This window comes from Magallana gigas, chromosome 7 (assembly GCF_963853765.1).
Source record: "Magallana gigas chromosome 7, xbMagGiga1.1, whole genome shotgun sequence".
NCBI classification, from domain to species: Eukaryota; Metazoa; Mollusca; class Bivalvia; order Ostreida; family Ostreidae; genus Magallana; species Magallana gigas.
Genome location: NC_088859.1, coordinates 6,880,834 through 6,997,350, shown reverse-complemented (window position 1 = coordinate 6,997,350; position 116,517 = coordinate 6,880,834). Strand labels below are relative to the sequence as shown.

The 116,517-nt window shown below is 33.6% G+C and overlaps 4 protein-coding genes and 1 long non-coding RNA gene across 15 annotated transcripts in view; 3 read left to right on the top strand and 2 right to left on the bottom strand.

Annotated features, from left to right (window-relative positions):
- Positions 1-1,587: 1,587 nt before the first annotated feature.
- LOC105322565 (glutamate receptor ionotropic, NMDA 2B) lies at positions 1,588-44,080 on the top strand. Of its 3 annotated transcripts, none has more exons than XM_034456109.2 (18): positions 1,588-1,784; positions 18,769-19,564; positions 19,840-19,872; positions 27,294-27,496; positions 27,738-27,863; positions 29,534-29,673; positions 29,966-30,149; positions 30,353-30,482; positions 30,564-30,793; positions 32,559-32,706; positions 34,244-34,430; positions 36,547-36,672; positions 36,881-37,101; positions 37,334-37,494; positions 39,593-39,777; positions 39,988-40,223; positions 41,022-41,185; positions 41,699-44,080. In XM_034456109.2, exons 2-18 carry the CDS (start codon positions 19,148-19,150, stop codon positions 41,997-41,999), a joined length of 3,192 nt encoding a protein of 1,063 aa, XP_034312000.2. In that variant the 5' UTR covers positions 1,588-1,784; positions 18,769-19,147; the 3' UTR covers positions 42,000-44,080. The 3 variants fall into 3 exon arrangements, with proteins under 3 accessions (XP_034312000.2, XP_065923819.1, XP_019920547.3); XM_020064988.3 differs by lacking the exon at positions 1,588-1,784 and adding an exon at positions 10,374-10,573; XM_066067747.1 differs by lacking the exon at positions 19,840-19,872 and having other exon boundaries at positions 1,589-1,784.
- A 970-nt stretch (positions 44,081-45,050) lies between these two features.
- Positions 45,051-69,760, top strand: LOC105322566 (transmembrane channel-like protein 7). Of its 9 annotated transcripts, none has more exons than XM_066067742.1 (20): positions 45,051-45,185; positions 55,360-55,663; positions 58,064-58,133; positions 58,500-58,520; positions 59,876-59,957; positions 61,540-61,799; positions 62,096-62,244; positions 62,334-62,478; positions 62,602-62,763; positions 63,096-63,271; positions 63,511-63,631; positions 64,091-64,188; positions 65,169-65,276; positions 65,475-65,550; positions 65,758-65,888; positions 66,145-66,300; positions 66,425-66,503; positions 66,633-66,815; positions 67,559-67,588; positions 68,394-69,760. In XM_066067742.1, the coding sequence occupies exons 1-20, from the start codon at positions 45,167-45,169 to the stop codon at positions 68,580-68,582; spliced, it is 2,559 nt and encodes an 852-aa protein (XP_065923814.1). In that variant the 5' UTR covers positions 45,051-45,166; the 3' UTR covers positions 68,583-69,760. The 9 variants fall into 9 exon arrangements, with proteins under 9 accessions (XP_065923814.1, XP_065923815.1, XP_065923812.1 ...); XM_066067743.1 differs by lacking the exon at positions 45,051-45,185 and adding an exon at positions 49,080-49,314; XM_066067740.1 differs by lacking the exon at positions 45,051-45,185 and adding an exon at positions 52,867-53,024.
- Positions 69,761-72,467: 2,707 nt separating this feature from the next.
- On the top strand, positions 72,468-77,944 carry LOC105322568 (alpha-L-fucosidase). The gene is made up of 8 exons (XM_011421377.4): positions 72,468-72,881; positions 73,724-73,830; positions 74,439-74,569; positions 74,755-74,888; positions 75,318-75,415; positions 75,711-75,843; positions 76,664-76,834; positions 77,554-77,944. The coding sequence occupies exons 1-8, from the start codon at positions 72,526-72,528 to the stop codon at positions 77,807-77,809; spliced, it is 1,386 nt and encodes a 461-aa protein (XP_011419679.3). The 5' UTR covers positions 72,468-72,525; the 3' UTR covers positions 77,810-77,944.
- Positions 77,945-80,735: 2,791 nt separating this feature from the next.
- Positions 80,736-83,330, bottom strand: LOC109617243 (histone H2A.V). The gene is made up of 6 exons (XM_034456113.2): positions 83,303-83,330; positions 82,511-82,613; positions 82,295-82,372; positions 82,076-82,189; positions 81,253-81,382; positions 80,736-81,129 (listed from the first exon to the last, which is right to left on the bottom strand). Exons 2-6 carry the CDS (start codon positions 82,511-82,513, stop codon positions 81,068-81,070), a joined length of 387 nt encoding a protein of 128 aa, XP_034312004.1. The 5' UTR covers positions 82,514-82,613; positions 83,303-83,330; the 3' UTR covers positions 80,736-81,067.
- Positions 83,331-115,106: 31,776 nt separating this feature from the next.
- Positions 115,107-116,517, bottom strand: part of LOC136270208 (uncharacterized) — a 3,802-nt gene continuing 2,391 nt past the window's right edge. Inside the window, exon 2 of the long non-coding RNA XR_010707946.1 lies at positions 115,107-115,403. This is a non-coding gene — a long non-coding RNA (uncharacterized lncRNA). The remainder of the gene's footprint in view (positions 115,404-116,517) is intronic.

The window sequence follows — 116,517 nt, the reverse complement described above, 5'->3', positions numbered from 1 at the left end:
ATTCTTATATCTTTTTTAATACTAAAACTCAAAGCACCGATTTCATCACTTAAGGAGACTGGCTGGTCAACAAATTAACCATCAGGTCTGCCATTAATTTTGAGATATGATTTGTTAAGCTGTAAACTGTCATTTAATATTTACATTTTTCAGTGTCTTTGTCTGTGATAACACTACGAATCGATTTTGTATTTACGGTCCAATAAATTCAAATGACGTATCGTTGGGGCGCAAGCAGAATTTGCATAATTGAAAGAAATGGAACTCAAAGAAATGGAACTCAAATAAATACGTCAATATTTAATCGTACAATTGCTAAAAATTATATAAATGTAAGTAATAAGGAAGCATTCTTTGAATATCATGAGGTGATAATTTCGGTCGGAGCGTGCTCAAATCTATCTTAAATCCCTTCGAGCTTTAATGGATTTGATCACGCCCCTACCAAAATTATCACCTCATAATACTCAAACTATGATTCTTTACTCCTTAAGTAAAGGCATGTTTCAAAGATTTTAGCTTTTGAAGTTTTGTACTTTCCAATAACCTTTTATATAGCTCTTCTTCAAAAGGAGGTAAAAGCAGTCTAAAAATGGCCACGACCATCCAGTCCTCTTATTCGTCAATGACGATAACATCTATTTTAATCTTTCATTGAAAACCCTTACGGTTTTATTGATACAGTGTACTTAAAGTTAGACTCCTGCATGTAACAACATGGCCTTTTACTAAGGGCCAACAGGGGTCATTTCTACTATCGGAATTCACCATAAAAATTTTCATAATTGGCAAAATAAACTATTTTGAAAACAAAAATCAATCCTTAATAAAAATATTAAAATCTAAATCATTGAAGCCATGAACAATAAAACATTTAAATCTACTCAAACTATTATAATACTATTATATTAATTATTGGAATGTAAAGAGCACAGCACCTATATTGAATATTCTATATCTTCACCTTACTGACTTCTTCCTCACTCTCTAATTTGCCAGCATCATTGTAAAAATCTTACTATCGGATCAGAAGCCATATACCAAATGCCACGAGAGGCCATTAAATGTTCTTCATCGTGCCAGCACCTACCGATGAAAGGCCACTAGAGGTCCTTAATGGTGCCCGCTCCTACAGGTAAAGGTTTCGTTATCGTACCATCACCTACTCCAACACGGGACCTTGATGCGTTCAGATACCAATTAAATACTCTTAAAGCTCAAAACACTAAAAGTAAAAAGAGAATCAGACCTACATTACATCTTGACAAGCAGTCATCAGGTTTAATTGTTCGCAAGCTTTTATCTTACTTTTAATATAGAATCTTTATAGTTCACATTACATAGATATCATTTAATTGATTCAGAATTCTTATTTTCAGTTGCGTTTCAATCCATTTTTAGAAAGCGCTCGTTTGGATCTCGGTACGATATTTGTTTTTATTATTTGCTGGAATTCTCTTCTCTTCCAGTTATATGTATAGAATGTACATTATATTTGATTAGTAAAATGCTTATCGGTTTTGAACATTTATTCGATCACGTCATTCTCACTGCATTCTGGGATATTTATATCTATATGGTCCGAGAGCCCGACAAAATATTCACAATATACCGAACATGGTAACCCTGCCAAATCGATACGGACCACGCACGGGAGAATCAAAAGTGCTCAAATATTGAAACAGTATATTCTCCTGCCAAAAGAAATCTTGTTTAAAATATACAGCTCATAATCTAAGAGTATCACAATATGGATAAGAATTCATGCGCAAAAATCGTATGAGGTAAGGCTTTCATTATTTCTTTAAAATGTAACGCATCTTTATTTAGTAAAACCCTTTAATATTAAAAAGAAGATATTTTTTGTGTGATAGCGCGACATATTCATTTTTTATGCTTAAAAATATTTATTATAAACCATGCAGAAGTTTTGCAAATGGGAGATTGGTAACTGCAGAGGCAGATTAAAAATGGAGAAACGTTATTATATCATAATTATCGGAGTCGCAGTAAGGATATCTAGTGAACAATTTAGGAAACAGAGAACAATTTAGGAATCAAATAATTTAATACATATTTTATTCATTTATTTTATAAAATGATTTATTATTTGAGGGAAAATATATGAATTTTAGGAAATTCTTAGGCAGATTTTTCAACTTCTAAAACGCGATTAATATTCAAAAGGCAATGCTCATTTTTCTCAATGCCAAACCTCTCAATTTTGGCTAAGCTTATATTGATGTAATATAATACCTTGAACTTGAATAAATGTGGTGTATACTTCGCGAAAGATCGCTTACTTGTAATATCCTAATAACTTCCTATTGTTCGGCAAATTGGTCACTTCTATCTGCATTTGCCTCTTCATTTTAACCCATAGCCAAGACGGGCGTTAGAAAACTTGATTGAGAGGGCAGGCAGGGTTAAGCAGAGACCTTCGGTAACCCTAGCCCCATTTGTGTAAATCCCTTGTCATTTCATTATCTCCGTTTACACAGAAAGTTTGATCTTTTAACGAGAAGGTTTTTGATCGAACCGGATCAAATGTTTTGACGTGAAGTTCGTCCATACTATCTTGTAGGTATAATCACGAGGAATAATCATAGGGCTCGCCATTAATTCGGATATTGCCCAAGTATTTCCATATGATATAATTTACATCTTGCTTGCACGAGTGGGATTCCGTTTCATTTGATTGGCGATTTGTAATCATTTCAGGAATACTCACAGGTCAATTAATTTTCATATCCAGTTATCATGGAAGCATTAAATCCGATTTGATGTCTGAACGCAATTTATTCCAGGAAATGACATACCAATCAATGGTTACTCTCGCACACTGATCAAATTTATGTTATTTAAAGTAACTGTCTGAAAACGTGTAGTTTTTAACTGATGGTTTATTTTCGTATCTGACAATTTTTTTTAGACTGGTATAATTCACTTTTACTAGGAATCATGTTTTGAATAATTTACTTTGGTACATGCAGTGGTTTGCCCAATCCATTTGTCCATTCAAAAAAGAAATAAACAGGTCGAGAATAATGTTGTAAAATCATTGTAGTTTTCAGTTGGATATTTTGAAACTATACCCCAAAATATGCAAAGTTTAATGTTCTCAAGTTGAAAAGAATGGAATAAAAATTAAGGGATGACAACTTACATAGAACTTCAATTATCTTTAAAAAAAAAAAAAATAATAAAAAATGAGAACAATTGATCATTCACAATCCTTTGATTTACGTACCGTATAACAAGTCATAATTTATAATTTTTTAAATTGATTTAAAGTTTCTTTATATGCAGTAAATCAAAATGATCCGCCCAAAACACAAGACAAAGTATTGCAATAGTTGAAGCGTGAAAAACCGCAAGAAATAAAGTTAAAAAGTTAACAGAAATGTGTTGTAATTACGGACAGAGCTGTGAAGTAATGTCCTCTGTTCACGAGGCGAAGGATGCGATAGGGGATCATTTCCTGAAATAGTGTGGAATAGCTGTTTGCTGCAATTCAATTCTTGGTTCCATGGGGACGAAGTTTATGGGCCGTACATCCAAGCCGGTAATAGCAAGACTCTACACATGTTCCCTGCGCAAAGGCATTGTCTGTGAACGTTAAGTCTTGGCCAGACTTCTGAGTGATTTGGCCCATTCCGTTTATGGTTACAAAAGAGAGCCAATCTCCCAGGAAATTTGTTATTCAAAGTTATGGCCGCACGGTACAATCAATTATAGTTTTCGCGATATGATGCACCACTGCTTCAGACATGCTTGGTCAGTACATGTTGCAATGAAAACACGATAACTATTTAAAGGTTATGCACAGAGAGAGAGAGAGAGAGAGAGAGAGAGAGAGAGAGAGAGAGAGAGAGAGAGAGAGAGAGAGAGAGAGAGAGAGAGATTGTTTAAGAGTTTTTTTATGATTCTGCTTATGATTTATTTTTGATTTTTATACTGTTTATAACTATAAATTAACTCTCCGTGGAACTTAAAAGATGACTTAAGATTCAAAACAATAACAAAAATCTTTAGTAACCATAATAAATTGATTTATTATACTCATCAGGACTGCGCCATACTTCATCCTAAGAACTTGAGATTGATGAATTGAGATGGAATTTTCCTATTAGTGATAAAAATTCCCAGGAAACGTAAAGAACAACTAAAAATGAAAGAATAATGAATTTGTTTTCTGCTCTGGTTTGAAACGAATTCATTTGAAAGTCCGTCTTTTTTGTCCTAAAGTTGTCAGTTTTATTATTTACTGTAATGACACCGATAAAACGTATTGCGAAAACATTGACGGTTTTCAAATTCGTAATGATTAAATGAAATCATATAAATATAAAGAAATTTAAATCAAAAGGAGGTCCAGTACATTATATTTACGATCTTTAGTGGTCATTGACCTTATGTTTGGACTACTACTGTAATTAATGTACTGAAGTTATGGCGGGAGTTGAATTTATTGATTATCATTTATTTTGATATCAACATATGTTATTTCGCATGACAAGTAGTTTCTTAGCTGTATTTGAATAATTACGCACATTGTTTTCTAACCTGAGTATTATCGGGCTTTTGCGACAAGAATCCCGAGCTGTAGACGGACAACCCCATGTGTATCACGTTGTGTAATTTCAAAGATAAAGTTAACGCCATCAAAATATACATATGTATCAGTAATCGAAATATTTCTGGAAAAGTGTATCAAAGCAATTTTTAACACACAAATACTAATGAGGTCTAGTATACATCAGTACTGGTTCTATCATTAGATTCGATAGTATGTCGCTACTTTGGCGTAGGAACGCATACGACTACAAAAATACCTAAATTGTTCGTACTTTTAAAAGCTGACTATCTTTAAGGTATCTCTAATTAAATTTTCTTGAAAAACAGTGCTTCTAAATACATTACAACGATTTTATCGATTATTCTCAAGCACTATGTTTCGTCAGCTGTGATGATTTGTGCTTAGGTCCAAACACTGTGTTACTTCCGGTTTGCCAGAGTTGATTCACTCCTAAAATGATTTGCATATTCATGTTCTAATATTTCAGTACAGTAACTTAAAACTAATAATACTTTTTTGAGTAGATTTTAACATGGAAATTGATAAGTATAGATAATTTACAGGTTCTATTTCGCCCAGTATGTTATTTTTGCCATTTCATACTTATAACATATTTTGGCTTCCGTTATAATTTTGCTATAACTCTGTTGTATTAAATGAGACAACTGTCATTTCATTTAATGGCCCTCGACAAATAAAAGACGGAACTTGCGACAGATCCTCGGCAAAGTCAAATTCACAGTCTGGTTTTTTTTTTTTTTTGACAATCATTAGATTATCTCAATACAAGGATGGGTTGCAATTTAACCTTAAGTTTGTACGGGAAAGCATAGCTGACAGTTACCTATTGATAATTTGACGTCATCAAAGACATGTTTCGTATTGGTATTATTTGGCTGGACTCCTGGAGAACACGACCAAAACAAAAGGCTACAGTTTGTACTTGGATGAAACGAAATACATGTTGCTTGCTGTCAAAACAAGTCAGTGTAATGATCTTATGTACACATTATTAATATCTCTGTATCTTGCCTTTTAACTGTCAGATGCATCTTCACAAATACCTTTGGGAGGTTTGTTTACATATGCACGCAGCTTTTTTGAACATTAGTTCTTGTATTTGAAACACTTGTTTAAGACACACAGAGTAAAAGGGCAAATTCAAGTTTGATAAGTGAAAAATAGAGATATTCACACTACACCGTAATTTGTTGGGCGTTGAAGTATGGCTTTAAAAATGGTTTTCTGTTTAGTCTGGAGGTTAAGTCGCCCAAAAAGCTTTTAAAAGTATCCAAGTTATATTAATTGCCCGCTTTGCTGGTACACTTACTGTCGGGGTACCACTGATACTGTTGTTGATCGTATCACGTTAGGTGCAAAGTCAGCTTTTATATGTGGATGTGTATTATCAATAACAAAAAACCCAATTGTTCAATATTTTCAATATAGAATTTTAGAATGTCTATAAAGAATCCAGCAGTGACAATTGGATAGTCTTTTTAAAAGAGCACAATCTAAGTCTTTTTTTTTTTATCTGTACTGAATTTAGCATGTCCAAATCGACTCCGCCAAGTATGTCACGAGGGACAGCATTTTCTGTCCAACAAAATTATCGCTGCTCTTTTCTGTATAGCAAAAGAAGCCATGGTTATAATTGGGTTTTTGTTTCAACTGTAAAACCATTTACATCATATCACCCTTTAGGTGAAAAAGACAACCAAGGGTAAAGCGTGTCAAGTCCCCTTACATGACCAATCGCATCACAGCTCTAACCCTGACCATATGATGGATGAAATCAAAGGATTATAAAGGAAAGCGGATGTTTTTTAATTATTCCCTTATTATTTTCTATTCTCCAAAGGATCAGGAATGTAAGTTTCTGTATCAATCAAATATGACAACTGCATTTGCTCGACATTCAAAATGCAAACGAGGTCCTCTACGATAAAGATTCCTTAATCCTATTTTGTATAGATCTGAACATGTGAACATGCAACTTGAGTGCGAATTTATTTTCGGTATCACTTTCTTCTTGTATTTTTTTCCCTAAATTAACCACAGTTTTTTTTCCTTCTCATTGTATAAGGTCTTCATATGCCTTTTATGACTATAGAAATTACAAAGATAGCTGAAAGATATTTCAGAAGGCCCGGAATGATAACTTTACACTAAATTATACACTTTGCTGGTGTTATGAGCTCTACTGGGAACGACCGGCGCCAGAGCTTTTGACGGGCAGCGTTCATTTTCCCCTCTCAGTTTTGCGAACGGAATCTAACACAAGAAGACAAGGCTATTTATGTGAGAATATTTGTTAATAAATATATTGATTTTGAGCTACAAAGTTGACGAACATTTCATCTTCGTGTATTGAAGTATATTTGTTTTGCATAATCGACTATTTTTTGTATTGTCTGGAATAAACAAGCGGATTCCTGTATGTTTTAAAGATAATGTTTGGAAGAATAAATCACAATTCCAATAACTTCAAGCGTTGGTATAGTTTTAAAGATGCATACGATATCCGATATAATACAGTTTAGAAAATAAAGTTGGTCTTTCCATGAATGATAAATACAATATATGAATTGTCACTCATGCATAAAGAGTGGTCAGATTTTCGTTACCGACTTGATATCGAAATTGTATGACTTCAGCTCAATGTAAAACAGATTGTTTTTCTTTTCAGACAAATCACTTCAGCAATTAGGATTATTTTTCATCAAAATTTCATTTCTCAGTATTAGGCACGCACGCTTAAAAGGTTCCATACGCCATGGCATGTAGAAGAAGGCGATATTTATATAAAGAAAAAAATTAAATTTTCTTTGAAAAGTTAATGTTGTTGAGTGTTTGCTCTAAAGACGGTAAGCTTACTTAAAAAGCTAAACTTGTTATAATATGACGCTATATACTCTTTGCTATGAAATCAACGAGCCCCTGCAACTCGTAATTTTGCGGAAGTGACAAAATTTTAAATCTGCTCTTGTTTTAGCCCATTTCCTGCCATTGCCTATACCCATAATGCTCCGCAAATGTATGGGCAGGCCAGGGAAACAGGCTACACTTGTTAAGAATTGTATTTTGTACATAAATACATCCATTAAAACAGACCAAACATGATAGGAAACTGTTCATTTTGTAGTGTATAGATGCATACTTTACCTACACTGATTTAGATAAAAAGTGCGTATCCATTTCTTAAGCCAAAACGACAGAAAAAGAGTTCATCTACTATCATTCTAAAGTAAAAGCTAAATAACAGAGTTTTCAGAGAAAAGACACGTACGTGAGTATCAAAATACCTTTGTTTTTCGATATGTTTCTGTCATGTTGTAAAGTTTGAATCAGTTAATATAGATTTAACAATTCTACAAGTTATCATATGTTATATTGGTGTATTTAAACTTCAGAATTTGATAAAATAATTCGTCATAACTGCAAGGGAAACGTTTTCTTTTGCGTTGAACTTGATTCGTTCTTAAGGTATTCAATGTATAATCAAGGGATATTGAACAATTTTGAATGGTTTAAAACAAGTTAAATATGTACTGCTAAAAAACAATGAAAGTGAAATGAACCAAATTCACATGACTGACAACTTATAAGAAGCCGGTCATTTTGCACCTTAAAATTTTTTAAAGAGTGTTCTCCCCTTGTTGAAAAAAAGAAAATTTTAATTTCGTCAGAATATCTGCGGTAAATGATTCATTTTAATTCATATTTTAATAAAGAGAAAGTTTATGCATGTATTAACCAAGAGAATTTTACAAATTTTAAGTTACTTTTTACAATATCGCATTAAAACATACGTTGCCCATAGACTTCAATACAAAATTCAAGGTGTAATTAGTTGGCCCATAATTAATATTTTGAAAATTCCTTTGGTGGAGTATTTTCATTTCATAACACCTTCAAAATGATACCATGATTAGGAATATCGGACCATTCATTTCTTAGGTACAAAATGTGGTCGTTATACATCGAATACCTTAAATGGTCAACTGTAATTCGATGTGTTCGTCTTTTTGCGCAGCGAAAGCAACACAAGACAAAACTTCCTCAGTGAAAAAAAACTACGTAGAAACAATTTTTGACATAAATGCAAATGGATTAGTCTAGAAATACGAGAATCCTTCCTCGAGACATTTTCCCTCAGAAACATTCGTTTAAATATCCTAGAGTCAACTTCACCATCTATCACGCCTTTAGAGAGAGAGAAGGAGAGAGACCCTCTCCGTCCGATAAGGAGTCTCAATAGTAATGCTTACACAAAGGGCATTAACTTGTGTGCGTGTTTAGAGAAACTAGTGATGACGGTTAACGTAATAGCGATTTATTGTTTCATTTCTAGGCCGTAAACGACCCGCAAACAATTCTCTGACCAAAGTGACTTGATAAATTGATATCCCATTGAATCATCAATCATAAAATCCTCTTTTTTATCAGCAGTATTTCTCTGCAACCATCCAAAGTAATTTGTTTCTTTTATAAAGAGGTTTTCATCGAATTACAATCACCCAATGAGAATCATCAAAGTCGCGGAGTCTATTATGATTTCCATATTACTGACTAAGGGAAAAACTCTTTTCGGACTTAAATTGGGTAAAATGTAGCCGAGATTAGTTTTTTGTGTCGAAATGTTGATTAAATATTTGATTTACATCTCGTATAAAGCAGTGCGAAACAATCAAGCAATAACAACACATTTATTCTTAGCGGATATGTGTGCTCCATTGACGTATTGCTTTGTGAATATTGTATTATTTTATTAACACAGTACAGGCGACTGCATCAGACGATTCATTTTAACTGTTTTCTGATATAAAGAACTTGCATTCCTGTGTCGTATTTTGTATTACATTTTCATTTTATTTAACTACAGATACAAGATTTAGAAGATAGTCAAACTCCAAATATATAAAATAAAAAATAATGAAAAATAAAAATACAATATTGATAAACTATTGTCACGAACAAAAATCTTAACAGTAATGTACAAGTTTGATTAAAATACATGTACCTCTAAAATGTACATAATAAATGTCGAAATTAAGAAAGCGATGTAATGTTTCATATGCATGCAAACAAACACTGCAATATGTTAACAACGCCTGCAAACTGAATTTTTTCGAACTTTTTCCTATAGAAAACACGATACTGAGTATGTAATTATATTAATTGCCCGTGTCTGGATAATGATCAATTAAGATTGAGTTGTCGAATAAAGTTAGGCTAAAGTTCCACGAGCCCGGACAATGTTAAACATTAACCATATATCATTGATATATGGGCTGCTTTAATTTATAAATCTCACCCTTTTTTTACTTTATATTTTGCCACCAGGTTGTTCGATATAGATCATGTAATGTTATACTTTCGCTCTATTGAGCCAGACGAATTGTAATGAATTGTCATTTAACAGCAACGGTCGTAACTGCGTCGATTTTGAAACAGCTTTTTATGAACAGCTTGTGTAAATTTGAAACCCAATCTGCGAAAACCAGATTTGCTGACAAAACTTAGGGATATCTTATCTAAAAATCTTTGTTTAAATGTCACATTTGTAAAGTAATATTATAGATGATTTTAATTTTTATCGGGATACACATTAATATCAATGACATTCACTTTACGACGAGGTCGATTCCATATGTCTTTCTGAAAAGCAAATTACTGATTTGCATTGTATAGGTTATATGTTCTACGATGCATTACTGGTTGACAAGAGGTTCAATAGTGTATCGGGTAATTATATCCCTCTGGAGTGCTTACAGATTATTACAGATGTCCAGTTTAACAAGTTAGAGAAAGAATCCGATAGTTGCGTTGAGTTGCATGTGGCGGAACTATAAAAGACCTATTAACAATTGTCTGCGAGAAATTGGAAAAGTACCAATCAAAGAAATTTAGTGTTGGTGATACGGCCAATGATAGAGACACGGGCTGGACTAAGATATCAGTAAGCATACACTTCGTGGTTGTCACTACAATGTAAGTACACTGTATTTACAAGTACGCCATTCATTTTGTAATTCTTCGTGAATTTTGTAGAGGATTAACGATGATTTATATAGAGGAGTAAATTAAAGTTGCTAAACGTTATGCCGTTCATTTTGCTATCAGTTGCTCTTTCAACGAAGAATTTTAGTTTATGAATTAAAGCTTTTCATAATACGCGCTAGAAGATTTGTTGGTTTTATTTCATTCACTATAAAGCAAATTTTATTAAACGACAAACAAGAACCACAAAAATTAAATGTTTTATTTACTAGTATTAGGTCAAACAAAAAAGTTGGAGATTCCAAAAATAAAGTTGGAAAAATCAACTTTAAAGTTGGAATTTTATAAAGAAAAAAATGACAACGTGGCACTAAGTACTAGTAGTATCTTGTGGAATGGAACATGCATGTTTGTATCGTAATGATTGCAGAATAATGCTACCAACGACCGACATCCCCGATGTCTATTTAATATGTGGCGAAATAGCTTTCAAGATAATTCGATGGAAGATCTTTTTAAAAACGAACCCGATTAAAAAAAACGAACCGTTTAGAATTTATTTCTTCAGCATCTGTTGATAATTTTTAACAAAACTCAAAACTCAGATTTGATCTGTAGTTTCGCATAATAAAGTTACACGGCAAGTTTCAAAATAATTCTTAAAATTATAATGAACAAAAAGTCTGAAAACCAATTTGGAACATACTGACCGACAGACAGACGGAGAGACAGCGATAGACTACAATCCCTCTGGTTTCACCAACAGGAGACTAGAAATACAATTTTCATGTCATGAGGTTATACATGGTGAACATTAAAACATCTTGGCTTCTTTTTTGACGTGAACATGTAGTTTTTAAAACTTAGCCTATCTGAAACTGTCAAATTCCTTTTAATGCCATGGTCAAAAAATTGGTTCATCGCATATCAGGATAAAAATGAAACCATAAATATCCATTTTACTCTTACTGTTTTGTGAATTGTCATTATGATAAACATTAATCGATTTATGCAGGGTTTTTTTCCGAATTTATCTTTATTTCAAACAGAATAACAAATTTGGATTTTATATAAATCATATTCCAGTCGCAAGTAGTATAATCATATTAGTATTCAAAACCTTGATCACTATCTATATTCTAAACTCTTTTATGTGTTTTGTTAATTTTGAAAATAGAGATACATGAAGCAATTGACTCGCTTTATCAAATTGATAAACGACTTAATCTAGCCAGTGGTTACTTGATTTTTTTTTTACATTATTATTTGTTGGTTGAAGTTTTCATTTCAAATGACGTTGTCACGTCCATTTTTTCCGAAGTGAAGTAAAATTCCTGATGATGAATAGAAAATTTTAGATTATATTACAAAAATAACCTAGACTGAAAAAAGGAAAATGCTACAGAGTGTAGAAATTAATTTATTAATCCAATTTCAGCTGATGTTTCCTTTGAGGATAATGCGATCGAATTTCTTTTGAACCACTAGTTATACCTACGTCATAGAATCCTGAGAGAGAGAGAGAGAGAGAGAGAGAGAGAGAGAGAGAGAGAGAGCAAGCATATACGCACATACGCATGTATATGAAAATAATACTTTAGACTGAGAAGTCACCAGAAACGTACTTTTGTTTTTCCCACAACAAATAACACTGGATTCTGTAATTTGAATTCCGAAGACAAATATATCATTAAATAGTATTGATATTTGTAAAGACATGATCATCGGACCCTTTTAACAATTGTAATGTTATATCTATTTCTTTTGAAAGCTCTTTTTAATGATAACTCTGTTCCACGTAATTTGAAAAAAAGTGTGCGTGAAACATTTGTTTTTTTTTAATTCTTGGAAATATGATGCTGATATTTCTTTTGAACGCACACTCGCTAATATTTCTTATTAAACAAAAGGCGCAGTTTAATGATAGCGCGAATGAAAATTGGAGACAATAATTTTCTTTCAGACAAAAGAGGAGTAACATTACACTAGGGCGGGATGATAAAAGGGATTTAAAAGATATTAAAAAACGAAAAATACAATGTATCATTTTCAATCTAAAAACTGCGGAAACGCTGCATCGTGATTTTAAAGGTCATAGTTTGCTTTGTAAAATTCATCTCGTAAATTAATACAACCCTAACGGACTATGTATAATATAGCTATCGAATCTAGCCTTTACTTGTTATTATGAATGGTAGGTTTGAAAGTTATTCAGTCATATCATGATACAAATTTCTTTAGATTGCAGTAAAGAAGATGGGTGGATAAGGCGTATAAAATGCTTAAAGCACTAACCTTGTATAACTTTAGGGTTTCTATGTTGTGGGTTCGATAACACCAACATTTTAGCAATATTTTCCCCATATCGTTTGTTTAATATATTAAAAAAACTGAATATAGTTATAAATTATGCTTTTGCAAATGTATCATAATTCAAATAATGAGAGTTATCCTCCTTTCAAGAAATTGTTGATGCTGCAAGAAAGCTATACTGCAAAATAAAAAATAAAAATAATACACAGTGATACTTGTTCTACGTGCGTCTTGGAAATTTTTTACTTCGGAGGGGTTGGGATCCGAGGCATATTTAAACTTTGGTATCAAATATACATGTATATAGAGGGCCGTCAAAAGCATGGGAATTGGGTTTTGAGAGAAATCCTGTATAGTAAAATTATAGAGCAATGTACATGTATATAGTGGTTATTATAATTACATGTAGTATGATTGATACCCGTATACGTACCAATATACGAAGTATGCCGGTGCATTCCCGTGTAACGTTATGCTTTTGTATAGGAAAAATAATTACGAATATAATTGCTTTATTTTTTGGTCTGAAATTCTACATTATTTTGTGTTCTTGTTAACATATACAACTGTACATTGTATACAATTCTTTACATATAGCGTTTCGAAGCGGGGGCAAAAAGGGGATTATTTCCGCATAGATTGCTCGACATTTTAATTTGTTTTTCTTTCTACCAATTTTTCAATTACGTTAAGTATTCAAAGATGCTCAAATGAGCGTAAAACGGCTCGTTTAGGATTTCATTACTGTGAATGGTTCATTTTATAACTTAAAATGATTTCAATGGCGCTGAACGGTTCATTTAATATCCAATAATGAATTCAATATCATTGAACGTTTCATTCTGTATCTAATAATGAGTTCAGTAGCGTTGAACGGCTAAATCAGTATCCAGTTAAAATTACTTTAGCGTTGAACGGTTCATTCAATATTCAGCAATGATTACTTTAGCGTTGAATGGTTCATTCAATATTCAGCAATGATTCGTTGAATGCAATATACATGTACAATAGTGATTATTTTAGCTTTGAACGGGTTCATTCAGTATCCAATAATGAGTACAATAGCGTTAAACGGATCATTTAGTATCTTTGCAGTAATGATTATTTTAGTGTTGAACGGTTCATTCAATATCCAATAATGATTTCAGAGTGTTGAAAGGTTCTTAAAGTATCCATTTATGAGTTAAATAGCGTTAAACGGTTCATCTTGTAATGATTTTTATAGTGTGAACAGTTCATTCAGAATCAAAATAATGATTTCAAAAGCATTGGACGGTTATTCAGTATCCAGTAATGATTACTTAGCGTTGAACGGTTCATTCAATATCCAGTAGTAATTTCATTAGCGTTGAACGGTTCATTCAGTATCCAGTAATGATTACTTCAGCGTTGAACAGTTCATTCAGTATCCAGTAATGATTACTTCAGCGTTGAACGGTTCATTCAATATTCAGCAATGATTACTTCAGCGTTGAACAGTTCATTCAGTATCCAGTTATTATTTCTTTAGCGTTGAAAGGTTCATTCAGTATCCAGTAATTATTTCTTTAGCGTTGAACAGTTCATTCAGTATCCAGTAATAATTACTTCAGCGTTGAACAGGTCATTTAGTATCCATTAATTATTTCTTCAGCGTTGAACGATTCATTCAGTATCCAGTAATTATTTCTTTAGCGTTGAACGATTCATTCAGTATCCAGTAATTATTTCTTTAGCGTTGAACGCTTCATTCAGTATCCAGTTACGAGTTCAATAGCGTTAAACGCTTCATTCTAGTAATGATTTTTGTAGTATTCAGTATCAAATTATGACTTAAACAGCGTTGAACAGTTTATTCAGTATCCAATAATGATTTCAGTAGCGTTGAATGGTTCATTCAGTATCCAATTATGAGTTCAGTAGCGTTCATTTAGCTTCAATGCAGTAATTATTTCTTTAGTGTTGAACGGTTGATTCAATATCCAATAATGGTTTCAATAGCTGTGAACGGTTCATTTAGTATTCAATAAGGACTTAATCGCGTTGAACGGTTCATTCAGTATTAATTAATAACCTCCTTTGCTTTTGATTGTGTCACCAAACGTACACGGTATTTAGTCATGTCTGAAATACAGTTAATGGCGATGTCAGTACTGCAATACTTTTTGTTCATTCAGATGATTCACTCAAAACAGTTGCTATTTTAAATGTATATAACTTTATGTAACTTATTAGAAATTCTTTTATTATCTTTGGTTTCAAGTGTAGCGATGTTCATGTAGTACAAAGTAAACATAATTATTTTATAAAATGCTCAAAGGAAAATATTAAAAACTCTATCCAATACCAGCACAGCGGGAGATGACTTTTAGTTCAGTCTTGATTTTTGAGGGAGTGGCTTTGTATTTACTTTCTACGAAAAACTCCCTTGAATTTGCAAAATATTTGGATTTTCAGGGAAAACTGGTATTTAATATGTTTAAGAATTAACAAAGTAGCATCGAAGATTTCATCTTCATTAATTTCAGTTCAATTTACAATGGCAAGGTATTAAGTTAAAAGAAAACTAACATATTTTATAGAAAATAACTAAACTGTGCAATCGCACTTCAGAAAAATGTGTTCATTATTGTTCATTTAACTTTCAAATGCATGGATTTTTTTTGTTTTGTTTGTTTGTTTGTTTGGTGTTTTTTTTTTTGTAGAATACAATGTTCGTCCAGTCTCGATGTGTGATTTCCCAGTACTTGTATTCATAAAAAAATGCTGTGCTCTTCTATTTATTCTAATGCAGTTCAATTCTATTAATCTTGCCAAAACACTTTTTAAAGGCTATTGTTTTAAAAGAAGAATTTTCTAATATATTTACATTTTCCATTGTCTTTGCCTGTGATAACACAACGTATCGATTTTGTACTATATAACCCATAATACAAATGACACCAAATTGAGGCGCCAGCGGGGTTTGCTTATTTATATTTAAATATTAAATCGTACGATGGCTTAAAATTATATAAATATAAGTAATAAGGAATCATTCTTTGAATATTATGAGGTGATAATTTCGGTCGGGGCGTGATCAAATCTATCATAAAGCCCTTCGGGCTTTATTGGATTTGATCACGCCCCGACCGAAATTATCACCTCATAATACTCAAAGAATGATTCCTTATTCCTTATAAACATGCTATCGTTGGTGCTTTCGTTAAAAACGCGTCAACAGTATTTTTGTTTCGATTGCATTACAGTTGCACCAGACTTGCTGCATTCCACGAAGTACAGAATAATGGAACCAACAACAAGATGCGTTAATTCAATTAATCATTTCTTCTTTTTTCTTTTATTTCTCCAGATAGTTACGTGCATTAAGTGAATTTTAAAGCACCGCTTACTCTGTAAACGCCAAAACAAACATTAGTTTTGCAAGTAATACTTCCACAAAATTTTAAATGGAAGAAGGCGGTTTTGTAATTAGTCGATGCAAGAGTACATAATGAAAAGATACAAGAGAATAAATCTACGGAATCGTGCACATTTATATATAACATCAATTACAAAAAATTGAAATAGCAAATAATGAAATAAAGAAGTCCACACACATTTAACAAATGGGGTTGTTCGTGATGGAGTGATGGGGCTAATTACCTGCAAAGAGAGGGAAACATGTTTTAGCAGATACAAATATTGAGAAAACGCAGAAGTATCGCAGCAGGCAGCAAGTGGAATAGATTATAGCAATACCCGTCAGTAACGCCACGCCGAATGGCGAGGTGGGATTTATAGTGGTATGTAAACAGGGAATGTACTATTACCCTGCTTTTATTTTGGCTAGTTATCTTCAATCTAGTGAGAGAAAGAAATATAAAACGATTATGATTGGCATGATTCGATCAGTTGGCGAAGTAGACTATAAAGAGTGATTCGCTATCGTCTGTCGGAGCGTAATGAAATGAAAGCATTCATCAAGTGTGTCCGCTCTTCTGGTGTATTATGACTTGTCTAATTGTACTCACTTGCGGATTAATGTTTTATCCGTTCTTTGTTTGTTTACAGGGAGACAGAGGTCGAGAGAACCTCTTCTTGGCAATTGACTCATACTTCTACTAATAATCTAATATTTTTAAAGACACTTCAAAAATCTCTGGCTCCCGAGTTCATAAATCATCCAATCAATTAATCAAAGAAGAGAGTAAAACAAGCATCATTTTTTTAAAGCTTCGGTAGACTTCGCGGCCGACGAAATGATGAGTAAATAAAGATAATAAACTCATAAAAGTCACTCAATATTCTCTACAACAATGTCGGAACCGTATATTCTGCTGTGTGATTGTTCATTGCATGAAACAAACCACCGACTACTAAATCCTCCGTCTCCAGAAATACACAGTTCACTGTCCCTACGGTAGATAAACACTGTTTTGGACAGTCGTAACTTTCCATGTTGGTTGGCTATTCTTGTTTCGCAAAACACACTAGACATTTATTTACCAAAAGCTGTGCCTTCGCCCATTAAAACTGGCATTAGATATTGCTAAGAACGGCCTACCCTACACTGAGACCACCAGATTTCCAGAATGAAACACTTTCATACTGTTTTGTTCACCTGTGCTTGTCCTTCATATAATTGGTTGAGATGCATCAAAGGCAAAAAACAACTTTATATATGAAAAATTAGATTAATTAAAGAAACAGTTTGTTAACGTTGAACAGACCATGACTGAAAGTAAAAAAAATCGCGCTCTTGAACATTTCTTTAATAATGACATCCAAACGTGGCATACTTTTTCATTCGACCGGGAATCACTGGAACGTTTTTCAAAAAAAAAAGTTTTAGAATAAGTTTAGTTAGAATGTGTTTATAGAAAATATATCTGTTTTATTTGTTAAATAAAAGCTTAATGACAGACTAAATTTAAGTATTACGCAACTGTTTGTTACTGGTAGTATTCGGAACATCTTCAAACGATGAACAAAACTCTTTTGAACATGCATTAGAGACGCGGCATTTGCACTGCAATTCTGTGTTTAAAATAAAAGAAATAAAAGAAATTGATGGGATCGATTTGTTTTTCAATCTGCAGATGCCATTCGGTATACCAGACAAATCGGCAGTTCCATTAGGAATATCTCGAAAAAGAGCAGTATTTGTAAACCCAAACCAAGAAAATATCCGGAAAAACTGCTTTACCGTATTTCCACTTAATAACGAATTGATCTGAATTAAATTAATTCAATTATCATACTTGCATCCCATTCCTTTGAAACCATGGGGTGCACATAAAAAATACTGTTTCTTACAATTCATATTATAAAAAAAAATTAATGTATAAATCAGCAAATGGAAATTTTTGTAGTCTTTGAAGATGAAAAAGAAAAATAATTCGCCCATGATGAGTATACATTCTGATCCTAATTATGAGTTACACGTGTCCGTTTCGGCAGATCTGACTTTTTAGCATTCTAGAAGCATGCAAACACGTGTAAACAATGGTATAATAGACTTCTGGCCAGGAACGCTTGTTTGATTACTCTAGCCGGTGTTGTCTAATAATAGAAAACGGTTCATTGCAGCTACAAGTGTCGTAAAATTATCTGTCTTGCGATTGATAAAGAAAAACACGAAACGATCCCATCGTAAGCGGAATTAAGAAAAACGTCACACAAATACATTCTTCTACAGTAAAAAAATCCGACCAATGAAGATATTTTCGAACATTTTATAGTGGGAGATTAATGAAATCTTTAGGATATAAATTGTACGCTTTCGAACACACGAGTGTGCATCATTATATTGCCAACACCTTAGTCTGACATGACCATAATTGAATTTGAAAATAGATGCTTCCTAGAATTGAATCAGTATGGTATAGTTTTTTGTTCTCTTTTTTTTCCAGTGACGACGTAATCGTCAGTAGAACGATCCAAGAGTGTTAACAGGAGAACCGCTAGAGTATTGTATAAATGGCTGGTCTACTGATGCCTCTCTGAGTTCCGGAGATCCGTAAAGTCGTGCGGTGTGTTTCTGTGAGTTGTGATGTAACTGTGGGTGAACCATACGACTACCAGGACCGACTAGTTCGAGAGTCGGGGGTCTAATGAGAAGGCGTTCAACCTATCAACAGTCGGTGCTAATAGATTCCAGGCGGCGCCACGGACAAGCGCACGTGCACTTCTTGAGATATCAGTGACGGGTAGACATGGATTTGACGAGAAATAATATACTACTTTTGTGACTGGAATAGTATAGCAGAGAAATTGAAGAAGAAAAAAACCATGGAAATAAAGTCGCCAAAAATCGTGGCTTTGAGTTGGGGGATGTTTTTCTTGGCGTTTATAGCGTTGATTTCGACTGTGTGTTGTCAAAGAGGACCGAAAGCAGAATTGGACATTATAGTACCCAATATAGACAAAGTGGTCAACGCCATTGACAAACGAAATTTTTACAACATCATGAAACCGATCAGACGGACTTATTCACCCTATGCAAGAGTCATTGAATTGGAAGAAAGTAACCCGGATGAAATTTTAGGAATATTCTGTGATACAATCTTTCAAAAAAACGTCAATGCTTTAGTCCATCTAAGTGTCACGAAAAAAGCAGAGAAATCCAAGGATTATGTTTTAGGATTAGCGTCCAGTTTAGGACTTCCGGTTCTTTCCTTTGACCCCGATTATGTTGGTGCGCTTGAGGTAAAAACATATTACAGTTTAATATAATCTTGTAAAAAAAAAAAGCATTGCTATCATTTTCATCACTAACAAGCGTGACATGTTAGATTGATTGATCGCCAGCTAAATATGCATGATCCGTTTGGCTAACAGAAGTACTAAGTTTGCTTTTACCTAGATGACTTTTTTTGTTAAGGTAGTTGTATCAAAGCTTCTCTTTTAGGAATTTGTTTCTTGAAAGCTGAGTTTTTAATGATAGATTCTAATCTAATGGTCAATGATTTTCAAATACACAGACCAATAAACTCCAAGCCGGTGACGTGGAAAAGGTAACGTATCACGTGATCAACGTGCATGCTTGTTCTTACTTCTTCAAAAGTCTGTCGTTGTCTTCTTTTTTCTTTACAATTTTTGTTATAAAAAATACCCGTGGATTGGATATAAATGTGTCTGTCGGCAAATCGCAACTCGAAAGAGACTCGAATATTTGTGTATGCTAGTCACTGTCTTTGCAATGTTTCTGTGTAGTTTTGAAAACTATTTTGTGTTTCATTTTCCTCTCGTTGAAATTGATTAATTGTTTTAAACTCTAGCAAAATATTTTTTCTTCTTTTTTTCATTACAAGTCAGAAAAAACTCTCTTTTACTTACTTAGATGTAAACTAATGAAAGGTTGTTTGAATCTTCATTTTCTGCATTACAACGGATGAAAACAAGTACTTATTATAAAACATTCGTTTTAACGCCGCCTGTTCGGAGTATAAAAGAAACAGACAGACAGACAGTACAGATTTCTCTGCTCCCGATTTCCATCTTTAGATGACAATAACGATCTCCGTTGTATCAATATTTAGATTGTAGTTCTCGTTGTGTGTTTTCAATATATATCTTTTGATATAAGATGCTTGTGGTTATATGCAGAGTCATTAAAATATACATCGTTTAATGCATACCAATTTCATTTTGAAGGCTGTTAGCAAAGCCTGCTCCTATATCCGGCTGACAAAGTGACAATGTCCAACTTATTGCGGTGACATTCCGTGAATTGACACCATTGATTTTTGATCTGGGTTTTCAGAATCAGTTCGTTTAATGTCAATGACAGTCAATCCCGTAGTATTTTGTTTTTATATGTTTTGATTAAGGGAGTATGGTTTCAGTTGGAGTCGTTCATTCCGTTCTTGATACGTACGATTGTAATGAGGTTATAGCTGTGTTTAAGAGACACGATTTGGAAATGCTTTAATCTTCTCCCAGAAATCACACCTCTCGATCGATTTGTTTAAGAGTACTAAACATCTGTGATGTTCTGCTCACACCTCTTTCGAATTGACTCAGTATCAGTGCCAATTTAGCGTTCAAACTCAAATGTCCGTATTAATCGCAGCTTCTCGGGTCTTTCCGGTAGAGATCGGAAAAACCACACTTCCTGGGCCAGAGCTCGGAAAACACCTCGAATGTATTACACAGGTGTCCATTACACCCCTACCCCTCCTTGTTATAAAACTCGATATTGAAACTGAGATATGAGCTAGAATTCGTTATATCCAATTATATACCCTAAATTTAATATACCAGAGAAGAGATACGCAAAGCTGTCAAGCCGATACTTAAAATTGATGTGAAGCGACTCCATTTTGTATAAAATCTTAACATCCGGTAATGTTAATACTTTCAAGGTGTTTTTCCGAGCTTTGTTGGAAAGTCACGAGAAGTTGCGATTGGGGACGTGTGATTGTTTTTATCACCGGAAAAACTAGTCCTGCCAAGTCACCTTTCCAGGCATGCCAGTTAATAATCGGTGAACTCAATGGCACAGTTTATTCTTGTGTTATTTTGTCACCGAATAATTGTACGATGGCAATATTACGTACATTCGTAATGTTACTATAACATATTTTAATCATATTGTAACTGTAAAAATATGCATTAAGACTAATATTTTGATTAAATAAATCTAATGGACAGTAGTTTTAGGCTTACAAATACAATAAGTAGTATGTCAGAGCTTTTTACAATAAGGAATACGCCGATTGCATGCAATGCATTGACGGAACACATGTCGCACAGCTAAGAGTCGAAATCAAATTATATATGCTGTTGGAACGGTGATTTCCGATTTAATAGATCAGTCCTATTGCTGAATGAAAATTGCATTAACATTGGATATCTGTGTGTGTTTTCACGCTGAAAACTTAATTGTTCTCTACTACGAAGTGGGAAGACTTCACATGATTACAGTAAAGATTTCTGTGAGCATCACTCCTCACTCCCTTTTTACAAACACGTAATATTCCCCACAACCATGGCATCTAGGATCACAGTTGAGCTCTATACATTGTTAATCTCACCCTCAAACTCTTGAGAATAATTTAGGTTAAGAAAATTCTTTCCAAACAGCCACCTAATCCCTCGTTCAAGCTATAAAAGATAGTAACGTATTTTGTGTTCAAAGTTTATTACTGAATTAGACACAGTAAAAAAACGCACAGACTATTGTTTGTTGTTATAGACTGTTGGTAGCTGTTGTCCTCAATCGGAAGAGTTTGAAGTCGTTTTATCGTTTTGCCGAACTGGGTTAATTTATATTTCTATCTGCAGCAAAACTCATTAATTAATCTTAATTGCTGAGACGTTAGTGTTTTGTTCTTCCCCTCTGTTTGTCAATCCGATATTATTGACTCAAGTGTTTATCAACAATTTTTAAGTTCAGTATACATGTAATTGTATTCACAACACACAATATCAATAAGCACATAAAACTTACGAGCCTCAAACTAAGGGATTTTTTTTTCAACACATAAAAAGCTGTATTTGCAATATATGTCAAATATAGAAGTTAAAAAAATCTCAAGGCTTATTTAGAGTTGAATCGAATCGTAATTGGCAACGAATTACTTGTAATGCGCAATTAGGAGGAATGTTGTTTTGTGTTTTGTTTGTTTGTACGATCTTAGTTTCCTTTAAATGAACATATAGAACCATTTTAACAGGAGCTTGGACTTTGGGTACATGTAGTTGTGTCAAACAGCATTGTGGCGTAGGCCTGTCAATTTCATTGTAGGCCACTTAGTCATGGCTCTTTGAAATCAACAAGATTTGTCTGGCTTTTGAGCTAAGGCTATGCAATCGGTGTATATTTCGCTTGAAACCAGCTTCATTTTAACTTGTTTTGACACAAGAAATAGATAGTCCCATCCTACTGAAAGTCCAAGGAGTTGTTAAAATGGTTCTAACTTCGACATAGATCCGTACAGGAGTGGCCGTCCTAAGTTTTCACTATCAACAGTCGATAAGGTGTAAGCAAGTGTTGTAAGCACGTTTTTTCGGTGTAGTTAAAAGAGAGTTCGAAAGTTAATAAAAATAAAATAAAAATACATTCTCTGAGATTCATTCTTATAAATGTACCTTATCAAAGAATGTACACAGAATGTATGTGAGACACTGAGTATGATTTTTTGCTTTAATGTTCAGCTTTCTTTGCTGTTTAATTGTTCAGCAAATTTTATCTATCTGCTATTTTTCTAAAATTGTTGGCTATACTTTGTTTGAAATTACTAAAAACGGGTAGTAAATAAATACAATAACCAAATCAAAAGCCAACAAACTTTTCCTTTTGCTTGAATAAACAATATATAAAACATAAATAACTCTCTCCTTGAACTATTGAAATAACACACTTCCAAAATTGCTGGTCATGATTTGACCTTTGATTTGATTAGTGTACACCAGCACGCCGCGCCCTATGCTCATCTCTTCTGTAATGAATGCCTTCTTTTCTTAATTATTCCGTTAACTAAAGGTGAATTGTTTGCCCTCAGCAGCAAGGAAGCCATAAGCAGGCTTTGTACCTCACCCCTGTTTCATACAACGTACAAGTTGCATTAAAGTCGTGCTTTTTCTCGCTCCCCAATGCTCACTATAAACACTTGCGATATACCAGTGTTAGATGATTATTTTACTTCTGTGTTACTATTCAAACCAGTATTATGCGATGAACAATCTTCACCAAATTATTTTTATAAAATATTTTCGAAACGTTTCTACTACAATCAATAAGAATAACCTTGACATAACTTATTTCCGACCCTGAGCCAGCAATTCTAACATGAGAGTATCACTTAAAGAGAAAGTTGTTATGCCTCTAATATTCTTTAATGCATTTCTGCATACATAAATATTTTATTCTTTAAACACGAAATCATTTGAACTGATTACTTTGAAACTGATCCTTAGACACACTGAAACATTTCTTCTGAGAAATTCTGCTTTTGTGTCGCCAAAGGGAATTCCTGGAAAGACGACAGAGCATCTACAGAAAGATACACTGTAGCATACATTTAGCTAAGAGGGTGAATTCAAGAGCCTTTTTTCGCAAAACACAAAAAGAACGTATTGACATTGTCACGATTTTCTATACGATGGTCTGAGTGTCAATGCCTCTAAGAATCTGGGAGATAATTGGTTGGATCCTGCGAGGTTCCCTTCCAGTAATCTGGTCATCGGGGAGCAGAAAGTTGGTCATTAAAACGGAATTGTTTTCTTTTATCTCGAAGAAATCGTGCCCATTGGTGTTTTGGTAAATTTTAATTGTTTGATATACGTGCATTGACTTTTAACTGCTCGCCCGCCGATCCCACATTGTGGCAATAATCGCTTAGAAAAGATATATTTTTTGTATATTTTAGATTTAGGCACATTAAAACCATTGTTGCTGTATTTGTGTGCCACCATTAAAAGGTGGCGTGCTTTGACATTTAAGTACAGCTACATACAATAATGAAAGATACATCGTATATGAGAAATTCATGAAGAAAAAAATATTCTGTAAGTATAGGTATTCATTTATAAACGATATATCATTCATATTTCTTGGTAAGAATTGATGGAAATTAAACACACAGATGTGTTGCTACATTACCTCGCTACAGCTAGGCTATGTTATCTTTACCATAGCATATGTAACTGTTAATTAATAATTACTAATTATGTGAATCGATACATTTTTTTCAAATAAATACTAATGTTTACTGCAGCTGATCGCTACAAACTGGTTTCTGTTAAATCCTCAATCATTTGATCGTTTGGTGTTACACGTGCGTTCAATTGTCAGTTCATTGCAGGTTGATTGAATTATAATCGTGTGAGATTTTATCACATCTTTACTTATTTACATTTACAGTGAACACTTTGATACCAATCTGCTATCAATATTTATACAGTTGCGTTCCAATGTAGTCAGCGTTATGATAAATATTTCCGATGGGATATGAACACGTTGCTTTTGTCCATTTTTTCAACGGAAAACCCCGGTTTCGTTATGAAGACGTGTCAGCACACTAAACGATTGAACTGTTCCGTGTTCTGGGGGATAGAAAGATGTTAAAGCCATGTTGCTCACATTCTTCTGTTGGTTAAGATGAAAAACTCAGTCATAAATCATAATTAGTTGCCAGTTGTTCATTTTGAACACACAATCATTTCCTTGAGTTCACGAGATAGAGTTTCTGACTTGGTTGTCCTGGAGTACGATGAAGTCGTTAGTTTTAGCTTAGCAAGGAACCTTATGGCTTTGTACCTATACGTCACCTTTGACCTCTCTTGAAAACCTGCAGAATTTACACGATTGTACTTCAAAGCAATGCTACATCATAAAGAAGTTATCTACCTGTATTAGGTACATTAAGGGATTAACTGGAGACATAACAATAGCAAGAATTAACAATTAAGATCTTCTCGAATAGTACAGAATTTAATCAATACTTTAAAGTACATATGAGTAGTTCCACACATTGAATAAAGTAAGTTTAAATATACAAGTTCATGTCGTGGGCATGCTCTTTTTTTTCTACAATATACCCCGGTTATAGCGAACACGCTTTTAAAGAATTGACTGTTAAAGCGAATTGATTTTTCACTCCAAGTGACTAAATTACATGTTGTAAAAACGCTTAAAAATCGCCGGTCACTGACACGGTATAAGCGTGTTTTACTGTATATGGAATTTCATATACGCATCACAATGTTTCATTTTTGGCCACTTGCTGATCATTGGACCCTTTCAATTACATGCAATATAAGGAAAACTATTACAGCTCATCTAAATACCATAAAGACAATCGGGGTAGCGTTTGACTTTAATGAGTGTCAATAATCCTCGTTGAATTACATTTTTTCTCATTCGACAAAAGGAGTGTATTGGTTTCTTACACATTTGTGTACTTTAACGGCGGGTTGCTTCGCAGAAGACTTATTTCATCAACAAAAAATATAATTATGTTATCGTCTTAATTTCATCAAGAATAATGGCGCTATTCTCCATCCATCGGTCATGGTTTTGTCTTCTCCGTTAATTTCTAGGGTCATTTCAACCTGGTGAATTACATGACACCCCATACATAAAACTTTGAAAGTCAATGGGAACAGAATAGATAATTTTTTCCCCAAATTTCACAGATATCAGACGAGGTGACTCTTCACCTTATTTCTGATGGCCGTTATCTCGGTCTTTGTAAGGGTCAGAAGCCGGAATGTGACAGATTGGCGGGAATGTTAATGCTCTGTGTGGTCCCTTGAGAAATGGGTAAATTATTCCGGCTTCTTCCAATCTGTCCGAGCGAGATTGAAATTTGGATTCCTCTGTACTATCTTATTAATGCGTTTTACCAGTAAAGCATGTCTGTCATTATTGTACATTCTTTGGATTCTCTACTTTCTTGTAAGTCTTATGTTAAATATCAAATATATGTACTAAGATAATACACGTGATCAGTATTTTTCATAATTGGCGCTAAACTATGAATATCTAATAAACGAATCTATCATGTTTGGTCCGGATGTTATAATTTGTCTCGTTTGTCTTACTTTAATTTTACCACATGTAGCGATCTGATTAAATGGAATCCTTCGATCCGTCATGGTTATTGCTACATAGCCTTGTGTAGTGATCTACGCGAGCGGATTGGAGATATGACGTTTAATTAGACTGCGACATGAATCTGCATTTGTCCATTTAGATGTTAGTTACATTTATCAACATAATCACTATTAAAAAAAAAGGTTATTATCATACCGAACACTCCACTATTAAAAAGACCGGGCGGTGAAAAATGCTCAAACAATCTATCTCAATATTATCTTAAAATCATATAGGAAAAAAAGATTGAAAAAAAATAAAATAGCATATATTATATGAAATATGATCATTTATATATATTCACATTTAGCTGGTTTGGGACAGTAACTGAGTTCTCTTTGTCTCTCGTTGTACTTTTGTGATTTTCTTCCCTTAATAACATGTACACCCTCCTGTCTTTGTTGTGTGTATCTTGTACTGTACATGCTCTGAGCATGCCTAACTCTTCATCATCTCGGTGTTGCATCGATATCTTATTTCTGCTGTATCATTGCGTCAGACAGATTTCCTTATCCTTGTAGCTTGTTATGAGGTCTCGTCAGAGGTAATTACTTCAATGGTGAGGAACCTCTTCTGACGAGCCTCAGTGAAAAGCTTTACCAGTACCATTGAGTGCTTGATCTACAAATGTCAGAGTTTAATTTGACAATAATGAATTCATTAAGTGTGCCTTTTTCAAAGCTGTGAATGGGTTATGTCGTACTCAGAAATCGTAGTAGATTTTTGCCATGCCATAAAGTTAACAACTGAAATCATTTTACTCGCTAAAAAGCGATCGTGTTCAGAGGTTCTTTCAGCTACAAACCACCGTTAAACAGAGTATTTACATTGTAGAACCCCCAGAACCGCATGGTCCTGCAGCTGGCCCCTACCCTCTATCACCAGGCCCAGGCCATGCTGAAGTTCATGATGACCTTTAACTGGACACATTTCACGGTGGTGTCCACGACGGATGACAACAACTTTGACTTCACCGCGGCGCTGAGGAGTCTGGTCAAACAGAATAATGACGTCAATATTCTCAGCGGTCAGTTCAGGTAGTGACATGATGAAGAGTCACACTCCCACGTACATCGTATATAAATGACCTCAAACTGAACCTACTTTACATGACCCCCCCCCCCCCCAAATAAGTAAAGGTAGCAATTTTTGTTTTGTGAAAAATATGTCTGGAATTTATTTTTCTCATAGAGCCCCGACCCCTTTCCAAGTCTCCTAGTATATTCGATTTCATAAAGTAATATTCTTAGTTTATATACAAATTTTACTTTATAACAGATACAAAATTATGAAGGAGATCATATTTGAACACGACGACACTGAATCTTATCCTAATATGACTAAAAGAGCTGTCCAGTTCCTGAAAAGAGAGACACCGAAAGACAATAGGATCTTCTTATTACAGTACGTAACTATGACGTCATTGCTGCCTCCGTCAAAAACAGCGTTCTCTGTTGGTCAGTTACCTATCAAACACATGGGTATCAAGGGATAGATAGCCTCGCAGTGTACATGTGCTATCTTTATTCTAGATTTATTTCCAATTACCGCAAATAAACCACGTACGATGAAATTCTACAGAAAGCCATGCCAACTTTAATTTGTCATATTAAGATACCCGCTGCAATACGTTAAAAGGGTTCTGGAAGTTGCTCTTCGTACGTAAAAGAACAATGCATTTATTTTCAATGTAATGATAAGACCGATTTACCAATTAATGATGCTAGACGCACTTGCTAATTTATGGAGGAACTTTATTTTGCTGTTTATTTCTTTTAAACGTGAATAAATAAGTATAAAGCAAATGTTATTTGCACTTTGCTTCAAGATGATAAATATTTATTCAAATTGATGTAGATTGTTCTTGTATACTTCTTATCTACTAGTAATCTTTGAGAAAAGAATATGTTGGAAAACTTTTTTTCATAGTTCAGAATATTTGACATCTGTAAAGCACCTACATTGGTTCCAAACAATTTCATATTCCCGTATAACAAACATTATTTTATTTGTGCGGTATAAAAACATCTGATTTTGCATTAGCGCCCGTATCAATCACGGCATTTGATAGGTGTCGAAGTTCCAGTTGGCGGGCGGCCGCTCCATCATTCAATGGCAGGTGCTAACTGTTTATGCTTCTGTAAAATTCGCTGTACACTTAATTAATGCTTCCATGATGATAAAAGAAAATTTTGCCAAGAAATATTTGTCAAGATTTTAATTGTTAACAGTGTGTAAAATGTTTACTTTTCATTATAATGAGATCCATCTTTTATAAATAATATACATTGTGCCGGATAATTATGCCAGTGCCAAGGGAGCATTTTTTCATCCGTTTAAGCATGTTTTGAAAAATTCAAATATTACGTATGATAGACCATTGCTTCAGGACTTTAAAACCGCCTTTGTTATTAATGTATCTCACCTATCAGATACCTTTAAAAAATAAATTCCTACAGGAAAATAATTTTCCCAAAGGAAAAGAAACTTTCTTACAGGATATTCGGAATTCCCTACCGGAATAACAGAATTTCCCATAAGAATTTAAATTCCGTTAGGATTTGAACAAAACTCCCATAGGATCCGATAGGAGATATTAGATTCCTTTAGAAAAACTACCTGTCTGAAAAAAGTTCCTGCAGGAAATACTTTTCTCCTATATGAAATATGATTCCTAAAATAGGACTTTTAGAAAATCCTATAGGATTTTTTATATTTCCTGTAGGAAAATTATGTCTCCTATGGGAACTATTAATTTCCTATGGGACATTAATTTTTAAAGAAAAATATCTCACCTGTCAGGTGAGACACACATTAAAAACAAAAGTGGTAATATTCTCTCAAGACAATGGTCTGTCATTTTTTTTTACGAAAACTGCATCTTAAGCTGGTGCAAAAATGCAACCTTAGCACTGGCATAACTATCCGACAGAGTGCAACACATACATGTCTAAACACCTTTCCATTCATTGTGTAACTTTAAGCAGTTGATTGTTTCAGATAATTCAGGTTTTGAATTTGTTGTTTCATTATTCGTTCGTGTTAATGAAATAGTTTTATGTTTTAAATCTCAGTTCCAGTGAAGCAAAAACTTTGTTGGACGCTGCGGCAGAGGCGGGACTGACCACTTACAAGTATCTATGGATACTGACGTCACAGAGCATAGGAATTCCAACCAAGCGAGCCTCTAGGTCTTTTCCAGTCGGGACAATAGGTATGAGCATTAAATGAGCATTTATAACGAAACTTCTCGTCAGAGCTCGGATCATTCCGGCAGAGCTCGGATCTTTCCAGCTGTGCGCGGATCTTTCCGGCAGTGCTCGGAATTCCGCTCGTCGGAAAGGCAATTTGAAGTTGCGAGTGTGCTAAAAATCTGTATTTGTATTCTTGATCATATTTTAAAACGTTAAATTATAGACTTTTTAACAATGCAATATTTTTCCATTTTTGATTCTTATCATCCGCTTGAGATAATTGTCTATTGATTTTACCACTGTGATTGACAGGTGTAAGTTACCTGTCGACAGACAGCGACTATGTAGATTCTGTGTACAAAAAAGCGGTAGAAATAGGCGTGGCCACGTGGGTTGGAGCTCTTCAGAAGCTAAATGGGCGTGTCCTGCAACCGGATTTTACGTGCAATACTTCAGTTCCAGCTTCTCAGTGGATAGGGGGACAAGAATTGTATACGTAAGTCAACGAATAGAGCACATATTTCTTGACATTTCACTATTATTGGGAGAAAGCAGCCAAAGCCGCCCCAAAAATAAATAAAAAGAAATGCAAAAACATGTGTAGTTTGTTTAGATAATGCTGATGCGTATTCATTATTGGGTTTGAACTTGCGTACTGATACACCTTAATTGTAAAATAACCGTGATTTTCCGTTACAGCATCATGCGGAATTTCGAGGACCTCCGCGGGACTGTTCCGGTCAGCTTCGATCAGAACGGCCTGAGTAGGAATGTAGAGCTGAACGTACTCAATGTCCAGGTCGACGGGTATAGCAACGCCTGGAGCGAGGTACGGATTCACTGTAGATAAAATGTTACATCATCATCATCATCTTACGAACTTGTATACAGGTATTATTTATTTTAAAAGATTGGTCGATGGTATGCAGAGGAGAGGACATTGAACCCAAAGTTGGAACTAAAGGGGATCACATGGCCCGGGGATAAGAAGATTCCGCCCCGAGGGAGACCAGAGAGGAGGTTCTTCTCCATCGCGACCCTGGAGGAGGAACCTTACGTCATGTACACGAAGAGGAACGAGAAAGGGGCCTGTAACCCCCCGGCGGTGTCCTGCAGAATCGTCTATAACCGCACCCTCCAGTGAGTAGGGAGGCCTACTAAGAAAAGTTCTAAATATTCATTTTCCTTTTAAAAGTAAACTACAAAAGCGTGCATTTTAATTTTATTCAATTATTACTTATTGCCCCAGTCACACATTCACGGATCAAATGCCGGATTAGCTACGGAAGCGATCCGGAATCATTCGTGGCGATATGAATTGACCCGTTGCTTTTCCGTCAGTTATCGTACCCAAACGTAGCAATACTTGTATAGCTGCGACAATTTTTGAACATGTTCAAAATTCCACTACGGATGAAACCACCGTAGTACCTCCTTAGAAAAACTTACTAAACCGTTTTAACACGTAGAAGTCTGTTTTAACTCCGTATAAATCCGTAGTAATTCGTATGTATCAATTTGTATCCATTCCGTAGTGCATCCGTACTAACTCCGTATCATTAGATTTTCCGGTGTCAACCGTGGAAAATATTCCGTAGTAGAACCTAGGAGTTGATCCGTGAATGTGTGACTGGGGCATTAACGATTATTTGATTTTCCGGTGTTAACCGTGGAAAATATTCCGTAGTAGAACCGTGGAGTTGGTCCGTGAATGTGTGACTGGGGCATTAGCTTCTTGATAGGACGCCCTCCAAAGATGGATTGCCTTTCATATATATACAAAAATATTTTTATGTGTACATGTTTAATTTTTTTAAAAAGTGTACTAAAAAATCGCTAAGACGCAAAATCTCTCAGACAACTCAAAACGATATAAAGCAAAAATATTTTTGTGCTGAAATTACGTGTAACATAATATTCACCAGACAGTCAATCATCCTGATGGGACTTTAATGGTAGGGGCGACAAGACAACAACTCTTACAGGTTTTCTTATGAATGATTATGAAACAGAGCCATAGGTTGTTGAAAATATGTAGAGTTAATTTGAAAGACAAGTATAATGATTTTAACATAAAAATGTCTATATGATATGTCTGTTACAAACTAAGGTTCTTTCAATAGTTTGAAAAATACACATTAAAATACACATTAACGTCCATCCACAAAAAATACAAACAAAGTTAAGGCCATCACTGTGTCAAATAACTGTTTTGAAAACCTGTCTGGGAATCATAAAGCTTGGATTCGCATTCTGACAGCAACTATATTTCATACCGACGAAGAGAAATACCAGCTACCGATGATATGGAGTATTTGAACTCTGTGCCAACAGAAAGTCAGACGTCACTGACAGAACCATTTCTTGGAGCACGCTACAGACGTGCAAACACGCGTACAACATGGAATAGCATATCCAATTCCACGCCCCACAAAACGACAATCGTCGACTCTAGCCAGATTTTATGATTTTTCTGCATTTTTTCACAAACTTTCTCTAAACGTGAAATTGGACGTGAAGATATTTTTCCTGATTAAAAACTTGGGAATTTCTGTTCGTTGAAGATGCAACCCGTACAATATATTGATTTTTTTCTCAGAATGCATGTGTACGCACAATGTGTTTAAGCAGACATTAATTTTGACAAGTAACCATTTAATTAAGAAATAGAATTTTATGACAGTTCTACAGTATCATACATTTTAACAAATTTTTTAGATTATATATCTATAACAAATTTAATAATAATTCATTTTTTAACATTTCGAAGTTTTGATACTTCAAAATATTCTCACTTCAGCAAATCTATTATGGATTTACAGTTCAAGAACTTTTCTGTGTTAAACAAATCCTACCATAATGATTCTTCTCATGAATAGTAATACATATCTTGTTGATCTTGAAGTGGTGACGACCCCACGGCTGCCAATGGGACCGTGCAGTGGTGCTGTGCGGGGCTCAGCATTGATCTGCTACAGATCCTCAGAACGAGGCTAGAGTTTGACTACGACCTGTTCGAAGTCCCTGATCGCACCTGTGGGGTCAAGGACCAGGTGAGTCATCAACTAATTATATTCTTAAACTTTAGGGAGGCTGTGGGGTCAACAAACAAACTATCAGAACTACCTAAAATTTTAAGATATAATTTGTTTTACAATTATAAATTTTTATTTAGTGAAGAAAAAATCCATACATTTTTGCTTTGAAATTTTGGTGTTTTCCTATATTTTTATACAGAGTTCTTCTTTTAAATGAGATCAATTCAGTCTAAAAATGGCCAAGACCATCGAACCCTCTTAAATACATGTGGTGTTTTAGGGCTGATTACTTTCATTAATAGCCCAGGAGAAAAAACCATGAACTCGCCTTTGAACCTGTACATTTGTAGGTTTGCTTGCATAAAAAACTGTTATTTTAACAGAACACAAGAATTTGTAAATCTCATAGTAAACATGATCGTATATTTGAAAATAAGACCGAGTTCATTCTAAAACCAAATATAAATGCCAGTTCTAATTAAATTCAAATCAACCAAAATATTCAACTTTACAATTGTATATAATGCATCCATTTACTGGTAAATTCTAATCTCAAGAAGGCTGGATAAATGTGACCATTTTTAGACCATATTAATCTCCTTTAGAAGGAGAGCTAAGTATGTTCTCGAACCAGTTCTATAAATAACAGTCGAAGATTGGATTAGAGGGGGAAAATAGATATTGTTTCTCCATTGGATTAGAGGGGGGAAATAGATATTGTTTCTCCATTGCAACAAAAAAGAAAACTGATTAGTTAGCAGTAATTCTGACTACATCACTATTTTAATTCGCTTTGCATGGTGCTCCCTGATTTCAAAGGAGAAATTCCTTTCTACTACAAAATTACAGAATACCAAAGTTGTTTAAGATACAATTAGCATTAAATCAGAAAACATGCTCAAAAAACGAAATGTGTTCCTACCAAAACATGCCTTCAATTTGTATACACTGGCTTATTTGTGACCATCAAACAGTAAACTTTCTTCCAACACCTAAGACTCGGAAGATTATTCAATTAAAGAAGTGATAGCTTCGAAGAACATCATTTACAAAACTATTCACAGCATAAACGATTTGGCGTTCTCTTAAGATTACAGAATTGCCAAAACAAATTACAAAAAAAGTCAAAATAATTTAGAAAGCGTCAACCTTAACACATTTCCGTTATTTTTTGTTTATATAACAGGGAGTTTTGTTTTTATATATTGTTCCATAACAAGAATAAATATTATTATTTTTCTGTCATTCAGATTTCTCCAAATAAATGCAAGCAGCTTATCAACCCACAATAGTCAAGCATACTTAGCTCTGGTTTTGCCACACACTGTGTTCGATTGGTATACGTTTTATGTTTAGGATCCAGTTATGATGCGATATTTTAATAAACCGATTATTTTTCTTTTGACTGAAAAAAAAATTCTATGCAGGCCTATATGTGTGAACATAAGTTTTAGAATTCAATTAATCGTTGATATTGAACACGACTCGATGACAAAGCAATAATTGGGAAGGAAAAATTATCAATACTACATTGTACAATTTAATTTTTCAGAATACGGGAAAATGGAACGGTCTTATCAAAACCCTCCAAGAGGGCGGGGCCGACATGGCCCTGACGTCACTACAAATTACACCCAATCGGGCGGAAGCTGTGGAGTTCACGGTTCCGTATCTGGAGACAGGGACGGCCATTATAGTGTCTCTAAGGAACGACACAATCTCGGCATACGCAATCTTAGGTGCTCCTTACTTTTATTTTGTTCGGAAATAGCATAAATATATATATATATATATATATATATATATATATATATATATATATATATATATATATATATATATATATATATATATATATATATATATATGCATTAATACAGTGACAGGTTCTTGCAATAATTTCATAGTTAAAAGATCTTAGACTATTTCTTCAACACTTACGGTCTGTTTTTTTTTAATAGTGCGTCACTCAAAATCTCTAAGTCGTTGATTCAAAATAAAGTATAGCCTAAGATCTAAGCATCTATAAATCATTTGGAGACATTGCATCATTCAATTACTTTTTTAGCTCACCTGAGCCAAAGGCTCAAGTGAGCTTTTCTGATCACAATTTGTCCGTTGTCTGTCGTCGTTGTCGTTGTCGTTGTTGTCGTCGTCGTCGTTGTAAACTTTTCACATTTTCATCTTCTTCTCAAGAACCACTGGGCAGATTTCAACCAAATTTGGCACAAAGCACCACTAGGTGAAGGGGATTCAAGTTTGTTCAAATGAAGGGCCACGCCCTTTTTAAAGGGGAGATAATTGAGAATTATTGAAAATTTGTTGGTATTTTTCAAAAATCTTCTTCTCAAAAACTATTTGGCTGGTAAAGCTTAAACTTGTGTGGAGGCATCATCAGGTAGTGTAGATTCAAGTTTGTTCAAATCATGGTCCCCGGGGGTAGGGTGGAGCCACAATTGGGGGATCAAGTTTTACATAGGAATATATAGAGAAAATCTTTAAAAATTTTCTTCTCAAAAACTTTCAGGCCAGAAAGATTCAAATTAAAATGGGAGCATCCTCATGTAGTGTAGATTCAAGTTTGTTCAAATCATGGTCCCCGGGGGTAGGGTGGGGCCACAATTGGGGGATCAAGTTTTACATAGGAATATATAGAGATAATCTTTAAAAATCTTCTTCTCAAAAACTATTTGGCCAGAAAAGCTCAAATTTGAGTGGAAGCATCCTCAGGAAGTGTAGATTCAAGTTTGTTCGAATCATGGTCCCCGGGTGTAGGGTGGGGCCACAATTGGGGGATCAAGTTTTACATAGGAATATATAGAGAAAATCTTTTAAAAAATTTCTTTTAAAAACTATTTGGCCAGAAAAGCTCAAATTAAAATGGAAGCATCCTCAGGAAGTGTAGATACAAGTTTGTTCAAATCATGGTCCCCGGGGTAGGGTGGGGCCACAATTGGGGGATCAAGTTTTACATAGGAATATATAGAGAAAAATCTTTAAAAATTTTCTTCTCAAAAACTATTAGGCCAGAAAAGCTCAACTTTGAGTGGAGGCATCATCAGGTAGGGTAGATTTAAGTTTGTTCAAATCATGGTCCCCGAGGGTAGGGTGGGGCCACAATTGGGGGATTAAGTTTTACATAGGAATATATAGAGAAAATCTTTAAAAATCTTCTTCTCAAAAACTATTAGGCCAGAAAAGCTCAAATTTGAGCGGAAGCATCCTCATGTAGTGTAGATACAAGTTTGTTTAAATCATGGTCCCCGGGGGTAGGGTGGGGCCACAATTAGGGGATCAATTTTTACATAGGAATATATAGAGAAAATCTTTAAAAATTTTCTTCTCAAAAACTATTTGGCCAGAAAAGCTCAAATTAAAATGGAAGCATCCTCAGGAAGTGTTGATTCAAGTTTGTTCAAATCATGGTCCCCGGGGGTAGGGTGAGGCCACAATTGGGGGATCAAGTTTTACAATCCTTAAAAATATTCTGGGAAAGTTTTCGGTCCAAAACTCAGTACTTAGTGTGAAAGCACAGGTTATGAGATTAAAGGTAGATTTAAGTTTGATGAAACCATGATTCCCTAGAAAATAGTGGGGCCACGAAATGGGGAGGGGGGGGGGGGTTATAGGAATAGAGAAAAATCTTCTTACAGGTACAACAACAAAAGGGGCTTTACTAAAAAATAAGAGGTGGATAAAAATTGGCAGATTTTCAAATTTTTTTTAAGATCTACTGTACTCAGTTGTCAAGATATTTTGATACTGTAATGCTAATTTGATCAGAATTAAGGCAATTGTTGCTCAGGTGAGCGATGTAGCCCCTGGGCCTCTTGTTTTAATTCATTACTATTGTAGAACCCTATGATTACGGAGCATGGTGCCTGATTCTGTTCATCAGCGTTCATTCTGTGGGGGCGTCCATCTTTATCTTTGAGTGGCTGAGTCCCCGAGGGTTGGACCAAGGCAGGACACCTATGCGAGGTAACTACCAGGTAAATTTGTACCTAGGAGATGTAACGTTTGGGATGATAAAACATGCACAGAGTATACTGCTTCAAAACATACATGCATGCATTGACGACAAGTACTACACTAGGCGCATTCTGTAACGTATTTTTTAGGTGATCCAATGATAATTCCAGTACGGTATCATCCTCACTCATGGGATATACATGTATTCATTTTACAGAACATTCGTTTTCCCTATTCCGCTCGTTTTGGTTAATCTGGGCGATGCTGTTTGGCGCCGCTGTGTCAGCTGACAACCCACGTGGTGTATCCGCCCGCTTCATGGGCAACGTGTGGGCGCTGTTTGCTCTTGTGTTTCTTGCCAGCTACACAGCCAACCTAGCCGCCTTTATGATCACCAAAAACACGTACTATGACTTGGAGGGGATTACAGACTGGCGAGTTAGTGGTGATTTAGTTAAGAACAAATATGTGTGAACGTCAAAATAAATCAATAAATAGATAAATAGATTAATAAATAAATAAAGATTATATCTTTTATGCTTCTTAATGACAGATTGTCTTTGTATGCAATATTGTCAAGGTACATCCGAATCAGCGTATGCCAGACATAGCTTAGCTCTTACTAATACTTATATGATAGGAATGGCCAGTTTAACCATACATGTTTCAGCTGAACTCGCCCCTAAAACACCAGCCCCCGTTCAAGTTTGCCACAGTATTTAACAGCAGTACAGAGGAGAACCTCCGAGACAACCACCCCTCCATGTACAAGTATATGAGAGACTTCAACACCCAGAGCATCAAGGAAGCCATTAACTTGCTGAGAAGAGGGTGAGGGTCACGTGATCTATGACGTAATTACTTGACGTCTCTGTAATAACGAGTTGTATCCGGCGTTTGCATTATTTACTTTAACATCTGCCTGGAATCTTTTTTAAAATAATTTTCACAAAAAAGAAACAGCAGGATTTCTCTTTTAGTCTGATTCCCTGTGCCTTTTGACAAAAATGTTTTGATTTTTGCAAATCAAGTAAAAGAGGATAGACTTTACTGTAAACAATTTACATTTGGACATGTATTTTCCCAACTGTTTACATACCATTGTTTGAAAATCATTTATCTTCAGAGTTAACAAAACGGAAAATTACATTTTCGCTGAGAAGAGAAATTAAAGTCTTTCTTCTTTCCACAACGCTGATCTTTTTTTACATACATATATCATCTTTATGTCGAAAACATAATTGCTTTGTAAACGTTGATGTAATATACAGAATTTACCACCCATGATCACAAATGACTTCATTGACTTCCGGTACATGTTAGATCCGTCCGTCCTCACCGCTTTGGTTTTAGCTTTCGTAGAAACAGTGATTTTCCCGGAATCAGTTTATGTATGTTTATTCAGCTGTATTTATTTTAAAAGGGGGAATTTTAAACAGACATATTAAACATCTTACATCTGTCCATAAACACATAATTCTTTAGGTCGTTTATCATGTATGCTGAAAAAAAAGCAAACAATCAATTTTTACACTCACTCAAAGCCACCCATTGAAAAGTGAATCTCATTTTTGCATATTTAAAGACTCAATTTACTACTTTTTTTGCATTTCAAGGATATGTTTTACGTGTGATTTAAAACATTTGCTTTTAGAGATCCCAAATCTACATGCAAGAGTTGATAAAGTGTCAATGACAATAAGGTATTCAGTGAGATCTATATACTGTGAAAGCAAAAATCTTTAAAGCTGCTTGGTCCGATTTTATATCAAATTTTATGCACGCTTTTAAACGATGGCTATGCTTAGTATATGTATAATAATAGACATTGCAGTAGTTTTACCCGTCAATTATGCCAAATCTCAATGAAGAAAAATACGTACAAAATTTGCTAACAAAACAAACGACATTAAAAGGTACCTCGTTATTTCGCCTCATGTTAAATTTCACCCCTAACGACGAAACGGGTATAGTTGTATTACGAATTTGAAATCGCCTTAAATAAAGGTCGAAATGATCAGACAAATTACACATAAACATGTGTACGTTTTGTTCGCTAATATTTCTAAAGTCTGCTTTCTTTACAATCGATGCATAGCATGCGGGTTGAATAACCCCAATCATTCGGGGAACGAAACCAGGCGGTTTCCTTTTCTAAACATTCCCGTGATGCATTTTGGTTTGTTTTTTCGTTTGCCCAAAGAGAAATTATTTTTATTTCTAACTTTGAAAGGAGGCTGATTCTGCTGGTGTAAATAGGAGAAAGCCCATAACTTTCTAAGATAAATGATTTGTATGAAAAAAAAAATTGATACTGTAATTACAAAAAAATCGGACCAAGCAGCTTTAAATATGAAGTATTTATGAATATATTAAAGTTCGTTAATCAATACTTACTGCAGAAGCAGACAATTTCGTGGGCATTATATTTCATCGATTATTGTTTTGAAATTGTTTCTTAGTAATTTAATTTCGTTGCATAAAATATCGTGTAATAAACTTTTAAGATTTCGTTTAAGATTTTATTTCGTTGGTTAATGTTACTAAGTAGTTATTGAGGAGACAAACAAAATTCTATCCCCAAACTAATGTTTTTGCTTTTACAGTACTTACATTTGTAGTTGCATAAAACATGATATCGTGCTTTACGAATATACCCTTTTTTAAAAATATTGGTGTCACTGTATCTCTCTAGCAAGTTGTACATCTAATATTTTTAGACAAGTAAGCTACAAATATGCTGCTAGAAACAACGAGCAAGAAAAAATGTTCAGTTTCCAACAAAATCTCATCTAATAATCAATTCATTAATTCAATATGTAGATCCAGAAGAATTTTGTACGTTGAAAATATGGTAGCAGATTGTTCGTTTAAGTCTTCTGAATTTTCTCTTAATAATTCCTCCTTATAATTGTCTTATCTCCCTCAGACAAATCCAAGCGTTTATCTATGACGCCTCCCCACTACAGTTCCAAGTAGGCATTGACAAGAACTGTCAGCTGATGCTGGTAGGGAAGCCATACGCCATGTCGGGGTACGCTGTCGCCTTCCCTAAAGGTCAAACGGAACTGAAGGAGGAAATGGATGACCTAATTCTCGAACTTCAAGATGACGGTAAGGGGTACGCCCAAGGTCTTTCATCAACAAGATTTATCTGGCTTTTGAGCTAAGACTATGCAATAGGTGCATATTTCACTTGAAACAGCGTCATTTTAACTTGTTTTGACGCAAGAAATAGATAGCTACGTCCTACTGAATGTCCAAGGTCTTGTTATAATAGTTCTAAAGATAAAAATATAATACAATAGAGGTTTTGTCTTACAGGTGAGTTGGAACGGCTACGGAAGTACTGGTTATCGGGGCCATGTTATTCCAAGCAAAGAATTGGTCAGTCCAGCCAGCGCCTGCGCGAGCTAAACTTCACCAGCGCCTTCATCCTGCTGGCATCCGGGATCGTGCTTGGTGGACTGCTTCTAGTAATGGAGCATCTTTACTTCCGGTTTGGTAGGAAATACCTGAAAAAATACGATAAGTGTGGCTGCTGTGCCCTGGTCAGTATAGTAAGTACGATTTAAATCAAAGTACTGAAGTACTGACGGGAGTTAATTTTATCGATTATTATTTATCTTAAAATCAACGATATGTTATTTTGCTTGGCAAGTACATGTAGTTTATAATCTCTATTTGAATTACGCACATTTTTATAATATGGATTCTCGGACTTTTCCGACAAGAATTTCGAGAAAACCTCTTTAATTTGAATCATGTTGTGTTATGTTAAAAATAGAATTGATTTCATCAAACTATGTATCGGTGTTCGAAATATTTCAAATATTGTATAGATCCAACCAAAAATGAACTCTAGTCTCGGTCAACCAGATGCTCGGCTGTCTCCGTTAATCTCAGACAAGAGACACCAGGTCACGTGATAGCATGATGATGATGATGCGACCTCTAAATATAGACTGACTCTCTGCTTGTCGGAGATGTACGGAGACAGCCGATGGTTGAATGAGACTATATTGAACTCTGGCGTATGAATACATACGACTGCAAACAACTTCTAAATTGTTCATACTTTTTAAAATCTGACTATTTCTTAGGTATTTATAAATAAGTTTCCTTTTAAAAAAATTCTTCAGCGTACATTACATCGAATTTATCGATTATTTTCAAGAACTAACTCTTGTCAGCGGTGATGATTCGTGCTTAGGTCCAAACACTGTTTCAGTTTCGGTTTGCCAGAGTAACTGCATAGGATAGTTGATTAAAATCAACTCCCAAAATCTACACACTTTTAGTATATAGTATGCTCAATAATTCTGAAATTTATATTTATTTCAACATTTTTCTTTCAGAGTATGGGAAAATCCTTAACCTTTGAGCAAACAATTATGGAAGCCATAGACTTAAAAAAGAGACACAAGTGTAAAAACCCAATATGTGAAACCAGTCTATGGAAAATTAGGCATGAGTTGGACTTAGCGTTGTTAAAGATAGAGAAACTGAACAAAGAATTAAGGTAAGAGTTATCTCGCTCGGAAACATACTTGTAAACGAAAGTTATCATTTCGCTCACCTGAGCTGAAAGAATGTAAGCTTTTTTAATCACCTTTTGTCTGTTTGTAAACAATTTAAATAATTTCAATTTTTCTCCAGAAATTCCAGATCAATTTCAACTCTGTTTTCTAATTTGTTCAAATATAAGATAAAACCCTTTTTAAAAGCGAATAATATCTAAAGATACAATAAATTGTTGGTGTCAGCATCATCTGAAGACCCAAATAGCCAGTTTACTAATCAAAAATTGCCTTATATTTTTAGTTTTATATTTGTTTAATTGAATAACCTAGGGGTCAGTAAAGACCCTTTCAATATGTCCACATATGTCGGGTATACATTGTACTTAAAATATTATTTAAAATCAAAGTCAGTGTAAATTGTTACCCCAGATGAATGATACTAGTGTTCCCTCTAGATCTCTCCTAGTTTTAATTTTTTTCTCATGCTAATAATTATTGCAATTTGTTTTCAGGCGTGAAAAGAATTTAAATGCATTAACTTCAAGTCGCCATGAAGCGGAAGGTTCATCGGATCCATTGCCGATTGGATGGAAAGACAACGAAGCGGGTGCCTGGTCGAGCGACGCCATTGATGCAAAGCACGGTGAGGTAGAAAACTTGAGGCCAGAGACTAACATGCGTAGGTCTCCTAGCTATACTCAAGCCGTGACCTCTGACCCTACGAGTGAAAGCGAGGCTCAACTTCAAGAATATTCAGACCTTAGATACAACGATGGAAAAGTTTATCAGAAAGTTGATAATGATGAAGTTTGAAGAAAGAGGCATTTATGACGCAATTTATTCATCACCTGACTTGGCGAATAAGAGCCAGTACTCAATTTTTACTCGGAACCGTCCCATATGTGCCAAACGCCCCCCGCGAAACCATAGCTAGCTAGGTCCCTCTCATAGACAGCAACGATTCGGTCAGTTACTAGTATTTCTCAGTGCATGTCATAGTGTAAGGAGTTCATGAGAATAAGTGCCTTAAAACGAGCCATACAAAAATCTGGAGAACACTCCACAGCAGTGGTCAGAGAGGACTGAATGCTTACGTTTCATGTGCTATTACAGATTTGCTGCTGAGTCAAGAAGCTTTAACTGAGGCCGAGAAAAGAGTTTTCATATTTTATGTATGATAGAAATTTGTTGAATGGGCAAATATTATTCAGTTGAAAAACATTCTATTATACTGGCAGTGCAAAATTTTATTCCGAAGATGTAGCCAAAAAATATAATTGTGCTCACGAAAACATTCATTGAGGCAAATCTTTGTCTCTCTCCTTCTGGCATTTGAACATGTATTTATGAACTGCTTGTTTTCTGTCTGTTTAATTTATTCGAAATTATCGATGCTAAGTTAGTAATGTAACTGTTTACCATACATTAATCAAAGTACTGAAGTACTGAAAGCCGGGCTCTTTTGGTGTGTCTTTATGCATATTGTGTAGTAAAGACTGAAAATCTCTCTCTCTCTCTCCCTCTCTCTCTCTCTCTCTCTCTCTCTCTCTCTCTCTCTCTCTCTCTCTCTCTCTCTCTCTCTCTCTCTCTCTCTCTCTCATGTCGGCAAAGCGTCAGAGAGCGACCAAATTTTGTAAGCGCCTATAAACAAAAATATGTCTGTCTAGTAGAAAAAAGTTTTATATATAGTCAAGCATTATATATTCAATCCCCATTTCTTCAACGCGCAGCAAAGTTCATGGAAATTCATGCGCATTGTATGTGTCCAAAATGCATAGTCTTGTTTTTAAAACACGTTATTAATAAGCAAACTAAAAAAGATAGACAATTCTCTCGAAATTAAAAAAAAAGAAACAAAATGCTAACACTATTGACAAAACGTGGCTCTTTGTGTAACTATTTGGTATAGCGAAAGCTTTTACTTTGACCCTGTTTGGTTTTTTGTTTACTTTTGAAGTTGTGCTATTTATAGTAACATTGGCGATTTGCCTGCCTACAGCCAAGACTCTGCTTTCAGCAGAGCTTGGCAAAAAATTGTGCATACAATACCTATTAACTTAATCAATAAATTATTTTGTTAATGAAGTTTGAATTTAATAGACAGATTTAGTTGATAATATGTTGCTAGTATATATGTTTTTAAAGACAAATTATTCTTCCAAGATATGTAAAATACATACAAATGTGATCTTAACACAGTTTATCAGAAGGCAGTTCATTTGTGTATATGAGTGTCTAGACTGTTCATTTGTGTATATGAATGCCTAGACTGTTCATTTGTCTACATGAGTGTCTAGGCAGTTCAGATGTCTATATGTTTTGAGCCAGTTTATTTGTCTATGTACAGGTGTCCATGTATCTCAGTTGCTTTACCCTTGTTTGGGGAATTTGATTTCTTTTAAATTAATGTGAAGACAGTTCAGTTGCCTATATAATATGTGTCTATAGGCATTGATATGAAAACAACCAAATCAGTATATAGTATTATACTAATACTGAAACAGTATTACTGTAGTTAGTATGCCGTTGTTCTCAGTTACTGTACAGTGTGTGTTGAGCATTATCAGTGTCCTGTTGGCCATGATTAATTGTGTACGTATGTGTGGTAACGATACAGATCAAGGTGTGTATGTAATGTATGAATTCATTTTTTAAAATTTGAAATGTTTATTTAATTTGTGCAAAGGTTTTAAAGTGGTTCGGAAAATTATACAGATTTAGGTTAACAATTGATGCCAAATCTACATTCTTATCACTTTATCTCTATCTTGTCTCTACTGAGACTATTTAGATGTAGACAATATTGATTATGGTATTATAAAATTATAATATTATATAAAATGCACGTATGAATTAAACACATTCATGTTCTGATGGAGAATCCAACACACAAATTATTTTTGGTCAATCTCTTCAGAGCTTTTTTCGCAATAGCTGCGAAATAATTCAATTGTACATTGTGTATTGTTTCAAAAGTGTGTACTTCACCTTTCTTTTCCTGTTACTGTGTAACATGTGTGGGCATACTATTGTTTGGTATTCATAATGAGTAGGGATTGTATCAGCTAATAATGAACATGTACAATGAAGTGAATGAAAATGTCGAAATAAATTATGTGCGAGTGAATTTATTACGTGTATTGTTGACTTGATATAAAAACCATCAAATGATTCATTCTAATCTTGTAAAATAATTTTTAGATTGAACTCTTAAGTCAACTAGTGATCTTATATATAAATTAACAGTCACGCCATTGGCGGATCCGGGGGGGGGGGGGGGGGGGGGTTCCGAGGGTCGGAACCCCCCTCCTCTTTTCTCTGGGACATTACGCATTTGTTGAATCTGTACAATAATATAGGTCGAAAAAGGGTTTCTTTGGAATATCTTTTAGGTTTTCTTTCGAAGGTTTACATTTCATAGTTCTACAGAAGATATTGACTCGGTTGTAAATATTTACAGAATTTTAAAATTGGGAAAAATGATCTGGATCGATTAAAAAAAAAATACGAAGCCAACAGATTTACAAAAAAACCTTTGGCATTCTGTAAACACTAAGCCACTGAACCAATATCAGAACTACTCTATAGATATAACCGTTCGTGTAGTTTAGTATATAAGGTTAAAACCCAAGATACATGTATATGCAAGAGTAAACTGCATATCTATCTCGTCTATACCAGTTTTATGCTTTTCTGAGTAAGTTTTTTTTCGATTATTTTATGACTATTGAAGAACTCATTTTTTTCGCTCAAACTTCAAGATACTACATTTATTTAAAGGAAACTTCGAAAAAAGGACTAAACAGTAACGATAGATGCTTATGATATATTAAAAATTCTTTACACGTTATACGGACTTAATCCCCTCTGTTTTGACAGCTTGGGATCCATATTCTATTGTTAGGTGTTAGAGACCTAACTAGAACACTTTGAAATTAAGGATAGACCTCGTCGGCACCAAACATCTATACTGTCTAAAGATGTCTAGTCCGACAAAAAGTAAGATTTTTCTCACTTTATCTGAAATATACTTGCAATTTATGATATCATTGTTAAATAACAGTACACAATTGGAAAGACTATATCGCTATTTTGCTACGAAATAGAAGAATTGATACGTACCCGGATATGCCATACGACAATAATTTTCTGGACGCTTTTTTCAACCGAAATTTTATAATCATTTGCATCGACACATGATTTTTCAGACAGAATAAGCATATAATTCAGTGTATCTTATTAAAGAGTGGAATTACTAGTCTCAGTGGTCTTAATGAAAATGGTCATAAAACAGAAGATTTTGTTACAAGTTGGTTTAAATAGTCAGATGTCGCTTTGAGGAGCAAAAATCTTCGGAGGTGGTGAAGGAAGAAACTGGTGTTGAGTTTGAAATGTTTTGACGCCAATAAATAAATACAAGAGCTTAAAAGTATGTGGATTTACGATGAAAGAACTATATATGATAAGAGTTAAATTTGGCCCCCATAATTCGCCATTTTTTAAGTGTTTCGGGTACAATAAAATGTTAACTAATCTTTTAGAAGAGTTGATATAAAATATATTTTTCATCTATTTATTTGATTTATTTGCACTCACTGGCAGTATATGACGTCAAAAGTGACGCCATTTCTACAATTCAATCAAAATCAGCCAAAAATTGACATTTTTCTTATCTATTTACGAATGGGAAATATAGAGCACATGCTTGAACAAGGAAAATTTTTTTGTCACTTATTAGTCTTTGCTAGATACATCTCTGATTAAAATATTTTATTTGTTCAAGAATGCGCTCTATGTTTTCGGAAGGAAAAACTGCTTGAAAATAAGCTGTTTTACGCTAAAAATGCAAAAAAGGCGGGAAAAGGTTGTCTTTACAATGTCGTATTTTTAAATTGTGGGCACTTGAACCAAAATGAATATTATGTAAACACATCACATACATATCTGTACTAAGAAAACAAAGAATGATAGTAAAATGATGATGTTCATTTTAGGGGGCCATTTTAGGCCCTTATCATATATAGTCCTTTGGGGTTTTAATTCTATAAAAAATATTATATTCGTCCCTCTTTTATAAAATGTCTAATTAATCATAGTGTTTTAACATCAATAATTGATTCAGATTTCAATTTGTCATTTTAATAAAAATATTATTTTGAACTTACATGTAAAAGATATCACATTCTTATGTAATGAATATATAAAGTACAATTGAAATTCTTTTTTTTGTTTGTAAATCGTTATTTTTGGATTTTATGCATCATTTCAATTATTGATTTTAGATTTGTAAACCAGGGTGTTTTCGTGTATTCGTGTAAAATTTGATAATGCATTTAATCAACAGAGGTTTTTCGTTTGAAATTTGATAATGCATTTCTAAATCGTAAAATAAGTTTGTACATTTATGTAAATACATAATTCTATTTACAAGCACTGTAAAATTCTCATTTAATGCACAATCAATGCATTTTTGTATACTTAGTAATGTCAGATGACATATAGGTCTTAGTACTATGAGAAATAAAAACATACAGTGATTTTAATCAAATTTCTTGTAAACAAAAATTTTTAGGAAGCCCGACAAAACATTCATCACTTTTAATGACACACTAGCTAAAATCAAAGAAAGTGAACCTCACAATTTACGTATGCGCATATATGAAAATTCATTGTAGGACATTGTGAGTCAAACAAACATTATATGGATTAATTAATGTGTATCTTTATAAATATTAAAGGTGGGACGTTATTAAAGATCGCCCCAAATTAAATGTGACCTGCCTACACTAACCCGAGGGCCTGTGAATGAGAATAGAATTTTGCGACCATTTTTAATTTTTTTACTTTCTACTTTTTGCATCGAGCAAAGCAAACTTTGATGAATTTCAGCTTTATACGATGTCAGTAATCATTGATTTATCAAAACGGAAGTGATTTTATAGCGTTAAAATCCGTCCAGAAAATGAAGTACCAAATGTTTGTCCATCCAGCGTCTTTAGAACTTACATACAGTAAACACTTCGCTAGTCTCCAAGTGGCATCATGCTTTTTAAATTTTTGTGTTCAAATTGTTAGTGTGGTGTGCAACTGTGAAAGTAAGTTGAAAACGAATATATTCCATATATTTTCCAAACCATAAAAATATGCAATGAGAGTTATGAGAACAAAAAAACCCACGAAATGTTGTCAGAACAAGAATATTTGTTTTTCAAGTGGAAACAAGAATTGATTGATGGTTGTAATAAAATCAGAGAATCTGCTCTCCTATACTCATTGTTCGATCCTATTAAAATTGATAGATAAAAGTGTCTTGCTTCGGAGTGTGGAATCAATAGCAAAAATTTACAATGGACCTCTACTTGCTTGTCCTATTGATGCCGAATTGTGGTCAGATCGATTCAGACACCTTACACAAAAGATAAACATCCGTGGCCTCTCATTATTGGGACTCCTGTATCCCTGGAGACTATTTCAATTTACTTTACTGAAAAACTAAGTTTGTTTAACTTACAAATGATTCTATAGTTCAGCTACGAGCTTTTAAAAATCTCAGAATTGACATTGCTATTGATGATTATTGATGAATGATTTGATATATAATGCATATATTAAGCATGAGGTATTAGGTAGCTAAAATAATTGATTTTAATTTATTTGAAAAAAAAAAACAACAAAATAAAACTAACTGACAAAATAGCCCAATAGAATTGCCGTTTTTGATGATTTTAAGAAATTCTTTTAATAAAAAAATTGAAATAACCATATCAGACCCATTTACCTTTGATTCTCAATTCACGTTCTCGCGACCACACCTCTGGGAAGCCGCTAATAACCCAGTTTGCATTATAGATAGCTTAAAAAGAACAAAAAAAGTTTAAATTCATTATGAAATGAAAACTGTAGAAAAAATATGATGCTTTAATAATTGATATCATAGATTTTCATTTCATTTTACATAAAACATGTAGCATTCATTGAGATTCGGTTGAAGATATCAGCGGTAAATGCATCGAAAATATTAATTTTCAACACTACCAAATAGTTATATTTACATTCCACATATTTTTTGCTTGTAAAGTGTGTTGATCCTTGGGCCTGAACATCAATTTAAGGTTTTTTCCGGTGTTGAACTTTCAATTAAATCCGTGCTAAATACATGATGGGCCATGTATCTTAATGCAAAGCTCTTCATCGTCAATTAATTAGGACGTACATTGTAGACAGACTTCAATGAGAAGGGGAAGGGTGGGGATAGATAACCAAAGGTCTGGTCAGATGAAATGTTTTTTATATTTTTAAATAGATTCATTTGATATACAAATTATTTTTTTAATTGGGGTCGAATTTACATTTTTTTTAAAATGTCACAATTTCGACCTTGTCTTGAACTACAATTTATATGTTAGAGAATTTGATATCTCCCTGTATATTAGTAATATCTTTGAAATACAAATGCAAAGCACAAACATACATGTGAACATGCGTTTGATTTCCAAATTGCAGTTTTCTGTTATATCAGTGCTAGTCATCTTCGACAGATTTAGTATCCATTTAATGCATATCGATTATAATTCTATCTTAGTCGATCAAATTGGCGGTTTATGAGCAACTGTCGTAATTTATTTATATTCATTGTTGATATTAAAACGGGTAGAGGGTTAGATACAGTTGTAAAATGTGTACATTATTGATGAGATCGATTGTGGTATATCTAGTCTTAAAAACAACTCGAAACACTATTCCATGTAATCCAATATTCTGTAAAGATTTAGCTGGACGTAATAAAAGAGAGTTTAAATGGACGGACTTTTAATAATTATAACGTGTGGTCGCTTGAAAGCTATTATGCTCACTCATGCATTGCAAGTCTTCAGTGATTTGAGCAGGATTATTCTGAATTGTTAGAGAGAGAAAAAATATTGACATTCAAAACCGTTCTGAGATCTTTAAAAAAGAACTCTCCTTGTCGTCCCTGGGTTTGCGATTTTAAATTTACTTGGGAATGGTACAAAATCGTGACGAAGGATTGCTTATTTGGTAGAAACGGTCCACGGAAATTGGTCAGAAACCAAATTCGGATTCAGCATCAGTGGTAGCAGAGCTGTGAATTGGTTTCTTTGTGTTAACTGTAAGTATTGGGAAAAAATAAGATTGACAAAAACTGAATTTTTGTATGACCGTATAAAGAAGATTTTCCCCATACACAATTTTAACATTAAAAAAAAGTAAAAATTTTCATTAATATGTGGTTTATCAATAGAACAAGATTGGTTCTAATTTAGCGTAGCGTCGGTCGTTTCATTATGTTGCAGATCACCATTAAAGGGATTCTATTATTTGCGCTGTTTGATTTGCAAAGAAAAAATGTGTGAAATTACGAAATCTTAAGTAAGATAATCCTAACTCAATTGGAAATCATCGGCTTAATATGATAAGGTATTTTTCTCGAATGTTTATACGTAAGCATATTACATCATGTTATACAGTTCTTAAAGAAAAGAACAGCCGAATTCAATATTCGTCATATTTGGGAATATCAAGTGCTGTAATGCACAACAATTACTCATGTTTACATTCGATATTAATCATGAATTTTATGTGTATGCGTGTATTTGTCTTGGTTTTTATGTGTATGCATATATTTGTCTAGGTTTTTTGCTTACTGATATATAATACTGAACTCGTAGTTTTCACCTGACAATGATTCCTTGCTTTTTTACACTTTGTTGATTATATTTAAACATTCAGTCAAACAGAGTACACTCATTCGAACCATTCTGAATTCCCAAAAGAATGTGAAAAAAATGACCCGGTTTTCCGATAAACGACATTTATATTCTAAGGTTTTGAAATACGTAAGAATCATTGTAAACATATTCTTATTACACCCTTCTTGTGATGGAAAAATTACCCGTTTATACTCATTTCCATTTGTGCAGATCTCACAAAGGGTGAAAACTACCTCCCCTCCCCACCGCAATTCTCCTTTTTCCTAAGATTGGGTCTTCTTTCTGTGTGTTTAACCCCCAGAGATACAGTGTAAATTTTACATTTTAACCTGTACAATTGCCAGGCGAACATGAAGTCGGTCGTCAAAGAGATCAAAGCCTTGAATGCTCCAAAATGTCCAACAGTCGTGATATTGCTAAAGGTGAAAAAATCAATCAATCAATCATACATCAATAATTCAATCGTTTAAAGACTTATAACAATAATGATTTGTTCTTAATTTTTTTTCACCTATGAATTTTGCATTAAGTATTTAATCTATATTGTCAGAATTTCTGATGCGAAAATCCTTAGTTACACAGGAAAACGCTTATTATATTAGTTTTTAAAACTTTTCATTCGCACAAATTGCCCTTTTGATTGTGTTGAATGGTGTGAATTAAAATCATTGCGTATTTGAGATTAATTAATTATCATCAGAAGTCAAGGGGTGAAACAAACAATAATAACCTATATCATGGAAGTGGTCATTCAGTCTTCATCGCTCGGTATTGAATTCTGCGTACATTGATCGAGCATTTCTCATGAACCCAGCTAACTTCATCCTTGTAGCAGAAGATATTTAAATGTATAGAAAAGAGCTGAATCAAAATCGAAAATATATTTACCGTATCGATTTTATTTTACACCGTTTGTAAAGGAATATGAAACTTATTAGCTTGCTAGTGAATTAAATAACTTTAAAACTTGATAAAATTATGAAGATTGTATCTATAGGTGTTCTTCTGTAAATACGAAGTTTGATATAAATGTGTAGTTGATCCTGTTGAAGTCCCTTCTTGAAGTATTTGCTCTATCGTTCCGAACCCTTCTTTACTAGTGCAAAGCTACTTTGCCCTTTCTCTGGTTATCAAAATAATTGCGATTTGTTATATACACATCTCACTGTGTTTTGAATCACTGTGTAAAGTTTATTCGGTTAATATTAGTGAGTGGTGATAGCTCATTCTCAATTCTTATACATGTATGACGTCAGTGAAGAATTCAACGTTTATGCAAATGCAAAGTAAAATAATAAATCATTTTTTCTTTGAATTCCTTATATTATGTTTAAACTGCAGAATAAAACAAGCAATTAACGCAGATTTAGTTTTATTTAAAGAAAGATTATAAAAAAACCTGTTAATAACTGCAAGACATATCGAAAGTGGTATTTTCATTGTTTATAATGAGAAGAAAATTAATGCACCCTGAGAATTTCACACGGTATGCATTAGTCCATGCACATCCTATTGATCTACGTATACCTTTCGGCGTAAAGCATAGGACAGGAACAAATGTTCACTGGTTATGACCTCAATCTCCCGATCAGCGGTCATAATATAACGGTCGATATTAATTTTTTTATTGAATTTGTTTTACTCTTTAAGCATTGATACCGTTTATAAAAGAAATATAGAGTACTTTATCTTAACTTGGCAATGCTAATCGAATTTTCATAAACGTGCGCATGGTCAAATCTTTAATACGGATTTGATACAGGTGCACTTCTAGTGTAATTGATTTTACGTCTTTGTATGTGCTAGATTCCATGAGGTTCGATTTTTTAAATCTGAATTTTTTTATTCGACTTTGTTTTTGCGGTCATTTTTGGAGGCAAGATGTTTATTTGTTAAATGCACTGCAAAATAATTATAAGTTAGCTAGAAATGTGAAAGCGTCTGGGTTAATTGGGACTAATATAGTAAATAACAAAAACCAATCAATATATTCACCAACTGAGGATCAAAGCAGCCTTAACGTATAATTCATGCGTAAAACAAATGTTTGCCAAGTGTGTGTAATTTTGAACGAAGAGTATTGAATGCCCAACATTGCACCACTGACAAACAGTGTTTCAGCCTGTTGCATACTACATTTTACGCAAATATTAAAATGGGGGGGGGGGGGGGGTCGGACTTCGTGAGTCACCCATGAAAAACACAAACTTATTCACAAAGTAAAGGTACAGGAAATAGGTCCCCTTCCCCCAGGAAAACTTTTACAGATCCGTGCACGTAAATATTGCATAACATTTAGAAGCAATAAAAATACACATACTGCACAACTGATAGTCTGCACATTATTTACTGATATTGGTGTGTGGCTTGCATATAGTTTTGCTGCAAAAGACCAGAATTCGTGACAATAAATAGTCTATTTACAATAGCGATAAGAAAAGGGTTGACAGTGTTTTATAAAACGGTGGTTTGTGCCGGGTGACTGATATCAGCGCGAACACTCGCCTTGTTTGCAAATTTTTCATGTATACATATTAAATGGGGTCCTGCTCCATTGGAGGCTATCATAAGCACCCTGTCTTCTGCGTCTTATCGTAGATAAAAATTTTTCCTTTTTTCCCTCTTATCCCTCCCCCTTTTCTTCTTATTCCCTAAAAAAATGGACCAAGTCCCTCTGTTAGGATACCCCATGTTCAATTGATCTCCCCGCAAACTCGCGGAGTGATAGCAGGATTTGGGGATCAATTCATTACTTTGTTTTCTTATTTCATTATCGGGGGAAAGGTTTACCTTAGGAAACAAGGCCCCCCAGATGAGATCAATAAATGTTCACCTGTGGCTATTATCAATATACTTGAGGCGGTTCAAATTTAAAACGAAGACATCGCCATTTTCGACAAGTTACCCTGCTGTACCACTCATCCTTTGTTTTTTTAACTGGAGTGACCAATTGCATGACCTCATTTCCCCCATCTTTGTCTAAACGTCCGTTTGATATTGTTATTGTGGAGTAAGAAGTGAACAGTTTCTGTGGGGGAGACTTACACAGGAGGAATAAAAATGGTGTTAACAAATTCGCAAATGGAGTATATACTCCATTTGTTTTTAGGTAAGAAACGCTTTCTATGAATGAAATTTCAGCCTTAGCTTTGGGGATGGGGATGTACTATTTAAAACATGTAACCTATAAAATAGGAATCGGGACAAGACTTTTTAGAGGAGTCCATAATACTGCGTTATAATTCATTTCTTAACCAACCGATCTTGTCTGTCAGATTACGTTTGTTGACTTTGACTAAAAGTAAAGAAATATATCATCATCTCTTAAGCAATGATAACACAGTATCCACGAGATAGCCGTGATTTGTATATGATTTAAATAAATCACCACAGACGATTATTCCTATAGTCATACGCTTATTGCGACACTAATGTGTTATAATTTGACTGTTATATATTGTGTCTGTCCGCCTCTGTGGTAGACTGACCAACAGTCCCACAGACAAACGTGCACTTTTTAATTTCTTCAAAGGAAGAAAATAGATAGGGCTGTAAGGAGGTATTAGTCACATACTGTGTGACAGAGTCTCGTTCGAAATAAACGTTGAAATAGATTTATATAATTTTTTCGTTCAATAACGATATCTAACAGCGTACCGAAATAGGTACTTGTAGTCCCAATAATTCCTCCGCATGTCATGCGTTCGAACCATTTTGGTTTTATAAATTCTTTTTTACCATCAACAAAATTGTGAAACTGCATTTTATTTTCATAATATTGTACAGATAATGTTTTAAATATGATGTACTGATATATTTTTGGGATGTCCCGTTCCACCTTAACTCATTTAGTTGTGTACTTTCCAAAATAAAATAAATCAATGTAAAAAAATAAAGTCATATAGCCTTTCTTAGCTACACAGGATTTTTATCGATCAGATATCCGTTTTCTTTTCCAAACTTTGGAAATTTAGGGGAAGAAAGGGATTGGGCTTATCACCTTCAAAAACTCCGTCGTTTTCCCTATAGCCATGATGTAACCACTGAACTTCTTTTACAAAAAGTGATAGGCTTATTTGCTGATGCATTATTTGTAATCGTGACAAAAGCTGGCATTCTTGTACAAGACATTGTATAGAGAAATGTAAATTGGTTCCCAGACTATGATTATTTCACGTGTATTAATAATGGCTGTGTCTGATTCGACAACAATTGTATTTGATATGCTAACCCATCTTTGCAAGCCAGACAATTGGCTAGTGAATATGGTACGGTACTAATCAAATTCACTTGAATGCAGCATGTCATGAATAAAAAGTGATAACCGAAGACTTATATAATTTTATCATGCACTTGAATGTAATGTTATGGATACATCTCTGCATGATGTAGAGTTATGTCCAAGATCATTTTTAAGTTCAGACTAGTCTTTAAAACCTTAACATATTTTACTCTATTTCTTTACAAAGTAAAATATTATTGCATGAATATCTGAAAAAATTGCTATGCTATGATTTTTAAACCTTAGATTGTACCCCAAGTCTTTGGATGTAACTATCATTATAACTCAGTATAACTAATGCTTAATATAATCAATGTCAAATCGAATACATCAAACATAGATCGAATTCATGTTAAAACTTAGATTGATGAACAGACTTTAAACTTTTGCAAATCAATTGTAGTCTGTCCGATAAACCCAACCGGAATTCCATAACCTCACAATCCGGTTTTCGTGCAGGGCAAGCTAATGTTTTGAAAATCGTGTCAATATCTTTGTGTTTGTTCCGAAAAATAAATCTTGCAGCTTAAAGTAGGATCTTACACCCTGAATACCACTGTGTTTTATCTTGTCATATTGGCACCGATACAGATCTATGGCATTATGAAAACAATCACTAGGTGTTTTTGTAACGATTTTCTCAAAGTTTTGATACGTTTTATTATTTTGAAACCCAAACTCACAATTTTATAAATTTTATATGTAGTTTATATAATTAAAGTTTCATCGTGTAGGTGTTTACCGATATTTTATATGTGGTCACAGATCTATGAACCACATCTGTGCATGTCTCTGCCACGAGTAGGTGGCCATTTTTGGCAGAGTACTACTTTATAAAAATTTGAATTAAACAGTTATTTGATTAAATGTTTATTCAAATCGTATTTGTTTTATGTGTTATTTTTATTTCAATTAAGAAGTAAATTGAAGGTTTATTCGGTCTATTAAAAAGATGGATATCAACTATTTGAAATGATATAACGCACATTGCATCATCGCAAACCTATATGATAAACATATAATTTGAATAAGTATACAGTAATATGCACTGAATATCATGGTTGTGTTATGATATTGAAAATTGATTAACATAAAATATTTGCAGTGTCTGAGGATATTATATGCATCGTAATTCAGGTTTTTGGTGTCTTTTATTTTGTAGAAGAGGTCAACACTCACCCTAACCGCAGAAAGGGTGCGGCCACAAGCAAGGTCAACGCCTTCATCGCCCTTCTCCCCAGCAAACAGCCGATAGACAGGCAGATGTCGCGACGATCCACCACCGCCAAAAAACGCGCCATCGCGCGCAACAACAAGATCCACCCCTCGAAAAAAGACCCGGAAATGGAGGAGCTGGAGGAACAAGGTATCGACGTGTCCAACCTCGAGGACGAGGAGGATGTTCACAGAGTCATGAACGCAATTAAACAGCTGCCGTGTCCACTGGCGGCAAAGCGGAGATTCAGGTATAAACCTAGGAGATTACTTGTAACGGCGCTACACATGTAGGAGGTCTACCCATTCCTAACTAAGAGAGAGAGAGAGAGAGAGAGAGAGAGAGAGAGAGAGAGAGAGAGAGAGAGAGAGAGAGAGCAATAAAATACAAGGTTAATTTTGTTGGACTGCCAGCCTTGACATTAATTTCTGTTCCTAGAATGTCAAGGCTGACCGTGCATCCAACGAAGATCGTATGCTATAATGTCGATATGCTCTAAACAGCTCTACCGTTAAGTAACTGGAACACCTGCCATATACATGTAGTAAATGTAGTACATTGTTGTTGTATACCGAGTACACGGTCACCGGATCTTCCCTACACAATAACATGTATATAGATGAAGGACGGAACTCTGCCTGGGCTATCCGTTGTTTGTTCAAACCAATCAAATAATATTATTCACAACTAAATCAGAAACATAATACTTCGTGTAATGTGTGTGACCAGCAATTGATAAAATGGCAAGTGGTGCATCAGGTAAGGTATAAATATCACTATATACCCATTACCTACATCTTACTTAAGTACTTTAACAAAAAAAAAAAAACTATTTTGTTCAATATTATTAATTCAAAAACATAAAGTATCATATCTTTTAGTTTCTTTGTTTTTGTTGTTGTAGTTGTTTTTATTTTATTATTGTTAAACGACTTGTTCTGCCTATAATTTTTTTTTACATTGAAAAATGATACTTTTATCGTCACATTTGCAGAAAATATATGCGGTAATAATTATTTCGTTCATAATGTCACCGTTATCATTTGATTGCACACTGTTCTGTGGCTCTGGTAATTTCTGGTGCGTTGTAAATAAAAAAAATCGCCTTAAAGACCTTCTTCTGGCATTCAAAGCACTTCTGCTACATGTAACTTCCTCTACATCGATCTAAATCCGGCGAAAACAGCACAATAATTAGGTTATAAATCGCATGTCATGGCAACGCATTTGAACGAACGGCTTGGGTAGGTGTCAATCAGTTTTGACGAACTTCACGGCTATTTCAGACATGTCTTTACATATCCTAAGTGTTCTTTGTTGTCTAATTAAATGGACAATCTTTCCTGATACATGAAACAGTTACAAAGTAGGGCATTGTGTTTTGGTAATTAGACGCCATTCACACGGGATCACGTGACTCGTCAAATTACCTGTGCAGACACCCTCTTTGAAACACAGTTTTGTGTATCATTTTGTCTGAAGGATGGATATATTGAATCTACCATACTAGATGTTAATTCGGGATTATATACGGATTTCTTGTTAATGTTTGTGATGTAATGAGTTAAGCAGTGGGAGATAGGCATCTTTACCTGCATCAGATTAGGATATCTTTATCCAATGAACCGCAACCGTGTGTCTCCTTTTGGGGAAAACCCACCCCCTTATTATTCCTACGGGGAGGAAGTAGAGAAATTTGATGACTACTACGATGACGCTTTGAATTCTGTAGTCAGTGGGGAGAACATCCCAACAAAGAAGAACCCCATCATTGACAATGTCAACGACTCGGTCCTCAGACGTCGCCGGTCCAGAAGGAGTGCGCGAAAATTACGACGTCACCAGCAACTGCTGGAGGGGGAGAGTAATGAGCCTGACGTCATCGTAGATGACGACGACGATGATGACGACGAGGATGATTTACGTACACGAATAGAACAGAAGAAGGGCCCCGGTCACTGGACGCCGTTTCTACACGAGAGAAGGTCTGACCAGGATTGGGGTGTCTCGTATAACCGTGCTTACGATTGTATACCGTGCATGCTAAGATGATTTCATAATTCATGTGAACCACATATAAGAAGCACCGACTTATATGCATAATATATGTTTATAGTCATTTCACATGAATATTACATTGTATGATATGAATACTCTATGTCCTCTCTCTCTCTCTCTCTCTCTCTCTCTCTCTCTCTCTCTCTCTCTCTCTCTCTCTCTCTCTCTCAATTGATTATTCATATCAGCACTGTTGTTATTGGCATTACGAGAAAGTAGCCGGTTTACAGATTTAATTACCCATCTCCGAGGACTTCTTCATTAATTATTAATCTCTAATTTAATTATTGACATTCACTCACTTTGCCTGCAGGGGTGCTATTGTTGTATTTGGGCGCGGGTGAAGGTTCTATGGGATGTTGAGATTGTTGAATTGAATTGGTCAATCACATGAAAGACAAAATAAAAATCAATATAGGTCTTATTTAATAAACAGTTAGTAAGATAACCTGAATAGAAAGCCAGCAATATTTCAATGAATATCTAAAAAACACGGTGTCGTTTTCATGACGTCACATTGAAATTACCAAACTTTTTTTAGTAGTTTGGGGTGAATTTGCATATTGATAAATATTTACTTTTCTTTTTTTAGGGCTAAACTATTACAGAAGGAGATAAAGCAATCGAGTGGCTGCTGTGGAGGCTCAAACACTAACCGACAGGTGCGTGAAGTGGAATCGATTTATGTATTTGTTAAGATAGGTAAACTGATATTGTCCTCCATTTACCGAGCGTTCATGTTTAGATTTACCTTTCAGTGAAATAATGAGGAGGAAAACGATATTGATCAATGATATCGTTAAAAATGTACACCGTTTTTATGAAATATTTAGCAGATAGAAGGGAATTTTAAAAATGTCTAACACCCAAGCAATTTTTTCAGTCCCAGTTTTCGTTTCGAGTCGTTGAAGCAAAACGCAAATCCAAAAATTTTACTATCCGGGCAAGTATATGTCATATGATGACCAATATATCAATACCTGCATGTACATGCACATAAAATATGTTATCTTCATCTCTTACCTTAGATGGAGGTTGTATTTAAAACTGTAGGTATAATTTACAGATTTTATCGATTGAAAGTGAATTCATATGTCGGATCTAGGGATGAGTGTTCTTTGAGTACTGCCCCAAACTATCTACAGATGATACAGATTATAACGGATATTAATTTCTCAACCCGTTCTGTAGAGAGTCTTTGGGTCTTGCCATAGCTGTACTCCCCTAGATCCGCCACCATTTCTTTGTGTGAAGTTTATCACTCGATTAACACCAGGCGTCCACATACAAGTAACTTTCTGCAGTGCAAAATGAACTATTTATCTGCAATACTATTGTATTTCGAGCATTTATTTCTTCTTCGATACAATTTATTCAGGACGTTTCAAATATACTAGTATCATGCCCATAAATAGGATAACGAAAGGCCAGAGGCATATCAAAGGGTTCACTAATCAACTTGTTTTGAAGTCAAACAAAAAATCTGAAGAGACAAAATGACTTTGAATATGCTATTACTATAGCTTCATCCGTGAAAGTGCATAATTACTAACTTAAAATCGGTACACACAAGAAGTTCGTTGGTCATGCTTTTAGTTGTTATCACAGCACTATCTAATTCCGATGTGTGCTGAGTTTTTTTTTTTTAATCACATATAATGATATGGATGACGAATTACATGCGAATCAATTTTACATGTCTTTACATGTATTTATCAAATTTAATTCGCACAATTGGTCTACTTTGTTAGCATTGCTGAAACATCAACGTGTATTTTTATGCAAACAATATGAATATTAATCAATCATTATATATATGTTGTATATTGTCGCGATTGTATAGTGGTCTTTGAGTCAGATAGAACGAAAACACATCGGTTTATCTAGACTGATTTGAATATAAACATATTATTGTAACGTTACCATGACGTCATACTATGATGACGTCATAATAGCAATGTCTCACAACGTCACATGCACCTTGACGTCGTATTAGATATTTACCAACATATATTATGTAGGTCACTTTTATCTATTGTATTGTCTATATTGATATTTTACATTATGTGCCCTGGTGATATTACTTCTATTTGTAACTTGTTAAGTTTATATATACTGAGCGGAATAAATTAGGCCTAGCTATAAAATGTATGTAAATGTATTCAAGGCCTTTTGTTTCATTAGTCAACATACTTGTACATATTTGTGTATTTATGAAATTCACACAGAGAGGCTGTGTACATATAGCCTAAATCAAAATTACATAAAAGTAAATGTTAAACAAGTTAAAACTCTGATTTGATTTTTCCCAAATTTTATCAATCAAATTAACTTTTGGGATTTTGAAGGATAAACAGAGTTCATATGTTGCGTATATTCACGCCATCAATCTGTCTCTTTATAGAACTGGAGAAAATTCAAGATATGGAAAAAAGAAATGAGCTACAAGCTGGAGCCGTGGGGGTCCTGGCTGAAGAATGTGGAAGGTAAAATTCAGAACCATAAACAGAGCCATGTTTCCGCATTTTGTTTCCATTTATTTCAAAACATTACGATGTTTATCTGTGTACGTTTGTGGACTTAACCCCTAGACAAAACTCCTTTAAAGTTATATCATTTATATGGGAAATTTTACTTTCATAAATAGAACCACAATTCGGTTTGATGATGTTATGCAAACATTCTTCATATTATACAAGTTTTGTGTAAACATGGAGTCCATATATCATTCTGTTTGTTGGCCTTGCCTCTCCAGATTTTCCTCACCATTCTCCCGTTTGAAATAATCACGTTAATTGTTATATTTGTCGTAAAGATGACATAAAAAGGCCTCAAATATGTGTAATTGTCCTATAAAAGCACTCGATTGTAGTTTAAATTGTCAAATATACCTTTATATCTAAACAATCTTTGTAGTTCTAAACATGTATAGAATGCACGTGTTCTAAGTGTCCGTGATATGGCCAGGAAACGTTAATAAAAAACCCCACACCATTATGACGTGTATATCGTAAATATGATACCATAAACGAGGCAAACCCATCGTATTACGAAATGTCCAAGTCGTGATTTTTCTTCAATCAGATTAAAAAAAGTGTTCAATGGTCTTAAAAAAAATAATCGCAATACGATACGTCAGGCCGTAATTACCGAGTTGGGCCTTTAAACAGTATGGCTGTTGACACAGGGATTCGTGACGAATCTGCTTCCTCTCCAGGCAACATGTAAACATTTACCCCAGCCCTGACCATGCAGGGGGGGTAGAACATACGACGTCCGAATTAAAACCCAGAATGATTAACGCTCTGTCTAAATGGTTGTTTTCTTTGCATGTCGCACCATTGGGTTTAAGAATAAATCTTATTAATGCCCCTGTCTGATTCTGAGATTCGTTTACTGTGGGTTCATGTACTATTAGAGATATAAGTTGATTTGAATTATGATGTAATTATGTTAGTTTTAACTCCAATGGGGTTCTAAATTGATAGTTTTGGTTGGTTCGTAAAGAAACACGAAATAAGAATTGCTAATACGCAAAGTACATGTGCGCATACAATTTAGTTGTAAAAGCACGATGTTTATTAAATTTAAAAAGACCTTCAACTTTGTGCAATGTACCGAGTCAAATTTTTTATGGCCAATAAAGTAATCCAGACAATTATTTGTAAGCTGTAGATTTAAAGAGACAGACAAGGGGACATATATTTTGTACGATATGACCTTGATATGTCGAATTCGTTTAGGCTACACGGAATAGTAATATGAAATGGATGTTAAATAAAATCACACCTAATTGATCACATGTACATGTGGCGATATATATATATGATAAAATACAATTACTCTGAATTTTCAAGAAAAATATAATGCACCAAAAATATCTTGCACGTATATATCAGAAACATCTCCTTATACATTTTTATTTCGAAGTAAATTTATGGTACATGTAATGCAAATCTTAAAAGCAATAACATCGGTTATACTCGTATTAACGTTTATAAGGTCATAAACCTCCCTTAACCCCTGACCCCGTAATATATACTCAAGGTCGTTTACTGCACATTACAGGTCACCAGGGTACCGGCGTAGTGTCCTATTTTGTATTCCTCCGCTGGCTGTTTTTCCTGAACCTGGTCATCTTCATTCTGATGCTGCTCTTTGTCACCATTCCGTACGTTGCGTTTTCAAACAACGGTTACACGTACGTAGTCACGGGGTCCGGTGTTTCCGGGATGAGCGTCGCCTCCGAACAAACCTGCTCACCCCTGTACCAAGTAAACGTCAGCTCTGATGCCAAGACGCTGATACAGGACTTTCTACAAGGCTCAGTAAGTGACCAAGGCTACTATCTGTAGAAAATACTGGTTGTGAAAAATTTAATGACAATAGATAAGATATGACGTCATACGAACTTTTAAATTATTCTTTGTTACTGTGAATTTAGGAGTGGAAGTGAAAAAAAAACCCTTTATCTGTGTCTTACAAGCTAGTAAATTTGAGTTAGCATTACATGCAACAGATGAAGAATTAATGTTAAAAAGCAAAAACAAAAAATCAAATAAAATGAAATATAGCGTCTTAAGTAAGAAGAATTTTAAATCATTCTTTGTTATATTAATTACAGGGATGGATGGAGAAGACTGCCATGTTTTACGGTTTCTACGACAGTCAAGATCTAAACTCCTTTGTTGCAGGGCACTACAGCTTGCCCCTGGCATACCTTCTGACGTCACTGGTCATCCTTCTCTTCAGTTTAATCACCATGGCAAGATAGTAAGCACATGCCTTTACATTCCCTACTTTGCTTGTAGTTGTACATCCAACATTCGTTGAACAAATACTTATTCTGTTGTGTTCCGCAGCACGATGCAGAGTTTCCGTGAGAATTTGGAGGACCAGAACGAGAAACACCAGTATTGTAACCGAGTGTTTGGGGGCTGGGACTTCGCTCTCAGTGAGGAAGGGACAGCTGTACTCAAACACAGGAGTCTGTACAAAGACCTCGCGGTCAGTGTGCTTACCTACATATATTTAAAAAATCATACAACAAAGTAAAGGTGATATTTCTTCTTGTCTTGACCAATTGTATCTTGAAAGCTAGTAATACTGTAAGATTGGCTTTTGTTTCAGGGGGAGTTGGCGGAACAGCGCCATCATGAGGCGAGGAAGAATATGTCGAGTAACGATAAATGCAGGCTGTACACGATCAGGTTCTTTATCAACTTCATGGTGATTTGCATTCTGGGAGGATCCGGGTACCTCATCTACTGGGTCACCGACTGGGTCACCAGCGTGAGTTCGAAATGTTTTCTGTAGTACTGTAAACGTGTTCTGTTTAGCGGGAATGATATTTGTCGGAATGGATTTTTCAAAGATTAGCGTAGATTTGATGAAAAATTTTCAAGTACTTATTTACATGAACATACAGATACTGGCATTTAGCGATGTATTAACATACAAATATTGGCATTTAGCGATGTATTTAATATGAATACACTCTTTGCGAGAGAAGAATAAGAATACCAGTAGACAGCCAAATTTCAATACGTTAAATACAGTATCATCGTACAATATATTGTGGCTAATAGAACATGACGCTCATTGATTCTTGACTTCCATTCCAGTTTTTGGCGGATCCCAATTATAAGACCAATAACGACGCCATCGTTGTGCTTCTGGTTGAGTTCTTGCCCTCTTTGACAATCACGGCGCTCAACGGAATCGTACCACTGATTTTTGGAATTGTGGTCAAGGCGGAAAATTACACACCCGAATTTACGATAAAAATCACACTTATAAGGTAAGGTGTAAAATGCTAGCACTAATTGGGTGTTTATTTATAAAATGCAGTTATTTAACAATGTTTTATTAGAATACATTTTACATATTTCAAAGCATTATAGACAAAAATCAACATATGAATGTTTTTAAAGCAAATAGTGCATTTTCCCAAACAAACACAAAAAAACCCCTTCTCAATGCAGTGTGTAGGATACTAGTATACTGTATAAAAATATACAACTTTTGTACACATTACAGGACAGTGTTTTTGAGGCTGGCCTCCTTAGCTGTACTGATAGCCACCATTTATCGCATCGTCTCGTGTACCGACAAAGAAACTACGTGTAACGTGGGACAAAATGCCTGCGATTCATTGAGGGTGAGTGTTTAATCTGAAACTATTTATTGTTTACGTGTCTTATTCATCTACCAACCACGGTCCCCTTATTTAGTGAGACTAGTACTTAGTACATACTTTATTGAATGATTAAACAACGCAAGCATATTACAAGGCGTGCATATATGCTGCAGATGGCTGATTTATTATAAAGCATTTATACCAGAAAACGTTGAACACAGAGAGATGTACTGTCAACAGAGTTATTTTCGCCCCATGTAATTTTCGCCCTTATTCACTTGCAAACAGTTTCGTCCCGTCTTGAATTCGTCCAGACACAGTTGTGTTTGAAGAAAGATAATAGGAGACATTAGAATTCGCCCAGTCTAAAATCTCACGCTGACAACAAGGGTGAAAGGAGCGAAAATAAAACGGGGCGAATTTTCACCTGGTTACAGTATACAATTTAAGACCATCTTACAGTGTACGTTCTACTTTTAGTGTTGGGAGACGTACGTTGGTCAGAACTTCTTCAAATTGATTGTTCTGGATTTCCTGGTCAAAGTAGGCGTCACACTTGGATACGAATTACCGAGAAAGTAAGTACGCAGCATTGTTAAGGCGTCCCGATGCTAAAATACGGCTGGAAAACGATATTATTTGAATCATGGCAAAAATAATTTTACCTGGAGTATTTCTTTAAATCTATGTTACATTTATTGACATCGATGTTAAACATTATATTTGATGCATTTTTGTGACGTCATATGTACTTCGTAATCACGTGACAGACGAATCCTAATATTGCAAATGATCTAGTTAAAACGCATCGGCGCAGGTGATTAATGACATTAAATCATACATATTTTTAAGAAAAATCCTTTGTTAAGTCATAAACTTTGAAGTTCTTGCTTGGGAAAGAAATAGATATTTCGTTTATAGAAGATATTGTTGAAACATTCCACAAAATCATCAAAATAATGCACATTTTTACTAATCAAAAGCGATTTACAAAGAATTGGGGTAAATCCGTAGGTTTCCGCAGCACGATTCACATTGGTACTTATATTCTCTACCAATTTTACGTAAAATATTCTAAAATTGTGTTGATCTTTCACCTGCGCCAAGCTGATTTTACATGCATTAAAATTTCTTCACGTAGCAGGGAGAGTCTCCAAACCACTAGTTTATAAATAGTCTTTTACTTATAACGAAGCTTTAAAACTGCCGATTATTTGATACTGGTTTTTAATATGAATGAATTATGTACGTCTAGAATTAACTGCAGCATCTATATAAAGGAAACATGCGGTATTATACTGGTTTGATATAATTCACTTTTAACGTTAAGATACATTCCCTGAGAACTATCGACAGGAATGCAGATCGTGACGTCAAAGTTAATTATGACGTCATATCGTATGAAGTACAGACAAGTGACTTTCTACATATCGCATCGGGAAGCCTTAACATGCCCGCGTAAACTCTTACAGTATAACAATCTTATTGTTAAAGCAAAAGCTGCTGCGATTAGAGATCTCTTAAATTCTGTTATATGAGCTCTTGATCCGTATTGCAGAATACTGACAACAAAATGTGACGCGGCGATATGCAAAAAAATTGGACTCGCTGAGTTTGACATTCCTAAAAACGTCTTGGATATTGTGTATACACAGACTCTTTGCTGGTAAGTCTCTCTCTCTCTCTCTCTCTCTCTCTCTCTCATATCGCATTTTTCACCTGATACATGTAGTTGTTTTGTCAATATACCGACATTTTTTGTGTTTTGTACATATGCCCAACTGCACAATTGGCAACGGCAAAGATGTACCAATAAACTTATCTTGCCAATGTACCAAGTGTATAATGTATGTGTGTGTTGCAGGTTGGGATTTTTCTATGCGCCCCTCATCCCTGCACTGGCAACGATATCTATGTTCGTATTGTTTTACCTGAAATATGTAAGTATTGCACGAAAGGAAACCATTCTTCTAAACAATGTCAAAGTGTTTTACTAATGTGTAAACGCTTTAACTTGTACTGATTATTGATATAAGAGCTGGTTAGAAATCCTTTTGATCAGCACGTGTATTATTTTCTTTTTGTAAAAAGACATGCGATATGCACTTAGACTAGATTTGACAATTTAAAAAAATGTTCGTTTTCAGCTGTCGGCCATGTATAACACCAACCCTCCCGAGATTCCATACAAAGCGTCCAAGTCCAACAACTTCTTCATGATAGTGCTAATGATTGCCTTCTTCTTGTGTTGTCTACCAGTCGGCTACACAATGGTCAAGTAAGTCATCATCATCATCATCGTCATCATTATCGATTTTAATCATGTTGCATAGTGAATGTAATATATATACATGTTACATTTAATTAAAAGTTTTGTAATTCAAAGAATTCAAAAATATTTATAAAAATCTAGATTTGTAACAATTCGATTACTCTCCTCTCGTGCTCTATTGATTAGATGATAGGATGTCATAAAGCATAATTATCTACTAGTTTGAAATGATGACAAGGAGAGAGAACCTGGTTTTTTTCAGACTGACTCCCTCATATGGGTGTGGCCCATTCAGGATCTACTCCTACATGACTGTCTGTGTAGACGCCACCATTTCTAATTTCCCGAGTTGGCTACAAACTATTATAGGAATCTTCACATCCGGGTCCTTTATCATCATTCTCCTCGTGCTTCTTTCGTACGTATAAGTTTATATTGACATCTGACTGCCTGTGTCTCTCTCCCTCTCTCTTTGTTGAAAATTGAAATGGGAAAAATGCAAAATACTGTGTATGTACAGAATCATTGAATGTTTTTTACAGGTTGATTATTTACTATACGTCGTCAAAATCAGGCGCACGCGCGAAAATGATTGTGATGCTAAAAGAGCAAATGATAATGGTAAGAGTATTTTTATGATTTATAATTCAGAGGAAACTCATTAAAACGTTATAATTAAATATTTCAAAGGAAGAGATACTAATAATTCAGATATCGATAAAATCCCCCGTTTTAATAATATCATTCTAGGAAGGGAAAGACAAGCAGTTTTTGCTAAACCGTATCTATGAACTGACGGGAGAAAAACCAGGGGCCAAAAAGAAGGATAATAAAAGACCCCCTAGCAACGGCCCTCGGAACGGCCCTCCTCCCTCCGCCGTGAAAACGGTGAATGAGGTTCACCAGAACGGGAACGTCTCCAAGGATAATGATGTAAGTTTACCCCTTTAATGTGTCATGGAGATGAAACTATAGATTTTTGTTCATTTCAGTCTCAACACTTTTTTGAGATTATTCTATCTTTATTAAGCATTGTTATAATGTCATTCGCAGTTCAAAACTATGTATCAAAACATTGGTTTTGTTTTAAATGTTTGGATTGGGGAGTGCTATCAAAAACTACAAGTGTTCAATTATTTTCAGAAATGATTTAGAAATGATGGTAAACAAGATAGTATGATTATGTTTGAATTTAATAGAGTTTTATACGATAAATAAATGCAAGCTAACAAAAACGTTACATGTAATTTTATGGAGAAGAAATTGTCATAAAACGTTTGTCCAGTCTCGAATATTTAACGCTTTGTTTCGGTTTGTGAAATACTAACTGAAATTTGCGTTTCGTCAGATTGAAGAATTGTGGGCTTAGGTAACAATTCCAACAACTGCACTCTCACCTGCTTGCATTTATGTTGTAAATGGTGCTTTTATACACATTTGCGCACAGATGTATTCATCGTTTTTAACGCAGTCGACCGGAAGTGCGAATGTAAATTGCGTGCGCAAATGTGTTTCACTCGTTGTGGCAAATTTGGGCTAATTTTTATTAAGAAAGCTTATGTTTCATGGTTAGATCTGCATGGTTGTGGGTGCTATGTGATATGCTAATATATTTTTACATGTAGTTTTACAGTATTCACACAAGTTTATTTCTACTATATTACATTTTTTAAAAGGAAATAGAAAAGAAGATACGGGTTGTCGAGGTTCGGTATTCTGAATTTAATATATGCAAATTTAAAAAAAACAAAAAACCAACACCTTTGAGATCCGGTCTTTTCCATACGTCACTTTGCATCACTGTGGTCTGAATCTTTTTAATGTTTATTTTTCACCGATCCAATTACTAATCGAGCAACAGTGGCTTGAATCTTTCACGTGTTATTTACTCATTTACACATGCAGTCAGTTAACTAATATGCGGGTAATATACCTTGTCAATTGACCACGGACAGAAACGGGTTCAGTGCACTTGTTTCTGTAATAACCCTTAAAGTAAATCGCTACAATCCATGTTTCCAAATTACGTGAAATAAGACCCCGTCCATAGATATTGTATTCACTTATAGGATAAAAAAAAACAGGGGGCAAGAACTACTTGTACTTAATCATGAATAAAATACAATATTAGGTATTGCTGGTAGAATTCGGTAAATAAGAATATATTATTGCCCAAAAACTTTTGCTACTGCTAACGTTGTAGTGTGACAGCCGATTTGCATAGAATAATTCTCAAAATTAGAACGACAAACCCTATCTAATATTTTCATCGCAGAAATAAATATTTTTAATGCACATGTAATTTAACATCAAACTGCAAGCTTGAAAATAAAACCCCAGCTCAATAAATATATGATAAAGTTCGTTTATTATTGCTTTAAATGTAATTATAATAATTTTCAAGAATAAGTAAACATTAAATTTTTTATTGAGTCATTTAAAAGTGAAAAATTGTTTAAACATGTTATTTGAAATTTCAATTTTTAAACTTGTGTTATATCATATTACTAGTTAACCCCAGTGGACGATGTCCCGGAAGTCGTTCCTTACAACGACCCGGATGATTCGACCAGGAAGACTGCGGAAACTGCCTTTAAACGGGAAGTAACTCCAGTTGACTGGGACCAAGTACCCGGGGACGAAAACACAAATAGAACGACATCAACCGTCACCGCAACGAATGTAGCATTTGACTTCTGATAGACATGTAGTTTGGGTTCTTGGTTTCTTTGTGTCTCTGTAATCCAGAAATCATTTGTCTCTGATGGCTTTATATAGTAAATTTTTTTTTTACATTGCTATGATAATAGGTATATTGTTTATTATTAATGACATGGTGTTTTATAATTTCTTTTTTTTTAATTTTTGTTTTGCGCCAAATACTATATTGTGATATCTTAAAATTTCAATGCATATTTATACAAATCATCAGCATTATTTATTTTCTTGTTGATGTATGTTTATACAATACCCGTCCGTTTGCGTATTTTTTAACAGTGTACATTTGAATACAGACTGCATAATATTGATATGCAATTGTATCTTCAATTTATACACCTAAATGTATAATTGGCATATCTCGCTGTTCATTATCTTTGTTAAATTTGTTAAATATGCATGCGCGGATCTATTCTTAAATTACAAAGAAAAATTATAGAAAAAACGGTCTTGGACTCCCATTCCTCCTGGAAGAGATGGATATCCCTCAAACCTCCCTTCTTGGAAAAAAATTCTAGATCCGCGCCTGATATATATATATATATATATATATATATATATATATATATATATATATATATATATATATATATATATATATATATATATATTTTACATATTGATGGAAGATTTTACTGATCTGTTAATTAATTACACATATGTCACTAATACTTTTGTTCTTGCCTATAAATGCAGTACATATATCAAACACTTTGATGACCTTATGTATATGTATATAAATGGCGCGAGACCCTTGACGGGCTCCATTGAGAAAATCTTTTTTATTGTGAGTCTTGAGCTGGTCTCAGATTGTATCAATTTGCATGTCTGTGATTTATTGCTGCTGTTATTTTTTTATCATTTTTATTCATATTTAATTTTTGCTAAAATTAAAAACGTGTTCATGTGTTTTGTTAGTATAAAAAAGAGGAAAATTGAACATGACGTTTTGAAATGTATGGGTTTGCAAATTTATGAAATTGTTTTTATGAAAGTATGCAATAACAGTTACTATTTTTCTGTGAATATAAATATATGTTGATAATTTTGTCGGTTGGAGAATGCCGAAGAATGACTATTTTCAATTACATTCATGTACATTGTTTATATTCTCCCAAAAGCGGATGAACTTTATGTTTCAATAAAATTTCATAACTTTTTTTCATCGTTCGTGTGGGTGCTAGTATTTTTAACCGGGTTTTCCAACGGAAAAAAATCCGGTTATTGAAATGGAGAAAATGGCGGGCAGGCGGGTCGGGCGGCTGCCAAAAGGGTACCCTCATTGTACGGATAACTCCTCCTTTAATTTTCAAGATAGGAAGTTGTTCTTTTGCAGATTAATTGAACATTTGTACATATATCAGAGGTATGCATATTGCTAGGATTGTGATTTCTAATAATTTATGAAAAAAATACCAGCTTTTGAACTTAGTCATTTTTTTTTTGCAAAATATTGCATATAGGGTACCCTCATTGTATGGATATCTCCTCCTACAATTTTCAAGATAGGAAGTTGTTCTTTTGCAGATCAATTGTACATTTATCAGAGGTGTGCATATTGCTAGGATTTTGTAATTTTTTGGGGGCAAAATATTGCATATAGGGTACTCCATTTCACTGGATACGGTAGATAGTGTTTATCAATTCAGGGTTGACATGGATTATGGATACATTTTATATAAAAGAAAATTCCGTTCTGCTGTCACATTGACAGCTTTTCAATTGTTCTTTGTTTATTTCATCGTTAACATCTGTTGACGTCACGATACGGGTTGCACCTGTGGATAATAATATGTACATGCATTTTTAAATTTTCTTTAATTCGATTAATTGATTCACTCAAAATTGCAAAACATTAGAATAATAGTATATAAGGTAAGATTATCAACTTGCAATATTTGACAAATTTTCATAGGTACACATAATTTAGATTTATTATTCAACTTTAACGGAGACACGTTGTTTCTTGATTTAACAGGTATATGTATGAACGTACTCTTAATATTATATTGCGAAGTTTTATATATTTTTTTAATAAGGTTTACCTACTAAATTAAATTTTCGAGTGCTAACTTTCAAATTTTTGCTATCTACCAAAAACTATCCGTATCCTTCATACTTGGATCATAATAGTTTTGAAGCAAAGCAGAAATTTAAGGAGAATTTTCGAGGATATCAATGCTTTGCAAAGTTATTATATTTTCCAGTTGGGTGGTCTTAAAATTAAAAAAAAAATTGTTCTGTATTTTCTTCGTTCTTTTTTTACTTTTATACTGTCAAGATAAATTACTTTTAGATTTATCAGAATCACAAATCAAAATTGATCCACTTTTCATATTAATTACTTGTAACCGAAAATTACATCAGATATTATCAGAACGTAGATCGTGACACATTTCACTGCACTACATGAAAATCACATTCTTCACATATCTACATGTACAAGTTCATTCTAAATCTTCCGGACTACAAAGTTCTCCCTGGAAAAAGTTCTTAACTAAACCTTGACCGTCAACCTTTCTCCAATAGACAATGAGTTGTTGGAGAGTGGATGAATATGAAATGTTTACTCTACGGCTTTATAAACCCCTTGCACGTACCTAAAACTGTCCATTAAGTGAACGACAGAAAGTTATGTGCAAGACTGCATGGTTTTATTGTTCAAATTTAGAAAATATATTTATCAGTATTGTCAACAGGTTTACTTATTACTGTTCATTCTTTGGACAAAAAAGTTAATATTTTAAGTCGGATATTATAGCCTCAAACTGCACAGTCTGTGTGATAGAGAACTAATTTCAGTCTATGGGCCTCGCTCAGTTCTTCTCACAGAATAGACAGTTTTTGACTTATATATCCTTTACTTAAAATGCATGTAGATGTATAAATAACAGAGATATTTTCATAGGTTTATTTTTACTAGAATTGTAGAAACCGTAGGATCCATACAAAAAGTGTGGGGGGGGGGGGGGGCTTGTTAAGTGGGGTGGTGGTTGGGCCCGGGGGGCTTGCAAGCCTTTCCAAATGAAACAAATATCGTATAATGTATTCAAAATCATAACTTGAGGATCTATTAAAACTAGTTTAACAGCTGTTTAAGAGATACTCACGCCTTTCAGAGTGATTTTATCGTTAACTACGTATCAAGTTTTTTTCCTTACGAATTAAAGTCTTTCTTATAGCCGGGATAACGCCCTCATGTATAAAAATGTTTGATGATATAAGACAAACAAAATTATATGGTGTGATCAGAGACATAAATAACATGTTTTTTATGTCTCTGGTGTGATGTGGTACTGATACTAGATATAATAGATATTCACGACTGTTGAATCAAATATACATGTATACTAAAAAGCAAGTCAAACTACCTAATTGTTTGTATGTCAACATATACAAAACAATAATGAAATATACATGTACATTGATATGTGAAAGTAATGTTAAAACATCATGCATATCATTTTTAGTAATACGAGATGAACAAACCACAACTTTCAAGACCTTTTTATGAATATTTTTTTTCATTATTGTTAGGATTTCATATGTCTAACCGGCGGACTTCCATTTGTAAGGTTTTTCCACAGGCACCCGACTTTATAAATTTTTATCATATTAAAAATAAACACCCTTTGGCCTACCAAATAACAACTTACAAACGGTACTTATAAATATAATGTTCGAAGCTCAATAACTATTAAGAGTTAAAAATAAAGCATTTCTTCATTTACATTTGACGAATAACATTTAGAAGACACAAATTTATAATTACAAAGATAGAATTTTTTTCATATCCAGTCGGGTGTATTTATGAGATAATCAAAATGCTAAACTTATAACAGATCGGGTTTGATATCCTTATTATTCCTATAAAATAATCATGTGATGGATATTGTTTGGTAACAGAAGCAATTTTTCAACGATAATGAATCTTCCATGCATACTAGCTTATGGTTCTTTTGTACTCTTGTTCTGCACTTTAGAGACTTCAGGTGCTAAATATGAACCTAACTGGGCATCTCTTGATTCGCGTCCCCTCCCCGCGTGGTACGACAAATCGAAAATAGGAATCTTCATTCACTGGGGGGTGTTTTCTGTTCCCAGTTACTCATCAGAGTGGTTCTGGTATGCATGGAAGGGTCAGAAGATACCCGGAGTTGTGGATTTTATGCAGAAAAATTATCCACCAGATTTCACCTATGCTGACTTTGCCCCTATGTTTACTGCTGAGTTCTACAATTCTGACCAGTGGGCGGAAATACTCAAAGCGTCAGGCGCTAAGTAAGAATTTAGACGCATTAGTTAGTCTGAGTTGTTAGATTATGATTGTCGTTGTTTTGATCAGTGAAATATTTTTGCTTTAGCAATATGTGTTGGTCAGACCAATTCGATCGCCGGTGCCAGACACTTTATGTTAGTTGCTAGAGCTCCTGAATAAGAATTCAGGGGGCACTGATTTAAATCCGGGTCTACCCTATAAAACCCCTTATTTTCATCATGTTTATAAAGAGTGTATGAACATTAATAAAAGTACGTAATTTTTTTTAGAAGATTGGAGACCCTTATTTTCCCAACCTCTCTCAGGCACGTAGCATCGTTTTTGAAAGTGGGGGGGCCAGACCCATCCAAAAAATCTTGACAAGCAAAAGAAAAAAAAAAAAAGGGAAATTTAAAGTTTCCAAAAATCTTCAAAATCCTAATCCGGGGGGGGGGGGGGGGGGGGGGGGGGGGGGGGACTCAACTATACTTCCAAAAAAAATTCTTCCCTACCAAAATTTTTTTCCCCCTCCAAATCATGAAATTCCTAATCCGTGGGGGGGGGGGGGGGGGGTAATATTCTATTTGACTACTCATTTCCTCATTTTCATATCAATTTTTTACTAACTTCAAAAAAAGTGGGGGGGCCAACTCCATTATAATTCATTTTTTATATGTAAATTTTAAAAAATTTGTTGCTGCGAGAAAAAGTGGGGGGGGGGGGGGGGGGGGCCTGGCCCCCCCCCTGATGCTACGTGCCTGTCTCTTACCCTAGATTTATATTTTGAAGAATTATTAGGTATAATTTTAAAAAAAAATTGTATGTGTTTATAGTACCAGTAAAATACCAAAATCTTTTTATATAGGTACATAGTGTTTGTAAGCAAGCACCATGAGGGATTCTGTAACTGGCCATCCAAGTATTCCTTCAACTGGAACTCTGGTGACGTTGGACCCAACAGGGACATTGTTGGTCAGTATTTTGAGACTATGTCAAAATAAGAAAACTAAATAGTCATGAAGGAATAACTGCAGAATGAACCCCCTTCAAATTTATTTGCTAGAACAACATGAACATGGTTGAAGAGGAAAAAAACCCAACTTACTGAATAAGCAATTCATATTGACACAGTTTATGAACAATTCACTGAAAAAGCAATTGTCATATTTTAAGAATGAAAACAATTTGCTGCTACCAGAATATTTTAAGTGCTAGTACATGTATTTTTGATAATCTATTTTTATATTTTAATTAAAAAATGCCAATAGAATTTCTCAAGTACTGAATTTTGGTTTGTTATAAGGGTAATTCATTATATCCGTCTAGTTTACAATATGTGAATAATAAAGTCAAGGGAAATTGAAATCACTTTGTTGTGAGCATCGATCGGTTTATTATAAGCGTGTTTGCTATAACCATGTTTTATTGTATATATTTTTATAGTTGGATGAATTCTTTTACCCGGTAAATGAGAATCAAGTTATTGCGAGAGCAATATGAGTAATGAAAATTTGAAAACAATATGACTTTTTGTTAGAAATGCTTGATTAATATGGAGTTTCTGACTTTTTATTTTTGAGGTGAATTGGCCAACTCTATAAGGGGCAAGACTGATATACATTTTGGTTTGTATCACTCTTTGTTTGAGTGGTATCATCCCCTGTATGAAAAAGACAAGGCTAACAACTATTCAACTCAGGACTTTGTCAGGGTAAGCAAGTAAAAGTAATTTTAGCTTGAAAAATGTGAATAAATAAGTATTACAGCTTTGAAATGAAAAAAAAGTTGCATTCTTTTAATTCCGAATATTTTTCTTCACATTTTTGATTTTTAAATTTTTTCTTTCGATCATTCTCAATGTAGTGTTTTTGTAATTTCTTGGCTTTTATCTTACAGACAAAGACAATGCCCGAGCTGTATGAAATTGTAAACAAGTACAAGCCGGACGTAGTGTGGTCTGACGGAGACTGGGAGACGACGGACGAATACTGGAACGCCACCCAGTTCCTTGCCTGGTTATACAATGAAAGGTTAGATACATTGAACAGTTGATATAAGATAACATAAGATATATGATCATCCAAAGGTCAAATATTACATTGTCAAATGAAATAATCTATAGAATTTACTGCTGTTGTACTGATAATGATTTACTAACTTTTAGAGTTATGAGAAGGGCCCTTATCATGAAGTATAAGATATTTGTAACTGTAAATTTTGTGTAACTTTGTCCACGTGTGATAGAATACATGGTCTACAACCTTTAATTAGTGTACGCATGTTGGTTGAATTTAAGAATTTAAATACTAGCTGCTACCATACATGTACATTTGCATCTTGCCATGTCAAAATTTAAGGTACAGTTCAAATTGTTGAGAAATTTTAAGTGTTAGTGCTGTTTTAATTATTTATAAAAAATGGTAAAAACCTAAATTTAGTATTTACTAATTTTCTTTCAGTCCAGTTAAAGATACAGTAGCTGTCAATGACCGATGGGGAAAGAATATTCGCTGTAAACATGGCGGATTCTTGAACTGTGATGACAAATATAACCCAGGTATCTATGACATTACTCAATCAAAGAACCATCCATTTGGAAGTTAAAGAGATACATGTAGGCTTCAATTTTATTTCACTATACATGTATGTCATCCAATTTTTTTTTTTGGCATAAAAGTTGTCAATATATATATTTAAGATATGTTTGGGGAATGATTTTTCTACTTCCCAATGGTAAGCAAAACGTATGAGAAGTTTCTTTCATTACAATACATGACCCTTTTAGGTATTTTTGTGTATGTTTGATTACACTCTTGTTCTATTTAATTACACCTTTCTTCTATTGTTTTAAGGTGTGCTTCAGAAAAGGAAATGGGAGAATGCAATGACCATCGATAAGTTTTCCTGGGGATACAGGCGGAGAGCCAACATTAACGACTACCTCACCCTGAAGGACATCACCAAGGTCATTGCTACAACGGTCAGGTCAGTAAAACAGAGTTCTTTGTGGATTCCTCTCGATCAAACAATTATAACTGCTGAAATTGGCAGTTGCACTAGATCTTGACATATATAGCATCTGTTTGTCTGTCTGTGCGTACCTACAGGCAAGATACAAACTACCTGGTATGCTTGTTTAAGTTAGATGGTCATACATAAACTTGACTCTTCCTATGCTTAATTATAGTAAGTGGTAAAACTTATTATTTATTTTCAAGCTTAAAAATCAAAGGTCAAGGTCCCCATAAACTCAGATAGAAATTCCTTGTTTTTAAACCTTGTAGGCAAGATGCACACCGTTATTTCATCTTATAAGGTACACTGTATGATATGATAGGGCTTAATGCATGTAACATCAGGGACAATTTTAATAGAGCGGGCATTTGCAAGCACTTGCCAAAAATGTTTTTTCCCAACAAAACAAATTTTGGTGAGTGTCTGTTCTTCTAAACAGACCTCTGTTTATATGTGAACTTAAAAAGTCTTCATATGGGTAATTTGCATGTCTAACAACATTTTCTAAAGCATTTAAGTTTAAAGTTTGTGACTTTTTGATATGGAAATAAAATTTGACACTAATATTTTACTTATAAATGGAAGAAGAATCCTATTTACACCTTATGTCATCTATTATCATAGTACATGTACTAGTATTATCATCATTTAATTGTGCACATATGTACCCTATAGTATGTAAGATGAATTAAATTCACTTGTAAAGGCTAATACTGGTTTGATAAATGCAGGTTTTTTTCGCATAGAGCATTATTTACAAGTACATGTACCTGTTTTTAATTTTTTACAGTTGTGGGGGAAATGTCTTGATTAATATAGGACCTACCCATGATGGAAGGATAGCCCCCGTGTTTGAGGAGCGTCTGAAAGAGATGGGTCAGTGGCTGGGAGTGAATGGGGAGGCTATCTATGAGTCCATCCCATGGAGCCACCAGAATGACACCACTACTCCTGATGTCTGGTAAGTATTAATTTCCCTCCGAGCAACACTCCTGGGTTGGGGTCTTTAACACTAAGTCAGGAGAATACAGTAAGAGTGGCAGTCACACTTCATGTGTGTGTAGGATTTCATTGTGTTGTAAGCGTGGAAGGTGTAAGTGTTAGAGGTGTTAATGACATTTTCCCCACTAGAAGGAAACTATCACTTACAGACGCAACCACTGTTCAACAATGGCATATTATGTGGAAAAATAGATTCATATTCTTCTATCAAGTATTGATTTGTTAATATAAATTTGAAGGTAACATACACACAGCATAGAAGTGGGTGACTTTGTCATTGATATAAATCACAGGGGCCAAGCCCGTTTTAACATTAATTTCAATGGTTACACTGAAATTAATGTTAAAACGGGCTTGGCCCCTGTGATATAAATCATAGTAAAGGGAAATTACTCATAAGTCGAGTTGAAGCTGACTTTGTTTATAAATTTGACATAAATTTGGTCAGACTGCTTCGTTTACTGGCACCAGATAGCTCAGTCAGTAGAGCATCTGACTAGAGATTCACGTTGCCCAGGTACAAATCTTGGCCTGGTTCATTACATGTATTTCTCCTTATCTTTTACAGATGATAATCTGTTGAAGTGTTTACTTATTTATAGATTTCACTAATAAACAAAAAAAATATAACAAGGTTTAAATAGTAGATGAATAACACATACACAACTTTTTTCACAGGTACACAGCAAAGAAGACAGCTCAAGGTACAGCAGTGTATGCCATCGTCCTGACCTGGCCCAAGGCGAACCAGCTAATGCTAGGGGCACCTTCCACCTCCACAACAACCGTGGTGAGCATGCTGGGATACCCCGGCAACTTTAGTTGGAAGCCCAACCCTGGGGGAGGGATGACCGTCCAGATACCAGTAATTCCATTCGATCAAATTCCCAGTCAAGACGCCTGGGTGTTCAAGATACAAGGGCTTAAGAATTAACAGTGCCTATATACTCTCTGAAATGTGATATATTTAGGACTCGACTTGAAAATGTGGGGCCCCTATAGGAGTTATTTAAATTTAAACTTGAAGATTAAGTAAGGTAAAAGGAATTTTGATCTTTTCAATGATGAAGATGCAAAGGTATACATATTACCGGTACTACATGTAAAATCTTCTACTGTTAAAAAAAAATGTTTCTAACATATAATCGAAGCAACCATGCAATTTATAATATAAAATTTAATCTTTAAAACCTCTGTATTCTTCATTTGTGTAAAGTATAAACTTGCTGTGATTTTACAAGCATACCTTTTTTTTAGCATGTGACTTTTTATAGTATGTACTAATACAATGTACATATATTATGTTCTTGTGTTGTGTAGACCCCTTTACTTTGTATATACATGTACACTGTATGTGTGTGAATCTGTGTTCTTATTTTGAGAAATTGCTGAATTAATTTAATGTGTACAGTACAATATATGTTAAACTATAATTGTAATGTTTGAGTTCTGAAAATTTGTCTCAATATAAAATTCATATCCATGGAGATTAGATTACAAACATTAATCTACAGATGTTTCATTTGAAATATACAAGTATTCATAAATTTTTCAGTGTTGTGGAAGATGAATCAACTGCTAATTATACATGTATGATAATTATTTATATTTTTTACTTTAAACTAACCGTGTAAGCCAAGAACTCGTCTCATATTATTTCTTTTAAGAAAAGAGGATGTGTCTGTGTTGACTACTACAAATATTTGCATTTTGAACCATTGATCTATTAGTATACTTACTGTATTACCAAAAATCTCAAGACTATTTTATAATTTCAACATGCTCTTTATGCCACATTCATGTACATTTATATTTAGTGAATATCAGAGTTTATTTTTTTTTTAAATCCTTTAGAGTTTGTACCTTTCTCTTCAATTATGTAATCAATTAATTCATCTGTATGGTAATTTGATATGTTGTTCAAAACATGATAAGAACTATAAGTGTATATGCATACTATGCATAGATATGTCTTATTTGTTTGCTGTTTTTTTTAAGTTGACCCAATTTGCTGTTTTAACTACTCTGTCAGATTTGGTGTTTGTATAGCACAGACTAAGCAAGGACACTTCAAAGTACATTTACAGTTGAATATGCTTTATGATTTGAAAGATCAAGAGAAAGCAAACTTGAACATTCCAATGATAGATATATACATTTTATAAAATACTTGATAATTTACAATAAAGGATGTAAACCAACCAAAATAAGTTATGTTTTTTTGAAGTCATGAATATTTTACCCATATACCGGTATACTCCTTCTAAAGATTTGTGATTTTGAAGAGGGTCAAAACTTATTGTGTAGTGAAATACCAGACTGCCGTGTTAACATGCAGATGCTTGGTTTCTTTTAAAATTAAATTCCCATTCTCAATTCAATTTTTTGAGTACATTAGTTGATGTCATATTAAGCAGGAACATGTATGTATATATACACGCTATATGTGGAACATGTTTATGGCATCTGTAATGGATAAATGCTGAAAACACTTCTATATGAAAAAATATCTAAGAGTTTCAAGGCCCATTAGGGCCGAGAACTGTCCGATAATTTTTCATACAGAAGTGTTTGAGGTTTTTTTCGTACTTAAATACTGCCATTGAATTTCATTGTTGCTTTACCCAAGAAAGTCTGATTTTGAAGGATATCAGTACTGTAATCACTGGTAACAGTCTGATATTAAGAAGCTCAGTAATATTTGACTGTTTTGGGCAACATTTTACTGCTGGAACAAAGGAATGACATCACAATATAGTGTTTTCATTAATAAATATTAATATCAGTTTTACTGCTTCAAGGGAGATACCTCCATCACTCTGGATCTACATAATGTGATTATTGTATTTCTACACATCTTCCAATTATAACGTTAAAAGAACTATTTTGCATTGCAAGAGAGTTTGACAGCTTTGTTAATTTCTTTGTCTTTAGAATTATTTTGCATTAAAAAATAAGGTAGCTTTATTATTTTTATGTGAAACACAAGCATCCTAGCCCCTGAAATAACTCAGCTACAACTGTTTCAGTTATGGCACCCAAGATGCCATACTTTTTACAAGTATTCTGCTCAATCTTTTTCTATACTAGTATTCATATTCCCTTAAGGTGGAATAATACATCATCACAAAATGGCTGACCGCTGATGGAAACGACATTTCATTTATTAAAAGGAATTTAAGGACAGCAACATGTAACTTACTCCATAGCCGAGTGGATAAAGTGTCAGACTTGTGATCTGTACATCCCGAGTTTGAATCCTATGAGGACTTTCATCGTTACTTACTGAAATAATTATTTTACATATTCATTTTTTATCCCCAAACTGCAAATTTTTCGCTTATTTGACACATGTACAGTTTATTCATCATTATATCTTTCATTATCAAATAATGTCCTGTAAATTTTAGTGGCTTTTACCATGCGTTTCATTCCACCTTAACTTGCATATGCTTCAAAACCATCCAGATTGTTGCTTTTAATTATTCCATCTGATGGCATTCACAACTATTATTGCTGTAGTACTTCCAACAATTGGTCCCATTTTGACGCTGTTGTGAACTATTATTCTTTCAAGTTTTTCATTCAATTAGTTACATGCAATACTACCAGTGTTTCTGATTTTGGGACAACTTTAACTTTCCTCTTTTCATGAACATGACAATTGACATGCAGTCATGTTAAGCTTTAGTATACAAGATTTCTTTTCCATAGCAAAGCATCAACAAGAAATGAAAGGTATTTAACTTTCACCAGAACAATTTGGCCCAAAGTAAGGAAGCATAACGACAGTTGGTTTCCAATAATATTTCTGAAGTCTGATCTTTACCTCCCATACACAGAAACTTCAAGTACAACAGTTAGATATCCATATTTATTTTAACACTTTACGTCTCTAAGATACTTCTACATTCAAAACAGCAACCCATTTAAATCTTTGTTGTCACTTGAATAAGAAAGTTGGTTTTTAAAATTTATTTATGATAAATGGACATGAATAATAATAAAACTCGACAAAAACACTGACACTGTACTATTAAAATAAAAAGAAATGGGAGTTGATGAGGTGAAAGATGAGGATAAAAATGTCTGCTAAGTTATATTAAGTCATAGTCTCTCTATATATCAACTTTTGCACAACATTTAGGTAGAGTCTTTTGTTCAGCTCCAAGAATTTTCTCACATGAACACTTTAAGCTGTTTTCTGTGTGCCCTTCTTGCCGATGAGTGACTTGTGAATATGTGGAATGACACCTGGGAAAAAAAAGAAAAGGAAAATCAATGAAAATATTTTAATACCTTGCAAGGAACTTGAAGATATTCAAGGTTTTTTTTTATAGTCAAACTATGAATTCAAATATGTGAACAAATACGTACCACCACCAGCAATTGTAGCTTTGATTAAGGAATCCAACTCTTCGTCTCCTCTGATGGCGAGCTGCAAGTGACGTGGTGTTATACGTTTGACTTTCAGATCCTTACTGGCGTTACCTGCCAACTCCAACACCTGAAGAAAAGATGTATTAATTAATACTCTAACAGATAATTATTCAATACTATCACAATTATTTTCTGTACTATAGCATCGCGGTAAATTCATTTCAGACTAGACCTACATGAAGTATAAACACATAGTTATAACACCATGTACTTCTTTCTTTTGTACCCATATGTGTCTACCCATTTTTAACAATGAAAGTTACTTTTTGAAACGATTTGCTTTACATTGATCAAATCTTAACAACCAATGACAACGGCTTTATTGATAAAACACATATATCAGAAAGAAAATCCACACGAAATCAACATATTAATTAAAAATCGCTTCAGGAGGAATGTATCAAGTTTAAGACCTGATATGATTAACACGACTTAGGTCTTTGAAATAGTTGGCGCTCAATGATAATAATACATCCGCCATCTTGGATTTTAACCGCGAAAACTAAAAATGTAAACAAACACATAAAAGTCATATTTCTCGAAAAAACTGAATGGAACAGTTAACATTTCTAAGCGAATCTGCTAAATATATATCTCCTGCACCAGAAAAACTCCGAGGTATTCATATCAAAAGCCTTATTCGAGAAAAAATGCGATTTGAAATGGGCCTACCCTGGTCCTTAGCATTACCAAATGGATTATATGTCTACAATTTTAAGGAACGACAAAGAAAAACATTTTTTTCACGCTGTATACTTACTTCAGCTGTGAGGTACTCGAGGATAGCAGCACTGTACACTGCTGCGGTGGCTCCCACTCGTCCGTGGCTTGTTGTTCTGTTCTTCAGATGTCTGTGGATACGTCCCACAGGAAACTACAGAAGGCATCAAATATTTAAATGTTAGAGCAAGAAAAAATGCTGCATATAATGGATAGCAATGTTATTAGTAATTTTCGCCATAATTTACTACATGCTAACCTGCAGTCCAGCCCTGGCCGATCGAGAAACTGCCTTAGCCTTTGCCTTTCCGGAATCTTTACCTGCTTTACCTCCTGCCTTTAAAAATAAACACAAGGGTGTAAATATTTAGGACAGAAATTATATTTTTAAGTGCCACTATTGATATTGAATGTATATTGATGCATAAAATCATTCGATGGCTTGTAATTCAAGTGATAATTACAGATTTCTTACCATCTTTGCTGCCTGATGAAATCAATCTCAAACCGACGCTAACGAAGGCCGCCGAAGTATATGCCAGTTCAAGGTCACGTGATAAAATAGACCAATGGGTATACTGCAAATGAAAACAAAGGAGAATTTATGTTTGAAATGCTTGGATTTGAGTTATAATCGAATTATTCACTCAAGTTTGACACATTTAACTATATATAATGAGTTTTACTCTCCAATTACCATAGAGAAGAATGCCACGGAATATGAAATTTTATTTTCCATTGTTAAGGGAAATAACTTTTGTGGACTTCATTTCATAACCATCCAAAGATGGGCATTACTATTTAAATCCACAGTAAACATGTGATTGATAAAATATTCATTAATTTTTCAATTTTGTATTTTTATAACTCTTCCATATTTAAAAAAAATTAACAAATGATGATGATGACCACTTGCAATTATTATTTATGTAACGTACGATAAAATTATTTATGTTTGATTTTTTTTTGGTGGTTAGATTGAATTTCAATATCTATCATTACTATTATTGATTAAACACAATCAAACATCTTTTTAAAAAGCTATAATTTTGTAATAATTTATGTACTCCTCCTGATTTAAAAAAAAAATAAAAACAAGAAAATTACCAACACCCCCCCCCCCCCCAAAAAAAGGGAAAAAAAACCTTTGAAAAACTGGGATATAAAGTTAACGTTAACAATTGTTTGGGGAGACTCAGGTTAAATATTTATGATCTATCTATATCATTAACAGGTAAAAAGAGTTTTATATATTAAAAAAAATTACCAAGATATATTTTCTTGTCGATACTGGAATGATATACTGGATTTCTTCTTTAAAAAATATTTCAAAGAAACACGCAGTGTCGTTTTATTTATACCTACTAATTTCTAGAAATTACAATTTAAAAATCTATCTGGAGGGCCTTTTATAATAAGTGGTAATAAATTAAACAGGAAATTCAAGACCGAGTACAACACCCGGATTGACTAAGGCTTTTAGTTGGCACCCCGGGGTAAACAGAGTCCACACCTGCCGCGTCTGACATGCAATCATAAATATACCCCCTCCCCCCACTGATGATATGCCAGCGTCACTCAATTACCCACACCATTCATGCGTATTTATGTATTGACGGACACGCACCCATATTCCTCATGCCGGGCATATATGTATACACGATGCAACATGTACTGACATTTCTTGGCTTAGAAATTTACAATTTTTATATCATCAACTGCATGTTCATTTTGGCAATATATATATATTTTATTGTATATTGATATCATAAACAACATCTAATTTTAGTGTATTCTTAATGTGTTTTCTCTGTGTTAGTGATATACAAAGATTTATATCATAGATACATGTTACCCCCTCCCCTCTCGATCAATAAATAAGCAAAATAAATTGGGAATATGTCTAATGGTAAATCAATTATCACACAAAAATTTTGTTGTAAATTTTGTTCTGACTAGTACTCCAATCCACATACAATTCAAAGTTTACTGTAGAGAGATACAAATCATATTGTCTGAAATTTATTAATTCAAACTTTAAAATAAAATTGAGTTATAAATTAAGTTTAAATTATTTAGACGTCGCGCAGGGTGTTGGTGTTAATTTCGGTAACGTAAAAAAACGTCAAAAACGTCATTTCACTCGTCATTATCATAGCGTAAGGATACATTTCATTAACCACAACATACAAATAAATTAAAAAATAAGACCTTTAAATTGATTTTTTTTCCACATGTAAGAGATTTTATATTTCAAAACTGTTATATAAATAAATATTTGTAAGAAATATCAATGTTCAATGATTCGCTCACAGCTTTCAATTCTTATTCCTAAATTCTTAAATGAACTTCCTCTGAAATTAGTCATATATTATAAAAAAAATAGCTCTTGATTCAAAAATGATATACAAAACTCCTTCATTCCCGAGTCTGTTCTACCCTTCTATGTTTCCTTTTTTCTTCATTAATGTTAATTCGTAGTGTAGCAGTCAAAGATCCCGTTGAAATAATCAATAAACATGTTCATCGTCACATTACGTTTAACGTCATTGCGTCATTTTACATGACCCTATATCTTATTAGTAAAAATAAATTAATTCGACCGGTTAAGTTCAGATATTTATCATCAATTATGTCTGTAAGTTATTATTCCTATATCTTATTTAGTTATTATTATACTTTGGTACCTTCTTCACAAAATAATTTGTAGTTATTTATAATTTTCTGTAGAACTGTTTTTATGAAGAAAAAAACCCCGCACACATACTGCATGCCGTAACGTTTAAGTCCTTGCGTCATTTTACGTACCCGTGACATATAATGTTGACATCATTTTTTTCCTAAAAATCAATTATTTTTATTCGCAATGCTTGTATATTTGGCATCAAATTGTTTGGGAAAAAAGCACATTTCTAACTGCGATTCATTTTTGTGAATTTTCTGCGCGACTTTTTAAAAGAAGTGTCTAAGTTACTTTCTCTTTCATTGCTTATGTAGTTTAATGTGTTTTTATGAAAGTGTGACATTTCATGTTGACATTCTAAAATGTTTCTATTAAGAAAATTTGCGGACACATTTGCTTCTTTTTAATGGCTGTACAACTTATGAAAATGCACATTCTAAAATGATTTCTATTATTATGAAATATAGCCAACATTTTTTTTAATGGGCATAATACTTGTGATCGCCATGCTACGTATAACGTTCGACTGTGAAATATATCTCTTGTGACACGTGTCTTGAATAAACTCCAGCATAACGAAAAAAATGTTATCATTGAAAATTAAATCATTATAAAATATATATTACGAAAATTTTACACAGAAACAATTTCTCTTTATTAAAAAAGTCATATATTTCAAAAAAAACTTCAATAGATCATTGCAAGTTCCTGAATCACAATTTATATTTTGGCAATCAACTCATCTTGCCCTGGTCATTTTCGAGGATTTTTTACGCATCTACAACTCCATTCTGGGAATTCTTTGATCCGGCGTCGATCCCTGTCATTGATTACGTCAAAAACGTTATGACGTATATCTGTTACATTATTAAAATAATTAGTCCACCAAAAATTTCTCTCCCAATATGAAAGTTCACCGAGATAATGTAGTTTATTTGAGATATGTACCCAAAAAGTGTTACCTATCTACATGCCATTTCTAGAAAAAATTTCAGGTTTTAACACCGATTTATGAAATATAAAAAGAAATTCCTACATTTTATTACATGTTTTGTTGAAGTCCGTATACATTCGAACAGATCGGTATATAAAACTAGAGCAGAGCTCGTGGCAAAGCCACGAGTAGGTCTTCCGTTGTTGCTGCGAGTTGAAAATATATGTGATGTGGTGTCAAACGATTATAATTACTAAACTTTCAGTTCTGTTTTTGTTATAAAAACGTGTTGTGATTGAAAGCCTGCATATAAAACATGTATTTAAAAAGAAAATAAGAAAATGTTTTAGTTTATGTAATCGTAACAAACATTATTTAAAAAATGAAATATTTAATGGCGAGTTAAATTTTCAGAGGGTAGCAAGCATTGTTGTAAACAGTATGTACTCATGGGTCATGTCAGGAATTGTGGTTTTCTTTTTTTTTTTAAACCGAACCCGTTTACAAAACACGTAACCTTTTCTCTAAGATAACTTCTTTATTTAAATATTTCTTAATTTTTGAAAACAATGTACAATTTAGAATTTTTGCGTGCTGAAAAAATTTACAGACCCTGAAACGTTCTACTACACCAAAAAAGCGTGCGACTTACGTGCAAGAAACGTTTCGTGTTAACCGTTTCGTGTGAATCGTGAAGCGTTTCGTGTAAACCGTTTAGCGTTTCGGACAAAGCGTGCAGAGTTTCGGACAAAGCGTGTAAATCGTTTCGAGCAAAGCGTGCGAGAACCATGTAAAACGTTCATCAGATTTCATTCGGAACTCTCTGACAATTTGTTTCAAAATGGCGCCCGTGTTTTACATTACATGTACTTTAAACTGATTGTAATTGGCAAAACTCTTTTGTAGGTATTTTCATGGGAAAAAAATCTAGAGGAAATGATATACTTATCTTTTTACAAAATTGAATATATTTTTAACAAACAAAAGAAAGGTATATGTATTAAAAGACGACTAGTTACAGAGTACATGTATATATAACGTTTTTATACAATGTTTCAGTACTGGTCCAGTCGTTTTACCGGTAACGAATATTTGCCAGTATCGAATAATTTTTAGAAAAATTACTAGTGGAAGACGAAGTTGAGGTTTTAAAAAATCCTAGCTAGGTAATTATAAAGAAGAAATAAATATTCTATCAGTGCGTGAAGTTGTTTGCCATTTGCACGATTATTCAAATTAAAAATGTGACCCAGATATGAGCTGCCGGAAGTTCAAAGCAGAAAAAACGAAAGTGTGAAAACTATTAAGCCTAACTATGAAAATAAGTTTTGTTATTGATCCCTATTTAGTGGATAATTAGTAAATATAATTCATTTTAAAAGATAATGCATCATATCAAATAATAATGGAGCTTTGAATGAAATTACGACTTCAAATCGAACCACGTGTAGTTTTCCTAGTTTCGGTTCATTGCGACAGAAGTATTATTTGGCTGCATATATTGATAGATATACGGGAAAAACATGGGAAAATGGCAACTACTTATCATCAATTACTATTATAAAGTGTTTTTATGAAAATTCAATATTATAAAGTAACGCAAATGAAAACTGTTTAAGTCCAGTTTTAATTTGACGGGAAAACGGTATGATAAAAATAACGATCATATTATTTGTTTAAATGACATATTCCCACAATTGTTTTTCCTTCTTCATTTATAAGTCCATTAACATGTACCTCTAGTATATTTTTGAAATTAATTCGCCTCAAAATATTCGGTCAGAAGAGATAAAAGGCGCTTAATTCGATACTGGGAAACGAATTCTCAAAACAAGGAAAATGGAGGGGGTGTTGAAATTACTTCCTTTATATTTTCGGAAGTTTGATACTACAGTTTAGAAGGACAAAGAAACGCGATTTAAACATTAAATAAAAACATTTGGAATTCCGATAATAATAGTTGCGTGCACGACGAAACCGCATACTGATTCGTTACCGGTAAAATGACTGTGCAATATTAAAATTCGCTATACATAAAAAATATTAAATACAATTAGCAAAACATGATATCTGTTGGAACAAGCCTTAATCAACTTTAACTTACACGAGCATGTTTTGATAAGCATGTATTTTTTTTTATTATTTATTTACATCGACAACTCTTACTAAGACCATTCGGCTTTGTACAAGCGGCACACATAACCTCGGACATCGGGTGAGACCTGCACCTGGCTGAACCTGTCAATCAAACTCTGTGTATTTGTTTTCATTGGATGGTCAATCGTCTCTTTTTTTGTCAATAGCCAATGGAAAAATTAATGACTTCAATGTAATCGGAATCAGTATTTGATGAAGCACACAATTTAAATGATAGAAAATTTATTAATTATTTGAACAGAATTAAATGTAAACATAGAAAGAAAACATACTGATCATTTCTATGAATTGCAGGAAGTAAGTTCTTTGGAATCTCGATTATAGATAATTTTACAAGTAATTATTTTAATTATTTAAACCACTGTTAACGGAAAACAAGAGGTCTTAAAAGTAATTAACGCACAGGGATTTGCCTACAATGTACACAGTCATGCAATTAAGAGCCATTCTCTGTAAGCATTTAAACTTTTTCAGCACACATAGAAACGGTTTTTGTCGAAAAGTTTCCAGAATGTAGACCTTATTAAACTATCTAAAATGCACATGCCAAATTGTCTATATACTGGCCAGTTTCCATGGAAACTCGACCCTAACTTCATTTTTCATCGAAATAGGCCATTTTTACTGCAGTGTTATGAAAAAATGCGGCAAGCTCAATGTTTAACAAGCATAGAATTAAAATCATCAATCCTTCATCTATCTAAAAATGTAAAAACATGATGGGGAAGCTATCCTTATTGTTGTGAAATAATAAGTTCCAAAATGATTAAATTTTTGGAAAATGAATTATCTCCCTTTGCAATTTAGAACTCTTTTGTGCTGAGAGTTCAAAAAGAGAATCGTTGAAACAGCATGTCAACAATTAAGGTAGACCTATACTCGGCACTAAATGGGCTCAATCATTAAAAGCTTAGCTTTAAATGATAAATATACATTCTAGCAATACATATACAAAAGAAAATATGTATGTTTACATGCAAGTTTGTTTGTTATCACCTCTCAGACGGGTGTACCCCCTTGCGAAAATTATTGACAATTATGAAATTTGCCAGACGTCCGTTTTTCCTAAAAATAATTACCAATTTTGGGAAAATTAGAACTGAACATACAAAATATAGTATAAATATTTATTTAAGCCATATCTCATCAATAATTTTGCGCAAATTTTTGTAAGTAAGTACGCTTTATGGACCAGGGCTGCGTTTTACAAAAGAACTTACGACTTAAAACCAAATTATTGAATGCTAATTAATAACCAACTAATTAATGATTTATTCTTATGGCTGAAAAATCTAAATATGGGAATTGAAATATTTGTAAACAAATGGTTTTATGTCAATTTTGTTCTCATAGATCATTTTACAAGACTGTAAATATTTACGACTTTGTCGTAAGTTCTTTTGTAAAATGCAGCCCTGATGTATCAAAATAGAATACAAAAAATGCAATGCTAGTATCGCGTTTGGTAATTTTTTTACTATTTTATGGACTCAAACTTAAATTCATGGTGTTTATTCTATAGATTGACATCTTAGAAAAAAGATTTTGTAAATTAAATGATATGTTGACGGATTACTTTTCACGCTATAAGATCTAAACCAAGTAGTCCCTGACGAAAAAATCCGTAAAAATCACATTTTGCTACAGTTTTCTGCCTATATCTGTCAACAATGTTAGATGTCATTTAAACATTAATTAATTGACGATTGATTAAAATCGAAATAGCTTCTGTCTCTAAATTTAAACCGGTTTTAGTAAAAGAAAAAGAAAAATTCGGGGGGGGGGGGGGTCAAAATAAAGAAGATATAAGCATACCTGAGATCCTGGTTAATCAGAAACTTCGTTTTTCATTTTACTTAAACAGAATCGAGTTTCTCAACATGTATCATTTCTATCTCTCATAGAATACATATATTACCGTTCTAATTGCTTATTATTGCCATTGCTTACAACAGCGATGTAGAGCAAAATAAATACCGGGTATCAAAAACGCTTTGTAAAAGTCGAACCAATATTGTAAATTCCGTATTATGACGTAGTGCGATACTCGGACTACTTTAAAGTGGTTTTTTCCCAAAATCTTGAAGATTTTATCCTTATTTTTGTTAAGACCCATAGATATTGTCACTACACATCTAAGATGAACCTCTTTTAGTATTTCTGAAATCCCATCCAATGCCTTATCATGTAAATGTAGTGCAGTTGGATTTAATGGATCTTTGTTTCTTCAGGTATGTTATTCATATGAATTACCCGGTACTGAGAAAAAACATAAATTACAAATAAAAAATACCAGTTATATTAATTACAATACCACTGGAACTTATTTTACATTCATGTGTTATTAATGTTTCTTTCAATCTAAAATATATGAGTTGTTTCCCCTTTAGTACCTTCAATCCTGCATGAAAACAAACAAGAAAATCAATACACACAAGAAAACCAAACTAATTAAATCTGTAAGCAAAAAAAAAAAAAATGTGTGCAAAGATATAGCTTTTATCATACATATTCTGGTATTCTATTATCAATATGAAAAATATCCCCTCCCTCACCACAAAAGCTTGGAAAATACACACAAAATCACATATGTATCATTTGAAATTAGAAAATTGATTGTTAAAACCAAACACTTTTCACATATGCTGATATGTACATGTATTCATTTTAAAATACATGTATTACAACTGTTTGTTGCATGTACATTTATGTAGAATGCATTTATACATGTATATGTAGGGGATACAATCAACAGTCAGAGGTAGTTTCTAAATTTTTGGAGTAGAGAATTTTGTTACTTTCTTCTAAGTTTCTTGCTAGCTGTTAAGAAAGTTGAAAAATGTTACCAAATGTTATACTGTTTGAGGGGATTATTTTTCCAAGCATACTCACATCAATTAATAAAAATGCATGTAGGTATAATGTATTGAAAGGTATTGTTTTAAATTGGCTTGTGTTTACTGGTCTTTATGCCAGTAATTGTCATTGGGATATAGGAATAGGACTGTAAATATCAGATTTGCAGATCTTTTAACTTTTTATTTCTTCAAAAATTTGAGTATAAATAATTTGCCATTACACGCACTGATCTATAGGGGTGTCAGGAGTCAGGATCACTTCCCCTGTAGTATTTAGAATTACAAAAGAGAACTAAAAAATGACACTGAATCCGGCCTACCCAGAAAAACACTTAAAAATCATGTTTATATAAATGCATTGTGGGGTCCATTGTATTATGATAGGAGTTACCTTAATTTACTTTTATTATCTATTGAAGTTAATTCACATACTTGAAAATTTATAATTATTATAAACTTTTGAAATCAGCATCACATTTTATGACATTTGGGATAAGTAATGAATTTATACCTTATTTGATGAAAGTAATATTTTTTTCTGCTGAGAAATTATATATTTCATGCATAACTCCTATGCTGAGTTCTATAAAAATGAGCCATTCTGATTCAGCCAAAACTGTTAATTGGTATGAAACAATGAAAGGAATGAAATATTATGCATTAAGAATGTAAACATAACTTTAATTACAAACTTGCTATTTGGATGAACATGTTTAAGAATTCTCTGCATTGGTAAATTGCAGGAATTGTATTTTTGTAAATAATGCATGTAAATTAATAGTTATAACATCATATCGGGTACTTGTATAATATAGATTGTGAAGTTTTAAAAAAGATAATTTGAAATTTCTTGATCCTTGATTACAGTTAAACAGGAAATATGGAATGAAATTAGCAGCCATGCAAATACTTTGATCAAAGGGGAATAGAGTATTTCAAATACAGTTCTATTACAAGGACTTATTTGGTATTAAAAGTGTATGTCTGCCATTAGCTGGTAACTGAAAAATAGCCTTGTTTGCTGAGTAACAGTTTCCAGATAAATTTTAAAGAATTCTTTAAACTTTTCTTCAAACTGCATGGTTATGAGCATTTGGGTTCATCCATGAATTAAAAATTCAAGTTGTTTGAGTGAGTGAATTGGGATTTTAAGCAATGGAGAAATGGAAACTACAACAATTGGGATTCTGACCAGCATATTTATAATTAGAAGTACTTTTATTCGTATTTTGCAGCTAAGAAAAATGCAAGCATTCATAAACATAGTATAATTATACTTAATCAACACATGGATCATTTCTTACAAGTACATTTGCATGATTATATTTTTTCATATATGTACACTTGATTTTAAAATTTTTATTAATTTCAGCATTCTCATCTTTATGCATTTTTTTTTAATTCATTAAAGTTATAATTATAAATAAAATACAGATGTATGATTTTATTAGAGCTGCAACAATCACTTGAGGGATTGAAAAAGAAGATGGCAAAGGATGTCATGATAATTTATATTAGAATACTATTTATAACTGGTATGAGTAATAATTACCATGATGATACCTTAATCATTAAATTATTTGAATGAAAATTTTCGCACTAAATGAATACATGTATATGTGGCATTATGATCTTTCTTACAATATAATAAAATTTTACCAAAGCAATCACTTATGCAAACAAGAGGCCTGAAGGCCTCATGGCTCACCTCATCAACTGTAGCCAAAACTCTGATGAAATCAGAACACTGTATCTTGACAAGTTAGTAAAGTAATTTTTGTTTCGAAAAGATCTTTAAAATTTTCTGCGCATATTCTCATTTTAAACGTCAAATTTTTCTTTCTTTGAGAAGAACATTTTGATTTTTTTCTTTTTATTTCTATGTAAAAATTCACCCCCTCTGATTGTGGGCTCACCCTACTCCTAGGAATCATAATGATGCTTCCACACAAGTTTAAGCTTTTTTGGCCAAATGATTTTTGAGAAGATTTTTAAAAGAATGCCAACAATTTTTTAATAATTATAAATAAGGGTCGTGCTCTGAATGTGACGTATAGTGATCTGTTTGTCTGTACATTCATCCATCCAAACATCTGTCCATCTAATGAAGGTCATATCAAATTACTTTAAAAACAATTCTAAGCATTTACACCCTTCTTTAAGCTCCGTCTTGCTCTTACTTTTCATAAATAGAACTTTTTATGTAAAAAGTGTGCAGTGACCTTGAACCAATTTAAAGGTCAAATGTTAAGATCATAGTAGATGTTTAGTCCTTTATCACTTCCCCCTAAAAGAGGGTGTTACCCTTATTCTAACAAATTTGAACCCCCTTAAACTTCTGGATGATTTGTGCAAAGTTTGATTAGAATTAGCTTAGTGGTTCTGGAGAAAAAGCTAAAATGTGGAAAGTTTTCAGATGGACGGACAGACAGAGACGGATGGCCTCCAAAAAGCTTTTAGCTCAGATGAGCTAGAAACATAAGTTTGATAAAATATGCTCTCCTTTTTTCATCAAAATTTGATAATCGTTACATAATGAAATGAGATACAAAGACATAAACTGTCTATTATACATAGAATTGAAAGAAATTGTTTATCATGTTTCCATGGTAACGATTGTTTATATATCTTACCTAGATTCGATAATTTGTAAACCAATATTACAAACACCCTCAATGTATTGCATATTTGAATATTCACATTTTTTCTCTCAAAAGGAAATAATTTACACATATTAATGAACCGTAGTACGGGTTTTATGAAGTTTGAAAGTTGTAAAATGTACACTTTTGTTTCCATGGAAACAACAATTTTGAGGTTACTTCCCCATCGTGTTTTGATTGTTTCTGATAACAGAAGACCCAGTCAATTCAGGATTGGTGTCGGTTTGCATCAACCAGTCCGCAAGAATTTACAGGGCATCACCAAAAATGCCTCATTTCTAGGCTTTTTACAAAGTTGTTAACCAAGTACTTTTAAGCCCCTGGTACAATAAGGAAAAATAAATAATTTAATTTGATTAATGTATTATTCAATAGTTAAGATGTGATGCTTTGAGAGTTTGGTGAAGATTTATCACAAACTAATCTAATTGAAATAAATATTTACGCTGAAAAAGTGTGTTCTTCAGTAAAAATCAAGACCATTTTTTGCTAAGAATGATGGGTATGTGTATCCATGGTAACGGAGTTGCCTAGCAACCAACTTTTGGTGTTTTTATGATAGGTATATGATACTATGCATCATATGAAAATTTGAGGAAAATCGGTGACTATGCCTGCCGAACCACCTATACAAGTGTTAAAATGCTTACAGAGAATGGCTCTTAATTATTATGGGAATCTTTACGTATGGTACTTAATTCAAATAGATCATGATAATCTATACACTGTACGCCGTTATACATGTACATGTAAGGAAAGCCGGTAATATATACGAAGATTGAGTCAAAAAATTAAATCATTTTTATTTCTTGTTCTTTTCAATACAATGTTAAATTACTTTGAAAAAAAAAATCCGAAATAGTAATTACAACTTTCTTTTTTGTTTAATCATTTGAATTTTTTCTGAGGTGCATGGATATGTACAGAACATATTTATTTACGCGAATGATACGACATAGGAAAAAAATTAACGGATGTTTGTATAACATTGTTTTCTTACGAATGTGACTAATTTAATTTTAAATATTTTTCAACATTATCAATGGAAATAATATCTGATTTATTTACTGTTTGTATTTTTACATCGTATTCTCTGAAACCAATAAAAATACTAATATTAGAAGAAAAATCAAATCCCGCAGAATACTGAAAACCCGATTTCAGTTTGTAATCATGCAGATTTTATTTTTGGTATTGACTATTGAGTTACGGTAACATTTTTTCTGGATGATTTTTTTTTATTTATTATTTTATGTAATAAAAGCACCATTCCAATTGTTACTCAATTAACATAAAAATTGATGACCCGGGGCTATATATGCTGAGCTGTGTGCGCTGAAGCAACACAAGATTCTCGGTCGCACGTGGCGGTTGAATTAACACAGACCGACCGAATAAACAAACGGGTGGGAAAGTGAAACAAAATGTTACACATAAGAAGAAGCCACCAAAAATGATTTTCGACAGATCTTGATATCGTTTCGCAAATCAAAAAAAAAAAAAAAATACAGCGCGAGCTCCTGTCAGCGGGGCGGGAGGAGGGGGGGGGGGGCAGCAATGAGTTCGCTTCCACAATGAAACGAACATGTAGAAAAACTACAGAAGTGATTAATATGTGACCGATAGAATCTAATCTAAAGTGTTTAAAACTGATGTGAATATTCTTTTAAATAATCATTGGATGCCTCAACTCAGGACATTCTTTTATCGTGCTAGCACCTACCGCAAACATGTAACATGGATATTTGATTATAATTTGATTTGATTTTTAAACTACCTTGTACGCTATCGTATACATCAATGCTTAATCAACTGTACAATTAAAATAAATTTATCTTTTCACCTTAAACCAATATAATAGTTGAAAACATAATAAAATATAGTTGTGTCCGTGCAAAATATGAAACATGAACGCGTGATAAGGTACATGTAGAAGATCACGAACCGACCGCGGATCACTTGTCTACTCGCGCCGGATCTCCTCAGCCATGTGCGATGGATGATCATCATTTAAATGTTTAATATTTAGGGGTTGTTGTTGTTGATTTAAAGCATTATTTGTACAGTTTATAAAATATTTGACATAAACAAACCAACCATTAATTTATGTCTGACGGTGTTTCCGATTTGGAGTAATATCGTTCATTATTATTCATTTACACTCAAATTTAATTAAATAAATACAAAATGGACAAACTTTGATAACATAAAATTAAAACAGTTCTTGTATTTACGGCTATATTAACTCAAACACGTTCATATGCATGGAAGGGTGCGTCTCGGTGTGCGAATCTTGTGTATTAAATAACTGCTATGTAGTGCAGCCGTGGCTGAGATCCTCGGTCGTGGGCGAACGATAGATTACGTAAAGGTACAACGCACAAACCCGCACAGCTCAGAACCAAGGAAGCTTTGAAAAAATTGCAGTATAATGACCTTACTCTATCAAATAGAAGTTATTTATTTTAAACTTAAAAACCCACAATTGATCTATGTCTATTATTGCTTTAGATTGAAAATGACATTCCTTTATTAATTAACTGAACGATTTCTTAAATGACACCCAATCGTTTAATCCATAAAAAATATGTGTAATCAAAACTAAAACAATTCTTGAGTTTGCGGATAAATAAATCATATATGAGAGACGCAACTCTCGTGTATTAGATAACCGCTGACCGCTAGGTAGTCCAGCCGCGATCATGGTGACCGATTCTCTCGGCCGCGGGCGAGGGAGAGCTTACGTAATGGTACACACACACAGCTCTGATTCAAGGTAGATTTCAAATGCATGGAGTTAATAACTAAAATGTAATGCATAGATTTTTTTTCATTCCATATTTTGTGGTTTACTAGAAAAGAAAAACAATGATTTGTTTCCCAAATCCCGTTTTTAAGGATTGTGCATTATAAGAACTTAACAACAATGACTTAAACTCCTAAAATAAAGCACGTATTCTAAAAAAAAAAAATTCTTATGGATTAATGCCGTTTGTATAAACCAGCATACTTTCTGCGGTAACTTTATGCCAGTTGTACGCGCAAAGACTTTCGTTAACCTGTCAAATGAAAACAGGTACATGTTAACATGTAAAGCTTTTTACACTCATACTACACAAATCTCATACAAAATAACATTGTAACGACCTTTATGAGATCCCAACAAACAACTTTTCCAGCGACAGCCATATCAAAATCCTAACCGTTTTTGAGTTATTAAGCAAAATTTTTTAGGGGCCATTGGGCCTTAATTTAAGGGGCCAGCCCTTTTTTATTGGTGTCAAATGAAAGCCCTTGATATTTTGCACACCTTTTATTCTACATGTCTTAACAAAATGTTTTTCGTTTAAAAGATATAAAGGAAAACATGTCTAAATTTTTGCACTTTTTTTAATCCTGTTTTTTGACCCCCTACCTTTTCCTAAATAAAAAACGTAATCTAAAAACAAAAACAGATGTGCACAAATACAATGTCTCTGTTATTCAAATTCGTTGGATTCCCATTCCCTGCTATCATAGTCTCGGAGCCTTTGTCTGGAAACAAAAGGCCCTAAAACAAATTAAAAGGGGAATAACTCTTTAACGGAAAGGGAATTCTACATTTTATGAATTGCTAAAGATAGTGTTTTGTAAAGTACATTAGCCCTGAAAATTTGAGCAAAAACCGTTCAGAAATGAGCAAGATATGAAGCCTCAAAGTTCGCGTCTAGGAAACAAAAAAAAAAAGAACTAGATTCGATCTCGTTGCGAGCAACGAGTGGGTCTTCCGTCCGATTTTTGAATAAATAAGATTAAACTTATCAATTCAAAGATAAAATCGTAGATCTAAGCGAAAAAAAGAGAAAAAAATTTTGCGGCACTCGAGGCTTGAACCCGGGTCGCCTGGGCCATGTCCACGACTATAACGACTGAGCTACTCGGACTCCGCTTCAGAATTTTGACGCTTAATTTCTCGAGAATGCCTTGATCGATTTTAAAACTAATTACATATTCTTAATCAGTGAAAAGGTCACTATAAGGTGTAAAAATTTCAAAGAAAAATATTAAAAAATAAAAAAGTCGAAAAATTCAATTTTTGAAATTTCCTTCCGGTGACGACCGGAAGTGACGGCGGACATTCTCTTGACCGAGGTACATTAGAAAAACGGTAGATCTATCATCTCTGAAAATTTCAGCTCTATATCTTTGCTCGTTTTTGAGAAACCCGACAGACAAAATTGACTTTTTAAAATCGTAAACGGACGATAACTTCCGACCGGAAGTGTATTTTCAAAAAATAAAAATTAAATATCAGGTTTAGATAAAAACACGTTTATATTGAACATTTGAGCGAAATCGACCCTGCCATCTCCGAGAAATCGTCTGCACAAAATCGGTAAGAAAAAAAAAGAATTATAATAATAAGAACTAGATTCGATCTCGTTGCGAGCAACGAGTGGGTCTCCCGTCCGATTTTTGAATAGATTAGATCAAACTTATCAATTCAAAGATAAAAACGTACATTTAAGCGATATATAGTATAAAAAAAAATTGCGGCACTCGAGGCTTGAACCCGGGTCGCCTTGGCCATGTCCACGACTATATCGACTGAGCTACTCGGACTCTCGCTTCAGAACTTTGACGCTTATTTCATCCAATCAATTCGAGAAAGATGTCATTGGACGCAGAATTCAAAGCGCAACTTAGATATTATGTATTGAAATTAGTCTGATGTCATTTAAACACGATTTAATTAAATTTAAAATTTTCAAAAAAATTAAAAATCATCCAATCAATTCGACAAAGATGTCATTAGACGTAGAATTGTAAGCGCAACTTAGATATCATGTTTGAAAATTATTCTGATGTCATTTAAACACAATTTAATTAAATTTTAATTTAAAAAAAAAATTTAAATTCATCCCATCAATTCGAGAAAGATGTCTTTAGACGCAGAATTTAAAGCGCAACCTTAATATTATGTTTAAGAGTTAGTCTGATGTCATTTAAACACGATTTAATTCAATTTAAAATTTTCAAAAAATTTAAAAATCATCCAATCAGTTCGACAAAGATGTCATTTGACGCAGAATTGTAAGTGCAACTTAGACACCATGTTTAAAAATTATTCTGATGTCATTTAAACACGATTCAATTAAATTTAATTTCTTTTAAAAATTTTAAAATCATTCAATCATTTCGAAAAAGATGTCATTAGACGCAGAATTTTAAGCGCAAATTAGATATTATGTTTTGAAATTAGTCAGAGGTAATTTTAACGCGATTTAAATGAGTTTAAAAATTTTGAAAAATTTTAAATTCATCCAATCAATTCGAAAAAGATGTCACCAGACGCAGAATTGTAAGCGTCACCTGAATATTATGTTTTGAAATTAGTCTAAGGTCATTTTAACACGATTTAATTAAATTTAAAATTTTCAAAAAAATTAAAAATCATCCAATCAATTCGACAAAGATGTCATTAGACGTAGAATTGTAAGCGCAACTTAGATATCATGTTTGAAAATTATTCTGATGTCATTTAAACACAATTTAATTAAATTTAAATTTTTAAAAAATTTTTAAATTCATCCAATCAATTCGAAAAAGATGTCATTGGACGCAGAATTCAAAGCGCAACTTAGATATTATGTTAAAAAATTAGTCTGATGTCATTTAAACACGATTTAATTAAATTTAAAATTTTCAAAAAATTTAAAAATCATCCAATCAATTCGACAAAGATGTCATTAGACGCAGAATTGTAAGAGCAACTTAGATATCATGTTTGAAAATTATTCTGATGTCTTTTAAACACAATTTAATTAAATTTAAATTTTTTTAAAAATTTAAAAATCATCTAATCAGTTCGACAAAGATGTCATTTGACGCAGAATTGTAAGTGCAACTTAGATATTATGTTTAAAAATTAGTCTGAGGTCATTTTTACGCGATTGAAATGAAATTAGAATTTTTGAAAAATTTAAAAATCATCCAATCATTTCGACAAAAACGTCATTAGACGCAGAATTGTAAGCACAACTTAGATACGATGTTTTAAAATTAGGCTGAGGTCATTTTAACGCGATTTAAATGAGTTTAAAATTTTTAAAATTTTTTAAATTCATTCAATTAATTCGAGAAAGATGTCGTCAGATGCAGAATTGTAAGCGCAACTTAGATATTATGTTTTTTAATTAGTCTGAGGTCATTTTAATGCAATTTAAATGAGTTTAAAAATTTTTAAAAATTTAAAATTCATCCAATCAATTCGAAAAAGATGTCATCACACTCAGAATTGTAAGAGTAACCTAAATATTATGTTTTGAAATTAGTCTGAGGTCATTTAAACACGATTTAATTAAATTTAAAATTTTCAAAAAATTTAAAAATCATCCAATCAATTCGAGAAAGATGTCATTAGAGGCAAAATTGTAAGCATAACTTCAATATTACATTTAAAAATTAGTCTCAGGTCAATTTATTAAGATTTAATTAAATTTAAAAATTTTTAAAAATTTATAATTTATCCAATCAATTCGAAAAAGATGTCATCAGACGCAGAATTATAAGCGCAACTTAGATTTCATGTTTTAAAATTAGTCTGAGATCATTTTAACACGATTTAATTAAATTTTAATTTTTTAAAAAAATTAAATTTCATCCAATTAATTCCAGAAAAATTTCATTGGACACAAAATTGTAAGTGCAACTTAAATATTATGTTTTAAAATTAGTCTGAGGTCATTTTATTACGATTTAATTAAATTTAAAATTTTCAAAAAATTTAAATTTCATCCCATCAATTGGAAAAAGATTTTATTAGACGTAGAATTAAAGTGCAACTTAGATATTATGTTTTAAAATTAGTTTGAGGTCATTATAACACATTTAATATGAGTTTTAAAATTTAGCTTCCCTACTCGGAATTTCCAGACAATGATTTTTCTCGGGAGGCTAGACGATCATGTCCTCTATCATTCCTGAAATTTTTAGCTTTCTATCTTTTTCTCGCTTTAAAATAGATGTGTGGACAATGAAAACTCATCGAAAGTGTGTTCTATATCTTGACCCCGGCTAGCTTCCGTACTCGGAATTTCCGGGCAATGATTTTCCTCGGGAGGCTAGACGATCATGTCCTCTATCATTCCTGAAAATTTCAGCTTTCTATCTTTGGACGTTTTTGAGGAGATGCGTGGACAAAACGTTTTCGTCAAAAACGTGTCCTATATTTTGACCCCAGCTAGCTTCCGTACTCGGAATTTCCGGACAATGATTTTCCTCGTGAGGCCAGACGTTCATGTCCTCTATCATTCCTGAAAATTTCAGCTTTTTATCTTTGGACGTTTTTGAGGAGATGCGTGGACAAGACGTTTTCGTCAAAAACGTGTCCTATAATTTGACCCCAGCTAGCTTCCGTACTCGGAATTTCCGGACAATGATTTTCCTCGTGAGGCTAGACGTTCATGTCCTCTATCATACCTGAAAAATTCAGCTTTCTATCTTTGCTCGTTTTTGAGGAGATACGTGGACAAGAACTTTTTAAAAAATGACAAAATGGCGGATAAGTCCGAACCGGAAGTGATTTTTACAAAATAAAAAAAAGCGTATCAAGTTTATATAATAATAGATCGATGCTGAAAATTTGACAAAAATCGGACCACCCATCTCCGAGAAATCTTCTGCACAAAAATTGTAAAGAAAAGAAAAAGAAAAAAAACTAGAGCAAAGCTCGTTGCAAAGCAACGAGTGGGTCTTCCGTTAATATCGGAAGTAAAGCTGGAAGTTCCTGTATGAAGCAGAGCCCTTAAACCAATAACAAGAGTAACTAAAATAAAAAGATGAAAAAAATCGAATTATTCCTGGTACGACTTAACAAAATACGAATGATTTTACGTACGACTTAACAAAAACCTTTCTGATTTCAAGAACGACTTAACAAAAAAATCCGAATGTGTTCAAGTACGACTTAGCGATTATTTTTGGTACGAGTTAATTTTACTTTGAACATTACGCTATTTTTTAAACCAAGGACGCGGAATCAAAATTTCCGGAAAAATCAATTTTTAACCCCCGATATCTCTGTAATGCATCGTCCGATTTTCAAACGGATTTCAGATTCGTGTTCAGCATAACAAACTCTACAAACCTCGTAAACATTTTAAATTAAAACGAAAAATTCGAAAATTCGAAAATTTTAAAACACTTCCGGTTTAGACCGGAAGTGACGGAAACTAATTTCCAGTCTTATGTCCAAATAAAAACGATCATTGCTTCAACACAGAAAATTCCAAGTCTTTATCTTGAACCGTTTTTGAAAAACGCCCTGGACAAAATTACTTTTTTAAAATTTAAAAATTGACGTAACGTAAAAACGGAAGTGACGTTGTAGTTGAAAATTTTAAAACTTTGAGGCACAATAATGCTTCATAATCCCTGAAAGTTTCATGTAAATCTGTTGAAAACTTTTTGAGATATTAAGCTTTGAAAAAGTCAGAAAAATAAAGAAAAAGAAAAATAATAATAATGAAAAAGAAACAATAGAATAACAAGAGGGTCTTCCGTTGAAAACGGAAGACCCTAAAAAACCTGAAAAAGAAACATTACAATAATAGAAGGGTCTTCCGCTGAAGACGGAAGACCCTAATAAGACTAGAGCAAAGCTCGTTGCAAAGCAACGAGTGGGTTTTCCGCTAATGTCGAAAGCAACGCTAGAAGTACGTCTAAGAAGCAGAGTTCTTAATCTAGTAACAAAGAAACCTAAGTACAAAAAGATAAAAAAAGAAAAGAAACTACATGTACTTATATAATTACACTTTATTTTATTGTTTATTTCGATAAACAATACGTCACAACATGGAAGTGTCCCATATCACCTTAAACTCGGAACACCTCTGACCTAATAAGATCGCCGCATTAAATACAAAGTTTGATTTAACTCTAATTTGTTTATCATCAAGAAATTCTGCATCGCTGACAAATAAAGTTTTCTTCTGTATAATGAAATACCAATTAACTGACTATTCGGACAATAGCAAGTTTATTGTCCCATTCCACAGCAACTATTTCCCTTGGCTTTGCCTCATTAAATATTTGCTGTCTTGGGGGACAATAAACTTGCTATTGTCCTCATACCCAGTAAATACTAAATAGGCATATAATATCCCATCCACCTACATTTCATGTTATATAACCTCCTGTTTGTAACCTTCAATTTCACTGTAAAGTCAACATATCTGTCATAGCCGCAAGTTTCACAATTTATTTCTGCTTCTCATGTACTTAAAATTAGGGGCCTTAATATTGCTTACCAATTCCAACAAGAGACATCCCTCTAACTATTGATAATCATTAAAATTCATTTCATGAATCTACGCAACAATGATAAACCTTCAAGTACAGTCACTCTCAATTTTACAAAAATTTTGACGGTACTTTATCCGAAACTGTTCCTTGTACCTTTAACTTAGTACACTAACATTTTTATGAAAAGACGGTTTGTCTTAGAATAAGAAAGCTAATGCAATTCTGAGAAAAAGAATACCACATATTGCCAATTCCATTGAGGTTTAATGAAAATATGGCCATTTAAGTGAACCCACCATTTCCAATTTCCTTTAGTAAACACAGATTTACAGGGTTCTCCATAGTAAAACATCTTTACCTGACCTTTTAGAGGTCAACTTTTGTTAACCCACCTTTAAAAAGAAACCTTAATCAATACAACATATGCCTACATGATATAATCATGATAAAAGCTTCACATCACTTAGAAATACCCTTACATGTATACCCCCCACCCCCCAATCTTTTGATTTTCATAAAAAGTCATGGTTTGAAATGTTTTACCTAATTTTATGAAACGTGTGGCAATTTCCTTGAGTAATTTCTCACACATATTTGAAAACAATCATCAATGATTCTAAAATTTGATCTTTATTTGTTTATTGTATGATTTGTACCATTTTAATTAACAAATAGACAGCTGTCCTGCTTGTGATTTCTTGTTTTCATGAAAAAAGTAAGCTAACATTCATATTTAGTGAATATCTAATCTATTCTGATTTCTAGTCTCCTTCTAACCATGCTAAAACAGTAAGTTACAACCTACAAGTTAGACATCTGCCTTAAATTAGAATTAAATTCAAACACACCCAGGTAGCTGGAGACAGAGTTGATTTCAATGAAAAATGTTCAAATTTGACATGTTTTTCTACTTTTTTATGCATATATACCTTAGAAAGATAGAAATAGGTTGTTTCTTGTTCATTTCAAAAGTAATTATCATAGCAGATGTTATTTCAAAGTCAAATGTACATTTACATATCCTACATGTAATCTTAATGCAGACAATTAAATAGAGGGGGGGGGGGGGGGGTTCAATTATGTAAACACATCTAAATATCTTTAGGAAATAAAAAATAAAGGAAACATAATTGTATACTTTTATTGAAAAACAAATTTTCACAGCAATTATGAATTTCTTTAAACAGCCTTAATTTTGTTTTCATAATTTCTTATCAAACACAAACCACAACATGGCATGATGCTTTCTTCAAGTTCCATTATTGTTCATGCATTATCGGATTTAATTTGAATTACCGGTAAATAGTCTGTAGAACACAAGGAATATGCATGTGGATAGAGGTGACAGGTTAATCTCAGGAGCTGACCCACAAGAATCAACAGGTACCGGTAAAAGCCATGTGGTAACAAGAGTCCGTTTTGAGCTGAAATAAATAAAAAAAATAATTAGCTGTGTTTACATACATGTACTAGTAATAGCTGTGTTTACATTAACATATGCATAGTATTTCTGGAAAAAATACACTGACCATGCAGTGTAATAAGTATGACATATCCCAATACATGACATAACATTTAGGCAGTACAAGATCAAAAATTTGCATATCAAGTCATAATATAATATTAAAAAATTTTCAAATTGAGAAAGAGAGAGAGTTTGAGAGAGAGAGAGAGAGAGTTTATTACCGTACTTGTAGTGCAACAGTCAATATTTCAATTCGTAAATTACAAACGAATATATGTATTACCCACCGAACAGCGTCAAAGTACATGTACTGGTATTAGCTTCTGGTATACCATTTTTTATCAATTCTACTGTGTTTTTTTTTTTTTGCAAATAAATTTAGCGAGGGTTTTTGTTTATTTTCTTATAAATTACATGTTTTAAAAACAATACTACGTGTAATAAGCATAAAACATGTATGAGTAAACTTAATGAAGAATTTTTAATAGATTATTTTTCACAGAATGTGGTACATTACATGTATGTCAATCTTTATAAAACTAGCGTATATTTCGTGCGCCATAAATTGCAAGTTTTTTGTAAATATCATTTACTTGCATGATAGGTATATATGGTCTAACCAAAATTTTCTTCATAAAGCTACTGCTGTATGTACCACATATATGTTTTGTCACAAGTATACATTAAAAAAAAAAATACCCAAATTCCAACAGTTTAAATAAACTCAACTCATTCTCTGATAAGTTCATTGTGTTTTGTGCGTGCATATCTTATTTGTCTGCTGCAACAGCAGCCAATCAGCGGTAAGCTGAATCCACAAAAAGAAAGTTTGTGTTTTAGGAGCGGGTAAATTGTTTATGCGACACTGTCAAGAAAACCAAACCAAATAATAACAAGGAGCATAAATATTCACTTAAATGTATTCTGTTGTAAAGTAAAGGTTTTTAACACTTATTGCATCTTGCAAAACATGTGATGACTCTTAATCATCTGTCATATATCTGATATACATGTATATGTAAAAGATGGGAGAAATAACGACGGAACAAAGTGGGATTCGAACCTGGCCCTCTGAATCTCTAGTCAAGTGCTCTACCAACTGAGCTACATGTATCTGGCACCGGTATTCAAACCAGTCTGACCGTCACATTCCTCCCCCTTAAATGATCTTCACCCTCGAAGATCATCCCTGGCAGGATCGAGTTAACCTGTTAGTTCCAGGGGTTGGTCACAACACCAATATTGTAACAGGATGGGAGAAATAATGAAGGACCAAACCGGGATTTGAACCTGGGCCCCCTGAATCTCTAGTCAGGTGCTCTACCAACTGAGCTATCTGGCACTGGTATTCAAACCGGTCTGATCGTCACATATAAAGAATTATTTTAAACAATGTTGTTCAATAAAAAATAACACTCGCAACCTTCAGTTTTTGTCTGTAATTAATCAATATTGGCGTGCAATCAGTTCTCGCCGAGTACCATTTCTCACCAGTGCATTGTTACGTCATTTTATCAACACATAAAATTATATACAAAAATCTCGATGTAACAGGGCACCATCGAGAAATGGTCCTCGGCGAGAACTGCTCGCACGCCAGTACTGCCAGTAGTCAGATTAAAAAAAGAGAATAAAAAATTACATTTAAAACATTAACAAGGACAATTTAAGTACACATCATAACTGCTAAACAAGAAAAATTATGTGAACTGGTAGAATGGTAGGCATAGTTCTAACTTGTAACCTACATGTACAAGTACATGTACCGGGTACCCGTTGGTCTGCTAAACCTCTTTAATGATACAATGATCGGCATCATAAAGATATTAAAGTCATGTTTTAACTCTGAAGTCTGAAGTATACAATTTCATGCGCGGATCTAGAGGGGGGGTCGGGGGGGTCCCGACCCCCCCCTGGAAAATGAAAATTTATTAAATTTACATAGTAAAATTATCGCGAAAATATGCCTATGACCCCCCTGGCAAACACAATTATCCTTCGGACCCCCCCTGGAAAAAATTTCTGGATCCGCGCATGCAATTTTATTTACTTGAAGTTATGTCTACAGGGTATTCATGACTACATTTGGAGTCTTCTGCACAAGAATATATGATATGTTTCTAATTAGACCCTGCTTTGAATTTTGAGTTGAAAATTCACAATCTGTTATTTTTTTAAATAGATAAATTCAGTTACCCTTTCCAGTTCCCCATGAACCTCGAGCGAGTCTAAACATCCATGAAACATGTAAAAATTACACGTTAGTAAACAAACACCCACACCATAACTAAAACATCTAACAGCTAGTGTGCACGTACTTACATGTACATCTATACTATATACTAAATTTTAACCAGTTAACAAGAAACTTTAAAAGGAGAAAAAGCCTCACCTTCTTCAGTAACATCCACATAAATCACACACTTTAATGTCCATCTTTTCTCCTTTATTACTCGTAGCTTTACAACGGCTGATCGTCGACAGAAGTGTGGCTGTCAGAATTTCCTCGTAAACGATTCACACGAGAAAAATATCCTCCTTAAACAAATATGTAGTATTGTTACCTGTGCACGTTCATATGTTTCACAGTAAATTGAAAATGCATGTGTACACCGAAAGAATACACAACTTCTCTTCTGCATTACCGATTACGGCTCTCTTTTCTACAATGCCGTTCGTTACTGTTTACATTCGTCGCGCGCGCGGGGGTTACAAACAGGGGCGCCCCGACAAATAGTTGCACATAGAACGTTTAAATAATGTGTGTTCATTGAATTCATAAATGATATAGATGAAAAAAAATGAAATTGAATCACAACAATTTATCTAAGACGCAACACAACGTAATGCAGTAAATGTCTGGGCCTTAAGGGTGTATTCTGCTCATTCACGAAAAAAAACCTACATTAAACTTTTTAGATGATTATGATTTTTTAAAAGTACTATTCCTAAGGAATAAATTGAAAACAAGAAAAGTGTATGTTCGTTTTCATTTAAGAGAGATCCGACCCCCAGAACATGGGCCAAAAATAGTGCATTGAAATTCTCATAGAAAGTGCAATTTGACCAGAAATTCCCTCTAATTTAGAAAATAAAAGCAGATTTCAGACATTTTCAGTTTTGCTTACTTAAAAACATCTCAGGGTTTATTTTTAGACAAATCTAAAACTATGAAATAACTTTTTTGATAAGTTACGCCCAAAAATGTGTGTTCCCCAAGTAAAATTGGAGCATGTTTTTCGTTGCAAATATGGTAAATAAACTTAAGTTAGACAGGTTTCTAGAATTTAACTTTTTATGAAAGTATTTGTATACTTTCTTTACATATTATGGTTCCAACTGAAGGCATAAAAAGTGGGGGTTAGTGTGCATATAAGAAAAAAATATTGTTGGTTACATCCCCACCCCCTATTTCCATTGAAGCATTTTATGGTAACGAAATAAGTCATATTTGCAGCAAAACGTAAACTTTTATTCACCAAAATTTTAAAATTGGTGTATTTATTTTCAATAACAATTGTATTTATGTAAAGAAAAGTATTTCAAGAATATATAGAAGACATACAACAAAATAAACTTTAAAATAATCATAAAAATAGTGCTTATAAACCATCTTCTTGGTGTGACCTTGACCTTGGTGTGAATAACATGGAATGAGAGTAGGTTTTTCTTGCTAATTATATGTTCGAATTCATCAAAGTTTTTAAAATAATGTAATAATTATGAAATTAAAAATTCATTTGATATTTTTCTTTGACAAAAAAAAGCAGCTAGATGCATAGATTTTGATTGACAGTATTTTCTATTTTCTCAATGAATGCAAGCAATGACATGGAATGAAAAAACTGCAACTTCAAAATGGATTGATGTCTGATCAATAAGTTTTAACCAGTATATATGTGTTCTAGGTCAGAGTATACATTGATAGTTCATATACATACAATTACATGTATGATATGTATGATATATTCTAATAAACTGTTAGGTTATATTGTAAATGAACACACATCAATATATGGTTGCAATAAAATACTGTCTTGTCTATTGATATAAGAAGTTGCACATTACTTCATCTGATCAGTTGAAAAACATTTGTTTTATGAAAATTCCCTGAATGACAAAATCATTCTATTCAGGTAGCTAGAATATAGACATAAATTGAACACTTCATAGCGATGAGTGATTCAAAATATAGTAATACTATCAGTAGAATTTATCAATTTTTCTTTATCAGGATTATTTTTTTGGAGAGGGGGGGGGGTGTTGTGTTGTGTTACATCATACAGTACATACATGTACTGGACCTAATAACTAGTTCAGGAATAATGAAAATCAAAGGCAGTATATACACTTCTGATATAATGAACTTTAACTATCACTTCTGATATAATGAGCTTTAACTATCACTTATAAAAGTATATCCAAAATGTTCAGCAAGCGAATGTACTTCTGATATAATTAAGAAATAAAGTACGAGTTTTCGTGAATGTTGCAGAATAACCTCCGAGGTCGAGAAATGTTGTTTTGAAATATAAAAGCCGAGGCGTTAGCCGAGGCTTTTATATTTCAAACAACATTTCGAGACCGAGGAGGTTATCCTGCAACATTCACGAAAACAAGAACTTTATTTCTATTCTACTAACAGCCCAGTATTTCTACAGATCGTTTCTCCTATAGAGAGACGATCTAGGTCATTTGACGGCTGTTCCGTGTAACCCCAACGGTTATGTTAGTTGTTTACATGTGTATCAATCAAAGGAGTCACATGCAGACGACAGACTTTTTCTTAGGATTTTAATACTCTTCACTTATTTATAAAATATCTTTGAATCACATTCCTTATATTTTAAGGGCAATTTAATACTATTATTACTACTACATGTTATATATTATTTTATGTAAAAACACGCAGTGAAAATGTGCCAGGGAGGTCCTAGGAACAGCCGCATTGATCTCTTAAAAATAAAGATTCGAGGCAATACACATTGTTTTGACTGGAACCAACACGTGAAATTGACATGGTTTTAAAACTTTTTACGGTTTGAAGTTGTACTTCAATGATCAGTGCGAGACAAATAGGTATTTCTGATCTGATAATTTACTGATGACGTTTGTGGTATATTGGAGAATAATGTCCGCGGCATCTCTTTGATCTCGGCAATAACTGTAGTAGAATGAGCTTTAACTATCACTTATAAAAGTATATTCAAAATGTTCAGCAAGCCATGCGCGGATCTAGAGGGGGGGTCGGGGGGGTCCCGACCCCCCCTGGAAAATGAAAATTTATTAAATTTACATAGTAAAATTATCGCGAAAATATGCCTCAGACCCCCCCTGGCAAACACAATTATCCTTCGGACCCCCCCTGGAAAAATTTTCTGGATCCGTGCATGCAAGCAAATGTCATCTTTGATGACTTTGTTACTCTTGGTCCACTTCGACACTCTTTTCACAAAACTTGTTGTGTGCCCTCTTTCTCTACTAAATGCTAGCTTCAGAACTGCATAGTTCACTGGCAGCTATTTTTCTATCCATACACTTCGTGATTCTCCTTGTCAATGAAGTCAACGAAGAACTCAAACGCAGAGGAAATTTGCTGGATTGAACAGGTTTGCCTCTGTGGAACATTGACCACCTTTCACAGTTATGACTGTCACTTCAGATGCAGAGGAAGAAATTGGAAATTTTGTTTGGACAAAACAGTACCAGGGATCTTCTCATCATGCTGCAGCTATCTGGATAATGTGGCAATTACCACCTGTTAAACAAAAATTAATACATAATAAGCAAAATTATGGTCAACTTGCTAGTTTTCCGCTTTAGACTAGATATGCAGAAAAAATTACATTTTAAAGGTTAAATGTCCATGCCATTGTGTAACAATTAATCATTGTCACATTTAATATTTATGGTGACTTATATTGTATTAGTGCTGCAAAAAGTATAGTGCATACATACAATGCTTTAATTTCTTAGACTCTGTTGTATCTCCTTACTATAAATATATATACAAATGTAGCTCTACATGAAAATAGTCAATCATAATTTAAATGTAAGATTCTTAGAAATAAAATATTGACCAGTGATTAATTTTAAACTATTGACTGGCTAGAATATATCTAGAGGATCATCTTAAAAAAAAAACCCTCAATAAATCAATACTGATTTGTAGATAAGCTGTCCCCTTTCATATTTTTTTAACTGCATTTGACTTGACACTATTAAAATGATAAAACTGAAGAATATAACTTTCCAGCTATGATCTCCTGTTTATAAGCAAGGTTTATTTCTATTGTAGACTTGCCGACAATTAAAATAAAATGAAAATAGTTACTATATAAACATTCAAATTTCGTGTTTCTCATAAAATTGTCATTTCGGTAACCGCATGGGCCGCCATATACACATGTAATGGTGATGGTTTGATCTATAAGATCATATATATGCGATACTTGAGTTTGAAAAAAAATTATATGATGGGCATAGTGTAACATAAACGTTGCCATTTTAACTATACCAAGTCTAAAAGCACTGACGACTTACATTTTTGCTGTAAACTATCTCGATTTTCTCTACTGGAATTTCCTCTGACTCATTTCGCTCGTTAGTTGCAGTTCTAAAATAATTGTGTTGGCGATTATTTTGTTCAAATTTTTTCCCCATCTTCCCTCATCTCTCAGTTGTCATTTTCGGAGGACTCGTACTGCTGTTCACATCGCTTTGAAACGAAGAGACCCTTAATTTCTCCTTTCGGATTTCCCTCTCCATATTGTTGTTCGCGCCGACTATGGTATGTCGTAAATGACATCATTTTACCTTTTCCTTTGTCACTTATGCATTTAATAAGGGTTTATTGTGTAAAATATTACTCATTTTATTTATTTTAGAAGTTTTGTTGAAAATTGTAACAGTTTGAATTTTACGACATGTTCATATATGGAGACCCACTTGGGGTAAAAATTGATGACAAGAATACACCCTTAATGTGGCATTTGTTCGCTTGTGTGTTTATGTAGACATATTAACTCGTTCATGTACGATTCTCACATATTTGTTTTATGAAATTTGAAAAAAAATATAGCACAGAACTTGTTTAATTTGATACCAAATGACATTATTTAATATATTAACAATAACTGAATTAATTTTTTTTCATAAAATGATAACGATTTTTGCTATCAGAAAAATACGTGTATGAGCTGCTGACCCCTAATTATAGGGGCCAGCCCTTTTTTCTTAATTTTAAATGAAAGCTCTCGTTATTCTAAACAACTTTTGTTCTATATGTATAAACAAAATATTTTTAGTTTAAAGGTTATAATACAAAAAGCAACAAAATTTCAGCCCCGAGAAAATCTTAAACTTTGGCGACAAATAGCTCAAAAACTAACAAAGAAATTACCAAAATTTTCATGCCAGCAAAACTATAAAATGTTACCGACAATTTCGCCAAATTTCATGAATCTATCATCTGTAGTTCCCGAGATCAACTCTGGACAAAAGACCCCCCAATTTTCAATTAAAGGGCAATAACTCATAACCGGAAGTGAATTTTAAAAATTTGAAAAAAACGTCTAGAGATATTAATATCATCTACATACCCTGAAAGTTTCATAGCAATCAGACAAAAAATGTTCGAGAAATCTCGTGCACAAAATTTGCGGGAAAAAAAAAAAAATAACTAGAGCAAAGCTCGTTGCAAAGCAACGAGTGGGTTTTCCGCTAATGTCGAAAGTAATGCTAGAAGTACCTCTAAGAAGCAGTGTTCTTAATCTAATGACAAAAGTAACTTAGGTACAAAAAAGATTTTAAAAATCGAATGATTCTTGGTATGACTTAACAAAATCCGAAAGGTTTTAGGTACGACTTAACAAATTTGACTTCATTTTAGGTAAAAGTTAACTTTACATGGAACTAACATCTAATTTCTTAACCCAGAATGCAAAATTAAAATGTCCGTAAAAAATCAATTTTGTTTAAAACATAATTCTGAGCAACATTTCCTCTACACTGCTTTTCAAAGGGTTGACCTTTCGTACTGTGTGCTTGTTGCATCATCAATTGTCAGAAACTTATCGATGTATAGTTTACTTAATTTTATTATTCCTCTGTGAATATTTTTATTTAAAATTACTATTGATGGTGAACATTTCAAAGGGCCCCGCTGATGTTATTTTAGAGAATTTTGCTTTGACCTTGACCTATAACTTGAAATTTTTCCAGCTGGCATTTAGCTGTTTCATTGCCCCTAACATATAGGCATTTTTGTTGAATCTGACCAAGATTAAGCATATCCGGGAAATAATCTACTGTCTAAAACTAATTTTATTAAGATCTGCTATGACCTTCACATTGACATGGTTCAAGGTCACTGCACGCCATTAACCAATAAGCTCTGTTTAGGCAAAATATTAGCCAATTAGGGGCTAAAAGGAGAGTATATATATGCTCTTAAAATATGGATTTTTGTGTGATCTGATATGACCTTGACACTTGATCTACAAATATCATTCGAGGTCATTGCATATCCTTTGATCAAAGGCATCATGTGGGTGAAGTATGAGCCTGATTGGAGCAAAGGGAGAGAAGATGTACTCCAGACAAGGATTTTTTAAATATAATTCTGCTATGACCTTCACAGTTTACCTTGAAAATAGGTTCAAGGTCACTACACACCCTTTACTCAAAAGCTCTGCTTATGTGAAGTCTGAGCCCTATAGGGGTTAGTAGAAAGTATATATGCTCTGAAAAAAGGATTTTTGCATGATCCGATATGATATTTCACCCTTTACCTAGAAATTTCATGCAAGGTCACTGCACATCGATTAACGATAGAGACAGTCTGTGAGTATTAGCCAGATTGGACCAAAGGGAGAGAAGATATGCCCCAGACAAGGATGTTATATATGTAATTCTACTATGACCTTAACCTTATACCTAACAACATGGTTCAAGCTTAACCCAAAGGAACCCTGTGGATGAGGTATGAGCCAGATTGGGCCAAGGGGAGAGAAGCTATGCTCCGGTCAAGCGATCTCGGATGGACAGACGGACAAACTGATCACTAGAAGCCCACACAAACTTGCTTTCTATCTAATTTGAAATAGTATCCATGCTATCTGCCCATGGTGAATAGTCATCAAAACCATTCATCAGCAGAATTTGATTTCCCTCCTTTTTAAACTCGGAACACCTCTGACCTAATTAGATCACCGCATTAAATACAAAGTTTGATAACTCTAATTTGTTTATCATCAAGAAATTCTGCATCGCTGACAAATAAAGTTTTTTTCGGTACAATAATATACCAATTAACTGACTATCTGGACAATAGCAAGTTTATTGTCCCACCCCTCAGCAACTATTTCCCTTGGCTTTGCCTCATGAAATAGTTGCTGTCTTGGTGGACAATAAACTTGCTATTGTCCTCATACCCAGTACATACTAAATAGGCATATAATATCCCATCCACCTCCATTTCATGTTATATAACCTCCAGTTTGTAACCTTCAATTTCACTGTGTAAAGGCAACACAACAGTCAAAGCCGCAAGTTTCACAATTTATTACTGCTTCTCATGTACTTAAAATTAGGGGCCTTAATATTGCTTAGGCCTAAAAAAAAAAAGTTGTGGGTTTCGGGTAACCCGACCTAACCTACAAAAATGGCCCGATCCTACCATTTTTAGATGCCTGATTTTATCCGACTGTGAATTTCATCTCCAATTTCATTTCCAATAAAAAATACGTTTTTAAATATGAAACAAACAAACATTCTTAGGATTCAGGCCAAAAAAAAATAGATAAAATAAAAAAAAATCCCCACCTACCTAACCTAATTTTTTCATCAGTGTTACCCTAAACACACTATTTTTTTTTTAGGCCTTACCAATTCCAACAAGAGACATCCCATTAACTATTGATAAACATTAAAATTCATTTCATGAATCTACGCAACACTGGTAAATCTTCACGTACAGTCACTATCAATTTTACAAAAATATTGACGGTTCTTTATCCGAAACTATTCCTTGTACATGTACCTTTAACTGCAATTAGTACACTAACATTTTATGAAAAGACGGTTTGTCTTAGAATAAGAAAGCTAATGCAATTCTGAGAAAAAGAATACTACATATTGCAAATTCCATTGAGGTTTAATAAAAATATGGCCATTTAAGTGAACCCCCCATTTCCAATTTCCATTAATAAACACAGATTTACAGGGTTCTCCATAGTAAAACATCTTTATCTGACCTTTTAGAGGTCAATTGTTGTTCAACCACCTTTGAAAAGAAACCTTATTCAATACAACATGCATCTACATTATATAATCATGATAAAAGCTTCACATCACTTAGAAATATCCTTACATGTATACCCCCCCCCCCCCATCTTTTGATTTTCATAAAAAGTCATGGTTAAAAATGTTTAACCTAATTTTATGAAACTTATGGCAATTTCCTTGAGTCATTTCTCACACATATTTGAAAACAATCATCAATGATTCTAAAATTTGATCCTAATTATTTGTTTATTTTATGATTTACACCATTTTAATTAACAAATAGACAGCTGTCCTGCTTGTGATTTCTTGTTTTTATGAAAAAAAGTAAGCTAACAATCATATTTAGTGAATATCTAATCTATTTTGATTTCTAGTCTCCTTCTAACCATGCTAAAATAGTAAGATACAACCTACAAGTTAGACATCTGCCTTAAATTAAAATAAACTTCAAACACCCAGGTAGCTGGAGACAGAGTTGATTTCCATGAAAAATGTTCAAATTTGACATGTTTTTCTACTTTTTTTCTGCATATATACCTTAGAAAGGTAGAAATAGGTTGTTTCTTGTTCATTTCAAAAGTAATTATCATAGCAGATGTTATTTCAAAGTCAAATGTACATTTACATATCCTACATGTAATCTTAATGCAGACAATTAAATAGAGGGGAGGGGGGGGGGGATTTTTCAATTATGTAAACACATCTAAATATCTTTATGAAATAAAAAATAAAGGAAACATAATTGCATACTTTTATTGAAAAACAAATTTTCACAGCAATTATGAATTTCTTTAAACAGCCTTAATTTTGTTTTCATAATTTCTTATCAAACACAAACCACAACATGGCATGATGCTTTCTTCAAGTTCCATTATTGTTCATGCATTATCGGATTTAATTTGAATTACCGGTAAATAGTCTGTAGAACACAAGGAATATGCATGTGGATAGAGGTGACAGGTTAATCTCAGGAGCTGACCCACAAGAATCAACAGGTACCGGTAAAAGCCATGTGGTAACAAGAGGCTGTTTTGAGCTGAAATAAAAAAAAAAAAATAATTAGCTCAAAGTACATGTATTTCCTTCTGGTATACCATGTTTTATCAATTCTACCGGTTTTTTTTTTTGCAAATAAATTTGGCGAGGGTTTTGGTTTCTTTTCTTTTAAATTACATTTTTTAAAAACAATACTATGTGTAATAAGCATAAAACATGTATGAGTAAACTTAATGAAGAATTTTTAATAGATTATTTTTCACAGAATGTGTTACATTACATGTATGTCAATCTTTATAAAAGTAGCGTATATTTCGTGCGCCATAAATTGCAAGTTTTTTGTAAATATCATTTACTTGCATGATAGGTATATATGGTCTAACCAAAATTTTCTTCATAAAGCTACAGCTGTATGTACCACATAATCATATGTTTTGTCACAAGTATACATTTTTAAAAAATACCCAAATTCCAACAGTTGAAAGTAACTCGATGAATTTTTCATTCTCTGATAAGTTCATTGTGTTTTGTGCGTGCATATATTATAAGTCTGCTGCAACAGCAGCCAATCAGCAGTAAGCTGAATCCACTAATAAGAAAGTTTGTGGTTTAGGAGCGGGTAAAATTGTTTATGCATAATGTAGCTGACACTGACTTGAATAGATCTGATATATATGTACAAGATGGGAGAAATAATGACAGAACAGACTGGGATTCGAACCTTGCCCTCTGAATCTCTAGTCAAGTGCTCTACCAACTGAGCTACATGTATCTGGCACCGGTATTCAAACCAGTCTGACCATCACATCCCCCCCCCCCCCCTTAAATGATCTTCACCCTCAAAGATCACCCCTGGCTCTTCCCCTGGCAGGAGTTAACCTGTCAGTTCCAGGGGTTGGTTACAACACCAATATTGTATGGGGATGGAACGATCCACCGATGCACCGGTGCATCACGGTATTTATTTTGACGATATTTGGATTGTTACATTTACCATTAATACATTACGATACCTATGCGGACTTTGTTTTATTTTCCAAAAATATCTGAGCTTCATATATCGGCTATTTTTTAGTCTGCGCGCCTAATATGAAAGTACAAAGATGGCGGAAAACCTCGTAAAGTTGTCAAACCTGTAGGAAGCTAAATCTGGA

Coding starts and splice junctions, on each gene's coding strand:
- LOC105322565 (XM_034456109.2), top strand. CDS start 19,148: ATGGAAATAAAGTCGCCAAAAATCGTGGCTTTGAGTTGGGGGATGTTT. Junction 19,873..27,293: donor AAGCCGGTGACGTGGAAAAG/GTAACGTATCAC, acceptor TTTACATTGTAG/AACCCCCAGAACCGCATGGT. Junction 37,495..39,592: donor ATTAACTTGCTGAGAAGAGG/GTGAGGGTCACG, acceptor TATCTCCCTCAG/ACAAATCCAAGCGTTTATCT.
- LOC105322566 (XM_066067739.1), top strand. CDS start 57,034: ATGAACCGCAACCGTGTGTCTCCTTTTGGGGAAAACCCACCCCCTTAT. Junction 65,277..65,474: donor TATACACAGACTCTTTGCTG/GTAAGTCTCTCT, acceptor TGTGTGTTGCAG/GTTGGGATTTTTCTATGCGC. Junction 65,889..66,144: donor GTCGGCTACACAATGGTCAA/GTAAGTCATCAT, acceptor GGTTTTTTTCAG/ACTGACTCCCTCATATGGGT.
- LOC105322568 (XM_011421377.4), top strand. CDS start 72,526: ATGAATCTTCCATGCATACTAGCTTATGGTTCTTTTGTACTCTTGTTC. Junction 72,882..73,723: donor CTCAAAGCGTCAGGCGCTAA/GTAAGAATTTAG, acceptor CTTTTTATATAG/GTACATAGTGTTTGTAAGCA. Junction 75,844..76,663: donor GTCATTGCTACAACGGTCAG/GTCAGTAAAACA, acceptor AATTTTTTACAG/TTGTGGGGGAAATGTCTTGA.
- LOC109617243 (XM_034456113.2), bottom strand. Junction 82,190..82,294: donor CGGCCAGGGCTGGACTGCAG/GTTAGCATGTAG, acceptor TGCCTTCTGTAG/TTTCCTGTGGGACGTATCCA. Junction 81,383..82,075: donor TCGAGTACCTCACAGCTGAA/GTAAGTATACAG, acceptor TCTTTTCTTCAG/GTGTTGGAGTTGGCAGGTAA.